The sequence below is a fragment of the Sminthopsis crassicaudata genome, chromosome 4, assembly GCF_048593235.1.
Source record: "Sminthopsis crassicaudata isolate SCR6 chromosome 4, ASM4859323v1, whole genome shotgun sequence".
NCBI lineage: Eukaryota > Metazoa > Chordata > Mammalia > Dasyuromorphia > Dasyuridae > Sminthopsis > Sminthopsis crassicaudata.
In genome coordinates, this window is record NC_133620.1 from 91,263,715 (window position 1) to 91,385,610 (window position 121,896).

A 121,896-nucleotide genomic window follows, 5' to 3' on the forward strand; every position below is an offset into this window, starting at 1 on the left:
TGAGAGCTTTGCTCCTAGTATTTTCTCTGCTCTCTTAGTGTCACTTTGTGGACCTCTGCCAGTGGAGAGAACTCCTTAGTCAGGCTAGGGAACTCTGTGGGCAGTGGGGGCATTTAGGAAATGTGATCTGATGCGTTATTTGCAAAGGCCCTATTCTCAAATGTCATCATCTCCACCCTGGATGCCACCCATTTGTATTTGCTATCCCCCAGGGGAATAATTTTAGCGTAACTATCCTCTGTTTTCTTGCTGGAAAGGATCTCAGCATCTATATCATAGGTACGGAAATTGTCACTTTGACCCATAATGGCCATATTTACATACCAGGACATTGATTTGTAGCACTAATACTGTTGGAGCAAGTGAGAGCAACCCCTTTCATGCTTGCTGTAATTTCACCTTGGCAACTTGTACTAGTCTTACAGGTAGGTCAAGGGCTTGCTGTACCTATGACAATGGGCCATCCCTAGAAATAATTATGAGAAAACCATTCCAAAATTATTCTGGCAAACTCACTCATAATGCTTCTCTGAAGCTTCTTTATAACCTCCTGAGCACTAACATTCCTACTGGTACATTTGCCTCCAGATTCCAAACCATATATGAACTTCCAACTGTTTGTTCAACATGAATACCACAGGCTAACTGATTCTGACACTCAGCACCCCTCTGAATGCTGCTTCCACCTTCTTTAAGCCAGGTCTTATTCAGTCTGGACCCCAGTAGGCAGGAACAGCTCTATACGCTTATCAGCATGAAGCAGCTCCAGAGTATGAGATATCTACCCCTTTGTCCCAAATGAATTCAAAATGCTTGAGAGGAAATGATGAAATAAAGCTTCTAGGGGAGATAGCAAAAAGTTTAAAGTCCCCTGATCTTAGAGTGCTACTATTCTAAGATCTGTTAGTTATTCTAAATCTTCTGGCTTTGGAATGTGGGATCCCAAAGTCTTCCCCATCTCCCACCCCCAATCTTGGAGTACTGTTATTCTGTCAATCTGTCTGTCAATGATTATAAAAGTCTTCTGGCCTAGGAATATAATAATATTTCTTCCCTTAGATTTTAGGGGAAGACATATTAGTGATCCTGAGGCCTTCTGACTTAGGAATGCTATTGTTCTGTCAATGATTCTAAAGCCTTCTGGTCTTAGTCCTAGTTCAGTAATAACCAAATTCCTGAGACTACCCCTCAGTCCTACCTGTAGATCATAAAATTAGCATATCAATGACATAAACTAGATAAATTTGTCTCCTTGCTCCAGATTCTTTGCTAAATTCTTTTGCAACTTAGCCCACTTCAATTGGCATTACAATTATAATAAACATTGCCCTTTGAATTGGATATGGATTTAAGCCTGCAAATTTTTTTTGAGACACCTTGAGACATTGATCTGCAACCCATCTTCTGGGGTCCCTTCCCCACCTCAACAGCTCATATAAGAAAAGCAATGTGAGTGAAACAAGGTTGCCCACTATCACCATTACTATTCAATATAGTACTAAAAACTCTAGCCTCGGTAATAAGAGCCGAGAAAGAGATTCAAGGAATTAGAGTAGGAAATGAGGAAATCAAATTATCACTCTTTGCAGATGACATGATGGTATACTTAGAGAACCCCAAAGACTCTGCTAAAAAGCTATTAGAAATAATTCAGAATTTTAGCAAAGTTGCAGGATACAAAATACATCCACATAAATCCTCAGCATTTTTATACATTACCAACACAATCCAACAGCAAGAGATACAAAGAGAAATTCCATTCAAAATAACGGTCGATAGTATAAAATATTTGGGAATATATCTACCAAAGGAGAGTCAGGAATTATATGACCAAAATTACAAAACATTTGCCACAAAAATAAAGCCAGATTTAAATAATTGGAAAGACATTCAGTGCTCTTGGATAGGCTGAGCGAATATAATTAAGATGACAATACTCCCTAAACTAATCTATTTATTTAATGCTATATCAATCAGACTTCCAAGAAACTATTTTAATGACCTAGAAAAAAATAACAACAAAATTCATATGGAACAACAAAATGTCGAGAATTTCAAGGGAAGTAATGAAAAAAAAAAAATAAATGAAGGTGGTCTAGCTGTATCTGATCTAGAACTGTATTATAAAGCAACAGTCACCAAAACCATTTGGTATTGGCTAAGAAATAGAATAGTTGATCAGTGGCATAGGTTAGGTTCACAGGGCAAGATAGTGAATAAAAATAGCAATCTAGTGTTTTATAAACCCAAAGATCCCAACTTTTGGGATAAGAATTCATTATTTGACAAAAACTGCTGGGAAAACTGGAAATTAGTATGGCAGAAACTAGGCATGGACCCACATTTAACACCACATACTAAGATAAGATCAAAATGGGTCCAAGATTTAGGCATAAAGAATGAAATCATAAATAAATTGGAGGAACATGGGATGGCTTACTTCTCAGACTTGTGGAGGAGGAAGGAGTTTGTGTCCAAGGGAGAATTAGAGGTCATTATTAATCATAAAATAGAAAATTTTGATTACACCAAATTAAAAAGTTTCTGCACAAACAAAACTAATGCAAATAAGATTAGAAGGGAAGTAACAAATTGGGAAAATATTTTTGAAGTTAGGGGTTCTGATAGAGGCCTCATTTCCAAAATCTGTGGAGAACTGTCCTAATTTATAAGAAATCAAACCATTCTCCAATTGATAAATGGTCAAAGGATATGAACAGACAATTTTCAGATGATAAAATTGAAACTATATCCACTCATATGAAAGAGTGTTCCAGATCTCTACTGATCAGAGAAATGAAAATTAAGACAACTCTGAGATACCACTACACACCTGTCAGATTGGCTAAGATGACAGGAACAAATAATGAAGAATGTTGGAGAGGATGTGGGAAAACTGGGACACTGATGCATTGTTGGTGGAGTTGTGAAAGAATCCAACCATTCTGGAGAGAAATCTGGAATTATGCACAAAAAGTTATCAAACTGTGTATACCCTTTGATCCAGCTACTATTGGGCTTATATCCCAAAAAAATACTAAAGATGAGAAAGGGACTTGTATGTGCCAAAATGTTTGTGGCAGCCCTTTTTGTAGTGGCTAGAAACTGGAAAATGAATGGATGTCCATCAATTGGAGAATGGTTGGGTAAATTATGATATATGAAGATTATGGAATATTATTGCTCTGTAAGAAATGACCAGCAGGATGAATTCAGAGAGATTTGGAGAGACTTACATGAACTGATGCTGAGTGAAATGAGCAGAACCAGAAGATCACTGTACACTTCAACAACAATACTGTATGAAGATATATTCTGATGGAAGTGGATATCTTCAACATAAAGAAGATCCAACTCACTTCCAGTTGATCAATGATGGACAGAAACAGCTACACCCAGAGAAGGAACACTGGGAATTGAATGTAAACTGTTATCACTACTGTCTTTCTACCCAGGTTATTTATACCTTCAGAATCCAATTCTTAACGTGCAACAAGAAAATTGGATTTACACACATATATTGTATCTAGGTTATACTATAACACATTTAATATGTATAGGATTGCCTGTCATCTAGGGGAGGGAGTAGAGAAAGGGAAGGGAAAATTTGGAAAAATGAATACAAGGGATAATGTTATAAAAAAAATTACTCATGCATATATACTGTCAAAAGAATTTTATAAATATAAAATTAATTTAAAAAAAGAAAGATACAAAGAGAAATTCCATTCAAAATAGCTGTTGATAGCATAAAATATTTGGGAATCTACCTACCAAAGGAAAGTCAGGAATTATATGAGCAAAATTACAAAACACTTTCCACACAAATAAAGTCAGATTTAAATAATTGGGAAAATATTTCATGCTTTTAGATAGGCCCAGAAAATATAATAAAGATGACACTACTCCCTAAACTAATCTATTTATTAAGTGCTATACCAGACTCCCAAGAAACTATTTTAATGACCTAGAAAAAAACAACAAAAAAATTCATATGGAAGAACAAAAGGTTGAGAATTTCAAGGGGATTAATGAAAAAAAAAAAAAAAATCAAATGAAGGTGGCCTAGAGCTACCTCATCTAAAAGTATATTATAAAGCAGCGGTCACCAAAACTTATTGGCTAAGAAATAGATTAATCAGTAGAAGAGGTTATGATTGCAGGACAAAATAGTCAATAACTATAGGAATCTAGTGTTTGACAAAACCAAAAGATCCCAACTTTTGGGATAAGAATTCATTATTTGACAAAATCTGCTGGGAAAACTGGAAATTAGTATGGCAGAAATTAGGCATGGATCCAAACTTAACGTCATACACCAAAATAAGATCAAAATGGATCCATGATTTAGGCATAAAGAACAAGATCATAAATAAATTAGAGGAACATATGATAGTTTACCTCTCAGACATGTGGAAGAGGAAGGAATTTGTGACCAAAGAAGAACTAGAGATCATTATTGATCACAAAATGGAAAATTTTGATTATATCAAATTGAAAAGCTTTTGTACAAACAAAACTAATGCAAAGAAGATTAGAAGGGAAGTAATAAATTGGGAAAATATTTTTAGAGTTAAAGGTTCTGATAAAGGCCTCATCTCCAAAATATACAGAGAATTGACTCTAATTTATAAGAAATCAAGTCATTCTCCAATTGATAAATGGTCAAAAGATATGAACAGACAATTTTCAAATGATGAAATTGAAACTATTTCCACTCATATGAAAGAGTGTTCCAGATCTCTATTGATCAGAGAAATGAAAATTAAGACAACTCTGAGATATCATTACACACCTGTCAGATTGGCTAAGATGACAGGAACAAATAATGATAAATGTTGGAGGGGCTGTGGGAAAACTGGGACACTAATACATTGTTGGTGGAGCTGTGAAAGAATCCAACCATTCTGGAGAGCAATCTGGAATTATGCCCAAAAAGTTATCAAACTGTACATACCCTTTGATCCAGCAGTGGGCTGGATCTACTGGGCTTATATCCCAAGGAAATACTAAAGAAGGGAAAGGGACCTATATGTGTGTGTAGTGGTATCTCAGAGTTGTCTTAATTTGCATTTCTCTGATCAATAGTGATTTGGAACACTCTTTCATATAAGTGGAAATAGTTTCAATTTCATCATCTGAAAATTTGTCTGTTCATATCCTTTGGCCATTTATCAATTGGAGAATGGCTTGATTTCTTATAAATTAGAGTCAATTCTCTGTATATTTTGGAGATGAGGCCTTTATCAGAACCTTTAACTGTAAAAATGTTTTCCCAATTTGTTACTTCCCTTCTAATCTTCTTTGAATTAGTTTTGTTTGTACAAAAGCTTTTCAATTTGATATAATCAAAATTTTCCATTTTGTGATCAATAAAGATCTCTAGTTCTTCTTTGGTCACAAACTCCTTCCTCCTCCGCATGTCTGAGAGGAAAACTATCATATGTTCCTCTAATTTATTTATGATCTTGTTCTTTATGCCTAAATCATGGATCCATTTTGATCTTATTTTGGCGTACGATGTTAAGTTTGGGTCCATACCTAATTTCTGCCACACTAATTTCCATTTTTCCCAGCAGATTTTGTCAAATAATGAATTCTTATCCCAAAAGTTGGGATCTTTTGGTTTTGTCAAACACTAGATTCCTATAGTTATTGACTATTTTGTCCTGCAATCATAACCTCTTCTACTGATTAATCTATTTCTTAGCCAATAAGTTTTGGTGACCACTGCTTTATAATATAGTTTTAGATCAGGTAGCTCTAGGCCACCTTTATTTGATTTTTTTTTTTCTTTTGAGGGAAGATAGTTTCCATCCTTGATTATTCCTTGATGTTCTTATGGGTTTCAGTTTTCTAAGTTTCATTTCATAACTGTGGAAACCAAATTCCCATCCATTTCTCACACTAGTTAGTATGAAGTACATGTAATTTTAACCTCTGTTTTTGACATTTACTACTTTGGGGACTTTAGGAAAGTTACTTAATCTCTTTGTGCCTGGGTAAAATTCTTTAGGATTATATAATATAGATATGTTGCTAATTTATATTAGTGGGTGAATTTTTCAGACTAGAATTTCCCTCTTCCACTGAAATCACCTGACCAAATTCAGTCTTCATCCTCCTTCCCCAGATTTGATTTCATTCAAGTTCAGCACATGATAGAAAAGCGAATCTACACCAGAAAAAAATTACTTATGTTAAGTGACTGACTAAATCAGCTTTGCAGTCTATTATTGTGTTTACTCCTTAGACATACATTTTTTGCCACATCATTATTTTTGAAAAGGCATCTTAGTATATTTCCAACCTTCCATATTCCAAATGCAATTTTTTTCATATTTATAAATGTGTCATAGTTAAAATTAGATTGGGAACATAATCCAATTGAGTTTTGCTTTATAGCTAGCTCCATTTGTAGAAGATTGAGATAGTTTTTCAATCATTTATCATTATGGTGGTTGGATCTTAAAATGACAAAAGGATTGAACAGATACATTTTTCAGGCTTGAATGAAGTGAAATATAAAAGCTATCTCACAAGATGGAGATAGCGTTCTAAAAATTGAGTGAAGATTGGCTGTGCCCCAGGCCCAATTTTTTTTTTCTCCAGAAATCATGTGGTTTACAAAGAATGTGATCATATAGCTCTTTTCTTTGTGAGACTAAGTTAGGCCACCTTGGCATTAAAACTCCCATATAAGGTAATTCGGTCATCCTAAAGATGTTGTTAGGTTAGAAGTTTTTCCTCATTTATGACTTAGAATGTGAGGTCATTTGTCCAGACTAATCACAGCAAAGGTTCAGCCTATAGGGAATGTTACCCTAGATCTGCATATAATCATTCTTTGTTTCCTATACCTCACCTCTCCTTGATAGGAGGGAGATGTCCTTTCTTGCAAGATTATAATAAAATTTCTTTCTGCTTTTATCTTTAGAAATCTCCTTGATTTATTTGAGCAGGTGGTCTTTGTCCCATACAAGCTTCATTTAGCCTGGAAGACTATTCTGTCCTATCTATTTGTAAGATACTGCTAATTCAGGGCTTCACCAACCTCCAGCAACCATTAGATTTTCAAAAACAAATCACATTTGACTTTGAACATCATTCCTTAAAAGCAGAGGAATTGTTACCCAGGTGTGCTACTACAATATGAGAAATAATTTCTTGCGCCATTTTTTCCAATGTTCAGAAATTCCTTTTGTAATCTTATATAAGACAAGTAAATGTTCTATGATTTTTATTTTGGAATAGTAATTCTCATCCCAATAATCTATAGAAGACATCATTAAAATATGTTCCAGATCTAGAATCACTAAGTGGAGCAAAACATAATTGGTTATTTTATTTTTCAGGTCAATTGTGTCCAAGCCGTACTCCATATATGGCATTTGTTCCTCCAAATATGGCATTTTTATCCTAGATAGAGTTCGGATGACTAAGTTTTAATATGAAAAGAATTGGACACTATGATTGATGAGGTCTTCAGTATTAGGTGTGGTTAGCAGAGGAATTGATCCCTGAGGCTGGCAGGGAGAAGGCTCTGGTAGAAATCAGTTTAGCTCCATAATTCTACCTTTGGGGAAGTGATCCAGCCTGAAATCCAAATTATGTCAGACTCCTGAGACTCACTCTCTGCAGAGGTCTGGAGCAGTCTAATTTTGCTATACTTTGTCAGAAATCTCAGTCAAGAGTAAAGTTAACTCTCAAGTTAAATTCTCTCTATAAAATCTATCCCATGGCTGCTGCCTTCCTTTGGGTCAGTCCACATGGAACTGTCTTTTCCCCTTTCCCCCTGCCACATGGTATCTCTCCTAATTCCACTATGCTTCACAACCCAATTTTTTCCTTCCTTATAGCTCCCTAACTCTTTTTGGGATGCTATGCCCCTTTCAGGATTTAACCTGCCAGTTAAGCGCAACCTCATGGGGTGTTTCCTTTCTCCTGGGAAGTGGCATGTTCCACTAGGAAACTTGTCCTTTCCATCATTAATTATTCAAATCCCTTTCTATGCTCTCCCACTCTATTTCACATTTACCACTCCTTTTATCTAATATATCCTTTCATTTTGTCTGTAACCAGTTCCCTAAATAAATCTACCTTTTGCCAAAAGAGAATGGCCATTGTGAATTCTTCACATGACCAAACCAAACTCTTGTATAATTTGGTGTCTCCATCACATTCATAATTTAGGTTCCTGGGCCACAACATTTGGTGCCAAACTCCATATCTTAAATCATAAATCATCACATCAATGATAAAATTATTTCTAATCATTTCACTGCAAAAATATCTAAATGAGAAAACTGGATAGTATTCTCAGGGAAAAGTAGAGTGCTCCCCCTGTTGGTTAAATGAAATAATAATTCTCGTATTGAATTTCAAACCTTATTGCTTTCTGTTAACTGCAAGAGGAGGGTGCTTTGTGTAAAATTGTCATTTAAGAAGTTCTTTTAGAATGACATTTTGTGATCTTTGGAAATTTGAGAAATTTTCCATTTTTCAGTCAAAGGTTTTCTTTCTTAAGTTACATTTCACCTGCTGTGAAGTTCTTTTTCTAAGAGCAGGATTCAATAAGACATCTAAATAAGAGATGAAACTAAAATTGGAGACTCCTCTTTGATATGATGTCCATTGGAGATATATCAAGAAGAAAGGTTGGTATTTTATCCACTAAACATGAACTTAGATTCCTTCAACATTTAAACATTTTCTAGGCAGAGTATTAAGAAAGGATGTGACTTAGCCAGGATCACACAATCAGTGTGTATCAAAGGCAGAGTTCAAACTGAAATCTTCTTAGTTTTAAAACCATCTATGTATCTACTATCACATGCAAATCAATGGATGATTTTAAGAAAAAGTTTGTCGTGCTATGGATCTATATAAGTTCATTTCTAAAGTTGATTTAAATCCATTGAAAATTTCAGCATGATTCAATATTTCATATTTTAAGATAATACTGTTTGAACCAGGGCAAAGGGAATCCAGGATTTTCACTAGCTCAATTATGGACAGGACTATGAATTCAGACAAGATTAGATTAGACAAAAGCTTTAATTATGAACATAAAGGTCAGATAAGACACTGCTTGTGCCAGGGATAGACTTACAAAGCTATGAAAGCCAAGGTAGGCCTGCAACATAAAGAGTAAATTAAAAGGATGTATCAAATGCAAATACCACTAGCAAAACTTCCAAAGAGAATCTACCAATTATATCTATCTGAGCAGATGTACAAATAATTTCCAAGTGGCAGAGATCCAGTAGGTGAGTGGAATGATAAACATGCCATATGTCATGATAGAACAGCTGCTCTTACTGTTTTCTCACAACCCCTAAATTGGGTCATTTTATAATATCTATCACTCTGTTTTACCACACATCCCTTTAAAAAATAATAAATTTGAAAGCTAAGTGACCAAGGGAAGATCATTAACTTCCTTTTGTTCCAATTTCCTCATCTATAATATGAGGACAATAATAAGACCTACCTGGTTGGGTTGTGAGGGACAAATGAGTTAATAATTGCAGAGCATTGAACATATAGTAAGTATTAGATAAATATTAGCTATTATTATTTCCCTTTTGAATTGGATTTAAGTGAGGGAGGGCAGTGCAAGTTAATCTGCCTCACTTTCCCCTCCAGAGCCATCTGGGTTCTGTTGTAAGACATAGATCAAGACAACTGGAGAGACTTAGAAACTTATAGAGTATGAGTATTCTGTATGGTGACATCAATTAAAAATAATTTTCTTAATTTTTTAATATGTATCAATACAATTGGATTAGTAGTATGTATTAGTTTTGAAACAATGCTTTTGTTGAGGCAGAAGACAAGCCAACAATATTAGAGTGCCCAGGTTGGTGTTATGGGTATGGCAAAAGAATTCACAAACTCAGTTTGGCTCCAAGTTAAGGGGCAAAGATTTATTATGCTCCTAACAGTGGGCTAAATTCCAAAAAGCATTTAGCAAAGAATCAGAAACAAAAAAGATAATTTATAGGAAAAAAGAAAGATCAGATACTTCAAGTTACTGATATGTTAATTTTATGGCTTTTAAGTAGAATTGAGTAATGGCAGAGGTGGAGTTGTACCCATTATTGAATTCTATGGCTTTTAAGTAGAATTAAGAAGTGGTCTTAAAGATTAGTAGTATTGAATTCTAGGGCTTACAAGTGAAGTTACAGGTACCCCATCTTTGACATCTATGGTTTAGAGGTGGAGTTGCACCCTGCTAATGAATTCCATGGCTTAGATTGTCTCAGAAACTTTGTTATTATTGACCAACAGTTTTACTATCTGACAGCCAGCATTATTTGTGGCGCTTCCAAGGCTGGATAAACTTAGGCTTATTGCTACATTCTCCCTAGGAGCTATACCACATCATTTTCACCACCATCACCATCAGCACCACCACTACCATCATCATCACTGCCATTTTTAAAAATAAGATTTAGGACAAGTTGTAAATTTGCTATGATTATTTTACTATTTAATAATAGTAATAGAAATATTATATATTTCCAAGTCAATATTAAGCTAATAGGAGAAGTAGGATCAAAGTGTTTTAATCATTAAAGTAAGTCTGAAAAAATTATGAGTGTTAGTATCATCATCACCAGTAAAAACAAATCTCATTGAGTAACTATTATACCTAGACTTATTCATTTGGTGGCTAATTGTTGTTAATTAGTGTCATTAAATTCTAGATTTTCTTTAGAAAGGGAAATTAAAAGTTTTGTCTTTTTCTCTTTTACTTTTTCTCTTAAAATATATCTTCTTAGTTTTCAAACACAAAAGATAAAAGAAATAACCAAATAAGCCAATAGTTGAATCTTTATTGGAACTCAAGTATAGCACTCAAGTATAAACTCAAATAGGAAAACTAATTTTTGCTTGTAATAAAGGCAATATTTGAAATGGTTTTTTAAAATTATATATATATATTTTTTTCTTTTTATATTTATGCCTATGACATAGGAGGGTAGATCAAAACTACTCCAAAAACAATCTCAGAAGAAAGTCAGCAAATGAAGGAGAAATTACAGTGGGTCATCTTTCCATCACAACATGGAAACAGGTAAGTGGCTAAGACAGTAACCAATTCTGATAGATGTTGGTATCATGGATATCAATTCCCAGAACTCCAACTTAGTCCAGAAACATTTGGAGTACCAGAGACAACTGTCAGTCTTCTTAACTAGTTCAGCAAGATCACAAAGAATACATTATGGAATGAAATTCAGGCCTGCAGTTCTAGGCAAGTAACATACCAAAAGTGGATCATAGACTCAACTGTGAGCCTTCTTAAACTTCCAGAAAGCTGAAAGGAGCTGGAACCAACTACTTTCTCCAGGAGTACCAATCAGAAGGCAAGTTTACAGCTATGGGGCCTAGAAACAAATTGGGGCCCCAGAGTCTGGAAATCTCAAGAATCAGAATAACCTCTTGTTCAAAACTCATGGGTATTTGCTGAAAACTTGCAGCTCTCTACTCAATGATTTCTTAATGTGTTTATGATTCTTAAACAACCTAGAACTCAGTAGTTTTGGATGAGTAAATGGAAGAATGAAATGAATATACCTTGTTAAAACAAGTGTCATTAGAAAACATTACTTAAAATTTTTAAATGATTGCTGAGATTTTAAATATGACATACTTTTCCATGAGATATCTTTTGTTTCCTGGGGTTTTTTTTTCTTCCTTCTAGTATTATAACCAATCCAGTACCTTTGCCTAACTGAGAAAAAAAATACAACACATTGACTTGGGAAATAAAACACTGATAAAATTATAATGGATGGAGAAAAAGGAAAAAATGTGTTTTGTCAGATTTTTGTACTTTGGGAACTGGTTTTTCTATTTTTCATGTTTTTGATTATTACATTGATTTGTTGGGACTGAGTGGGAATCAGTTGCTTTAAAAATAAATAAAATATTGCTGGGGTGGGAATAAAATTAAAGGGTTGCCAAAGAAGCAGGAAACAGGATAGGTCAGAACTGCATTCTTTGCAAAGTTTACAGAAGTTATCTGAGTCAGTTGTGAAAGCATTGGCCAATTTGAAATGTTGTAAATGAAAGATTATAAAAAACAAGGTCACTATTTACTTCCCCTCTTTTCCTCTTACTGCTCTCCTTTTTGAATAGGTTTAATTAAGTAGTCATTTTGTTGCAGTAAATAGGAGGTGGGGTTTATACAGAAGATTTCCTTTAACTGATTTTTGCACAATCTGTGAACTTGAAAATAATCCAACTAAGAACATGACTGTTTTTTTAATGACAAATCATAGTGGAGGTCACAACTTTAACAGTGAGAGGACAGAGAGAATTCTGTTCAAATTCTGGCAAGGAATAAGTGAAGATTTGTTAAGTTTTGTGATTTGATATTTGTTAGATGAGGGTTTTTTTGTTTTGGTTTGGTTTGGTTAGCTTTGCTCAAGTTTCTAGTAGGTGGAACATTTGGTGAGTGGACTTTATTCAGACAGGATTTTTTCAGCTTCTGCTTGAAACTTGATCTCAATTGGAGCAGTTAAAAGAGAATTTTACACAGTATCAGCAATATTTAGCTCCTAAATGTATCTTGCTTCCAGGTCTAAACAATGAAATTTCCAGTAAACATTGTTTTACTTCTATTTTGGACTATCTGTGCTGCACAAGGTAAGGGGTTCTTACCTTTTTGTTCCTTCTAAAGAAATTAAGAAACATTTATTAATACGCTTTACAGAGAAGTGCTAGGAGGAGAAGGACTAGGAAGATCAAATTATAGATTATAATTAAATTATTGTTCTATAATTCATGCACATATGGATATGCTAAAATTCTGTTAACTATTTCAGTAGCACATTTAAATGTTTCGTTTTATTATTGATTTCCAGGTAAATATTATAAAGATATTTTTAAGTAATTATTTTTTAATTACTATGTTTCTCAAAGAGTATACATTCTTGATTCATTAATTAAAATATTGCTGGAAAAATTTATTTTGCTGAGTTATTATTTTATTTTTCTAGGGTTTTTAAATGTAAATTACAGTAAAATTCACATTATAAGTACTGGATTGTTAGCTAACCTAGATGGTATCTATGTCTAGAAATCAATGTATTTCTTTTCAATTTCTAATTATCTTGGTTTTCTTTTTAAATAATTTCAAATTCATAGAAAGTTCAAGTTAACAGAAAATTCATCCTATCAATTAATTTCATTCCATAAATCGAATCCTTTCAATGAATTATTTTTAATATAAACTTTATGAAAATAATCTACTAAATGCAACATTCTAGTAAGAAAACAGAATGAGATATGCCTTTCTCATTGCAGTGAGAAAATTATTGAATAAATTTGGCTTATCACATATATTTTAAATGAGTTCTAGCATTTCATAACAAATTGGTGGGTTTACCTTTGAGTACTTTACTTTGATGGTGCATGTAAGATAAGTGATAACTAGTATTAATATTTGATGTATCTATTTCATTGAATTACTTTAAGCAGTTTTTGGTAATTTGAGGAGGAAGTCATGATGTAGTATGAAAAGTTCTGAATATGAAGTCAACAGAGATATGGATTCAAACCTTTCACTGACACTCATTAAATGTGTGACTGAACAATTTACATAATTACTTTGGGCTTCAATTGACTCATCTACAAAATTCGGACAATTATAACCTTAATATCTATCTTAGTGATGATCTAATAAGATAATATATGTAGGATGTTTTACAAATATTAAAGCACTATATAGATGTCAACTATTATTTTTCTTCTGATTATCAGAAATGTGCCATCTACATATTATTTTTATATGTATTTTTAAAAAATTCACTAATCCAGGTTAGAAACTCTTTATTTAAAGGTTGATTTAAAGGATTCAATGAACAAGCATGTATGTGTGAACGGGTAGGGGATGTATAAGTGGAAATTCTAGGCATAGGAAATAATAGTGGGGGAGGATAAATTAATATAGGGAAGCATTAGTCATCTTAAAGATGGGGTGGGGGGTGAGAAGCAGAATGAGGGATCTGGTAATTCAGTTTAGATAAGAAAGATAAGAGGATGTACAAAGCAAGCAGTAGCCACAAAGTATGGACTGGTAATGTGGTGCCAATTTTTGAAGTATCCTGAATGTAAGGTCTAAGGAGTTTGAACATTATCCATTTGTGTATTTCTTTATTTTAAAATGTTGCATTTCCTATCTATATATTTATTTATAAGGTAGGTGACAATGAGGAGATGTTATCATAAGTAGTAGGGGTAGGGAGCATAAAAGAACATCAAATAAATAGTACATATTAATTGATTACACATATGACATGAACAAAAGGGCCTACCACAGCTTTCAAAAATGGAAGGATGGCTCAACAACAACACAAAAACAAAGTTAAATATATTTACAATGACCCAGCTTGGCTCTAGAGAAAAGTTGCAAATGCTTACTTTTCTCCCTTCTTTGCCAAGAACTAAGACTACTCTTCAATTTCTCTTAAAACCTATAACCTAGGCAAAAAACAGATTTTACTTTTTGCCTTATTTATTGATTTATCTGTCTCAGCTCTCCTAATGGAATATAATCTCCTTGAGAACTAAAACCTTATTTATTGTCATCTTTGTATTTCTAGAACCTAATTTACTATTGTGTATAGAGTAGAACATATATATATATATATATATATATATATATATATATATATATATATATATGTAAAATTGAATTACATGGGACTCCTCTAAATTGTTGATGAGAAAAGTGAAACAACTGTACAGTTTTAAGGGCAGAGTCCTTTGGCAAATTATCAGAAATTTCTTAGGCATATCTAGTCCAAATTTTTGTGAATTGATCTGATAGATCTATCATGTATCCCATATTTTTCCACCTTATTTTACAAGAATGTCAAGTAAGAATTTGACTAACATTTTTGAAAAATGAAGATTATTTTAAAGTAAAGCTGTGGAACTCAAATACTTACGATTGCTCAGGACTGAGAACAATCTATATGAAGAGTTGAATAGAATAGATTATTGTTCTCTATTGCTTCCTGTTATGTTACTGTTATGCTATTAATTATGGTTCTTATCCATGTTCATAACAATTTCATGTAGTGTGCTGTGCTGCTACTTAAAGCCACATTTCTTCATCCTAGTCCTTCTCCACTTAAGAAATTTCATCCTACCAGCCCCCTTTTATCTTTGAACCTTTCTGTAAATTTTTTTTTTTTTTTTTTTACCTTTAATTCCAGACAAAAATATCTGGGTGATTCAGATAACCAGGTTTCTAGGATCAGATAGGTGAGGGTTCATTGTGATTTACTATACTTAAAAACACATTTTTGAAAACTGTTTTGCTTCAAATCAAGAAAAAATAATAAGCTCTGCACATTCTATTTTCCATAGTAAAACCTTTTGTCTCTATTCTCAATTTCCATGTCTGTCTTTGACTAATGTTCTGGGAAAATCTTATCCTTTATTCACCCTCTTCTCTTCCTTTATGTTTAGCTCCCATAAGTTCATTGATAGGCACTATAGCAAATTATAAATGGGCAAAAATTGGTTTCTGTTTTCTGCTTTCAGTACCTTTCTCCTACTGTTTTATAAATTTTTTTCTTTTCTTTTTCTTAATATTCTATGACTTCCCTGTTTGCCCCACATTGATGTTCCAGTCAAAGAAACAGCGTGGTATAATGGAAAGAACAGAAAATGAGGAAAGAGTCAGAAAGATATGATGGAATAAGTGTTGAACTTGGAGCTTGAGAATATGAATTAGAATAATGGCTCTGATTTTAACTTTCTATGTGATTTTGAGTGAGTCTCTACTTTTAGGGGAATCAGTTTTTTTTTATTTGTGAAATAAAGTGGTTGAACTAGATGTGGTATGTTTTGAATTAAACAAGACTCCTCTAAGATAGAATGTAGAATAAATATTTAGGAAAATGAGTTCTATGGTGCATTGTTAGAAATCTTAAGGAACATATTTGAATTAGATAATTAGATAGTTTTTAAAACTCTAAATTTATGGTTGTATGAACTGAGTTTGGGTTCTAGTTCTGCCATTTAGCAACTATGTGGCCACGTCATCTCTGTAATTTTCTGATAAATCCAAAATGGTTACTAGAAAAATATAATTCATATTGTTTTGGTCTAACACCAAAATCAAATTTTATTTTCCTCTGGAAAGATTTGTTGCTTTGGTATCCATCAAATATAGCCTTTATCTGATTGTTTGAAAGGAAATATCATTATGTAATAATGGAAAAATCATAATGAAAATCAGGGGTTCAATCCTACCTTTCACAATATTATGATTTCTTGGGCAAATACCCATAACCATTCTAGGCTTCAGTTTCTTCAAATGGGATCAAAACAATTTGATTTCTAAAGTACCTTTGAGGTCTAAAATCATATGTTATGGATGTTACTTTACATTTCTGAATTTTAGTTTTCTGTTCTGTAAAACAGGGACAGTAAAGCTTTCCTATAAAGCTCTTAAAGTTCAATGCAATTTAATAAACATTTTAAAGCATTTACAGCATGCAAAGCAATAGTAGACACTGGAGGTAAAAATACTGACTTGAAAAAGGAAAGTTGTTGGTCTTAAGAAGCTTGCTGAGAAGATAAATATGAAATACTTGCTTATATTTGTGTGACTTTAGTAGTATCCACGTTTTCACTTTGCAGTGGCAACTTCAAATTCGAGGTTTATTGCAGTAGAGAAAAAAAAAAAAACAACTGAGGCATAATATACTTGTTTGTGGAACAGTTGCGTATTTTACTAAGTGCTTCACTGATCTCGTTCACTGTCCTACTTTACAGAGCTTTCTATACATTTGTTGCATATTTCTTTTGTTTGCCTTTGAAACTCAAACTTTGTGTTGCAATTATGTCCCCAAAGAATAGTGCAAGTCCTTTGGACTCTAAGACCAAGTGTACAAAGTCAGTGACTCAGCTTAGTTAGAAAATAAAGGTGTTAGATATGTCTGCAACCACTATCTCCTAGAATTTGGTGTTAGCAAATTAATGATTCATTATACCAATAAAAAAAGGAGTAAAATATGTATAGTTGTAGATTTCATGCATATTGAAAAATGAATATTGTATGAAATCAACTTTTTTTAAAAATTTAGATGTTAGCAGAAAAAGTCACAGAATTCTAGGGAATTACTAGTGAAAAATGTTTTACATGTTAGCAATTTTATTTTGAGTACTATATTTTATGAGTTATTTCATGATTACTATGCTAGGAACAGTGCATATTATCAGAACTGAAGATTTTGTTATAAATAATTGTATTCAGAAAAGGATATTTTCAGCAATCTCTAGTAAAAAAAAATTACTTATTTTGGCCATGGAAACCCAATGTGTTATTTCCTATAGGTCTGATATATTAACATTTGCATTTCTGACTTTCATGCAAATTTCTTGGAGTGTTACTCCTAAAATTTGAGGATTGACTATATTTTCAGAAGGAAGATTCCATTACCACTTAGTGATTTAGGAAAGTGATTAAAAAGTGATATCTGAGCTAAACTTTCAAGTTAATTAAGTGAGTTTGGAAAAGCAATTCCTTTACATTTCCCTAATTGAATCACTCTCCCATTCACCACAAGGGCTTTTCAAATCGTTTAATCCCTCCCTAATCCTTTTATGGTACCTCTTCCCTTTATTTTCTTAATTGAAATTCTTATCTCATATTTCACCAAGAGCTATTCTCTTCTTCTACATCTCATATCACCCAAACGTCTTCCATATTTCACCCATCTTAAGTAATAAAGTGATACCCCTTGTTAAGGCAATCTGCTCTCCCATCTTCTCTAAAGATTGCTCCTTCCATCATCCCCATCTTGTCACTAATCTTAAATCTCTCTATTGACTGCCTTACTGCCTACAAAGTGTCTCCCACTTCCTCAACCCCCCCAAAAAAATACCCACTTGATACATTTACCTCTAACAGATAATGTCCTATATCTGTCATCTTTTTTGTTAGATAATATTTACAAAGTGCTTTAACACAGTACTAGGCACATAGTACTGCTTAATGTTTGCATGTTCACTTATACTTCTCCCTTCTGTAAACTCCTTAAGAAGACTTTCTACAAAAGGCATTCTTTTTTTCTAACTCTTCTTAGGTTTTCCACAATCTGGTTTTCATTTTTCATTATTCAACTGAAGATACTTTCTCCAAAATTATTAATGATCTTTTAATTGCCAAATCTAGGCCTTTAAAAAATAATCCCCAATCTTCTTGACTTATCTGTGTCCTTTGACATTGTCAATCATTCATCTTCCCCCAAAAAAAGATGGAGAGAGTACAGAAACTCAAGTTGAAGGAGAGTTTGTTAGCTTTAGAGCCAAGGATCTAGGAGATAATAATGAAATAGTAGGACTAAGATAATATATGGAAGTGAAGGAATCAGGTAGGATAGAAGAATCAGGAGAAGGAATAAAGATTTTTTTCCTCAGCACGTACCTTCCTTGTACAGAAATGAGGGACATAGGAAATGGAAATTTGCCTTTTAAGGAACCATTTGGTTCCCTGTGGGAACCATTTGAATAGAGCCCTCATCCTTCAGAGCCTTATGTAGAGGGAGCATCAAAGTCAGATGGAGAGAATGCCAGATCCTCTTGGTCCAAATCCTGGGGAGTAGGGAAAAAGCAGGGAGTGGGAGAAGGTGGAAGAACTCTAATAGAAAGCCTACACTCAAGAAACAGCCCAACCTTAGGGCCTCACCCCAAAGGATTGGGGACTGAAGAAAACTCAGAAAACATACTGCAACAGATGCTCAATCCTCAACCTCTTAGGATAGTTTGTGCCTCAAAGTCAGGGATTTAGGGTGGCTCCAGAGCCCTTTTGAGTATGTTTTCTATTGTTGTTGAACTCTGGAGGCCCACTAAAGAATATGCTTTTTCTTGAGGATTAAATGAAAAATATATATAGTCATAGTAAATTATTACTAACATTTATATATCATTTGAAGGTTTGCCAAAGACTTTGCAAATATTTTCTCATATGTTCCTCACTATAATTCTGTAAAATACTAGATGTGTATTAGCTATTATTCTTTTTAAAACTGTCTCATGCCTCCAAATATTTGACTTTCTTCACCAATCCACAACAGCAATGACTTTGTTTTTAATCCTATTTTATAGCAGTGAGGTTTTTATTCTTGGAATTTACAAACTAATTCAAGATATCCCTGGGGCCTGATACATAGTAGGTGTTTAATAAATCTTTGTTGGTTGATTGATTGATAATAAAGTATTAATGGCCTAATATCTTATCCTAATGCTGTTGGCATTAAGCAAATAAATGAATCTGTAATATTAAGAACTTAGTAAACTGATACAGGAAGATTTTGGAGGTAGGGAATGGTATATCTCTATATCACAGAGTATATATATAGGTATACACAAATAGGTGTAGATTAAACAGAATCTACTCTCACTTCAAATTCATTTAGCACATTTCTGAAAGCTACAAAATGTGGTGAGAGGAAAAATGAAAAGAGAGAGAAGATCCATAGAAAGAAATAATCCTGACTGCTGCTAAGAAATGGGCTTCATGCATGAAGCTATCTATATTGTTGATGAATCATTTCACTTATATCCAACTCTTCATAACTCCTTTGGGGTTTCCTTGGCAAAGTTATTAAAGTGCTTTGCTATTTGTTTCCCTTGTTCATATTATAATTGAGGAACTGAGGCAGAGTTAAGTGACTTGCTCAGGAAGTAGGAGCTTAGGAAGTATTTGAGAGCAGATTTGAACTCTGGTCTTCCTGACTTCAGAAGCAGCACTTTATCAATTGTGTCACCTATTTGCTAAAAACTATCTAGGGCAGGAGACTAAACTCCCATGGGGCAAAAAAAAATCTTTATTTTGAAAAGCACTGAAATAAATGAGACACTATAAAATATTTTTAAAAGATTGAATTTTATTTAAAATACTTTTTTTTGTTTTTGTTTTTTGTTATTGTTGTCAAAGCAAAAAAAAAAAAAAAAAGTCTTTTAAATGTATATAAACCTTAAAAACAAAGGGAAAAAAAACCTATGAGTTAAATCTTGACCTCTGACACTTAGTAGCTGAATGACCCTTGGCAACTCATCTACCTCTGTTTGCCTCAGTTTCCTCGAAATAGAGGACATATACATTTCTATAAAGTGAAATAGAGAAGAAGGAGATGACAAACCATTTTAATATGTTTGCCAAGAAAATCCCAAATTGGATCACAGATGGACATGTGTAGAGTGCTTTCTAGAGCCCTCAAAATTGGGGTGCCAAAATGTACTATGCTTTCTAGAGCCCCTATCCTGGGTTGCCAATATATACCATCTGGACTAGCTCTCTGGAGGATCTTGGGACCAGCCCAAGCCCTTGGTCTTAGTGGAGGAGTGAAGAATCAGGGAACCCATGAGAATGGTCAAAGATAGAGTCCATTTATTTCAAGTCCTCTCAGTCCCTAAATACCTTAGTACAATTACATCACTACAACTCACTAAGCATGTACCAACTATAGTAGCATTATATCACCACAACACACAAGTGTTAACTATAAGCACCCTGCTATTGATATGTAAATGCTTCATTGCTGTAAGTATCCCTTGCTTCAAGTAGAACACAGGTGGTCACCACCCCTTGACTTCTCAGGAAGGGTGAAACACACTAAAGGGAGATGGAGAGTCGAATCAGACATTATCAGCAGGTTCCCTCTGATCTGAAGGGTTTTATACCTTACCCAGAGTTCCCCAACTATCTGCAGCCCTCTATAGACATTACTAAAAAGCAACCAAACAATAACAATATAAAATAATTTGGTAGATTTTTAATATTTAAAAAATTATTCTCTAGTAATGGTTGATTGCTTTTTATGGGGAAAATTGGGTTAAACACATAAATGGCCTAAATATAGTAAATTACTTTTAATTGTAGCTAAATAAAATTTTATACATGGAAATGGCCTAAATTTAATTCATTACCATGAAATTAACAAGTATCTACTAAATAACCATTAAAAAAAAAAGCTTTCAAAATATCATGTGACAGGATTTCAATAAAAAAATTTAGATTGGGGAATTGTCTTTTGTATTTTATGCATAATAATTATATATGTGCATATATAATATATAAAATAATTGTTATATGTAAATATGTGATAATTTACAATTATTAGATCTAAACATAGGTATATTATTATTAGATGTGAAGCTAGGTGTATTATCATCTATATCCTTTGGTGGAAAAAAAGAATATGTTAGACTCTTATCAAATACCATATATGTGTGTATTACTTATATATGTCATTAAATTCAGTTATTATATTTTAAAAATATATTATGGTTATTTTTTTTTAATTTTTATTTTATTTTATAATTATAACATTTTTTGACAGTACATATGCATGGGTAATTTTTTACAACATTATCCCTTGCACTTACTTCTATTCAGATTTTTTCCCTTCCTCCCCCAACCCCCTCCCCCAGATGGCAAGCAGTTTTATATATGTTAAATATATAACAGTATATTCTAGATACAATATATGTGTGTAGAACCGAATTTTTTGTTGCACAGGAAGAATTGGATTCAGAAGGTAAAAATAACAGTTTACATTCATTTCCCAGTGTTCCTTTTCTGGATGTAGCTGGTTCTGTCCATCATTAATCAATTGGAATTGGATTAGCTCTTCTCTATGTTGAAGAAATCCACTTCCATCAGCATACATCCTCGTACAGTATCATCGTTGAAGTGTATAATGATCTTCTGGTTCTGCTCGTTTCACTCAGCATCAGTTGATATAATTCTCTCCAAGCCTCTCTGTATTTCTCCTGTTGGTCATTTCTTATAGAACAATAATATTCCATAACATTCATATACCATAGTTTACCCAACCATTCTCCAATTGATGGACATCCATTCATCTTCCAGCTTCTAGCCACTATGAAAAGGGCTGCCACAAACATTTTGGCACATACAGGACCTTTTCCCTTCTCTAGTAGTTCCTTGGGGTATAAGCCCAATAGTAGTATGGCTGGGTCAAAGGGTATGCACATTTTGATAACTTTTTGGGCATAATTCCAGATTGCTCTCCAGAATGGTTGGATTCTTTCACAACTCCACCAACAATGCATCAGTGTCCCAGTTTTCCCACAGCCCCTCCAACATTCATCGTTATTTGTTCCTGTCATCTTAGCCAATCTGACAGGTGTGTAATGATACCTCAGAGTTGTCTTAATTTGCATTTCTCTGATCAATAGTGATTTGGAACACTCTTTCATATGAGTGGAAATAGTTTTAATTTCATCATCTGAAAATTGTCTGTTCATATCCTTTGACCATTTATCAATTGGAGAATGGCTTGATTTCTTATAAATTAAAGTCAATTCTCTGTATATTTTGGAGATGAGGCCTTTATCAGAATATTATGGTTATTTCTAAATTATAAATTAAAAATCTAAATTGAAGGTCAGAAGTATTAACCTAAAATAACCAATTAAGAATTAGAAAAACTTATTCTGTCCATGTAAAGATAGCATATAATTATAATAGTATTTCATAATGGGATTGTAAATTATTCCTATATATGGCATATTTCAAAAAGTCTGTTTTCAAGAGATTAGTTAGATTTTGGATTGAATTCTTGGAGGATAATGTAAGTCCTGTTTTCAATCATCCCTAGTTTCTTTATGTTACTTTTTGTTCTTTTTCTCACTAAATAGAACTTAACTAATTTCAATGTTTAGGGTAATAATGCTGCTAAAAAAAAAAAAAAAGTTAATACAATAATTTCTTAAAATCTGAGTGTTTCTATTTTATAAGAAAATGGGCAAAGTAATTGCCTCAAGTCCTTTTGAAAATAGGAAATAATTCAAATAGTATAAAGGATTGTAGATTGCTATAAATGATTGTAGACAGAATAAAGCGTGTCTATACATACAAGCTAAAAGCTTGAATTTAGTTTAATTTTTTTTTTATTTGTGTTGGTAAAGAATTGGAAATGAGGGGTTGCCCATCATTTGGGAAATGATCAAACAAATTATGATATATAAATGTGTCTTAATATTATTGTGCTATAAGAAATGATGAAGGGGATAATTTGAAACAAGAACAAAAACAAAAACAATCTGGCAAGACATATGTAAACTGATACAAAGCAAAGTAAGTAAAATCAGTAAAACAACTAACATAGTTACAGGAATACTGTCAAGATAATCAAGTATAAAAGAGTTCGTGACTCTGATAGACAGTAACTCACTCATAGTTCCAAAGGACTCATAATGAAAAATGCTATTCACCCCTAAACAGAGAAGCTATGGATTTAGAGTGCCAGCTTAAGTATATGCTCTTTCTTTCTTTCTTCCTTTTTTCTTTCTTTCTTTCTTTCTTTCTTTCTCTTTCTTTCTTTCTTTCTTTCTTTCTTTCTTTCTTTCTTTCTTTCTTTCTTTCTTTCTTTCTTTCTTTCTTTCTTTCTTTCTTTCTTTCTTTCTTTCTTTCTTTCTTTCTTTCTTTCTCTCTTTGATCTCAGACACTTAACACTTCCTAGCTGTGTGACCCCAGGCACATTACTTAATCCCTATTGCCTCAGGGAAAAAAATAATATTGCTAATGCAGAAATTTGTTTTGCATTGCTTCAAATTACAAAGGATCTGTATTTTTTACTTTCTCAATGGTTGGAGGAGGAGAGTATTTAGCACCAAAAATAAAACAAAATGAATGACAAAAAAAAAAAAATACTTTCTTTTTGCATTTGTAGGTATTTTAATTGTAAAGGAATGACATACTGGTGACAATTTGATCCAATAAGTGCAAGAGATTCAGAGATGAAAATGACATAGTTCATACACAAAAGGAGTTTAAAATCTCCCACAGGGAATATGACAAGCATATAAATAGTGAAATGTGTGGTTTACTCTGATAAAGGCAAAGTATACATCCAAGGTACTAAAAATTTAAGAAGGGAAAGAACAACTCCAGAGGATAATGAAGAAATTGTGATTTGAGCAAAGTTTTTGAGGAAGGAAGGAGTCTAAAAGGTGGAATTGAAGTTAGAAAGAAATAAAGTTACAAAAAATGGTATAAATATACTCTATTATATATAGTATGTGTGTTTCTTATATTTGTATGTGTGTATATGTATATATTAAATATGTATATATGTTATATTATCACCTCAAGCTGTCAGTCTATATATTTCCTCTTCCATTACTACACTCCTAGAAAGTCTATTATTAATTCCCTTTACTTAGTCATTTTTACTTTCTCCTTGAGCCTTTTAATCTGGCTTCAAACTCCATCATTTTATTGAAACTGTTGTTTCCATGTTTGATAGTGATATTCATTCTCAAGCTGTGAGTCTCTATCTTTCCTCTTACATGATAAATCTAGTAACTGTTTCTGAGTCTTTATCTCTCTTGATTTTTATTTACCATTTGACAGTTAGTCACTTTCCTCAATTTTCTCCTCTCACTTGGCTTTCACAAACATTCTCACACTTTTTTATAGTAGTTCTCCCATCCCTTCTATTTGCACCCAGACTCTTCCTTGGGATCTCATTTTTACCTTTCTCCTGGATATCTCTTCCTTACTGAACACTAGCACATCCAAATACATAATCCCAAACTGAACTCATCACCTTCCCCAAAATCTTTTCATTGTTTCCTAACTTCCCTATTTTTGTTGGTGGCATAAGCTTTATCTTAGTTACCTGTTTTTGAAAGTACAGAGAAATCTATGATTCTTTCATTTCATTCATCCTTCACATGCAGTCAAGTGCTGAATTTGTTTATGAGATCTCCACAGTATTTCTTTTATAGTTTCTCATTTCTCCCTTCAAACTGTCACCCTAGTTGTTGTGTCTCTTATCATTTCTCCCATAGACAACTCTAATAACCTCTTACCTGATCACCCTTATCTAATCTCTCCATTTTTAATCCACTCTTTCTACAACTACCAAAATAGTTTTCCCAAAATATAACTGACCATATTAGTCTCCTGCTCAGAAACTTTCAGTACTTTTCCTTGTTCTTAGATAAGTATAATTTCAAACTCAATTTAATTCAATAAACATTTATTAAATGCCTATTGTGTCCCAGGCACTGTGCTGAACTCTGGGGATACAAATAAGAAAAAGAAAGATAGTCCCTGCAGCCCTCAAGTACAATCTAATGAGTGAAGACAATATACAAAAAGGCAGCTCCAAAGTGGTGGGGAGTAGGATGGGAGCATTGTATGGAGTCAAAGCAGGCAGAACATCAAATGGAAAACGGAGAATAATGTAGGAAGTTTAGTGGCTCTTATCACCATCAGGATCAAATACAAACTCCTCTATTTTGCATTTAAATTTCTTCATAATGTAGCTCCTTCTGTTTTAATACTTTACTCCCCCATACTTACTCTTCAACCCAGTAACATTGATGTCAGTGATGTTCCACAAACAAGACACTGACTCTCAGCTTCAGCTGTTTTCTCTGGCTATTCTCCATGCTTGGAATGCCTTCCCTTTCTATCTATTGACTTGTGAGACTTCTGTGAAATCCCAACTAAAACTATTATCTCTTACAAGAGAGCTTTCTGTTTTATTTTTTCATTCTTTATGTTTTGTTTTGTTTTGTTATTTCTTGGTCTTTTATAGTTTCACTGACTTCTTACCCAATTCTAATTTTCAAATAATTATTTTTTTTCTTTAAAACTCTATACCTTATTTTCTTATTGGTTAACCTTTCCCCCCCCCTATAATCTTCTTGTTTTTCTTGAATGATTTTTATTTTTATTTTTATTTATTTATTTTTTTAATCTCTCTTATTTGATTTTTGGTCTTTTTTTTTTTTTTTTTTTTTTTTTTTGGTTCTTTTATAAATTTTCTTTGGGTATGGAGCCATTTCTGGTTACTCTTTGCGGTAGAAGAATTTTTTTTTTTTTTTGCTTCAATGTCCTCCTCTGAAATGAATCTTAGTCTTACCTATCCCCCTATATTAGTGTAAGCATCTCTAATCGTGGGGTAAGAGGTGCTATCTCTAGCTTCACTTTATCTTTCCCTCTGACCTGGAACCCCAAGCTAAGAGCTTTCCCCTCCTGCAAGTACTCATACCCAGCAATATCTCTGCCCCCCTGCCTCTTCCCTCCCAGGTGTGCTAGTCCCTTTTTGCCCAGAGCTGTGTCTTTGCAGCACAGCTGGGTCTAGTGTTCCTAATCTGGAGAGGTTCCCTTAATACACCTGCACTCAGATCCTTGACTCCATAAGCAGTCTAGGAAGTGAAAGTCTATGGTTCCTACTGAGACTCCAGTCACACCCAGCTAACCCAAGGGATCCCCACTTGATGTTTCTGTTGAGCTAGCCTGGAAGTGTTTGCACTTTCACAGATCACTCACCTTGGGGGTCTTTCATCTATTCTCAGATTGTCCCAGGAGGACCTCTGTTCTGCTCCAATTCTACTTTGTTTTTCACCAGTCTGTGTTCACCCTGAAGTGCAAATTTGTTCTGTTTGTGGGAGAAATATGGAGAGCTTGAAATTTATTGACCTACTTTGCATCTTCGCAGAATCCTCCTCCACAAGAAGGCTTTCTCAACTCTAAATTCTAAGACCTTAATAGTTTTGATTACTTTGTGTTTCTATCTGGCATATTGCTTGTCTGGGCATGCTTGTTTGCTTGTTGTCCCTTCAGTTAAACTATGAGCACCACTTTGTGTATCTCCATTTCTAGGCAACTTGTCTGGCACATAATGTTTAATAAATGTTGATTGATTACTATAGCCCATTGTTTACTGTAATGTGATACTGATTAATCCCTTCACATTGCTGCTGATACTCTCAGGGAGAACTTAGAGAATCAAGGGTATCATTATTGAAAAGGGGTTAGTTTTCTGATAATTAGAGGAAAAGTTTCTGCTCAGCTTCTACTGGAAATAGGACAGACCCTCAGAGACCTTACATGTGGCAAAGATTTTGTATCATCCCAACTCTGTCACTATAGAACTCCCAAGTAGAGAGAGGTTCTGATTGGTAGGCTAAGGAACAATAATAAATTGTTACTGGAACAGGATAATGCTTCCTGAGCAGTGAGGAAAATTGGAGACTAATGTAAAAAATTTCATCATTGTTATAATGTGATGTTTGAAGACCTATTATGAATATCACTTGCTTGTTTAGACCTGGGATTTGGACCTTCCTATTTCTCATTCAGATTCAGTCACTCCCTCAGGGAAAAAAATTTGTGTTAGTGTCATTGCAGTTAGTTAAGAAAAGGAAAAGGCCTAAATCTGTGATATATTTAGCGTGCTTGCATAAAGTTTCCTGCAGCTAAAATGCTGCTGTCTGGTTTGGAAATTATCTAATTCCTCCTCTACTCCAAGGAAATAGAATGTTATGAACCAGTTAAGAATGGAAAGTAGGAAAAAATTTGTATTTCATAATATTATACTACTAACTGCTTTCCAGTTAAAAAAAAAAACACACTAAATTTTTAAACATTTAAATTTTTTTTAACTAACGTTTAGAGGAAAAAAATCAGAAACAAAGTAGGTAATCAACTTTGTTAGATTTACATTGAACCTTAATGTGACAATTTTTTCTGATAGATCATGGATACCCTCTAGTGGACTCTTCAAGTTTTGCCTATATCTGAAATGGTGAAATAATTTCTTGGTAATACTCATGTCAGGGCATTGAATCCACATGACTTCAAAAGTATTTTGCCATGGTCCATTTTCAAAAATAGTAGAAATTACAAAATAATTGTGTGTAATAAGTTATCCAAGAAATGTCTTCACTATGGCAAGAATTAAATTTTCTTTGGAAAGCTCACTGTCACTGTTGGAAACCTTCCTGGTAACTTTCCAACATTGATTTTAATTTAAAATTTAAAAGCATATTTTTTGGGGAAGAGTTCAAAACAAAAATGTGATTTCTCACATTCCTACCAAAATATTAAAATACATTAAAGCCTTCAGTTTGGCCTACTTGTTCTTTTCCTCTTAAAAGCATTCTGTTTCCTGGGTACTTTCACAAAGGCTTTTTCTTCCCTATTCAGGGAACGTATCATCACTTGGAATCCTCAAGTGTCACTACCTGGACGTGTTCTTTCCTGAACCTAGGATGGCTAGTACAATCCCTTCATCCTGCCCTCCAAAAAAACTTCCAAGAAAAATAAAGTTTAAAACTTTTTTTTAGAGACAGAGAGACAAAGAGAAAGAGAGAGAGAGAGAGAGAGAGAGAGAGAGAGAGAGAGAGAGAGAGAGAGAGAGAGAGAGAGAGAGAGAGAGAGAGGAAAAGAAGGGGAGGGAGAAAAAGAGGGAGAGAGACACACACAGACCGACAGGGAGACAGAGAGAAAGACAAAGAGAGAAAGAAAGAGACACACAGAGAGAGAGAGAGAGAGGTGTGTGTGTATGTGCTTGTGTGTATGTGTCTGTGTTTGTGTGTGTATCCTTTTCCTTTTTAAAAAAATCTGTTTTGTGATTCATAGCTAGTGGTAGCATTGTTAGGTCAAAAGTTATACATGAATTTATTGTTTTTTGGGCATAGATCATGACTTTTGATCATTTATCAATTGAGCCATAGGTCTAATTTTTTTTTAATAAATTTGACTCAGTTCCCTTTATGTTTGAGAAATGAGGCCTTATCAGAGAAACTACTTCAAAATTATTTTTACCATTACTATTGCTAAATAGTGATGTCACTTATGCCTTGTTCCCCTTATAATTATATCCCTCCCCATTTATTTTATTCTCTTCTTTCACTCTGTCATTCTTTAAAAGTTTTTTGCTACTGACCACTCCCTTCCCCAATATTCCCACTTTTCAATCACCTTCCTCCTTTCCTGTATACCATTCCCTCCTATTTTCTAGTAGTATAAGATATATTTCTATATCCATATTGAGTATGTATGCTATTTCCTCTTTGGGTTCTCTTTCAGGAGGTGATCAGTGAATTCTTTCAGTGGCTATTTTACCTTCTGATTCTAGCATATCAGGGTAGTTTTCCTTGATGATTTCTTGAAAGATGTATCTAAGTTCTTTTTTTTTTCATTGTTTCAAGTATTCCAATAATTCTTAAATTGTCTCTTTTGGATATATTTTCCAAATCAGTTGTTTTTCCAAAAAGGTATTTTATATTTTCTTCTACTTTTTCAATTTAAAAAAATTTTGTTTGATTGATTCTTGATGTCTCATTGAATCTTTCACTTCCATTTGTTCAATTTTAATTTTTAGTGAATTATTTTCAATTAGCTTTTTTAATCTCTTTTTACATTTGTCCATTTGAACTTTTAAATGTGTTGTTTTGTTCACTGAATTTTTTCCATTTCAGAAATTCTGTTTTTCAAGGAGTTATTTGCTTTTCCCATTTCATCACAACTATTCTTTAAGGAGTGCTTTTCTTTGGACAATTTTTGTGTTTTCTTTTCCAGAGCTCTCATTTCCTTTCCCTATTTTTCCTCTAACTCTGTTTTAAGATCCTTTTTGAATTCTTCTAAGAGATCCATGTGAGATGAAGATCAAGTTATATCAACTTTTAAAGCTTCATATGGAGATGTTTTGCCTTTAGTCTCCCCCAGGTTTGAGGTCTGTTTTTCCCTGTCTCCATAAAAGCTATCAATGGTCAGAGCTCTTTTTGCTTTTTTTGCTCTTTTAAAGGTTGTGGCCTGCTCTTAGGGCAAAGAGGAGATTGTCCCAAGCTTCCTCTACAGGTAACAGCAGCTTTACACTGCCATGGTCCAGGTGCTGATGACTTCCTTCCCATGTTGGGTAGGCATGGCCAAGTTCCACTTTATGGGTTCAGTAGCTTACTATTTGCCTTCTGTGGTTGTGTTGGAGATTTCATAGCTAGTCTGTTGATCCACTGACTTCTGAACCAGGACAGAGTAGCAAATATTGCTGTATTTTGGATAAAAGCCTCCTGCTAGATTCCTCAAGCAGACAAAGACCTGTATACTCTCTGCTATCTTGGCTCCACCACACTGTTTTTCAAGTTTTCATTTTTAAGAGTCTGCATCTCCTTTTCTAGTTGGATTTTTTTTTCATAATATTCTTGTTTTTTATTGGATAGTTTTTGTTTTTCAGTTTTTGTTCAATAACTTTGATTTTTTATTTCTTTTTTGAGTCCTATAAATTCTTTTTGGGCAGGAAATAATTTTACATTATTCTTTGTAATAATTGAAGCTTTTTTTTTTTTTTTTTCTTAACTTTGGTATCCTCCTCTGAAGATGAATCTTAGTCTTCTCTATTGACATAATAAGTTTCTTTGGCTGTATTTTCTTTGCTGGTTTATTTATTTATTTATTTATTTTAATGAGAAGTATTAGTATATACACCTCACTTCAGCTCTCCCCTCTGATCTGGAACCCCAGACCAAAAGCTTTCCCCTCCTAAAAGTGCCAGCAGCCAGCAGCATCCCTGCCCATCACTTCTTCACTCACCAGGTATGCTGGTTCCTTCTTGCCCAGGTCCATTACTCTGCATCACAGCTGGACCTAGCATTCCTAATCAGTAAATGTTACAGTCTTCCTGACTTTGACCCCAAACCGGGAGGTGAAAGTTTCTGTTGTTGCTGCTGAGGCTCCAATTAATCCACAGTCTGTGATCTTTCTTCAAATCTTGGATTGTGCCAGGAGGAACCCTGTTCTGCCCCAAATCTTCTTCATTATTCACTAGTCCATGTTCACCTTGGGGTACAAATTTGTTCTGCTTGTAAGGGGAAACTGGAGAGCTCAAAATTTACTGACTTACTTTGCCATTTTCCCAGAATCCTTCTCTGTAAAAGTTTTTTCTTATCTCTTTTTATGGTAGATAATTTACACCATTCTACTCCTCTCTTTCCCTTTTTCCAGTATATTCTTTCATCTCTTAATTTCATTTTTTTTCCTTAAAAATGGTAAAAACATATGTTAATTCCAATAGATGCATACATATTTATACAATTATCTTGCTGCATAAGAAAGATCAAATCAAAAAGGGGAAAAATTAGAAAGAAAATAAAATTAAAGCAAACAACAAAAAAGAGTGAAAATTCTATGTTGTGATCCATACTCAGATCCCACTCAGTTCTGGATATAGATAGTTTTTAGTTTTTAGTTCTTCTAAGGCAGTATGATTTAGGAAAACATAATGTTTAGTAGTCTCCTGAGCTGTGATCTGTGAATTTTTGTTTTCATCAAATTTTACAAAGTTTATTGAGATCCTAAAACTCATTAAAATACTCCTAAAACATTCAACTCATAATTTAGACATTTTCAGTAGACAATAACAAATTTAGCTTCTAAATAGTTTTTGTATCTGCCTTTTATCTTGGCAATCTCCAACATGGCCAGTATTGGAAATATATATAGAAAAGAGAGACTTATCTTTTCTAAACTTAAAATTCTATTCCTTGAGATTTTTTGTGGAAGTATTATGCATGGGAAAGATTAAGTTTACTAAAACTGTATATTTTGCCTGAAAAAGGACTTCCCTTACTATCTTAAAGTCCTTATTTTTACTGAGAAGGATAAAAGCAGATTAGAGACTAAATTTAAATTATCTCCCACAAAGTAGAGGCTTACCTAAATCATCCCAAAGAAAGGGGGAACTTAGTTTAGCTCAGAAAAAATTTAGATTGAGGTCTGAGGAGAAGTTTAGCCTCTGGAACAGTTCTCTGAAAGGAGTTCTGAATGGAAGTCCTGGGGGGGGGGGGTAGAGGCCATTGCTGAAATCCCATCATAGGTTGCCAGTTGTGATAAAAATCTGTGATGAAGAGAAATAGAGGCACAAATGTTCTGAGCAGTTGCCAGTTGTAGAGATCAGTGGCCACTCATTGACTAGCAATATATTAGAATAGGCAATACAACATTTTATAAAGTTTGTAAAGGTAGGGTGCTTACAGTTAGTCTGATTTATAAAGAGGGGATTTTCAGGATCTATGACAAGTAAATCACATAATTAATCATTATTCTCTAGAAATCCCAGTGTTAAGTAATCCTTTACTGATGGCCAGGCAAATCACTTTATCAATCCGGGGATTTATCTGCTTCCTCTCCCATCTGGGAGAAAAGTTCAAGCTGTAGTTTAGAGTGGGGAGGGGGAAGAAATTATGTTTTAATTATGATCAGACCTAATGTTAAATAATCAATTAAATCAAACTATCATTTAAATAAATCATGATTCCAGTTATTAGAAACAAGTTGCAACCAACAATTAATAATAATACAGAATAAAGTGGAGTATATAAATTTTCAATTCCATTCATTTTAACTAGTTTCCTTGTTAAGTATTGGCTTATCTGGCACATCAGTTTCTACTTGCTTCTGGATATTTTTTGTGCATTTCTAGATTGAATGGAGAAATTTGCTTCTGTTTCTTTCTTTTTTTTTTTTTTTCAGTTTTCTCTATCATTGGTCTTTCTGGTGTTCTTTTCAAATATTTACAGAGATTTATGTGAAAGAACTCCTCTACAATCTTTCATGTTACAATTTTAGCCATAACACCTAAGTTCTATTTTAATTTGTATTATCCTCTATTACTTCTCTTTTAGATTTATGACATGATACTACTTATTATTATCTATTGTCATTTTTTGGTAAAATTTTATAAATTGGACTTACATTCCAAACTGGTATTGCATTTGACTGAAATTACATTTGGCTTTGTTGATTAAGTCAAGTATTTGCTAAGTAGGAGTCTTTCTGAGCTCTTTTGGTGGCCTTGTAATGATTAAACCTCTCTATATAATTACAATCAATTTGATAGAATTTGTGTTGCTTACTTCCAATTCTTCATTTTCAGTTACTTTTGAAATATTTCTGATTTCTTATTTCAATTACACATCATATTTTTTCTTGCTAATATTTGTTTTATTAATTTTGTATTACTTTCAATATTTTCTCTCATAGATAAGTGATCTGACTATATAAAGACAGCTGATTCAAGGATAACTACCATATTGATATGATTACTGTTAAAATATAATGTTTCATTTTTGTTTACTATTTAATGTTTCATATATTCACTGTATGCTTATTTTTTTTTCAGATAAAGTATTCTTGGTGAAAAGACATGAGGCTGCTGTGTTTTCAACAAGTCATTGATCCTCTAATTCATCCTCTCTAAGTTTTTTCCTCACACAAATTTCACCATTCTCTTATTTTTCCAATTTATCTTCTTAAAGACACCATATGTCAGGATGTATGTTTATTTAATCTGGAGAATCTTATTAAGTTTTTAGAAATTCTTTATCTCTCCATCCTGTGCAATCAATATTATTACATAAGCTGCAGTTTGAACTAGATGTTTTAGAGGCAGATAGGTGGTGCAGTGGAAAGCATGCTAGACCTGGACACAGAAAGAGTTTAAGTTCAAAGTGGCCTTAGACATTTACTAGTTGTATAGCCCTGGCTAAGTCAGATCACTTTGATTTGTCTCAATTTTCTCTTCTGTAAAATGTTGATAATAATAACAAAGTGCTCAATTGATCACCTGAGCTGATTTGGCTGACATGGGGGATTAGGTATATGTCCTCATCTAAGAATAATAATAGTTATGTAGTACTTAGTATGTGCCAAGCACATTTTTCCTCACTGTTCCATGTGCTTCCATCGTGGACAAAAGTGAATCATTCTTCAGGTTAGGTTTATGAAAATCTGAATACTACTAGTAGAATAATTTTAATACATATTCTAAGTATATATCAATTGTACTATGAATTTGCTAAATAATATGAGGACATAATAACCATTCATATACATCTTTAAATTCTGAAGAGCATTTTGCAAACATGGATAAAGACCATACTTTAATTTAATTACAAAATTACTCATATGAAATAGCATGATATAGTGCGAAGCTTCTTAAATTGTGAGTCATGACCCTATTTGGATCACATAACTGAAGGAGAGGGCTACAAAATTCTGATTTATTATGAGTAAATGTTTGATTTGTATACCAATTTAATATGCCTATATAATTGGTATAATGTAAATACGTAGATGAAGAGGTTGCAAGTGGATAAAGTTTAAGAAGTCCTGATATATATATATAGTATGTAGAAATTTTAAACTTTAAATCAGAAATATGAATTCAAACTCTGCTTCATTTACATACTCTGTGACCATAGTCAAGTCACTTAACTTCTATGTAGTTTCAGTTTCCTCATTTGTAAAGTGAGAATAATAATAGAATCTTATTATTGTGAAATCAAAGGAGTTACAAACCTTAAAGTACTTTTTATTTCAGCTCTTGTCTTCACTATGATGATGAAGGAAGCCCTTTCTAATGGCTATATGCTATAGTATGAAGATCATTTAGGTCCATGTTCTGCTATTAATTAACCTACTTTATTAATTGAGTGTTTGACTCTGAGCAATTCACTTTACTTATATGAATAAACTTCAGTTTTCTTATATGTAAGACAAGTACATTGGAAGGAAGCTCTGTGATCTCTTCCAACTCAAAAAATATACTCTGTTTTATTTTTAGTTGATTAACTTAGCATTTCTCACCCTCCCTCCCACAGACTGTAATGATGCTCCTCCAAGAAAACCTACAGAAATTCTATCAGGGACATGGTCTGAGTCAGTATATCGAGAAGGTACACGTGCTACTTACAAATGTCGACCTGGATATAGAACACTTGGAAGCATAGTAATGGAATGTAAGCATGGAAAATGGGAGTCTCTTTACCCATCTCGAATTTGTATGAGTGAGTATTTCTTAGTTTTATATAATTTCTGTTTATTTAGATGAATACTTCACAATATGTCGAAAAATATGAACATTATGGTGTTTTACATAAAAAGTCATCTTCCTAAAAAGGAATAATTTTACCGAATTATTACAAAGAAAACAGAATATTTGTTATAAGATGCTTTGTATTTGGCTATAGAGAAATTTCAAGGATGCTCCCACTATGTAAAAACTGATTTCTAGGACATCTACCAAAAAACTTAAGTTTCTACATAAGACAGAATTATGTTCATTTCACTCAATAAGAGGGACAAAAAAAGATATTTTCATTTACCATATCATTATTTTATATTTTATCATTTTATTTTAGGAAAGCCCTGTGGTCACCCTGGAGATATTCAGTTTGGTTCTTTTGAACTTTTGGAAGATACTGAATTTTTATTTGGATCCCGGGTTGTATATAAATGTGATGAAGGGTAGGTGTAAAGAATTTTAAACTGGTAGCAAAGTTATCAGAGTGAACAGATAAACTTATAAATTAAAAAAAAACATATTTTAGAGATATGTAAGCAGAAGAATTATGTTGAGATAGTAAATGATGAAAGGGTAAACACTGAGGTTCTAGCTATACTTGTATTCATTATTCAAGTGCCTGCAGTTAGGAAGTTGTCTTGTTTTGAAGGGAACCTGTGATCTTTGTGGTTTAGGTGTCACTGCAATTTCATAAATAAAAGAGGTTCTGGTGAGGGCAAATAGGTCTTTATTCTGGATCTTATAATTTTAGAGAGGTAGATGGGGCACTCAGAGGTTTAGTGACTTTTTTGGGATGACAAAACTATTGTATTTTGAAATATATATTGCACTTAAATCTTCTTCCTCTTAAGAGGGCTCTCTACTGTACCATAGGGCTATTCTACAGAATGGAGTGGGGCAGCAAAAATATTTTTCACTTGAAAATATTCAATAATTAATAGAACACTTATAAAATTTATTCTTGGAAAAGGTAGATGGTGCAATGGCTCTGGAGTTAAGAGCACCTGAATTCAAATGTGATCTCAGACATTTAACATTTATTAGCAGTGTGACTCTAGGCAAGTCACTTGATCCCAATTTCCTTGCCAAAAAGAAAATAATGGAATTAGTTTTCAAATATTCTTGCTTTAAAATAATGTTTACCTACTTTCCATCCTTCTTTGAGAAAGTCAGGCATTTAATCACTTAAATTTGTCAAGAAATGACAACCCCCAAATCACTATTTGTCATCTTTGACTTAATAGAAAAAATTGTAGCATAGCCTGCTTTAAAATATGAAATTAATTATTTTTATTATTGTTAATTTAATTTTTAAGATTAAGTTCCAAAGAAACATTTATATTATTTGGTTAAAATGATGATGCCCATTTTTTTTTTTAGCAGATTGACTTTAATGGCAATTTTTGGTACTAAATATCTTTTTATGAGGACCTGCCAAATTCAATTTTTTCTAATTTTGTTTTATGATTTGTAATATTAATATGCATCCATAATTTTTTATGTATTATTTGTGTGATATAAAATATATTGCTATACTTTTTAAAGTTAGCTTTCCAGTTTTCTTAGCAATTTTTATGAAATAAATAGTTCTTTCCACAAAAATTTGTTTTCCAGTTTATCAAAAATTGGGTCACTGATTTCCATGTTTAAAATTCTCCTTTATCTAAAATATTTCATTCATTTTCCTCTCTAATTTTTAAACTAATATAATATGAATTTATTAACCAATGCTTTATAATAGAGTTTGATACCTAGAAGTACTTTTCTAGAAATATTATTTTTCCTTCACTTATACTTTTAAAAAAATTCCCCAGTGGGGATTTTGTTTTAGATTTGAATCATTTTATTGGATTTTCTTTTTTTCCATTTCACCAATTTTATTTTTTAAGGAGTTATTTTCTTTTTCTATTTCACCAAATCTCTTTTTAAAGAAGTAGTTGTCTCAGTAGTTTATTTTTATTGTTTTAGGATTTAATATTTTTAAGGAGTTGTTTTCTTTAGTTAATTTCTGTGTTTCATTTTCCAAACTCTCTTGCAAAGTTTTCATTTTCTTTCCCCATTTTTCTTCTAATTCTTTTAAATATCCTTTTTGAATTCTTCCAAGAGTCTTTTAAGTTGGAGACCCTGTTATATCCCTCTTTCAAACTTCATCTAGAGGCAGTTTGCCTTTAGTGTCCTTAGAATTTGAGTTCTGTTCTTTCCTGTTTCCAAAATTGCTATCTATAATCAGAGCTCTTTTTACTTTTTTGTTCATTTTTAAAGATTGAGGTCTGTTCCTAGGATACAGGGGAGATTGTCCCAAGCTTCCTTTACAGGGCAACAGGGGCTTCACACTGCACTGGGGCAGGGGCTGCTGCATGTTTCTCTCCTGTGCTGGATAGGCCTGACCAAGTCCTACCTGTTATACTGGGATTAGGGGATCACTATTTGCTACACTATTTGGTTTCATAGCTAATCTGCTAATCCAATGGCCTGATCCACCAGCCTTCTGAACAAGGACAAAGTAGTTAATACTGCTGCATTTTGGCTATGAGCCTACTATTAGATTCCTCACATGGGGCTGCTCCACCTAGGACCTCCCTGAATTGCCTGCACTGGAACACATTCCCCCTGCCCAATTATGACAGATCTTTCCTGAAGTCCTTCCAAGATATCTTCTGCTGGAAAGTTGTTGCACTTAAATATTTATAGATTCTCTCACTCCAAAATCCATTCAGAGACTTGATCTAGTGTTGATTCTGAGGGAAACCAGAAAGAGCTCAGGCAAGGTCCTGTTTATTCTCTGTCATCTTGGCTCCATCCCCTGGGATGATTAATATCAATAAAAACTGAACAAGTCTAATGACAAATAATGTCATCAGGGAGATGTATTAATAGAAAAGGAGCAAGTCCAATTATTCAACAAAAGTGAACTAATACCTGATTGGCAGCCTACATTATTTACAGATATCCACACTATGTCAAGAAATCTATCTTGAAGGCCTCAAGAAACACTGATTCTATACTTCTTCATCTAGTCCACCCATTTCTTTTGGGCAACACATGGAGGATTTATCAAGGACAGAGACTTTTTTTATAAAGGATGGCTTGAATTGATTGCAAAATGCTTTGTTGAAGGAGTACTCAAAGTTACATGGCACCGTGCACAACTTGTTATATGTGAAATCAGGAAGAAAGACCTGAGTTCAAATTTGACCTAAAATATTTACAAGCTGGGTTACCCATGCAAATCATTCTCTGTCTTCCTCATTTTCTTTATCTGCAAAATAGAGTTGATAATAACAATAACTTTAAAACGTGTTGTGAGATAGAGCTAAACTTCTATATGAATGCAAGTTATCATTATTATTATTATATCATTGAACTATGAAATTTTATTTTCATTAAAAGGAATTTTGACCATAAGCTAATTAATATTCTATTGTTATTTTTCTTAAAAAGTGTTTTCAACTGCTTTATATTTACAGATATCAATTAGTAAGTCCAATCAATTTTCGTGTATGTGAAGCAGATGGATGGAGCAATGATGTCCCTTTCTGTGAAGGTACATTTGTGTGACAAATATATTTTATAATGATTTTAATGAGGATTTTTAATAAACATTTCCTTAATGCTTAATAGTCCTATAAATCGTTAATTAAACTTCTTTGCTACATATTTTTAAAAATAAAATTTACTATTGCTTATATTTATAGCCAATAATAAATAAATAACTAGTATTTTTAGTATTTTTTGGTATTTAAATTCATCATAGCCATCATACAGACTTGTGGTCAGAATAATATCATTATTTTTAGACTTTTCAGAACACTGAAGATTATCATAGACCATAAATCATAATTTTAGACTTGAAAGAGACATTAGAGACAACCTATTCCAACCTCTTCATCATTGATCCATAGAAGTCCATGTTAGCTATCACATAGATAGAAAGTAAGGCAACATTTAAATCCATGTTTTTTGACGTAAAATTCAATGCTCTTTTTATTATTATCCAAGTTAAAAAAAAACAAAAAAAAAACAGCAAACAATTTTAGGACCCGAGTTCAAATGTGGTCTGACACTTAACACTTCCTAGCTGTGTGACCCTGGGCAAGTCACTTAACCCCAGCCTCAGGAAAAAAAAAAAAAGAAAAAAAAAAAGAAAAATGAAGTAAAGATGAATATTATAAATATTGGTTGAATAATATAGACTATACCATTACAAATATATATGATACTTTCTTTAGATTGTAATTATATTACAAAGAATAAATGATCAGTAAGCACTTATTAAGAGACTGCTAGTAACATTAAAATAATTTTTAAATTTTTGTTTTAAATTCTTCAATTTTTTCTTCAATTCTTCAAGATAATATTTATTTATTACTACAAAAACTGCAAAAATATCAAAGCTCACTGCCATTCCTCCAAGAAAAATGCATATTTCAATATTTTACTAGGCATTGTTGATCACTTTTGTATCATTCTTAAAATCTTTATGGTTGAAATATTCAAGTAAGTTTGATATTTTATAAATCCATTTTTATTTTAGAATTGTTTTCCTTTACAATTGATATTACAAATTATTTAACTACTTCTGTAAGTATATATTTATATTTTTAGTGGTTAAGTGCTCACCAGTGACAGCACCAGAGAATGGAAGAATTGTCACAAGTTCATTTGACCCAGAAGAGGAATTTACTTTTGGCCAGGTAGTACAGTTTGAATGTAACCCAGGCTTTAAGCTGAAGGGACCTAGAGAAATACACTGCTCAGTAAATGGTGATTGGAATGAACAAGAACCTCAATGTGTGGGTAAGAAAAGTTCACTTTTATTTGGCTTCTTTTACATCTTGTTCTTATATAATTTAGAATTTTTTTGGATTATATATATTATATAAAGAGAATGATAAAGGGTGTGTGTGTGGGTGGGTGTGTGTGTGTGCGTGTGTAAAGACAGTAAGACATTTGTCTTAGACATTTATGATTTTGCTATCATTCGTTAACAATTACAACAATAAATAATTGACTGGAAGATCACTCTTGCTTTTAAATGATAATCAAGAGTAAGCAATTTATCTCTTAATATTTTTTTTTGCATTTCATTTTTTATCTTCACGTGAATATCTCTGTCTTTCTGTCTCTACTTTTCTTTGTCTTTTCCTCTCTCTGTCTCTGTTTCTCTATCTCTGTTTCTCTGTCACCCTGTTTCCATCTCTCTCTCTTTAACTTCTCTGGCTTTCTCTCTTTACTCTCTTCTTTCTCTCCTTCCCTCAATCCTATTCCCCAATCCCCAATTTACTATTCCCTTTCCTTGATATTTTTTTTTTTTGCTGAGGCAATTGAGGTTAAGTGATGATAAATTTCTTTATGAAATAATCTATATTTCTCTTTCACTTCCCTCTTCATGTGTTATCCCCATATCTTTTCAAAATATTTCTTTCACCTCCATTATTCTACTAAAGTTGCTTCTCCAAAGATTATCAACTAGCTCTTAATCTTATATTCAGTTGCTTATTCTCATTCTTCATTTCTTTGATCTTCTCTATAATATTTAACTATGTGGATGAACTCTTCCTTCCTTGATATTTTCTGTTTCCTTCCCCAGAGATTCTCCTGGTTCATTCACATTTTTAGTCCTTCTCTGTCTTTTTGTTTGGTTCATTTTCATTTTTCTCTACCATCTCCTTTTAATAAAGGTTCTATTCTCATTTTGCTTGTTTTCTCACTCTACATTTTTACCTACTTCTATATCTTTAATTATGCAGATGATTATCTATGACCAATAAGCAATCATGCTATCTGATCTCTGTTTCAGTTTGTACTAGCATGCTGCTTGTTGGACTCTTCCTGTTAGAGAGTTCAGTGGCATTTTAATATTAACTTAAAAATTAAAATCTTCATTCCTCCTCACTCTAAATTCTGCAACTTTCCTTACCCTTCATACCATTAACATTCTCCTAATCCGTGCATGTCAACTCAACATATTTTATTTTTCCTCCTACTGCAAAACCAAAAACATCTAAAATGTTATAAAGTCTAGTTAATTATACTTCCAAAATATCTGTTGCATAACTGCCCTCCTTAAATTTCTATTATCATCAGTATAATTAAAATTATTGTCAACTCTCATCAAAATGTGTTAGTGGTCACTTAGAGGATCTTTCCCTTTCTAAGTTACCAGTCTGATATTGAACTTTTCATTTCAATTCTACTCCTTTGTGACAAGCTATCTGAAAGACATCTCAATCTCAAAGCAAACAAGGTAAAAACAAATCTGCTTACCTTTACTCCATATCTCTTTCATATTTTTCTCCATTACAGAAATATAATATTAATGTATAAAGCAATAAACATTAAAATAAGGTTAAGTGTATTATCAGTCTTCTTTCTTCATTATAATCTGACGAGAAAATTGTAAAACAAATCATGTTATGAATGAAAACATGGATCTACCCCCTCCAAAAAAAAAATCCTCAAAAAAATAAAGTTTTTTTTAAAAAATGCTTCAATCCATATTCAGACACAATCAGTCCTTTCTCTTGGTATAGATAGCATTTTTCATAAATCCTTCAGAGTAATCTTGGATCATTGTATTGCTCAGAAGAACGAAGTTGTTCATAGCCGATCATTCCAGAAGATTGCTATTTGTACACAGCACATTTCACTTTGCATGAGCTCATAGAGGACTTTCTGGGTGTGTCTGAGAGTATCCTGCTCATCATTCCTTATAGAACTATAGTATTCCATTATAATTATATATCAAAATTTATTTAGCCAGTCCCCAATTAATGGGCATCTCCTCAATTTCCAATTCTTTGCCCTGAGAAAATTTACATATGTATATATATATATATATATATATATATATATGTATATATATATATATATATATATATATATATATATAGGTTCTTTGTCCTTTTTAGATTTTTTAAAATCTCTTTTGGGATACATGCTTAGTAGTGGTATTGTTAGGTCAAAGAGTATGCACCCTTTGGGCATAATTCTAAATTGCTCTACAAAATGGTTGAATGATTCACAATTCCATCAACAATTTATTAATACCTCATTTCCCCCACACTTCCTCTAATATTTATAATTTCCTTTTTCTGACCCATTAGCCAACAATCGGTATGAATGACTTAGTAGCTCAGAATTGTTTTAATTTGCATGTCTCTAATCAATAGTGAGTTAGAGTATTTTTAAATATGGCTATAAATAACTTGATTAGTTCTGAAAACTATTCATACCTTTTGATCATTTATCAGTTGAGGCATGGCTCTTATTTAAAAAAAATAATAAATTTGACTCAGTTTCCTAAATGTTTGAGAAATTAAGCTTTCATCAGAGAAACTTGCTTCAAAATTCTTTTTGCAATTACTATTGTTAACTGTATTTCCCCCTCCTTTTTATATTTTCTCTCTCTCCTTTCACCCAATTTCTCCTGGAAAAGGTTTTATTTCTGACTACCTCCTCCCCTAATATGCCCTCTCTTCTATTACATTCTTCCTTTCTGTATTACCTTCCCCGGTGTGTATGTTAATTCCTCTTTGAGTCAGTTTTGATTAGAGTAAGGTTCATTCACTCCTCTTCCCTTTCTCATTTTCCTGCTACTTCTAATGCAATGAATTTTGTCAATATGTTTTAAATCCGTCAACAGTCATAGGAAACAGATAAAAAAGAAAGACAAATGAAATACTAAGGAGTTGAGTAAGATTTATGTTACTTATCTGTTCAACTAAAATAACTATTGTTTCAAATATTACCTCTGTGATTAGTTTCTTTTAATATTATTTTACTAGTCATTTAAAAATACTTTGATATTTTCTCTATTTTATTAGGAATTTCCTGTGAAGTACCAGAAATTGAGAATGGGAAACTTTTAGGTGGGAAGGCAGTTTACAAGGAGAACGAACGGCTACAATATATGTGCAATCCCGGTTTTACACATAGTGAAAGAGCAGATGCCACGTGCACTAAATATGGTTGGAGTCCAGCTGTATTATGTATAGGTCATTATTTATCTTTATTGTCTGAAGTCATATTTATTTAATCAAATAATTGCATATTTAGTTGCTTTTTAAAGAATTCTCCTCCTCAATCAAATGATTTTGTGGCATACTTAAAACTAGTAAGATGAAATTTATTAGTAATAAATCACTGAAGTGGAAAAGACTTTAGAGATCATCTAATCTAACTTCTTTATTGTGAAGCAAGGGAACTTGGAACTAAAGAGTATGAAGGACTTTCTCAAAGTCATATAAGATCGTTAATGACAGATAAAAATAAAACTTTTTTCCTACACAGTTTTGCTTCTACATACAAGCCTAGAAAATCATATAAGCATAAGATGGGTAAGATTTTGGGAACAGCAGGCTATCTGAAAGAGAGGGGTTTTAATGGATCACAAGATTAATATAACCCAATTTTGCAATTTTGTTTATAATAATCACATTATTAAAACAAATGTAGTAGTACCCAGATCAGGGCAGTCACAGGAGTCTTCACTAAAAAGAATGAATTTCCAATATTGTAGTTACTTTTGATCAGTGCATTTTTAAAGTGTTAGTGACAAATAAATGTATATCCAAAAGAGGGTTGGTATGATGATGAAGAGTTTTCAAATTATGTCATAAAACAGTTGAATGATTTGAATATCTTTAGTTTGTAGAAGAAAAAAAAAACAGAGAAGAATGTGGTAGATGTCTTCTACTATTTGACATTCTTATGTGAAATAGAGAAAAAAAAATATTCTGTTATTCTAGCAGAAAAAAAACAATGATTAGTAGATAAAAGATACAAAGGATAAACAGCTAAGTCCTCATAACACACATAGGTAAGAATGTGAGGAAACCAAGGAAGAGATCCACTAAGTTGGGTACATAGATATTGTATACCATGTGACAAGACTTTTAATCTTCCAGCACTATCATGTCAAAGCAACAAGTGGCACAGCCCAGAATCATGGTGAGATGAAGAATTGACTAACAATGTTAATAGAGAAAACCTGTTATTAATATAACCTAATTAAGGTTAATTTCCATTCATCTGGAATTTAAAAACAAAGCTTTCTACAACCAGGAAGCTAAAAACATTTATTTTCTACTGTTATGTATACATACATACATAATAATATATGTATATATATGCCATATATATGATTTGTATTTATAATGTTGATTCTGAGATACTGAAAGATTATGAAATACTATAAAAATAAGTTTACTATGTTTACTGTATTGAAATTATATGAAAATTAGTCATCTGTGGTGTGCATATACTGATTTTCAAAAAGGCCATATGAGTTATTTGAATATAGCATGATTTAACCATTCTGAATGAAGAGGAATTTAAATTCTGCTAGTAAGTGAGACTAAAATCTATTGGGTTATTTGAGTATATTTCATAATCTTAAAATACTGGTAATCCTGTATTTTAATTGAGCTAATCGAATATTTCTTTTTAGAAGTCACATGTGATCCCCCACATCTGTCTAATGGGAATGTATTTCCTAAGGCAAATAAATATATAGGAGATGAAGAAATCTCATTTACATGCAAAGAAAATTATTACCCACCACTTACTGGAAACAAAGCAAAATGTACCCCTGAGGGCTGGTTACCTCTTCCAAGATGTAATTGTAAGTTTCATTCATACTTTGTCCTACTTTGAAAACTATAAAATTGCTGATTTCATTTAAAAACATTCTAAGTCAATCTGGTTTTCTTGATTTTGTAATATCAATCCTATATGTAGCCATCACTCAGTAATTTGGAATTACCTAGCTCCATCAGAACAGCATGACACATACTTTATTATTTCTTTGGCAAGGCAATTGGGGTTAAGTGATTTGCCCAGGTTCACTATAGCAAGGCTGTATTTGTACCCAGGTTTTCCTAACTTCAGGTCTGGTACTCTATCCACTATGCCATCTAGCTGCCTTTATCATAACAGAATGAAAGGGGAAATTCTCTCAAGTATATATGTTTCTAATTATTTCCATCTAAAATCCCAAAATATTTTCCTGGAAAAATAAAAACTTAATCCACAGAAGTGAAAAATTTTGTCTGGTTACCTTGTCACTTTTCATTTTTGTTATTTTGTTCTGATTTTATACAACACTTTTCAGAACATTTATGAGTTTTTGAGTTCTAACAAACCATAGAACTCTTGTAGCATCATAAAGAATATCTTGATCCCCAATTCATATGTAGTCAATTTAGTTTCCTTTTTCATTGTTTTTTATGTGTTTTAATGCCTAATAGATCTAGATTGGTAGCTCATTCCATGATTTGTCACCATATATCATGATGCAGTTTAGTATGGAAATTTTTGAGATTTAAGGTCTCTTTCTTGATCTCTCTATAAGCATTTGCTATTTATTGTATCTGTGCTACTTGATTCAAAAACAAATTCTGAGGATACAAAGTCAAAAGTGAAATAGTATCTTCCCTTAAGGAAGTTATAACATATTAGAGGAGACACACTTATATGTGTAGAAATACAAAATAGCAACATCCTTCCCCCCAAAAAAAAAGGAAAAAAAAGGTAATTTTGTCTAGGAAAAGTGCTAACAAGTAAGGAAAAGCTTAATAAAAGTGACACTTGAAATGAATCTTGTAAGGCAAAGTTCAGGAGGGAATGTCAAGGAAAGACTACAAGTACAAAGGGATATAGACATATAATGTATTGTTATATATAAAGAACAGTAAAAAGACTAGTTTGGTTAGATTGTAAGTTATGAAAGGGAGCAATATGTAGTCTTGTTGGAAAAGTAAGCTTAGTTCCTACTGTGAGGAGCTTTAAAGGCCAAAAAGAGAACTTTATATTTGATCTTTTAAGTGATAGCCATTGTAGTTTATTGATTAAAAGATCATGATTAAACTTGACCTTTAGAAAAACTACTTTGGCCACCATGTGGAAGACAAACTGGAAAAGGGAAGTATTTGAGGAAGAGAGATTAATTTGGGAGCCATTATAATAGTCTAGACACAAAGTGGAGAGCCTGGACTAGATCAGTGACTGATGAAAGTGTGCTAATTCTCAGAATTCAGGACATGATTATATATTTAATAAAATAAGAAACAATTACAAATTGAGTATGAGGGAATTTTTAATATAGAACTTTTTAAAAAGATTCTGAGTGAGGGAAATACCATCATAGCCCTAATAATTTCTACAGATGAATGCTTGAAGTTTAATATATTTAAGAAACAACTAATATTGCTACTTTATAATTAGATGTCATATGTTATTCAGAAATGAGAGTATGAATACTAAAAATATCACAATGAGACCTGTTTAAAAACATCACTATGTTCTTTCTAATTTTTTTTTTTTTGCTAAATCAATTGGGATTAAGTGACTTGCCAAGGGTCACACAGCTTGGAAGTATTAAGTGCTTGAGGTCAGATTTGAACTCAGGTCCTCCTGACTTCAGAGCCAGTGCTCTATCCACTGTTCCATTTAACAGCCTCTCTAAATGTAATTTAAAACATTTTATTATTATAGCTTTTTATTTACAAAACATATGCATAGGTAATTTTTCAACACTGACCCTTGCAAAACCTTCAGTTTCAACTTTTCCCCTCCTTTCCCTCACCCCCTTCCCTGTAGTCCAATTGGCAGGTAGTCCAATACATGTTAAATATGTTAAAGTACATGTTAAATAGAATATATGTATACATGTTTATACAATTATCTTGTTGCACAAGAAAAATTGGATCTAGAAAGAAAGAAAAAAAACCTGAGAAGAAAAACAAATGCAAGCAAACAATAACAGAAAGAGTTGACACTCATTTCCCATAGTTCTCTTTCTGGGTGTAGCTTGTTTTCTGCTTTACTGAACAATTGGAACTAGTTTGAATCGTCTCATTGTTGAAGAGAGCCACATTCATCAGAGTTAATCATCCTATAATCTTGTTGTTGCCATGTATAATTATCTTCTGGTTCTGCTTATTTCACTTAGCATCAATTCATGTAAGTCTTTCCAGGCCTCTCTGAAATCATCTTGCTGGTAGTTTCTTACAGAACAATAATATTCCATATCATTCATATGCTACAATTTACCCAGTCATTCTCCAATTGATGGGCACCCATTCAATTTCCAGTTTCTAGCCATTACAAAAAGGGCTTCCACAAACATTTTTGCATATGTGGGTCCCTTTTCCTTCTTTAAGATCTTTTTGGGATATAAGTCCAGTAGAATACTGTTGGATCAAAGGGTATGCACAGTTTGATAACTTTTTTTTTAATTAATAATTTTTTATTATATATATATTTTTATAATATTATCCTTTGTATTCATTTTTCCAAATTATCCCCTCCTCCCTCTATTCCCTCCCCCCGATGACAGGCAATCCCATACATTTTACATGTGTTACAATATAGTCTAGATACAATACATGTGTGTGAATATCATTTTCTTGTTGCACAATAAGCATTAGATTCCGAAGGTACATGTAACCTGGGCAGACAGATATTAGTGCTAACAATTTACATTCACTTCCCAGTGTTTCTTCTCTGGGTGTAGCTACCTCTGTCCATCATTGATCAACTGGAAGTGAGTTGGTTTTTCTTTATGTTGAAGATTTCCACTTCCATCAGAATACATCCTCATACAGTATTGTTGTTGAAGTGTACAGTGATCTTCTGGTTCTATTCATTTCACTCAGCATCAGTTCATGCAAGTCTCTCCAAGCCTCTCTGTATTCCTCCTGCTGGTCATTTCTTACAGAGCAATAATATTCCATAACCTCCATATACCATAATTTACCCAACCATTCTCCAACTGATGGACATCCATTCATCTTCCAATTTCTAGCTACTACAAAAAGAGCTGCCACAAACATTTTGGCACATATATGTCTCTTTCCGCTCTTTAGTATTTCTTTGGGATATAAGCCCAGTAGTAGCACTGCTGGGTCAAAGGGTATGCACAGTTTGATAACTTTTTGGGCATAATTCCAGATTGCTCTCCAGAATGGCTGGATTCTTTTGCAACTCCACCAGCAATGTATTAGTGTCCCAGTTTCCCCACATCCCCTCCAACATTCATCATTATTTGTTCCTGTCATCTTAGCCAATCTGACAGGTGTGTAGTGGTATCTCAGAGTTGTCTTAATTTGCATTTTTCTGATCAATAGTGATTTGGAACACTCTTTCATGTGAGTGGATATAGTTTCAATTTCTTCCTCTGAGAATTGTCTGTTCATATCCTTTGACCATTTATCAATTGGAGAATGGTTCGGTTTCTTATAAATTAGGGTCAGTTCTCTATATATTTTGGAAATGAGACCTTTGTCAGAATCTTTGTTTTTAAAAATATTTTCCCAATTTGTTACTTCCCTTCTAATCTTGTTTGCATTAGTATTATTTGTACAGAAACTTTTTAGTTTGATGTAATCAAAATCTTCTATTTTGTAATCAATAATGATCTCTAGTTCTCCTCTGGTCATAAATTCCTTCCTCCTCCACAAGTCTGAGAGGTAGATTATCCTCTGTTCCTCTAATCTATTTATTATCTCCCTCTTTATGCCTAAATCATGGACCCATTTTGATCTTATCTTGGTATATGGTGTTAAGTGTGGATCCATATCTAATTTCTGCCATACTAATTTCCAGTTTTCCCAACAGTTTTTTCCGAATAATGAATTTTTATCCCTAATGTTGGTATCTTTGGGTTTGTCAAAGATTAGGTTGCTATATATGTACCCTTTTTTGTCCTTTGTATCTAATCTGTTCCACTGATCTACCTGTCTATTTCTTAGCCAATACCAAATGGTTTTGGTGACTGCTGCTATATAATATAGCTTTAGATCAGGTACACTTAGACCACCTTCCTCTGAGTTTTTTTTTTTCATTAGTTCCCTTGCAATTCTCGACCTTTTATTCTTCCATATGAATTTTGTTGTTATTTTTTCTAGGTCATTGAAATAGTTTCTTGGGAGTCTGATTGGTATAGCACTAAATAAATAGATTAGTTTGGGGAGTATTGTCATCTTTATTATATTCGCTCGGCCTATCCAAGAGCACTGAATGTCTTTCCAATTATTTAAATCTGATTTTATTTTTGTGGCAAGTGTTTTGTAATTTTTCTCATATAATTCCTGACTTTTCTTTGGTAGATGGATTCCCAAATACTTTATACTTTCAACATTTGTTTGGAATGGAATTTCTATTTGTATCTCTTGCTGTTGCATTTTGTTAGTGATATATAAAAATGCCAAGGATTTATGTGGATTTATTTTGTATCCTGCCACTTTGCTGAAATTTTGAATTATTTCTAGTAGCTTTTTAGCAGAGTCTTTGGGGTTCTCTAAGTATACCATCATGTCATCTGCAAAAAGTGATAGTTTAATTTCCTCATTTCCTACTCTAATTCCTTGAATCTCTTTCTCGGCTCTTATTGCTGAGGCTAGCGTTTCTAGTACTATATTGAATAGTAATGGTGATAGTGGGCAACCTTGTTTCACTCCTGATCTTACTGGGAAAGGTTGCAGTTTATTTCTATTGCATATTATCCTTACTGAAGGTCTTAAATATATGCTCCTGATTATTCTAAGGAATAGTCCATTTCTTCCTATACTCTCAAGAGTTTTTAGTAGGAATGGATGTTGGATTATGTCAAATGCTTTTTCTGCATCTATTGAGATGATCATATGGTTCTTATTAATTTGATTATTAATATGGTCAATTATATTAATAGTTTTCCTAATATTAAACCAGCCCTGCATTCCTGGAATAAATCCTACTTGATCATAGTGTATTATCCTGGAGATGATTTTCTGAAGTCTTTTTGCTAATATCTTATTTAAGATTTTAGCATCAATATTCATTAAGGAGATTGGTCTATAATTTTCTTTCTCAGTTTTTGATCTACCTGGTTTAGGTATCAGTACCATGTCTGTGTCATAAAAGGAGTTTGGTAGGACTCCTTCATCCCCTATTTTTTCAAATAATTTATATAGCATTGGGGCTAATTGTTCTTTAAATGTTTGGTAGAATTCACATGTGAATCCATCTGGCCCTGGGGATTTTTTCCTGGGGAGTTGATTAATAGCTTGTTCTATTTCTTTTTCTGAAATGGGACTATTTAAGCAATTTATCTCCTCCTCTGTTAATCTAGGGAGCCTATATTTTTGGAGGAAGTCATCCATTTCACTTAAGTTATCAAATTTATTGGCATAAAGTTGGGCAAAGTAACTCCTTATTATTTCTCTAATTTCCTCTTCATTGGTGGAAAGATCCCCCTTTTCATTTGTAAGACTATCAATTTGATTTTCCTCTTTCTTTTTTTTGATCAAATTTACCAAAGGTTTATCTATTTTATTGGCTTTTTCATAAAACCAACTCTTGGTTTTATTTATTAATTCAATAGTTTTTTTACTTTCAATATTATTGATTTCTCCTTTTAATTTTTGTATTTCAAGTATAATTTTTGGTTGGGGGTTTATAATTTGGTCTTTTTCTAGCCTTTTAAGTTGTAAGCCCAATTCGTTAATCTTCTCTTTCTCTATTTTCTTCAAATAAGCCTCTAAAGATATAAAATTTCCCCTTATTACTGCTTTAGCTGCATCCCAAAGATTTTGGTATGATGTCTCATCATTGTCATTATCTTGGGTGAAATTGTTAATTGTTTCTATAATTTGCTCTTTCACCCAGTCATTCTTTAAGAAGAGATTATTCAGTTTCCAATGACTTTTTGTTCTATTTACCCCTAACTTTTTACTGAATGTAGCTTTTATTGCATTGTGATCTGAGAAGAAGGCATTTATTATTTCTGCCTTCCTACATTTAATTTTGAGATCTTTATGTCCAAATATATGGTCTATTTTTGTATAGGATCCATGAACTGCTGAGAAGAAAGTATATTCCTTTCTATTGCCATTCAGTTTTCTCCAAAGGTCTATCATACCTAGTTTTTCTAATGTTCTATTTACTTTTTTAATTTCTTTCTTGTTTGTTTTGTGGTTTGATTTGTCTAAATCTGAGAGTGCAAGGTTGAGATCTCCCACTATTATAGTTTTACTGTCTATTTCTTCTTGCAGTTCTCTTAACTTTTCCTTTAGAAAGTTAGATGCTATACCACTTGGTGCATATATGTTTAGTATTGATATGGCTTCATTATTTATGCTACCTTTCAGCAGGATATAGTTTCCTTCCTTATCTTTTTTAACGAGATCTACTTCTGCTTTTGCTTGATCTGAGATAAGGATAGCTACCCCTACTTTTTTGGCTTTACCTGAAGCATAATAGGCTCTGTTCCAACCTTTTACCTTTACTCTGTATGTATCTCCCTGCTTTAAGTGTGTTTCCTGTAGACAACATATTGTAGGGTTCTGCTTTTTGATCCAATCTGCTATCCGTCTCCATTTGATGGGATCGTTCATCCCATTTACATTTACAGTTAAAATTACTAATTCTGTATTTCCTGCCATCATATTATCCCCAGATTATGCTTTTTCCCTTGACCCCCCTGATCCCCCTCCCCGATATTTAATTTACAGACCCCCCTTGTGACGTGCAACCCGCCCTTTTTTTTTTTTTAGTATCCCTCCCCCCTCACTCCAAGTCCCTTCACTTATTCTCCTTTTCCTTTTCCCTTTTCCTCTCCCCCCTTTTAATGAGGTGAGAGAAAATTCTCTGAAAAACAAATATGTTAATTATTTACTCTTTGAGCCTCTCCTGATGAGAGTAAGATTCACACAATGATTTTCCCCCTCACTAAGTTCCCTCAGATATGGTGTATTTTCTAAGCCTCTTCCTGGGATGTAGTTTCCCTCTTTTTATCATTCCTTCCCCTTTTTCTGAACCGACCTCCTTCCCTTTACTACACCCCCCTTTTTTCCTTTTATATCAGTAAAATCAAATTATCCTTGAGTACTTTTTATATACCCACAACAGAGTTACAGTTCTCAAGGGTTCTGTGTACCTTTTTCTGTTTCTCTTCAGTCTTGTGGATGTAGATCAAATTTTTTGTTTAAGAATTCCTCTGTTTCATTGAATGACCATCTTCTTCCATGGAAAAAGATGCTAAACTTAGCTGGGTAGTTCATTCTTGGTTGCAGTCCTTGATCTTTTGCCTTACGGAATATCAGGTTCCAGGCCCTTCTATCTTTTAAGGTGGAGGCAGCCAGATCTTGGGTGACCCTTATTGTGGCACCTTGCTATTTAAATTGTTTTTTTTCTAGCTGCTTGCAGGATTTTCTCCTTTGTGTGGTAATTCTGCAGCTTAGCCACTATATTCCGTGGTGTTCTTTTTTTAGGGTCTATTTCAGAAGGAGTTCGATGAATTCTTTCCACATCTACTTTCCCTTCTGTTTCTATTATCTCTGGACAGTTCTCTTTGATAATTTCCTGTAAAATAGAATCTAGGCTCTTTTTTTGGTCATAGTTTTCTGGAAGTCCAATGATCCGCCGATTATCTCTCCTAGATCTATTTTCCAAGTCTATAGATTTTCCCAGTTAGTATTTGACATTGTTCTCCAGCTTCTCATTTTTTTTTGTTTTGTTTGACTGATTCTTGGGTTCTCTGTGAATCATTCATTTCTATTTGTTCCATCCTTACTTTTAAGGAGTTATTTTCTTCTTTCACAGTTTTTAGTTCTTTTTGTAAATGCCCAATTTCTTTTTTAAATGAATTATTTTGCTCTATTGAATTTTTTTCCATTTCCCTAATTTTTTTTTTTGAGAATTATTTTCTTTTTCCAATTCAGAAATTCTATTTTCTTGAGACTTTTTTATCTTTTCCAATTCAGAAATCCTACTTTCCTGTGTTTTTTAACCTTTTCTAATTCATAAATTTTGTTTCCCTGCAAGTCCTGTGAATTTTTTATTTTTTCCAACTCCAATTTCAGGACGTTGTTATTCTCTATCATAGCTTCCCTTTCCTTTCCCCATTTTTCTTCAAACTCCCTTAATTTTTTAATAGTGTCTTCTAGGAGAGAGTTATGTGATGGGGGGCAGGAATCGTTCCCCTTTAGGTTGTTATCTGCTGTCTCTCTGCTGTTAACTTTCTCGGGGTTGGATACCCGCTCTTTCTCTGTGTAGAAGGAATCTATGGTTTTTTTGGCTTTTTTGCTCATATTTAAAAAATCTTTTGGGGTCTGTCCTTATTTATTTACTTCTTTACCAGCTTCCTCCCAGACAGGATGGATGCAGCGGCTCCTGCAGCCTGAGCTAAGATAGAGCTCTGGGAGAGAGTTCCCCACCCCCTCCCTGGAGGTGCCTCAGAGGTGATTAGCGCTGCTGTGCCCCGAGGGAAGCTGAACAGTAAAGGCAGCACAAAGCCCATCCTATGGGTCCTGGTGGGGCATGGATGTCTGCAGCAGGTGACGTGAAAAGCCCCTGTGCTCAAACTGGAAGTGTCTGCCAGAAACTGCGGTCCCTAGTTCAAAGCTTCCGCTTCTCTGGGACTTCCTGGAGCTGAGTTCCACTCCCTCCAGCTAAGCTAGGCAGTGTGTGTTGCCTTGGGCTGTATCCACCCACTTGTCAATCTCTTAACTATTCTCAGGTGGGAGCTGAGGCCACACTCCCTGGTGCCGAGATCTGCTGAGTCACTCCCAGGATCCGGGGAAAATCTAATCTATCTGAATTTTTAAAGTGTTTAGATTTCCCTTCTGAACTGCTAAATAATTAGCAGAGAAGAGCTAATAGCCTGTGCCAGATTCCTTTATCTCAGTGGCTTCTCCGATCCCAGAGCCCTTCCCAGCACGATCAGCAGAGTATGCTAGCACCCAGCCGTCTGTGCTGGCCTCTCTTCTTCCTCCCCTGGGAACTGACCTTTTTTGTTGAAACTCCAGATTCTCTTCAGCTGGTAAGTCGTGCTTCCAGTCCTTGTGGTATCTATCAGTACTGGGCTTATTCTAAGGCTTAATTTATCTAATTGGTTGTGAGGGAGTGAGGACGTTCACAGAGTCGTGTGTTTCTTCTCCGCCATCTTGGCTCCGCCTTCAGTTTGATAACTTTTTGAGCATAGTCTCAAATTGCTCTCCAGAATGGTTGGATTCATTCACAACTCCACCAACAATATATCAGTGTCAAGCCTTCCCCCAGGTCATTATATTTTCTTGTTATCTTAGCCAATCTAAGAGGTGTGTAGTAGTATCTCAGAGTTGTCTTAATTTGCATTTCTCTGATCAATAATGATTTGGAGTACCTTTTCATATGATTAGAAATAGTTTCAATTTCTTCATATGAAAATTGTTTGTTCATAACCCTTGGTCATTTACCAATTGGAGAATGGCTTGAATTCTTATAAATTTAGTAAATTCTCTTATATATTGTAGAAATGAGGCCTTTATCAGAACCTTTGAATGTAAAAATGTTTTCCCAGTTTATTGCTTCCCTTCTAATCTTGTCTGCATTAGTTTTGTTTGTACAAAAACTTTTTAACTTAAATAATCAAAATTTTCTATTTTGTGATCATTATTGATTTCTAGTACTTCTTTAATCATAAATTCCTTCCTCCTCCACAGGTCTGAGAAGTAAACTATCCTATGTTCTTCTAATTTATTTATAATCTCATTCTTTATGTATAAATCATGAACCCATTTTGATCTTATCTTGGTATACAGTGTTAAGTGTGAGTCCATGCCTAGTTTCTGCCATACTAGTTTCCAATTTTCCCAGCAGTTTTTGTCAAATAGTGAATTCTTATCCCAAAAGCCAAGGTCTTTAGATTTATCAAAAACTAGATTGCTATGTTATTCACTATTTTGTCCTGTGAAACTAACCTATTCCACTGATCAACTAGCTTATTTCTTAGCCAGTACCAAATGGTTTTGAGACTGCTACTTTATAAGTTTTAGATTTGATACAGCTAGGCCACCTTCATTTGAGTTGTTGAATTGTTGTTTGATTGTTATTGAATTGCTCTTGAATTGAATTCAACAAAAGTTCTTCTAGATGAATTTTGTTGTTATTTTTTTCTAAGTCAGTAAGATAGTTTCTTGGGAATTTGATTGGTATAGCACTATATAAATAGATTAGTTTATATAATATTGTCATCTTTATTATATTCTCTCGACCTATCCAAGAGCACTTAATATTTTTCCAATTGGTTAGATCTGACTTTCTTTGTATGTGGAAAGTGTTTTGTAGTTTTGCTCATATAGTTCCTGACTTTCCCTTGGCAGATAGATTCCCAAATATTTTGTACTATCGACAGTTATTTTAAAAGGAATTTCTCTTTGTACATCTTGCTGTTGGATTTTGTTAGTGATGTATAAAAATGCTGATGACTTATGTGGTTTTATTTGTATCCTACAACATTGCTAAAGTTGTAGATTATTTGTAATAGCTTTTTAGTATATTTTCTGGGGTTCTCTAAATATGCCATCATATCATTTGCAAAAAATGATAATTTGGTTTCTTCATTACCTACTCTAATTCCTTTAATCTCTTTCTCATCTCTTATTGCCAAAGCTAGCATTTCCAATACAATATTGAATAATAATGGTGATAGTGAGCGATCTTGTTTCACTCTTAATCTTATTGGGAATGGTTCCAATTTATCCCCATTACATATGATGCTAAATGATGGTTTTAAATAAATGCTACTGACTATTTTAAGGAAAAGTCCATTTATTCCTATACTGTCTGGTGTTTTTAATAGGAATGGGTGTTGGATTTTGTCAAATGCTTTTTCTGCATTTATTGAGATGATCACATGGTTTTTGTTAATTTGGTTATTGACATAGCCAATTATGCTAATAGTTTTCCTAATATTGAATCAGCCCTGCATTCCTGGTATAAATGCTACTTGGTCATAGTGTATTATCCTGGGGATGATTTTCTATAATCTCTTTGCTAATATTTTATTTAAGATTTTTGCATCAATATTCATTAGGGAGATTGGTCTAAAATTTTCTTTTTCTGTTTTCAACCTACCTGGTTTAGGTATCAGTACCATGTCTGTGTCATAAAAGGAATTTGTTAGGACTCCTTCATTCCCTATTTTTTCAAATAATTTATATAATAGTGGGGTTAACTGTTCTTTAAATGTTTGATAGAATTCACATGTAAATCCATCTAGTCTGGGGTATTTGTTCTTAGGGAGTTGATTAATAGCTCGTTCTATTTCTTTTTCTAAAATGGGACTATTTAAGCAATTTACTTTCTCTTCTGTTAATCTGGGCAACCTATATTTTTGTAGATATTCATCTATTTTACTTGGGTTATCAAATTTATTAGCATAAAGTTGGGTAAAGTAACTTTTAATTATTGCTCTAATTTCCTCTTCATTAGAGGAAAGTTCTCCCTCTTCATTTTTAAGACTAAAAATTTAATTTTCCTCTTTTTGTTTTCTAATCAAATTTACCAAAGATTTATCTATTTTCTTATTTTTTCATAGTACCAACTCTTAGTTTTATTTATTAATTCAATAGTTTGGTTTTTTTTTTTTTACTTTTAATTTTAGTAATCTCTTCTTTTATTTTTAGAATTTCAAATGTAGTATCTGATTGGGGATTTTTAATTTGCTATTTTTCTAGCTTTTTTAGTTGCAAGCCCAATTCATTGATCTTCTCTTTCTCTTATTTTATGCAAGTAAGCCTCTAAAGATATAAAATTTCCCCTTATTACTGCTACGACTGCATCCCACACATTTTAGTATGTGGTTTCATTATTGCCATTCTCTTGGATGAAATTATTAATTGTGTCTATGATTTGCTGTTTCACCCATTCATTCTTTAGGATGAGTATTTAGTTTCCAATTACTTTTTGGTATATTAACCCCTGGATTTTTTTTAACGTAGTTTTTATTGCATCATCGTCTGAAAAGAATGAATTTACTATTTCTGTCTTTCTGTATTTGATTTTGAGATCTTTATGTGCTAATATATAGCCAATTTTTGTATAGGTTCTATGACCTGCAAGAAGAAAGCATAATCCTTTCTGTCTCCATTCAGTTTTCTCCAAAGATCTATCATACCTAACTTTTCCAGTATTCTATTTACCTCTTTAATTTCTTTCTTATTAATTCTGTGGTTTGAATTATCTGGTTCTGACAGTGCAAGGTTGAGATCTCCCACTATTATAGTTATGCTGTCTGCTTCTTCTTACAGCTCTCTTAATTGGCTATATATGTTTAGTATTGATATTGCTTCATTATCTATGTTACCCTTTAGCAAAATATAGTGCCCTTCTTTATCTCTTTTAATTAGATCAATTTTTGCTTTTGCTTGATCTGAGATCACAATGGCTACCCCTGTTTGTTTGTTTATTTTTGTTTTGTTTTGTTTTAATTCACCTGAAGCATAATAGATTCTGCTGCTCCACCTTTTTACCTTTATTCCATATGCATCACTGTGCTTTAAATGTCTTTCCTGTAAACAACATATTGTAGGGGATTCTGGCTTTTAATCCAGTCTTCTTTCTGCCTCTGTTTTATAGGAGATTTCACCCCATTCACATTTATGGTTAAAATTCTGTATTTCATGCCATCTTATTATCCCCAAATTATACTTTTCTCTTTCCTTTTCCCCTTACCCCCCTCCCCAGTATTAAACTTATGGACATCATTTGCCTCATGAAGTCCTCCCTCTTTAGAATCCCTCCCTCCCCCTTAGAGTTCTTCTACCTTTTGTGAATCTTTTCCTTACTATTTCTGTAGTCCCTTCTATTTAACCTACCCCTTCCCTTTATACTTTTCCCCTCCCACTTATCAATGAAGTGGGAGAAGTTTCTCTGTAAACCAAATATGTCCAATATTTTCTCTTTGAGTCAAATCTGATGAGAGTAAGATTCACACAATGTTCATCCCCCTCCCTTCTTTCCCTCAGATGTAATAGATTTCCTTTGCCTCTTCATGAAATGTAGTTTCCCTCTTTTTACCTCCACTTGTCTCCTTTTCTGGTACAATCTCCTTTCCACCTCTTGTTCTTTTTTAATGTTATAACAGTAAAATCAAATTATACATGTACTCTCTCTGTATACCCATAACAGAAATACAGTTCTCAAGAGTTCTTTTTACCCTTTTATACTTCTCTTGAGTCCTATATTTGGAGATCAAATGTTTTGTTTTGCTCTGTTCTTTTTTTTTTTTTTTTTTCATCAGATATAAATGGAATTTATCTGTTTCATTGAATGCCATCTTCTTCCCTGGGAGAAAATGCTCAGTTTAGCTGGGTAATTTGTTCTTGGCTGCATTCCAAGTCCCTTTGCCTTTCAGAATATCAGATTCCAGGCCCTTCAATCTTTTAATGTGGATGCTTTCAGATTTTGACTAATCCTTATTTTGGCTCCTTGGTATTTGAAATGTTTTTTTTTGTTTGTTTGTTTGTTTTTGTTTTTGTTTTTTTCTGGCTGCTTGTAATATTTTTTCCATGGTTTGATAGTTCTGAAATTTAGCCACAATATTCCTTGGAGTTTTCATTTTGGGGTCTTTTTCAGTAGGTGTTGAGGAATTCTTTCAATGGCTATTTTACTTTCTGATTCTATGACATCTGGGCAGTTCTCTTTGATGATTTCCTGAAATATAGTGACTAGGCCCTTTTATTTTTATCATGATTTTCAGGGAGACTAATAATCCTTAGATTATTTCTCCTAGATCCATTGTCCAGATTTGTTGTTTTCCCAAGTAGGTATTTAACATTTTTTTCCTATTTTTTCATTTTTTTGTATTTGTTTGACTGATGTGATGCCTCATTGAGTCATTCATTTCCATTTGTTCAGTTCTGATTTTTAATAATTAATTTTCTTCATTTATTCTTTTTATTTCTTTTTGTATTTGTCAATTGTGTTTTTAAGTGAGTTGTTTTGTTCTATAGAATTTTTTTTCCCATTTCACCAAATTTTTTAAGGAGTTATTTTCTTTTTCCAATTCACAAATTCTGTTTTCCTGGGAGTTCTTTACCTTTTCCATTTCACATTTCAGGGACTTATTTTCTTTTTCCACTTTATCAAATCTTTCTTTTAATGAATTATATGCTTTTTCCAAACTGTTTTGCAGAGTTTTCCTTTCCTTACCCCATTTTTCTTCTAGCTCTCTTTTAAGATCCTTTTTAATTTCTCCTAGAAGAACCTTGTATGGTGGGGACAAGATTATATCACCCTTTAGGGCTTCATCTGGAGACAATCTGCTTTTAGTCTCCTCAGGGTTGGAAGTTTGCTCTCTTTCACTGTAGAAGCTATCTATAGTTAGAGCTCCCTTTGCCTTTTTACTCATTTTTTTTTTAAAGTTGGGGTCTGCTTTTAGGGCAAGGAGGTTCCAAGCTTTCTCTACAGACCAGGAAGTGACAGCTGTTGTGCTGGAATTGTTCTGAGTAACTCTCAGTGCTGGGTGGGTTTGGCCAGGTTCCCTGAGACTCTAGAGATTTGGGGTACAAAGTAGCCAACACTGTGATAGAGTCCTCCCCCTAGATTCTCCACTTTATAGAGACTGTAACCTGCCCCTCTTTCACCCCCGCTCCCATCTGCTCAGTGTGCCCTGGCCTCTGTGCTTTGCTTCCCTGAGTGTGCTTGGCCTCCTCCCATTCACGCATTCAAAGCATACCTTTTCTGGCAATTTTCAAAATTATGTTCTGCTGGTAATTTGTTGTACTCCCAATATTCGTGGATTCTGCCAGTCCAGCACTATTTCATAGGATGAATTTCATGATGAAAATGAGGGTATTAGGAGAACTCAGAAAGAAGTGTATGTCCTCTCCACTATCTTGGCTCTAATGTATTTTTAAAAGCTTTTCTTGTGTTGGATTTGTTTAATCTGAAATTTCATTCTTGTAGAAAAGGATAATATAGTTTCCTTCCCCATCAAAAAATCTGAGAGTAGTATATTATGATTATCAGAATTCATTATATGCTCACATTTCACAAAATGAAATGGGAAAAAATACTAACAACTTGGAGGGCTTATGTAGGGGGTAGCAATTGGCCTAAGTTTTTAAGGAAGATGGTCATTTTAAGAGAGCAAAGGTGAGGAAAAAGTATGTCCAAGAGAAGAAACAGCCTACTCAAAGTCATAGAGATGACTAAGAAGGAATAATCACAAACAAAAACAAAGAGAAGCAAGATAGTGATGTTATATAGGCCAAGGGATGAGAGTATAGTTGAAGAGTTGACATTCTATATCAACAAATCATCTCCATATCACAACTGATGACTGATCTAGGGAGCCAGACTAACCTTCTTATCTTAATGGCTTTAGGTATATAGTAATTTTCTGGCCAACCTTGAAGAAATAATTTACATTCTAATTAATTCATTCATAAAGGAAAGGGCTGGAAAGAATTGAGATGCTACTTTAATATTTTATGCAGAATTAACTGTATCTCTGAGGTGGATATGGGTGAATGATTGAGAAGTGAAAAACTCTTTTTGGGGAGCCTATGAAATGTGTTTGATGCTGGGGAGGATTATTGAGAAATTTGTAGAATCTCTCCAGAGAAATATTAAAGGAGGCAGTTAGCAATCATCTCATACATTTTAGATGTTATTATTCTCAAAGCATCTGGTGGAACATAAATACTCAAAGGCAAAGAATGTTACATTTGTCTTTGCATTCTATTTGCATAGTATGTAATAAGCATTTGAAAATATTTTTTGAATTGAATTGAGATAACTTTCTCACATTCCTTCTGACTTTTGGATTCCAAATCTATGCATATTCTGTTATTTCAAATGTAAAGAGTGCAGTTATACTCTATTGTATTGTATTCGTTCATAATAGGAAATTAAAATTATCCAGTTAAATTATTGAGAAAAAAATAATTTATTTTTACTTTACTTTTTCCCAAGTGAGACCTTGTGATTATCCAGAAATTGAAAATGGAAAACTTTATAAATCATATTGGTTTACTGAGGAATACTTTCGAAGCTTGTTTCCAGAATCTATTGGAAAAGAGATGTTCTACCATTGTGACAAAAATTATGAATCTGCTACTGGACATTCCGCTGAATATTGGACAAGATTTTCATGTACTCCAGGAGGATGGTCTCCAATGCCAAAATGTCTTAGTGAGTATGCTTCTTTAAACTTAATTGTAGGGAGCACAGGTGATAAGAAGTCCTAGATTATATTTGGAAAGGACATAACATTTCATAATAGTAAGATCTTTGTGATATCCTCATTGAACATTTACAGAAGATTAGGATTATCTTCTAATACATGTTGGATACAATCTATCAGAAGAAAGATTATTTTGTGAAAAGAAAACCAATGAACTTTACACATTCTCAAGTCTCTTTATACTAATTACCAAGAGATGCAATTTGCTATTTTCAGTATCACTGAACTCTGATATCACTTTCTGTTTCCCTAATTGTGCTGTCTCTTGAATAGTACTTCCTGTTCTCTGATAATATTGACCACTCTAAGAGATTTCAATTGTTTCTTCAGTAGCACTGCCTGTTCTAATATACCCTTGCCTGCTTTCTGATAGTGTGGCCTGCTTCCCCACAACATGTTTTGTTCCCTTGACAAGATAATCTATTCTCTTATAGAAGTACATATTGTCTGACAGTATGAGTGCTACACTGTCTTTCTAGACTGTCTTTAATTTATAAGAAAAAAATTAATTCTATCTTTCATCTTTAATTTCCTAATTTCTCCATGCTTGCCTCCCCCTTTACTTTCCAGAGGTAGATCCATGATAACAACAAATTATTTCTATAAAGAAAAAAGAAAAAGGGGGGAAATTAGGAAAAGAAAGAATATAACAAAAATATGATGCTATTTAAATTTTCATATGCGGCTCTAAATTTCCATAAAGCAATAGGGAGAAATGTATTTTCATTTCTCTTCTTTTGATTCAGGGTTTATTCTTTGTGGTTTTCTTTTATTATTATTTTCTATTTCATTATTAAAATATTTAATAATGTTTTATTTCTCTGCAATTACATGTAAAGACCATTTTTAACATTTATTACTTTTTTCAAAAGTTTATAACTTTAAATCCTATCCCTTTTCCTTTATCTCATCCCTCCCTAAAATGGTAACTAATCTTATATGTTTTATACATTAGCAACCATGTAAAACATTCCATATAAGTCATTTTTATAAGAAAACACAAACAACAAAAAAAAGAACGACAAAAGTAAGAAAGATGAAAGGAAGGTTTTATCTGAAATCAATCTGCTTAGACCACAAAAATATCACATTATAATCATATACTGAAACTCTAGCCCTTCCTCAACTAATAACTATCTGCTAAATTTCCAATATTAGCCACAACAAAAAAGAGTTACTATAAATATTTTTGCACAAATAGGTTTTTTCCCTCCTTAAAAAAAATCTCCTTGGGATACCCATCTTGGAGTGGTATTCTTGGATCACAAGTTATGTACACTTTTATAGTCCTTTGGGCAATGTTTCAAATTGCTCTCCAGAATAATTGGATCAGTTCACAACTCCACCTACAATGTAATAGTACTCTAGTTTTCCATGTCTTTTCTATCATTATTATTTTCCTTTTCTGATGTATTAACCAAGGTGTGAGGGGGCACCTCAGAGTTGTTTTCTTTTTAATTTCTGTAATCAATAGTGCTATAGAGCATATTTTCATAGGACTACAACTTTTATTTCTTTGTTTAAAAATTGCATGTTTATGTCCTCAACTAGTTGTTGATTGCTAAATGATTTTTATTCTTACAAAATTGAGTATATTTTGAATATATTTGAGAAATGAGGGGGCAGGTAGATTATACAGTGGATAGACCACCAACCCTGAAGTCAGGAGGGCCTGAGTTTACATTTGACCTCAGACACTTAATACTTCCTAGTTGTATAGCCCTGGGCAAGTCACTAACTCCAATTGCCTCAGCAAAAAAAAAAAAAAAAAAAAAAAAAAAAAAAAAAAAAGAAAGGAAAAAAGAAATGAGGCCTTTATCAGTAATACAGAAAAAAAAAACTTTTCCCAGTTTTTGTTTTCCTTCTAATTTTGGTTGCTTTGATTTTATTTGTTATAATCAAAATTATCCATTTTACATTTTGCAATGCTCTTTATATCTTGTTTGGTCCTAAATACTTTCCTTATCTGAAGATCTGACAGGTACACAATTACATATTATCCTAATTTTGCTTATGTTATCACCTTTTATGTTTAAATCATATGCTCATATTAAATTCATTTTGACACATGGTATAACTTGTTGGTCTATACCAAATTTCTATCATACTGTTCCCAATTCTCTCAATTGGTTTTCTCAACTATTGAGCTCTAATCCCAGAATGTGTGATCTTTTTTCTTAATCAAATACTAAATTACTTTGGGCATTTATTAGTTGTATAAAATTATGCCATTCAAAAAATAAGTAGATTAATTTAAGTGGAATTTTTATTTTAATTATTTTGATTTAGCCTATTCAAGTACAATTTATTTTTTCCCCAATTGATTAGATATAACCTAATTATATAAAAAGTGTTTTTTAACTGTGTTCATATAGTTCCTGGGTTTGTCTTGCAAGTGTTCCCAAGTGTTTTTTAGTTCTACGGTTATTTTAAAAGGATTTCTTCTATTCCTGTTGGGCTTTGTTGATAATATATAGAATTATTAATTATTTATGTCCATTTATTTTATATCCTACTTTTTTTTGCTGAACTTTTTGCATTTCAACTAATTTTTTAGCTCATTCTCCAGGACTCGCTATGACCACTATATCTGCAAAGAATGATAGTTTTGTTTCCTCATTTCCTGTTTTAATTCCTTCAATTTCTTTTTCTTCCCTTACTATTATCACTAACATTTATAGTACAATTTAGAATGATAGAGGTAATAATGGGCATTCTTGTTTTACTCAATCATATTGGGAAGGATTCTAGTTTATTCTAATTACATATAATCCTTGCTGATTATTCTAGATAAATATTACTTTTCATTTTAAATTTTTTTTTACTTGTCATTTTAAGTAAAGCTTCATGCTATATTATGTTTTCAGGAGGAAAGCATATTGTATTTTACCAAAGATTTTTTCTGTTATCTGTTGAGATAATCAGATGATTTCTATTGGCTTTGTTACAAGTATGCTCAATTATGCTAATAGTTTTCCTAATATTGAACGAGCTTTACATTCCTGGTGTAAATCCTGTCTGGTCATTGGGAGTGATCTTTGTTACATATTGCTGTGATCTCTTGATGGTATTTTATTTAAATTTCTTGCATCAATATTCATTAGGGAAATTGGTCTATAGTGTTGTTGTTGTTGTTGTTGTTGTTTTTTCTGTTTTCACTTTTCCTGGTTTTGGTAAGAACAGTATACAAACACATACACATATAGACTTATACACATATGTGTAGATTCATACTGTGATTATTTCCAATTGTCATCTGAAGGTGGATATCAAGTTTATTCATAAGCTCAAGTCTTTCAATGTTTTTCTAAGTCAAACAGGTCATCTTTTCCTAAAAAAACAGCAATATTTCAACCCAATTCCATCCTAAGAGATTGGCAATGAAAGCTTTCCCCCCGCCCCATTTTCTGTATTCTTTCTCTTCTTCACTACATAGGTTTTATTTATGCAAATTATTTAAATTTAAAATAATTGAGATAACTCATTTGACATTTAATAATATAATTTAAGATGTGATACTGTTTAGTATACCTTTTTTGCATCTTTTTACCCTGGTATCTTTGAAATTCTTTACCTTTTTTTCCTTCCAAATAAACTTTAGTATTTTTTCTAACTCAGTAAGAATTTTTTTTTTTTTTTTACTAATTCAATTGGGATGACATTAACTAAGTAGATTAGTTAGGTAAAATTGTCATTTAAAAATTATATTGGCTCTAAGTGTCCATGGATAATAAATATTACTTCAATTATTATTTAGATCTGAATTTATGTGCATGAAAAGTATTTTTTAAATTGTGATATTCATATAGTTCCTGTCTGTTTGGTAAGTATATACACAGAGATTTAAACTGTTTAGTTATTTTAAATAGTCTATAATAATATTGAAAGATATCACTGATATATAGAGTAGGTTCCCTATTTTTCCTTTTTGATTAAATTTCTTTTAGCTTTAACTTTATCTGAGCTTGGGGGCAGCTAGGTGGCGCGGTGGATAGAGCACCAGTCTTGAATTCAGGAGGACCCAAGTTCAAATCTGGTCTCAGACACTTAACACTTCCTAGCTGTGTGACCCTGGACAAGTCACTTAACCCCAGCCTCAGGGGAAAAAAACAAACCAAAAAAAAACCTTTATCTGAGCTTGTAATTATTAACCCTGATTATTTTACATAATAAATTCTACTGCCTTTTATCTTTATATGTATTTCTCATGTTTATGGTGTTCCTGAAAGTAACATATTGTTGTATTCCAATTTTTAATCTATTACCCATTTCCATTTTATGGGTAATTTCATCCCATTCATATTCTAAACCATATTTTCTTCTTTCTTATTTTTCCTCAGTATCCTTCTTATCCTATTTACTCTAGTCCTCCTTACTCCTTTGCTTTACTTCCCCACTATCTTAACCTCCTATTCCCTAACCTAGCCACTCCTCTATAAGTCCCTTTCTTATCCTCTTCCTCCACCTTATCCCCTTTTCCTTATTTCTTTCCAAAGACCTTCGTACCTTTCTAAAAATATTCTTCTTCCTTCTTTCACCCATTCCCAATGGGTAATGTTTTAGCACTTCCTATCTCCCCTCTTATTAGTTTCTTTTGTAACAGTTTTTTTTTCCTTTTATGCCTCATTTGCATGAGATTCTTAGTCATTTTTTATTCCTTTCAATTCAGTTTTGGTTTTTTAGAATCACTCCCATCAAACTCACCTTAACATGCTCAGTCCTTTCTTTTAAATTACCCAAATAATGATAACAGTATCAATAATATTCTCATATATAAGAAATAAACAATTTGACCTTATTGAATCCCTTAAAACTAGTTTCTAATGTTTACCTTATATTTCTTCAGTATCCTATATATTAGATTTTCTCTTAAATTCTGGACTTTTTGTCACAAAAAAACTGAAAGTTTTTCAATTTTTTAAATGGCCTTTTTTTTTTTTCATTCGGAAATGTATTTAACTTTTCATGGTAAGTTACCATGGTGGTAACCCCAGGTTTTTGCTCTATGTAATATAGTATTGCAAAATCTAAAGTTTTTCAAAGTAGTAGCTGCTGGATCTTATATAATTCTTATTGTAGATTCATTATATTTAAATTGTTTCTGTAGTTGTTGTTCCTTCCAATACTTTGTTATTAACTTGGGAGCTTTGAAACTTGGCTATAATATTCCTGAAAACCTTCATCCTGGAATATCTTTTTTTCTATTTCTGCACTGGATTCTTGTTTTAAAATTTCAAGACATTTTTCCTTAATAATTTATTGTAGCAGTTATCAAGATTTTTTAAAATTATTATTTGTAGGTTGTCTGATTATTCTTACAATTCCTCAATCTGTTCTCCAAATCAGTTGTTTTTCAGATGAGATATTTTACTTTCTTTTCCATTTTTTCCATTTCTTTGATTTAGTTTTATTATTTCTTGGTGTCTTTGAATGTCATATTGGTTGTTTCTATAATTTATTTTTTAATCTACCCATTCTTTAAAATTAGTTTGTTTTACCTTAAATTAGTTTTCAAACTAGGTTTCCCTTATAATATAATTTTGATTGCATTTTATCTGACAAGAATTCTTTTGTTGTTTCCATTTTAAATGTAAAATTTTTATGTTCTACTATATGATCAATCTTTATAAAGATACCATAAACCACTGCAAAAAATATATATTTCTTTTTTTATTTCCATTCAGTTCTCTCTAGTTATCTAGCTTATCTAACTTATCTAAATTTTATTTTCATTTTCTTGACTTCTTTCCTACTTTTTGTTAGATTTTTCTAAGTTTGAGAGAGGAAGACTAAAATTTCACACTATTATCTATCTCCACTTGTGTTAGGTTCTTACTAGATACTGTCTGTACTTAACAATTTTCTAGCTCAGAGTTCACACCTTTAGTTCACACCTTTAAAAGGAGTTTACCCCTTTATGCTTCTGAAAAGGAGTTTACACCTTTAAAGGAGTTTATACCTTTAAAAGGAGCAAGTTCATTGGTTATAAGTAGTTCCCATAAGCCCCTGGAGTATCCACAAGCCCATTCTCTAGGAGGATAAAAGGAGAAGGCAGTCTGGAAAGAGTCAATCCGGATTGGGTCAAGGAGAAGACTTCCCACACTCTCAGAGGCAGTGTCTGATTCCCACACTCTAGGAGATTCTACTTCACTCTGGCTGGAGGCTCCAGAAGCCTCCCAAGAAACCTGCTCATAGAGAAAAGGATTTACAGAAAAGAAACCTCCTCCCAGAGAAGTATTACAATTGAGAGACAACAGAACTTCACACACTTGTAATTGACTTAAGTTTAAATCCTAGATTGTGTGTAATGATGTCCCACATCTCAGATCCTCCTTATTGCTACTTTCTGAATTCTTTCTTGTAGCTCAACTTCAGGTACTCTTCTTCTCCTCTAAGTCAAAATTAGGAGACCCAATTATGCTGTCCATAAAATTTTATTACTCCCTGCTATACTAGCAGGAAAGTGCTTCTTTCTTACTCATAGTCACAATGTGGGATCACTTTGGTCAGCACTGTTAAGTCTAGCATCCAGAAATTGAGTATGGGAATAGGGATTGACTTTCAGTCTTTCCCCACTCAGCCTCTGTTGTTTCTTAAATAAAAATATGTGAAGTGAATGTTTATGAGGTGAAAGTTCCTGATGTGAATTTTTTTGAAGCTTAGTCTACTTCTGGGATGAAACTGCTCCCCTGCCTGCTTTTTAAAATTTAACAAAGCCAACCTAGTGATGTTTACACTTCATGAAACCAAACTTAAGCCTCTAGAGGTCATATTTTTCTTGGGGTTCTGTCAAGTGATCTCAGGGAAGACAGCAACTTTACCCCTTTTACTACTTGACACTATTTTATTGGTAATGTTTTATCTTTTTGTGGAAGAAATTTGGAGAGCCTAGAAATTTCTGGCTTATTCTTCCATCTTCCCAGAATGCCCCTTTTAGTTTTAAAGGTCTTCACAATCTGGTACCAACCTATTTTTTCAACCTCATTGAATTTTACTTCACAATCCAAAGTGGTCTTTCTGTTCCTCAGTTATTTTATTCTCTCTCCCAATTCATGCATTTGCAGTGGCCACCCATGCTTTGAAAGCATTTTTAATGACCTGACCTCATAAAAATCCCTCTCTTCAAACCTTAAATATGAAATTTTTCATCTTCTCCAAAAATGTTTATACCTTCCTTCACACTGTACCTTATATTTAATTTCTTTATATTAATTTTATTAATTCTCTAATGTTTATTTCATATATATGTGTGTGTGATTGTCTTCTTTACTTGAATGTAATGTTTATCATAACACCTACACCTAATTTAATGAATATCTAATGATAGATTGACAATTCCTCTTCTCTGACCTTACATTGAGTGAATGTTTAATGAATTTCTTTTTTCTTTATAACTTGCCCTCTTTTTCTTACAAATATGTATGTGAGCCTTTCTTTTTTTTTTTTAACATACTATTTCATGTTCTAATTATTTATTTGTTTGTTTTTTTAACTTTTTCATCTACAGGAGTATGTAACCTTTATAGCATATTAAATGGTCATTTTTGGCCCCAAAAATATCATTATGTGGAAGGTGAGGAAATAACAGTTGAATGTAATAAAGGCTACAGTCTTCCAAATAACCAAGAAAAAATTGCCTGCACCAAAAAAGGATGGTCTACTGAAACAAATTGCAAAAAGATCAGTAAGTAACCCTACGGGATTGGTAGTCTTCACTGTATGTATATTGTTTTTAAAAAGCAAAATATCATTGGAAGTGGCCACCTTTGTGTCATGGACCTCCACAGAAATCATTTGACTCCTTACTTTTCTGATTTCATAAACTTTCCAAAACTGTTCCAATATTTTGTGTGTTGTTTCCATTCTCTCTGAACAACATTTCAGTTATATTCAATTACCATTTATTTCTCCTGCTGCCAAACTAACTTAATTTATTAAAAATTTGACATGTGATCATCCTTCAGCAATGCTTAATAGTGTAATTCTTTGCTTCCAACTTTATACAACCACCTGTCAGAAGTCTGACATACCATAGCTTGAGAAAAGGAAAATGGAATCTGTGAAAGCCATCTTCTTTAGGTTTCTCCAACTATACTGTGGTCTTTGACTGAGGAAAAAGTCTGGTTTTAAGAAGAGCTTTGGAGAAAAGAAGCCTGGAAGAAAAGACACTTGAGGGAACAAATGTCTTCTACAACAAAACACAAAGCAAACTGTTCAGTAAAATGACAAAATATTTCTGGAAGATACAAAACTGGTTAGTCAACAATTCCTTCCAAAAATGTTAGAGCAGGAACCTCAAAGTGTAAACCTGACACAAGACATTTGGTATCAAACTTGAGAGACTCTCTCATTATATATATGTTTTACATCTTTATATAAAGATGAACAAAGCAAATGATTTAAATAGCAATGAGACAAAATACCAAAATATATCAGACTTATTAGCAAATGTTTGTTTAGTTCTCATTTTGTACTTAAAAAACTTTAAAAAATATATAATCTATGTTAACTACATGTGGTAGATTCATATTTTTGTTCTTTTTTGGCAACAGTTCATTATATATTATATCTAAATAGATACATACATACATACATACATTCTTTTTTTTACCAACAATTTACCAAGGTTCTACTCTGTACTAGGCAAAATGGTCTCAAAAAGGGTATATATTCTTGGGTAGGAAAACAACACATTACCAGAAAAATTAAATATAAAATATATACAGGTAACCCTTCTCTGAAGGAAGATAGGAATTTCAGAAGACAGTGAAGGAAGGAGAGTATTCCAGATCTAAACCATACCTAGGCAAAAGCAGAAAGAGAAGCTGAGGTATTGAGCAGAAGCTAAATAGTAAGAAGGCCAGGTTAGATGTTATGTAGAGTGCATGCACAATAATGTGCAATAAGTCTGGAAATACATGGCTTAAAAGAACATATGGTCTTCTTTACTTTTTTTTTTTTCCAGACAAAGAATGTAAGTTTTTTTGTATATGTGACTTTATTCAGAATAAGATAAGGGAGACAGTGGGATTACATAGACTGAATTTTTAAAAAAAATTTTATTAATTTTATAACTATAACATTTTTTGACAATACATATGCATAGGTAATTTTTTTTACAACATTATCCCTTGTACTCCCTTCTGTTCTGAATTTTCCCCTCCTTCCCTCCACCCCCTCCCCTAGATGGCAGGCATTCCCATACATATTAAATATGTTATAGTATATCCTAGATACAATATATATGTGCAGAGCCGAATTTTGTTGTTGTTGTTGTTGCAAAGGAAGAATTGGATTCAGAAGGTAAAAATAACCTGGTGAGAAAAACAAAAAAATGCTAACAGTTTACACTCATTTCCCAATGTTTCTTCTCTGGGTGTAGCTGATTCTGTCCATCATTGATCAATTGGAACTGGACTAGTTCTTCTCTATGTAGAAGATATCCACTTCCATCAAAATACATCCTCATATAGTATTGTTGTTGAAGTGTTTAATGATCTCCTAGCTCTGCTCATTTCACTCAGCATCAGTTCATGTAAGTCTCCCCAAGCTTCTCTGGTCATTTCTTACAGAACAATAATATCCTATAACATTCATATACCATAATTTACCCAACCATTCTCCAATTGATGGGCATCCATTCATTTTCCAGTTTCTAGCCACTACAAAAAGGGCTGACACAAACATTTTGGCACATATAGGTCCCTTTCCCTTCTTTAGTATTTCCTTGGGATATAAGCCAGTTGTAGCACTGCTGGATCAAAGGGTATGCACAGTTTGATAACTTTTTGGGCATAATTCTAGATTGCTCGCCAGAATGGTTGGATTCTTTCACAACTCCACCAACAATGCATCAGTGTCCCAGTTTTCCCACATCCCCTCCAACATTCTCATTATTTGTTCCTGTCATCTTAGATAATCTGACAGGTGTGTAGTATGTATCTCAGAGTTGTCTTACTTTGCATTTCTCTGATCAATAGTGATTTGGAACACTCTTTCATATGAGTGGAAATAGTTTTAATTTCATCATCTGAAAATTGTTCATATCCTTTGACCATTTATCAATTGGAGAATGGTTTGATTTCTTATAAATTAGAGTCAATTCTCTGTATATTTTGGAGATGAGGCCTTTATCAGAACCTTTAACTGTAAAAATGTTTTCCCAATTTGTTACTTCCCTTCTAATCTTGTTTGCATTAGTTTTGTTTGCTCAAAAGCTTTTTAATTTGATGTAATCAAAATTTTCTGTTTTGTGATCAATAATGATCTCTAGTTCTCCTTTGGTCACAAATTCCTTCCTCCTCCACAAGTCTGAGAGGTAAACTATCCTATGTTCCTCTAATTTATTTATTATGTCATTCTTTATGCCTAAATCTTGGACCCATTTTGATCTTATCTTAGTATGTGGTGTTAAGTGTGGGTCCATGCCTAGTTTCTGCCATACTAATTTCCAGTTTTCCCAGCAGTTTTTGTCAAATAATGAATTCTTATCCCCAAAGTTGGGATCTTTGGGTTTGTCAAACACTAGATTGCTATTTTTATTCACTATCTTGTCCTGTGAACCTAACCTATTCCATGATCAACTAGTCTATTTCTTAGCCAATACCAAATGGTTTTGGTGACTGCTGCTTTATAATGTAGTTCTAGATCAGGTACAGCTAGACCACCTTCATTTGATTTTTTTTTTCATTACTTCCCTTGAAATTCTCGACCTTTTGCTCTTCCATATGAATTTTATTGTTATTTTTTCTAGGTCATTAAAATAGTTTCTTGGGAGTCTGATTGGTATAGTACTAAATAAATAGATTAGTTTAGGGAGTATTGTCATCTTGATTGTATTTGCTCGGCCTATCCAAGAGCACTTAATATTTTTCCAATTATTTAAATTTGACTTTATTTTTCTGGCAAGTGTTTTGTAATTTTGCTCATAATTCCTGACTTTCCTTTGATAGATATATTCCCAAATATTTTATACTATAGACGATTGTTTTGAATGGAATTTCTCTTTGTATCTCTTGCTGTTGCATTGTGTTGGTAATGTATAAAAATGCTGAGGATTTATGTGGATTTATTTTGTATCCTGCAACTTTGCTAAAGTTATGAATTATTTCTAATAGCTTTTTAGCAGAGTCTTTGAGGTTCTCTAAATATACCATCATATCATCTGCAAAGAGTGATAGTTTGATTCCTCATTACCTACTCTAATTCCTTTAATCTCTTTCTCAGCTCTTATTGCCAAGGCTTGCGTTTCTAGTACAATATTGAATAATAATGGTGATAGTGGGCAACCTTGTTTCACTCCTGATCTTACTAAAGGTTCCAGTTTATTGCCATTACATATGATGTTTACTGCCAGTTTTAAATATATGCTCCTTATTATTTTAAGGAATAGTCCATTTATTCCTACACTCTCAAATGTTTTTAGTAGGAATGGATGTTGGATTTTATCAAATGCTTTTTCTGCATCTATTGAGATGATCACATGGTTTTTGTTAATTTGGTTATTGATATAGTTGATTATGCTAATAGTTTTCCTAATATTGAATCAGCTCTGTGTTCCTGGTATAAATCCCACTTGGTCATAGTGTATTATCCTGGGGATGATTTTCTGTAGTCTTTTTGCTAATATTTTATTTAAGATTTAGCATCAATATTCATTTGGGAGATTTGTCTATAATTTTCTTTCTCTATTTTCAGCTTACCTGGTTTAGGTATCAGTACCATGTCTGTGTCATAAAAGAAATTTGGTAGGACTCTTTCAATCCTTATCTTTTAAAATAGTTTATATAGCATTGGAGTTAGTTGTTCCTTAAATGTTTGGAAGAATTCACATGTAAATCCATCTGGTCCTGGGGACTTTGTCTTAGGGAGTTGGTTAATAGCTTGTTCTATTTCTTTTTTTGAAATGGGACTATTTAGACTACTTACTTCTTCCTCTGTTAATCTGGGCAAACTATATTTTTGAAGGCATTCTTCCATTTCATTTAAGTTATCGAAATTATCGGCATAAAGTTGGGCAAAGTAGCTCCTAACTATTGTTCTAATTTCCTCTTCATTAGTGGCAAGTTCTCCCTTTTCATTTTTAAGACTAAGAATTTGCTTTTTTTCTTTCCTTTTTAAAATCAGATTTACTAAGGGATTGTTTATTTTGTTGTTTTTTTCATACAACCAGCTCTTAGTTTTATTAATTCAATAGTTTTTTTTACTTTCAATTTTATTAATCTCACGTTTTATTTTTAGAATTTCAAGTTTCGTGTTTGTCTGGGAGGTTTTAATTTGTTCCTTTTCTAGCATTTTTAGTTGTAAGCCCAATTCGTTGACCTTCTCTTACTCTATTTTATGCAAGTAGGTCTCTAGAGATATTAAACTTCCCCTTATTACTGCTTTGGCTGTATTCCACACATTTTGGTATGATGTCTCATTATTGTAATTTTCCAGGGTGAAGTTATTAATTATGTCTATGATTTGCTGTTTCACCCAGTCATTCTTTAGTATGAGATTGTTTAGTTTCCAATTATTTTTTGGTCTATTTTCCCCTGGCTTTTTATTGAATGTAATTTTCATTGCATTGTGGTCTGAAAAGGATGCATTTACTCTTTCTGCCTTACTGCATTTGATTTTGAGATTTTTATGTGCTAGCATATGATAAATTTTTGTATAGGTTCCATGAACTGCTGAGAAGAAAGTGTACTCCTGTCTCCATTTATCTTTCACCAAAGATCAATCATATAAAACTTTTATAGTATTCTATTTACCTCTTTGACTTTTTTCTTATTTATTTTGTGGTTTGATTTATCTAATTCTGAGAGTGCAAGGTTGAGATCTCCCACTATTATAGTTTTGCTGTCTATTTCTTTTTGCAGCTCTCTTAATTTCTCTTTTAAGAAATTAGATGCTGCACCACTTGGAGTGTATATGTTTAATATTGATACTGCTTCATTATTGATGCTATGCTTTAGCAGGATATAATGCCCTTCCTTATCTCTTTTAATTAGATCAATTTTTGTTTTTGCTTGATCTGAGATGAAGATGGCTACCCATGCTTTTTTTAACTTTATCTAAAGCATTGTAGATTCTGCTCTACCCTTTTACCTTTATTCTGAAGGCATCATCCAGTTTCAGGTGTGTTTCCTGTAAACAACATATAGTTGGATTCTGGCTTTTAATCCAGTCTGCTAACTGCTTCCTCTTTATGGGGAGTTTACCCCATTCACATTTATAGTTAGAATGACTAATTCTATATTGCTTGTCATCCTGTTAACCCCTGCTTATGCTTTTCTCCTTTCCTTCCCTCTTACCCCTTCCTTAGTATTAAACTTGTGAGCACCATTTGCTTTTCACAGCCCTCTCTTTTTAGTATCATTCCTCACTTTAAAGTTCCTCCCCCTATTTTATCCCTTTTCATCACAATTTCTGTATTCCCTTCCCTTTAACTTACTCCTTCCCTCCCACTTTTCAGTGAAGTGGAAGAAGTTTCACCATAAATTGAATATGTCTATTGATACACACTATGTTCATCCCCCTCCTTTCTTTCTCTCAGATATAATAGGTTACCTTTGCCTCTTCATGAGATGTAGTACCACCACTTTACCCTTTTTTATGATATAATTTCCTTTCCTTCTCTAGTTTCTAGGACAAATTATACATATGTTCTTTACATATCTTTATGGCAGAAATATAGTTCTCAAGATTTCTTTTTACCTTTTTAGAAATCTCTTGGGTTCTGTAGTTGAAGATCAAACTTTTTGTGTAGATATGTTTTTTTCATCAAGAATAGATGGAATTCATTTATTTTGTTAAATGTCCATCTTCTTCCCTGCAGAACGATGCTCATTTTTGCTGGGTAAGTTATTCCTGGCTACATACCAAGTTCCTTAGCCTTTTGGAATATCATATTCCAGGCCCTTCATTCCTTTAATGTGGACGCTGCTAGATCCTGGGTTATCCTTATTGTGGCTCCTCCATATCTGAATTGCTTTTTTCTAGAAGCTTCCAATATTTTTTCCTTTGTCTTATGGTTCTTGAACTTGGCCACTATATTTCTGAGCGTTTTGATTTTAGGGTCTCTTTCAGTAGGTGATTGATGAATTTTTTCTTTTTCTTTTTTTTTTTTAATTTTTATTTTATTTTTTAATTATTACATTTTTTTGACAGTACATATGCATGGGTAATTTTTTACAACATTATCCCTTGCACTTACTTCTATTCAGATTTTTTCCCTTCCTCCCCCAACCCCCTCCCCCAGAATTTTTTCAATATCTATTTTACCCTCTCTTTCTAAAACATCTGGGCAGCTCTCTTTGATAATTTCCTGGAAAATAGTGTCCAGGCTCTTTTTTTCCTCACATTTTTTTTTCCCCACTGAGTGGGGTTAAGTGACTTGCCCAGGGTCACACAGCTAGGAAGTGTTTTTTCCTCACATTTTTAAGGGAGTCTGATTATTCTCAAATTGTCTCTCCTGGATCTGTTTTCCAGCTCTGTTGTTTTCCAAATAAGGCACTTGTCATTCTTTTCAATTGTTTCGTTTTTCTGGTTTTGCTTGACTACTTCTTGGTTTCTCCTTGAGTCATTCATTTCTACTTCTTCGATTCTAATTTTTAATGATGTATTTTCTTCACTCTCATATTTTATATCTTTTTGTAATTGTCAAATTGAGTTTTTAAGTGAGTTTTTTTCTTCTATGGAATTTTTTTCCATTTTATCAATTTTATTTTTTAGAGAGCTGTTTTCTTTTTCCAACTCACTAATTTTATTTCTCAATGATTTGATCTCTTTATCCACTCTGGATAACTTCTCCAGTTTCTCTTGCCAAGCTTCCCTTTCCTTTTCCCATTTCTCTTCTAGCTCTCTTGTGAGAGTCTTTATGATTTCCTCTATGACAGTCTTGTGTATTGAGAAGCAGATCATATCCCCCTTAGGGGATTCCTCTGGAGACAGTCTGCTTTTAGTCTCCTCAGGGTTTGAAGTCTGCTCTCTCTCCCTACAGAAGCTGTCAATGGTTAGAGCCCTTTTAAATTTTTTGTTCATTTTGTCAGAGTGGGAATCAAAGAAAACAAATTGACAAGAGAAACAATTGGTCTGCTTCTGGGGGGTGATGGAGCTGGACAATGTTACCCGACTTCCTCTACAGACTACAGGAGACAGCAACGAGGCACTAGCAGGACAGAGATGGCTGTGCTGCATCTGCTGAGTCACTCTGGGTGGGGGTGGGGGTGGGCAGTCTGAGAGAGACTCTAGTTTTCTGGGGTTTTATTCTTTACCTCCAGTGTTTACACCTTCTCTGCTGATCCTGGCTTGCTGCCAAGATGGAATATCCACACTGGGGTAAAGGTCATTTCACAGAAATGGCAGAGATCGCCCCCCTCCCCCTTCGGGTCTGAGCAGTGTGAGCTGCCTGCCTTGCTCTCGCTGCCTGCCCTCAGCCTGCACCCAGTCTGTTCGTCTCCTCCCACGAGCAAACACAGACCTTTTCTGGCAAATTTCAAGGATGTCTTCTGTTGGTGATTATTTGTGGGGTTCTTTTCTGGTCAAGCATTAACTCTGAGGCTTGTCACGAAGTAAATTCTGAGAGAAAACACAGAGCTCAAGCAGCTGTCTGCCTCCACACCGCCATCTTGGCCGGAAGTCCCCACATAGGCTGAATTTTAATCTTTAAATTAAAAAACACTAAGCTCTCTGATGAGCTGAGGAAATTCTTTGTTCCATATGTGGAACAAAAAATTTCAATGAACAAGTTTTACTTTGTTCCTCCCCCAAGTTGATAGAAGAAATTATATATTTCAATTGTTATATTCTTTTTTTTTACAGGAAGATGGGGTTCTCTTTTCTACCCCTGGTTTTTTATGGTTATCCTTGATAGAGCCCAGGGAACATTCATGGAGAAGGATAACCTTTTTCCTTTTCCTGATTTTTCTTCCCACACACAAAGCAACAATTGCTAGAGAAAATAATTGTAGTGGTAGAAGTGAGGTACATCAGCCTTAATGTTCTCCATAGATTAAATATGTCATAAATCAGGGAATGACAAGGATATTTGCTAGAAGTTTTTTTTGTGTGTTTTTTTTTAATCAATTGCCAACATTCAAGTGATCTACAAACAAGTGATTCTGCAATAGTGAATCCCTCAAATATGCCTAACATCTCTCTCCATTACTCACTCACATATAGGAAAAAATAGTTTGACATAAAATACTATTTGCTATTGAATTGGTGATCTTTAAAAGGAGCTCTGAGAAATAATTTTATGAATTTTTCTCTAAGATTGTCTCTCTCCACATTAAATTTGGGACAATTGACAATGGTCATAAAGTTGAAGTTAATGTGGGTCAAGAGATCTATTTTCAAAATGTCTACAATTATAGTTTGTTCTTTCCCACAATCTGCCTATATAGGTTATCTTTTGGAACAAAATAAATTCTTGAGTACTGCTATTATTTCTTGGTAGAATAAAGTTACATGCATACTTTTCCTCCCTTACACTTAAAGATTCCTTAGGTTTGACAGTGTCATTTGAAGTAGCCTAGGGAAAGCAGGTAGACAGACATATCTCACAAAGAGAATGAAACAGTCAAATCAGAAAGAAGAGATGTGGTTGAGGGTCAAAAGATGTCTTAGATAACAATTCACAATTATTTTGTCCACAGAGACATTAAAATTCCTTATATCAATACTCAATACAAAAAAAAAAATTCAGCATCTTTAATTCAGACAGCCATAGGAGATTTGAAAAGAAGTAAAGATAAATTAGAAGAGAAAGTTGAAAAAAAGGAAAGAAAATGGGCAAGAACTGAAAGAAGCAGAGGAATTGAAAGAGAAAGTGAAAAAATATTAAGGAAAGAAAAGGAAAACAGGGACCTTCATGGAAACTATAGAAGGACAAGATGGAGGAAAATAAAAAATAAAAGGCATAGACAATAAAATAAGGAAAAAGTAGAGAAAAAGAAGAGAAAGAACACAGGGAGAAAAAGGAGATAATGGAAGTATTGAGATATTATGAATTGTTTACAATTCCATTCTAATAATCATTTTTGAAATTTTTGTGCAGCAAACCATCTAAGGTGATAGGACAGGACAAATAAAATAAAAATAAATATTCCACTAATATGTAGTTCACATACTATTGGAGGACTAGACATGTAACTATGTTGGTACATGATAATTTGAAGAGAGAGATCAAACCAAGCACTTAAGATGATCAAAGAAGACTTACCGTAGGAGATTACAGTTGTGCTGAGCTTTGAAAAGCTGAATGTTATTTTAGTACTGGTACAAAAAACCAAGAAATATGTTATTTCCACCATCCCATTTGGGGAGGTGATTAAAATAAGCATTGTTGAGAAGTGAAGAGGCAATCTATCAGGGTATTTAATAAAAATGTAAAATATATCTTCAGGATATTACAGAAAGATTTCTTCTAACTTAAACCTTATGATTTAAACCATCTAATTGGTGATTTGATTTTTGTGACAACATTATAAGATATGACTTAGAAATAAAATTTTTAAAAATAGAAACATTTAATATTGAAATCCTTTCAAATAGCCCACTGAAACACTTAGAAGATATGAGGTCATTAAAAGATAGTCTTTGTTTCACACACTCTCCTTTTCTTTACAACTTTCACATGTGTAACTGTACTGCAGTGGCTTCCTATCTCAAATCTGAATCTTGAGAAACATATTTTCCAGAGCTAAATTAGGTGTAGAGAACAGATTATTTCTCCATGGTAATCCATATTTCTCTAAGTTTAGAATCTACTTTAGATGCCAATTGTAAAGGCATATACAATTTTAAAAAAAGGATTTCAATTACATAGATGCATGGGGGAGTTAAATGAGAGAATAGGTAATGTGGAAGAATTCTGGCTATTTTAGTGGACTACTATATCAATAGGTCAATACTTCTATGACTACTGCTTATTGATATCACAACTATTGTTCATGAAAGTTCTATTCTCCACCCTTTTTTCATTTCTTTTTTTTTTCATTTATTATATGCCACTTGGTGATCTCATTGGCTTTCATGAGTTAAATTGTCATCTCTATACAGATGAATCCCAGCTCTGTACCTCCAGTGCTAGTATATTTCCTAAGCTCAAGTCCTAAATCACCAATGATTTTTTGGATATCTTAAATTAAATATTTCATAGCAATCTCAAACTCATTATGTGAATCACAGAAATAATTATCTTGCCTATCCCCAAACCCTCCCCTCTTCCAAATTTTCATAGTAGCATCAAGAACATTACCATTTTCACAGTTTTGGGGGCTCATAATCCAGTTATTATCAGCACTCACTCTCACTAAGCCCATATATTCAATTTCTTGCTAGATAGTGTCATTTCAACTTTCACAACATATTTCATATACATTCATTTTCCCCTTCTCGTAGCCAATATCCAAGTTAAGGTCCTAATTACCCTTTGCTAGACTATTACTTTTACCTTCTGATTGGTCACCATGCCTTAAATCTTCCTTCACTCCAATCTATCATTTAATCATCAGAGAAAAGGATTAAAAAAATGTTACTTCCCTTCTCAAGAAACTCCAATGGCTCCTTAATATGTCCAATATTAAAGACAAAGTCTTATGTCAGTTAAAGTCCTTCACAAGTGAATCTTGTCCTACTTTTCTACTTTTCTTCCATTTTATTTCCTTCCATAAGTATAGATATAGAGTTACACTGACCTTTCTTAATGTCTATGCCTTTGTGTTTGCTGTTCTCTCATGTCTGGAATGCTGCCCTTCTTGCTTGCATCTCTTAGTTATTCTGACTTCCTTCAAAATCCAGTTTAACTTCCACCTTCTACAGGAAGTCTTTTCTAGTCACCCCAGCTTCTCACAGTTTCTTCTCTGAGATTATCCATCGCATATTGGATGTTCTTAGCTATTTATGGAATATTCTTCCTTTTAAAAATTGAAGTCCTTAAAAATAGGGACTTTTTAAGCACAGTAGTTAGTATATAGGAAATGTTTGTTAAATGATTGAGTGTGAGGCAGGGATATCATGTGGAAGAAGGATTAGAATTGTTTTGATTAGAGGACAAGTCTATGTGCAAAGAGGAAGACAAAGGTTGAAGGTAACTAACAGTTAATGCTCTTAAAAAGTAGAATAGGCTAGCCTCCCAGATAATAAACTCCAAATAAATGGAAGTCTTCAATAAGAAGCTTGATTATCAGGCATGGAGAATGTTTTAGAGAGGATGATTACTTCATTATGAGTCAGACTAGATTCCTCTTGTAGTATGTTACAGATCTGAAATGTTAAGGCCTGTGATTTGCAGATCACAGTCCAGTAGTCAGCTGCCTCAGTTTATTTAAATTACAGTGATGGAGAAAAATCCCATTCTGGACTAAATTAACTGTCTAGAAATTCTCATGTTGACAGATTGGTTGTGGGAACTCCTAGCAAATTCATAATTGTCTTAGGACACTAGAGATACCTGTCATTCCAGATTCCCCTGAAACACTGATGAAAATATTATCTGCATCAAAATTCCATGGGAAGATCAGAGCCACCATCCAAAAGATCTTCTCTGGCCATTGACCTTAATAACCTAATAGTCAGTATCTGTATTCTTCCTCAGATGATCAGACTACAAGAAGTAGACTATGGTTCATGATGAGAAAGTTCTCCAACAATGGGAGAAGTGACTGTTAACAGGATACCTTACTGAGATCAACAATGAGTGAAGCAAATAGGATTTTATAAAACTGACTCGTTTTTTTTTTTAATACCATTGTTTTATTTAAAGTTTTGTATGAAGACAGTAAGGAGCCCGGTGTCAATAATCTGCTTGTTATCCTTCTCTTTCAGAAACATGCTCAGTGAAAAATTATTTCAATAATGGATTTTTTTCTGAATCAAAAATATATTATCCAGTCAATACAGCAGCAAGATATCAATGTAAAGAAGGATATGCAACAACAGATGGAAAAAAAGAAGGATTTATCAAATGTGGGCAACGAGGATGGTTAAATCAACCAAATTGTATCAGTGAGTAATTTAGTGTTTTATTTATTCTATTCCTGAAGGTAGTTAGGGTAGGGATACATCTTCTACTCTTATCTCACCTCTAGGCAAAAAATAGTTTCATTTGAATTCTATAAGAAGCAGATATTATCTGGATGAACCCATTTTAAATGCTTGTAAATTTGAAAGTTAGCCTCTTCTAGTTTTGTATGTACTTATATACATATATGCACATGTTGTTTCCTCAATCAACTATAAACTCCTTGAAAGAGGTTATTTCAATTTAATCTTCATATTCTCAACTCCATCACAGAATCTGTCTTATAGTAGGTGTCTAATAAACATGCTACAAATAAAAACTTAGTTCAGATTAAATTTATAAAAATGACTCCAGAGATTATAATCTTGCATAATCTTATTTTGTGGCACATTTCTTCAATGTGAAAAATAGATAACAAGGATTTAACTATAAGGAAGTATAAGAAATAAATGGTAGCTCAGATTTTACTGTTTATTTTTAATTTCTTAATTTAACATTTGAATTTTACTTTACATTCTGTTTTTTTGTTTTTCATGAGCAAAAATTTCACACATTAATACATAGATTTTTGTATTGGAAAATAAAGCTGGAAGAACTCCTAGAAATCATCTAGTTCATTCCCTCTTATTTTATTCAAATAGATAAGTTACCTGAAGCCAGATGATCTTAAGTGATTTTATTCAAGATACCAAATAGGTAGCTCATAAATTTAGGGTTTGAACTTGAGACTTCCATCTGAAAATATGACAGTTAATTCTTCTTGATGATCAAGTTTTCACCTAATAATAAGTTGGGAATTCAATCACTTTAATTCCCATAGACAATTAATCATGTTAATTCAGTTTATTAATTTTCATGCATATCAAATGATGCCTTAGTATCCTGAAAGAAGACCATCATTACAACAAGACTCTTAGATTTTTACTGGGTATGACAAGCATAAGAAGACTAATACTTCCTGATAAAATTTGTAAAAATGAGCCAAGTTCATAGGATATGGCAAAAAATAAGTATTAGTCACGTACTCCTTTTTGATTTTAGATTTCTCTTAGAAAAGCTGGCAGTCTATATGAAACATTTTCAAAATTCCATATTTAACTTAGACATAATATTATGAGATAGTTAATGGGTGGTTCACAAACCTTTGTTCTCTGGGAAACATGCAATTGGATAAAGCCCTTAAATGGATTCCTAGAAATCCAGTTTCCCTGGGAGAAATGACAAACTATTTGTTTATTGTTTAATGTACGGTACTTTATTCCATTTTTGTTTTAACAACTCAACAATGAAAACATGGCTTTTTGTGAGGTATTATTTGCTGAGTTTATATATATATATATATGGCTACATCAGAGAGAAAATGCCAACTTTTTTTTTTTCATTTAGAAATTTGTGAAATTCCACAATTTGAAAATGCCAGATATAAGGGAAATAAAACATTTCTGAAGCCTAAGGAAAAATTAGAATATGAATGCATTGATGGATATGAAATCACAAATGGGAAAACTACAGATTTCAAAGTATGTGATACTGATGAGTGGCCTACAGTACTTGAATGCTATGGTAAGTTACTTTTGCTGAGTTAAAACAAAAGTTGGGTGGGAATTCATGGATGAGTGGATTTCAATTGTTAATGTTTTCAATGAACAAAAAAAAGTATTAAGAACTTACAATGTGCTAAGCACTTTGCTAAGGGCTGAAGAGATAAAAGTGAAATAACACAGTCCCCACTATCATGTTATTCTGAAAAAGGGGACCACCTATGAATGAGGCTTCACAGGCAGAACAGGTGGTTCTTCAGAATCAAGACAGATGGTCATGCATCATTTTATTTTAATTTCCATATATTTCAACTATTGAATTATTTGATAATATTTTAGTAGGAAAAACCTTTGTTTTCCAAGTCATATTGCTCCAGAGGTAATAAAATGCATATCTTTAGAAGAACTTGTCAAGTCATTTCTACTAGATAGATTTCTGGATATCACAGTATTTCTGGATAATCACAGTAATTCTAGAATTAATGCTCATAATATAAGCTATTTTTGCAGAATTATTTTGGATAGGAATAAATAGACATTTTTCAGATCAGCCTAAATTGCTAGCATATAAGAATGCTTTGGTGAGCAATGCAAGCATTCAGATGAATTGGTGAATAATATTTGAATATTAAAAACATTTTACAAATGTTTACTAATCACTCCCTAAATAAATTCAGACATTAATGTTCATTATCAAAATATCCTTTATGTTCTGGCTCCTTTATGTAGGTACCAATACCATGGGGGACTTCTCTAGACTTTTTGGTGACGTTCTTTCTGAAGTTGCTTCATCTCTAAACTATTTTAGGTTTTGCAGTCTTTGTAGCTGCCAGCCCTTTAGGTTCAGTGTGCTTATTTCATCTTTTCTAATTAAATTGTCATTGTTTTTCTTTTAAATCATTAAACTATTATGTTTTACATTAGAAATTGCTGATCATCCATATTTTAATGACTCAAGCATTATTATTTTCTCACAAATATTCCTTAAATGTGTGATTTAATATGTTTCACTCAATGGTTTGTCATGTCTTCAGAATGTCACAAAATATTTTTCCCATGGAAAATCATGTCAAATTTTATGGTATAATTCAATGGTTTAGATTATGTCTGAATATAATTAAAAATTTTAGATTTCATAAAACAAATAACATTCAAGCACCATATCTTTGAGTATTATACAATATGTTTGTAGATTAAATCAGAGATTGTATGTATGTATAAACATACTTGCACAATGTGTATATGTATTGCATGTTGTTTTTCAATAATTAAAAAAGGACTTTATGCATTGTGCAATAATGTACAATAATGTTCTGATTTTAGATTATCAATTAATGGCTACATGATATTTTAATTTACTCATCAGTCTAATTAGAGAGTTGAACTATATGATCTCTACAAAAATATATTTTTTCTATTGAACAAACTTATATTATATTTTAAATAATTATCCAAGACTTTCATTTTCTAGATTGTTTTCCCCACTTGTTTCTTCCAATACTGAAATTGAATTCCAACTTAGTCATTTAATTCCAACCCACTCATAAAAAATTATCTTTATGTTACTTTTGTTTTCTATGCATCCTCTTTCTATCCCTCTCCACTGCCATTAGCTTATTTAATCTAATATATTTAAGAAAAAGAGATCTTTATTTTATTGATATTTATCAGATAAACAATAAGTAAAATTGCATATTTAGCTAGTTAGATTGTTGGCTTAAAATGTTTTAGATCATAATAAATTACTTTTTGGTAAACTTTTTAAAAAATTAAAACACTATTTTGTTTTTATTTTTTAGAAAAAGCATGTCAGCTCCCTATTCTACAAGGAAATTTATCTCCTGATCCCAGGCAAGAGAAATATAAAATTGGAGATGTAGTGACATTTCGATGTTCCAATGGATTTAAACTAGTTGGACCACTTTCAGTGCAGTGTTATCACTTTGGATGGTCCCCCAGAATTCCTGCTTGTAAACGTAAACATTTCTTCTCATTTTGCTGATAATAATTATGGAATTTCTGAACATAATTCTTATACAACTTTGTATCTTTGCTGTAGGTTTCCTATATAATATTTTAGGTTAGTATGTAATCATTCATATCTGATTTAGCTTACCAAAAAGACAAATTAAAGTATTAGAAGAATGATATTGACATTCTTGATTAAGAAGATGTTTCACTTTCAACATTTGAATTTTGCTCCAAAGAGCTCAGTGGAATGTTATGAAGAATTTTTCTATCTATATTGAATATGTAAGCTGTGTTCTATTGTTTTTTTTAAAGTTCTATTTGGTCTAGAGTAAATAAAAGGAAATATAGTCAGTTAATTAGCATGGTTAAATGATTTTCTCTAAATTCATTCATAAGTATGTGGGTAAAAGTGGAGGAAGTCCATGGTGGGAGTAATCCACGGTTATGGTGCACTGAATTTTGTGCACCAATTGGACAAGAAACAAAAGAAGTCTACAACTATGCCAATTTAATCAATCTTAGAATTGTCTGTGGTATCCAAGTACATAGGTTCTTTTGGATTAGATATTCTTCCTGTTTATCTGGGGAATAACAGGAGTAGAAAAGAATTCAGTCAATGAATTTTAGCATATCACAGCACAGATTAGTGTAACATAGGATGTATGTATAGTGTTTTCTCAACTAGTAGGGCAGAGGACTTCCCACTAATCAGGAATTGACTCATTGCTTTGTCAGTGTCTGGTTAGACTTGTTGGTAATTTGTTTTCAAGTTAACTGGACCAGATTCTCTAGGCCTAAGAATAGGCATGATAGCGATTGATCTCCTATTTGTATATTGTTTTGGGCTTCCCATGTGGTGCATAGCAAGTTGATCAGAAAGTCTATTTGTCCAGGTCATAACTGACTATAAAGACAACTATGCATAGGGTGATGGCAAGAAACTGCTAAAGAAAAGAATCACTGAAGTAAATTGTAATGAAAGGGTTTGATAAAAATTTCTTACACTACTAATGCAGTATATAAAGATGCGGGGCTAGATAACATTAAAAGAAGATGTATTCAGACTTGTTTGAAAGGCTAAATGCAAAAAGTGTAATGGAGTTAGCTGTCATCCTGGATGGAAGGCTCCACCAAAGTCCCCAAGGGGTTGTGTTTTACTATTTGCTGTCTAACAGTTTTGTTAGTGACTTGGATAAAGGCCAGGACATCAGGTTCATAAAATTTGCAGAGAATATCAAACTGGACAGTGTTGGTAGGTAAAAGACTGGATGACACAATCAAGTATAGTTCAGTGCAAAGAGAACTAGACTGAGTCAGAGGTCCCAAGTTTGAATCCTGACTTCACTATTTACTGCTTGTATAACATTAAGCAAATCCTTTAAGTTCTCTGACCTCCAAATGTAAAATGAGGGAATTGGGTTCAGTGACCTCTGAGATCTCTTCTAAGTTTAAATCAATAATCCAGTGATGCATCCAATTATAAAATTACTTAAGTTGCCTTTCTATTATAGAGACAGTAAAATGTTGTCAGCAGCCACCTGAACTTGTGAATGGGACACCTATGGACTCAAACAAAAAGACATACTGTCATAAAGATGTAGTAGAGTATAATTGTGATCTTGGATTTGAAATGAGAGGACCAAAGAAAATACAATGCAATGATGGACAATGGACAACCTTACCCACTTGTGTTGGTAATGCATTGTAAACTGTATTTGTATAACTATTTTGTCCAGATGTGCATATATATACATATACATATACATATACATATATATATATTTATGTATATAAAGGAAAAGGGATTTTATTTTTGAAATATAATTTAATCATATTTGTGTCTAATTTATGTAGAGGAAAAAAGAAGATGTCCCGAAGTACCTGAACTTGTCCATGGTCATGTTCAAACTATTGATCTATCAAATACCCATGGGGCTTCAGTGGTATATGGCTGTGAAAATAATTTTACAATGATTGGAAGCAAGACAATTACATGTAGTCATGGAAATTGGACACAACTCCCTACATGCATTGGTAAATAATTAGAGCTTTGATATTGTCCACATCTTTATTGCCAGAAAATATTTACATTTCTTTGTAATATTTTAAAATTATATTTGAAACAATATTAAAGTAATGTATTAATAATTAATTAATATGTTGATTATTATTAATGACACATTAATTAGTAAATTCAAAATTAGTATAGTATAATAAGCATATATATGCTTCTGAATTTGATAAGTATATATTACTCCCAGAGCCTTTTTGTATTGCAAAGTTTCCCTTTATAAAGAAGTATAAACCTAATTTTTTTTGGCAAATTATCTCATGAAAATCCTATTCTTTTATTTGGCAAGATTTCATGTCATGAAGTATTTCTTAAAATTAAAATATTAATCAAACTTTTTACTTAATGTGCAATGGATGACAAGCAAGTATTTCATAACCACACTTATGTAAAATTCATTTCAAAGGTATCTTATCTGTTGAACCATGTAGTAGTCTTCAAAATAAGAAGTGAACTTTAGAAATGAACTCCTTAAACTTCTGCTCTCTTGTTTAAAATTATTCTGAAGTTTAAGTGGCCATAGGAAACTGTCATCTTCCTATGTAAATTTTCTTTTTTCTGCAGTTCCCACAATTGTCAACAATAATACTCTTCAAAAGCATTGAAAAAAAAAAGAACTAGGACTGTTGGTGGGCAAAATAACAATGTAGGTTGGCATCTTTACTTTTTACATATCCTAGCTGTTGTGAAAATGGAGCTCTCAAGTGTTCCACTTGAGAGAGGAAAAATATAAAAATATGATTACCGAAAAAACTTTACTCTTCTTGGGCAACCCCTGCTGCCCTCATCCATGCAAAACCCTTTCCAATTGAACTTACATTAGTTGATCTAAATTATACAGTTGAGACATAATATCAACAAAACTTGAGTCTGAATCTTACTCCAGACACTTATTAACTCTGTTATCTTGGTCAAAGCTGTTCTCTTGTTTGTATTAGAACTACAAAATAGGGATAATAAAAGCATTTTTCAGGATTGTTTTGATGATCATATGAGATATGTAAAGTTCTTTGTAAACTTTTAAAGTGTTGAATAAAAGCTAGCTATTATTATAATTTTCTGTCTGATACTACCACAAAAGGATGGAAAAACAGAACTTATTTTCTTTTGGGGGAAGCAGTGACTTGCCTATCATCACACTACTAGTAAGTGTCGTATTCTAACATCAAATTCGAACTCAGGTCCTCCTGACTGAAAATCAGTGCACCATTACACTGTACAACATAGCTATCTCTAGAATTTTTTTTCCCTAAAGAGTAAATAAATCTTGAATTCCTAAGTTTTTTTTCTCATTTGTTTTATCCAATGAGAACCTTTTTTTTCTCTCCCTATATTAGTACAACCAGTTGAAGTCCACAACTCATCTTTACAATCCTGTGAAAACATTTGACAATATGAAATATAAAGAACCATGTCAGTTATAGGTGGCACCATGTACTCCTTCCTTGTTTAAAAAAAAATTAATTCTTAACATTTTTTTCTTTTTAAATTTTGAGTTCCAAATTTTCTCCCTCCCATTCCCCACGCATTAAGACAAACAATATATCATTTAAACATGTGAAATCATATAAAACATTTCCATATTAGCCATATCATAAAACAAACCAAAAAAAAAATAAAGTGAGACAATTACATATCAATTTGAACTTAGAGTTCATCAGTTTTTTCTCTGGAAGTAGTTAATATTTTTTTCATCATAAGTGCTTTGGATGTGTCTTGGATCATTGCATTGGTAAGAGTAGCCAAGAATTTGAGAGTGGATCATTACAACATTGCAGTTACTGTGCACAATGATGTCCCAGTTCTTCTTACTTAACTTTACATCCATTCATATAGGTCTTGCCACATTTTTTTCTGATACCAATCCTCTTCTTATTTCTTGTAGCATTATATTACTTTATCAAAATCACATGCCACAACTTATGGAGTCATTCTCCTATTGATGAGCATTATCTCAATCTCTATTTTTTTTTTTGACACCACATAAAGAGCCATTGTAAATATTTGTATATATCTAGCTTCTTTCCCTTTTCCTAGTAATATAGCTGGATCAAAGAGTATGCCCTATTTTATAAAACTATGAGAATAGTTCTAGACCATTCTCCAGATGGTCAGATCAATTTGCTACTCTATTACATTAATGTACCTATTTTCCCTCATCCTCTCCAGCATTTCTCATTTCTAATAGGTATGATGTGGTACCAGAGAGTTGTTTTAATTTCCCTTCTCTAATTTATAGTGATTTAAGCTTTTTATATGAATGTAGACAGCTTTAATTTCTTCTGAAAACTACCTGTTTATATCCTTTGACAATTAATCAATTTGGGAATGGCTCTTATTTTTATATGTACATATAAATTTGACTGTTTGCTATATATTTGAGAAATGAGGCCTTTGTTACAGAAAATGGCTGTAAAATTTTTAATATTTTATTATTTAGGAAATTTTTTTTTTTTTTTTTTAAGGAAAATGTAGTTTACTGATAATCTCTTTTATCTAGGTTTGTTTTGGCTTTGTCTGAAGTCATGATTGTTTTTTACTTTAGCTAACCCAAATAAATAATGCTCCACCCTTTATTTTAACTTTATGTGTGTTTGTTTCTCTTTCAGTGTATCTCTTGTAAACAATAAATTCTTGGATTCTGGTTTCTAATTAATTCTGTTATATGATTCCATTTTACAGATTATTTCACTCTATCTGCATTCATAGATATGATTATTAACTATGTATTCTCCTTCAGCTGATTTTCTTTTATTTATCCTTCTATTTTTTATCCTCTCCCTCCTCAAAAGCCTGTTTTGCTTCTATTGCTTCTTTTAATCTACCCTCCCCTTTATCATCATCCTATCTTTTTTTTTATTTCCTTCCCCTCCTATTTCCTTTTTAGATAACATAGACTTCTGTGTTACCTGTGTGTGTGTGTTTGTGTATATGTGTGTGTGTGTGTATGTTCCTTCTTCCTTCTTTGAAGCAATTCCAGTGAGAGGAAGGTTTAAGTATTGCCCAACTCCCCTCCATTTCTCCCTCCACTCTGAAAGCTCTTAGTTATGCTCCTTTTTTATAAAATAAAAAAATGCCCATTCCTTCTCTCCCTGATACAAAGTGAATGAGCAGAACCAGGAGATCATTATATACTTCAACAAAAATACTATATGAGGATCAATTGTGATGGAAATGGCATACTTTCAACAGTAATAAGAAAGTGAGAGGGGAGATTTGTGAGGAAAGACAATGAGTTCTATTTTGAATATACTGAGTTTGAGATACCTATAAGACAACTAGTTGAAGGTAATAGAGGATTGGACCTTAGAAGGACTGGATAGGCAAATATGAGAATTATTTGCATAGAGAAAATTGAACCCATGGTAAGTGATGAGACCAGTAATTGATCTTAGGATCATGAGAGAGCCTGAGAGGAACTCATGACTAGTACAATATATATAATGTTCAAGTAGACAGTGAAGTGATCAGATACAGAAAGGGAAATAAGAGACAATGATTTCATGAAAAGTCAGGAAAAGAGAAAATATTCAGAAGGAGGCAATCAATAATGTCACTTTCTGAAGAGGTCAGGAAGAATGGATACTGAAAAAAGGTCTTAGGTTTTGTCATTAAGAGATCTTTAATAACTTTAGAGAAGGCAGTTTCAGTTAAGCTACATCACAGACCATTTAATGCAGATACAAAGTTGAGAAGAACAGAAATGAAGACAATTTTTAATAAATGGTCTTCTGAAGAAGTTTAAAGAAGCAGGAGGAGTAGAAATATAGAACTAAGGGTTAAATCTGTTATAAAGTATATGTTAAATACAATATATGTATACATATTTATACAGTTTTCTTGCCACAAAAGAAAAATCGGATTTAGAAAGAAGAAAAGAAATAACCTGGGAGGAAAAACAAAAATGCAAGCTAACAATAACAGAAAGAGTGTAAATGCTATGTTGTGGTCCACACTCATTTCCCAGTGTTCTTTCACTGGGTATAGCTGGTTCTGTTCATTACTGATTAATTGGAACTGATTTGGATCCTCTCATTGTTAAAGATAGCCACTTCCATCACAATTGATCTTCATATAGTATTTTTGTTGAAGTATATAATGATCTCCTGATTCTGCTCATTCACTTTGCATCAGTTCATTTAAGTCTCTCCAAGTGGCTCTGTATTCATTCTGCTGGTAATTTCTTACAAACCAATAATATTCCATAACATTCATATACCACAATTTAATCAGCTCTTCTCCAATTAATGGGCATCCATTCAATTTCCAGTTTCTAGCCACAACAAAAAGGCCTGCCACAAACATATTTGCACATACAGGTCCCTTTCCCTTCTTTAATATCTTTGGGATATAAGCCCAGTAGTAACACTACTGGATCAAAGGATATGCACAGTTTGACAACTTTTTGTGTATAGTTCCAGATTGCTCTCCAGAATGGTTGGAACTGTTCACAACTCCACCAACAATGCATCAGTGTCCCAGTTTTCCTACATTCCCTCCAACATTTGTCATTTTCTTTTCCTGTTATCTTAGCCAATCTGAGAGGTGTATAGTGGTATCTCAGAGATGTCTTAATTTTCATTTCTCTGATCAATAATGCTTTGGAACACATAGTTTCAATTTTTTCATCTGAAAATTGTCTATTGATATCCTTTAACCATTTATCAATTGGAGAATGGTATTTGAGTCAATTCTCTATATATTTTGGAAATGAGACCTTTATCAGAACCTTTAGCTGTAAAGATGTTTTCCCAGTTTATTGCTTCCTTCTAATATTGTCTGCATTAGTTTTGTTTGCACAAAAGCTTCTTAACTTGATATAATCAAAATTTTCTATTTTGTGCTCAATAATGATCTCTAGTTCTTTGGTCACAAATTCCTTCCTCCTCCACAGCTCTGAGAGGTAAACTATCTCACGTTCTTTTAATTAATTTATAATCTCATTCTTTATGCCTAGATCATGAACCAGTTTTGATCTTATCTTGGTGTATGGTGTTAAGTGTGAGTTAATTTCTTCCATACTAATTTCCAATTTTCCCAGCAGTTTTTGTCAGATAATGAATTCTTATTCCAAAAGTTGGGATCTTTGGGTTTGTCAAACACTAGATTGCTATAGTTATTTGTAAAGTTCTGATCGTCTCTCAGTTGTGATCCTTCTTTGGGAGGAGGTTTCTTTTCTATATAATCTTTTCCTCTATGAGCAGGTTTCTTGGGAGGCTTCTGGAGCCTCCAGCCAGCCTCTTCTTCTTCCTGAATCCTGGCTCTGAATCTCCTCCAGCTCTTTCCTTCCCCAGTCCAGACTGCTTGTCCAGGCCCAATGTTGCCTCTTTTATCCTCCCAGAGAATGGGCGTGGGATAATGCAAGGGTTTCTGGGAAGAAGTACTCCAACCAATGAGCTTGCTCCTCTTATCAAGTCAACCTCAATTCTCACCTTGTCATTGTCCAGACAACCTGAGTTCTCACCTAGTAATCCTAACAGTTATTGATTATTTTGTCCTGTGAACCTAACCTATTACACTGATCAACCAGTCTATTTCTTAGACAATATGAAATGGTTTGGGTGACCTTTGCTTTATAATATAGTTTTAGATCAGGTACGGCTAGGCCACCTTCATTTGATTTTTTTTCCCATTATTCCCTTGAAATTCTTGATCTTTTGTTCTTCCAGATGAATTTTATTTATTTTTTCTAGATCATTAAAATAGTTTCTTGGGAGTCTGATTGGTATAGCACTAAATAAATAGATCAGTTTAGGTAGTACTGTCATCTTTATTAAATTCACTTGATCTGTCCAAGAGCACTTAATATTTTCCCAATTGTTGAGCTCTAACTTTATTTCTCTTTTTTAATGAAAGGATTTAAAGACACAAATAACCGTTATTGAGTACTTTTATTTTATCATTAAGTTTTTTCTATATTGTCTTATTATTGTGTTTTCTTTAATGAAAATTCTTATTTCTATGACTTCTTCTTTGCTCTACCAATTATTTAGGATTCAATTAATCTCCAAGTTGAAAATACTTAATTTTTACTTAAAAATTTTTAATCTTGGGGCTCAGTGGATAGAGTACCAGCCCTGAAATCAAGAGGACCTGAGTTTAAATCTAGTTTCAGACAATTAACACTTCATAGCTGTGTGACCCTGGGCAAGTCACTTAACCCCAATTGCCTCAGAGTTTTTTTGTTTTTTTTTTAAATCTTGCCCACCCCTCAATTAAAAAATAGGAAAGAAAAACAAAATCATTGTAAAATTATGTCTAGTTGAGAAAACAAGAATTTTACATTGGCCATATCCTGAAATGTATGTCTCATTCTGAATTCTAAGCCCATTATATTTGGTCAAAAGCATGCTTCAGCATAAATATTCAATAATTACAAATGGTCCTTTCAGTAAATGGAATTCTTAACTATGCCATAGTTATCTTAATACTGTTGTTATTGTATAAATCAGTCTCTTGATTCTGTTAACTTCATTCTACTTTGTTCAACCAAGACTTTTCAAGTGTCTAAAATCATTCATTCATTCTGGAACTTCGAGTCCTGATGACTGTCAGATTCTAGTATCTGATTCTAAATCTAGAGTTTGCTCATTGTTTGCCAGAAAGATATCTTTATAAATAGTAGTCTTCCTTTGAGACCATAGGATGTTTTGCTACCCAAGGGCTGCCTTGTCCCTTTCTCCTATTAAAATTTATGCTATGGTTTGGGCTTTTGGTTGTCCAGGTACTAGGCTGCCTGAATCCTATGGCCTGGACTGCCTGGTTAGCTTTTCCTTACATCCTTTATTTTCCACTCAATTTGGGATATATATACTCAAACTTTCTACAAAATTCTGTCAGGTTTTATGGTGAAATTCAGGAGAGGATAGAAAAGCTCATAGATGTTCATTTTTGGTTTTCTTTATCACTGTTTCTGGTACATTTTTAGTATTTACTGTTCTGTTAGTGGTGGTAGTGGTGGGGAAACCTAATCTACTCTAAGTCTTAGTACACTATCCTATTCCCTATAGTTTGACTCCAAGTATTTGAGGATCATTATTAAAAAAAAAATCAAAGGAATTCATATCTACAGCTCTCTAAAAGAATTTCTTTTTGCTATTAAATTTGGGGTAGAAATTAATACGACATTTTCATGGATTAAACTTTTCCAACTGCTCAGTTCACAGAAATATACTGTTACTGTATATGTTGGTATTGGTAATAAATATTTTAAGTCAATATGAGAGCAATATTAAGTTGTCTATTTGTTTTAGATAAGATTTTTTTTTGTCTTTTCACCAAAAATATAAAAAGCACAAAAATCCCAATAGGTTGACAAATATTCTAATCAGCAAGTTTCAGTTGTATTATATTAATCTGATCTAATGATATAATGAAAAATATTTATTCAGTGCATAATTCCATTTAGTGAAACATTTTCCAACCTAAGATGTTGGCTTAATTATATGTTAGCTACCAAGTTTGTTAGTACTTTACCTTCTACCTAACATAGATGGTATATCTTTCATCCCTAATGTAATAGTTGCTTTTTAAATACATGATTCATTCTTCAAATCTCAATTCAATTCAGCCTTGTCAATGAAGCTTCTCTTGATCCTTGCAATTGGAATTAAATTAAGTTGGTCTTAAAGTAAGATGTATTGAATGAATTAATGAACACTGAGCCTGTGCATTCCATGTTTGAAGCCTCTGACTTAAATGACACAGCCTAATTTAAAATTTTTTTTCTTCTATTTAGAAACAAATCTACTTGGGAGATGCACAACAAAATTTTTTGAAGATTTGCAAGTCAACCGCGATGTATCAGATGATATTGCTGTTAATTATAGATGTAACTGGAATTCAGAATTCATACATACAAAATGTACAAATGGGAAATGGCTTCCTGAAGTAAAATGTCCAAGTAAGAGTCTTTTCTTAATTCCTTGAAGCAAATTTTCCTCATCATAAAACTTCTTTAACTTAAAACAAACAAACAAACAACAATAAAAAAAAAAAGACAAAATAGAAAACTTAGAAAACACCCATAACAATGCAAATGATTTCTATAGCACTTTGGGATTTGCAAGTGTTTTTTTTTTTTGTTGTTGTTGTTGTTGTTGTTGTTATTTTTTTTTTCCAAAAGCATCCTGTGTAGTAGATAATTGAAGCATTATCATCCATTTTTTACCAATAATGAAAGCCAAAGTTATATAATGTTTTGGCTTTTCTTGCTTCACACAAGATCAACAAATTATTTTTAAAAGGGCTCATACCAACTATTTTTGTCTTAAATATAAATGGGGCAAATATTAATGTTATTTTGTTTTCCATTATTTCTGATGAGCTATTCTGTATAGGCATATGATATGTATATGTTAACTTTCTTTTTACTTGCTAACATTTTTATTGACCTCAGTGAGATTTTGCTAGCGACAAATAGCAGTTGCTGATATTGGTAGGTTAATTCTAATCAGTCATTTAAAGGCTAGAAGCCTAGATATTTTAGTCTTACCATAACTTTTTACTTAGGATTGTATTTCAATAAGCATCAGTTACATGCTACATACAAAAAATTGTAAGTTGCCAAATGCAAAGATAAATATGAATTACTCCTTCAAGGAATATTCTTTCTACTAGAAATAATTTACAAGATATGTAGGAAAATAAATACAAGATAAATTGAGGAGGGAGAAAGTGGTAGCAACCTCTTAAGGAATAGGGACCCACAGAAGTCTGAATATGAAGTAAATCTTGAAATAATACTTAGTTTATGAGTGGTAGAAACTGGTTTCCATCATGTTTCAAATCTCAAAAAATCTTTGAGTCATTCTCAGTCAAACTTCTAGGAAAAGCTCTTAATATTTATTGTTTACACTTTCTTTTTTATCACTCATTCAATATCCCTTGTAATCAATTTCTAACATGATAACTCAATTGAAATTGTTCTCTCCGAAGTTGCCAGTAATCTTTTAATTGGTGGTCTCTTCTCTGTTCCCATATTTTTCAACTCTACTTAATTTGCTATTATTGAATAACTTATCCTGCATTCTCTCCTCTCTGGATGTTTTAATCCTGACTCTCCTCTAACCACTGTTTCATTTCTTAGCTCATCTCAGTCTCCTTTAGTGACTTATCATTTATCTCATTCTTCATAATCATGGAAGTTTGCTTAGACTTTATTCTGGGCCCTCCTCTCTAAACTCATTCTTTTTCATTCAGTAATCATTTATTACACACCTACTATGTATTGGGCACTGTACTAAGCCAGGTAAATTCACTAGCTCCCCCGGATCTGATTAGAATTTCCATGCAGATGATTCTTAAATTAAAAAGCCCATTCTCTTCTCTAACATTAGTTACACATCACTAATTCCCTAATAGACATTTCAAGCTAGGTGCCTTGAAACTATGTCAAGCTCAATACATTCATAACTGAACTCATTTTTTCCACACACACAGCCCAATATTCTCATTTCCCAAACTTCCCTATTTCTATTGAAGAAACTTTCATTCTTCCAGTCTCCTACATGTGAAACCTTGACATAGGCCTCAAGGGCTCATACTCCTTCATCCTGCATAGCTATTTACCAAATCTTGCCTTTTGAGTCCCCTCATCTCTTACATCTGACCCCTTTTTTTCCACCTACAAAATTATCACCCTAGTTCCAGCAACACTTCTCACCTATACTGCTGTAATTGCCTTCTTCATTACTCCTTGATTCAAGTCTCTCCCTGATCTAGTCCATCTTTCACATTTATGCCAAAGTGATTTTCTTGAAACCCAGATCTGACTATTCATCAAAAGCCATGAGTTCTCTATTTTGTTTAGTGTAATAGGAGAGGGAAAGGTTTATTATTCCTGATTTATAGATGAGGAAACTGAGGCATACAACAGTTAAGTCACTTACTCAAGATAACACATTTAGGAAATGTCTGGAGCTGGATTTGAATTCATATCTTCCTGGTGCCAGATCATGCCCTCTATCCACTGTGATATTCAGTGCCTTCTAGAATGTGACAAATGCAAATAAGTAGAGTGCGAACATGGGGAAATGAATTAGAAGAACAGTTTGTATAGTTCTGCTGAAATTTAGAGAATGGGAAGTTAATATAAAATGAATCTGCAAAGGTCCTTAAAGCCAGGCTAAAGATTTTGTATTATGCTTTAGAGTCAGGAGAGAATTGATGAATGATATTGAACAAGGAAGAGACATTTTCAGACTTGTTTATTTGGAATATTATTTCAGAAATCTCCTATATGGAGGATTTCCCAAGAAGGAAGACTAGCTGTAGGGGAACTTTTCAATAATATATAACAATAGTCTACTTATGGCTCACGAGAGCCATAATGACCCTGGAAATGGACAGGAGAAAGAAGTCAAAAACATTATGGAGATAGAATCATCAATACTTAACATGAAGAAAGAGAAGGAGAAAGGAGTGCCTCCAATCCAAGCAAGTTTTGCATGAAGTGCCCTTTTTATTCAATGCATGTTAAAACCTTTTGTAACAATTCTTTTAGTTGTCTTTCTACAGAAAAGTTGTGAACACATCATTTATTTGATTTCAATTTTCTTCTGTCTTCTGTCTCTATTTATAAAAGCAAAGTCCAGTTTAAGATGATTCAGTTTCTTTAGGAATGGGTTAATTTGATGGTAACCATTTCACATTTAGTGTATCAGTGATTAAACTGATTATCTACAGGTAACCTAGAAACCATATGATCCCTGTCCTTCCAGTTTGCCATTATCATTGCAGAAGCAAAAGGCAGTTACGGAATACTGGGATTATTTTTTCCCTGGCTTCTTGACTTAGCATGACCTAAGGATTCATCATCAATTGCCCAGTATTTCCACATTTATTTATTTATTCTTGTCCTTAAGAATCTTATAATTATTAGCCAGAACATTAGTTGAAATCTATTCCCATGAGGAGAAACTGCTAGAGTCACTGTCTCACTATCATGAATCATAGGAATAGCATTTAGTAGAGAGTTGCCAAAGCTATATGTAATTTGGAGATTCACAGAAATAATGAGAGAAAACATCTATTAGGAAGTGTAGATAGTAAATAGATAGTTCTTATAATCATTTAGGCCAATGATTTTGTGTGATTTTTATAGTTTGTCATCATTCAACATGAACCTGGAATGGGTTCTGTGCAGGGGAAAACTGTGGCCCCTGATATACAAGTTAAATTTAATTGTTAATAACAAGATATGTAATACGTAATATTAATATCTTCCAGAAATGAAATTATGTGCTCCTCCACCTCAAATACCTAATGCTCAGGATATGACCACAACTGTGAGCTACCAAGATGGAGAAAAAATAGTTATTATTTGTAAAGAAAATTACCTTCTCCGAGGACAAGAAGAGATAATATGTAAAGATGGACAATGGAATTCATTACCACGTTGCATTGGTTAGTACTTAATATCTTGCTAAATAATCTTCCTTTAAAGTAATGTTGATTCCTCTATATGTAATTTCTAGTGGCTCATGTGACAATTTAAAAAGTATAGTCTCTAAATCCCCTGGAACTAAATTATTGTTTAGCAAATTTACTCTAAATTACTCTTTGAGCAAATTTGCTTCCTAGAAAACTGCTCAGGAAAGTGAGAAAAAAGACAACACTGATGTATTATTTCCTATTATATGAAAAGTTCCTTGGATCATATCTGGTGTCTCTATATTCCACAACAAAGAGTCAGTCATGTGGATAAATAGTGGATAGAAAGAGGAATCACAGAAAGAAAGAAGGGAGATCACAGATCTAGAACTGGAAAGAATTCTAGAGGTCATGTAAAGTCCAATAACATCTCTTTTTAGATTAGAAACCTGTGACTGAGAATGTAAACAATTTGCTTAGGGCTAGGTAGTAAAGAAAAAAACTAACATTTGCACTCAAATTCTCTGACCTTAAAATCAGGGATCTCCATATCCCTACTTCAATAAAATGTTTATAATTTTTTTTAAGTTGCCATTATTTTTAAATTCAAGAGGATATTTAAAAAAAATCTTCTATAGTTATATTTTTACTATGTTTTATAACTATGTTCTTTTTTCCATATAGAAAAACAGCCATGTTCCAAACCACCTGCTATACCATATGGAGCCATTAACCCAGTAAGAAGTTCAGAAGCAGATGATGAGAATTTAGAATACAGTACCTACGCACATGGCACTGCAGTAAATTATATGTGTCAAAAAGGCTTCAAGATGGTAGGAAGAGAGGAGATAACATGCAATATGGGAAAATGGAGTTCACCTCCTCATTGTGTTGGTAATGATGCTTCTTGGAGAGTATTTTTTATACAAAATTATAGCTCTAAATACTCAGAATAGAATCAGTCAACAAGAATGTATTAATTGCTTGTAGTATGCCAAAGCATTGTGCTAGAAATTTACAAATCAGTTGGGAAAATATTGCCTAGTGCAGATGCAAAGTATATTGATTATTATTCAACTAGACAATCAGAATTCAGTTTTCTTGACTCAGAAGAACAATTCTTCCTACTCCCCCACTATTGCCTTGTCATAATATTATGTACTTGTCAATTATTAAAAGAAAAAAAAGTGAAGGGTAATAAAAATGTATTTTCTAGCTATATGTATCTTATACATTATCTATTCAAGGCTTTGATAAGTGAATTACATTGTGAACTTTAAAAAAAAAAACACTATTTAAATGTGAGGCATAACTTCTACAATTTTCTTTTCTCTCAATCATCTCATTCAAAGATGAGTAAATTGAGGTCCAAAAGGACTATAGAGATTAATCACTAATATGGCAATTTAATAGCAGAATGAGATCTGGAATTCTTCTCTCTCATTTGATAGCTCTTTGTACTATTCAGTGCTATCATGTTATATATACATGGACTCCAAGGCTTTGTTCATATACCATGATGCCTTTTCTGTGTGTATGGCTTTTTTCTATCAACTGTTAACACTGATAAATATTAGTCTGTGCATTTTCACTTTCTTTCTCCCATGTCTTCAATACTCTCCTCTACATTTCTGCCTCTTAGTTCTCAACTTCCTTTAAGTTCTTCTGACTTTCTACTGAAAATTGTTCATGATTTCCTATAATTCTAGTGCCTTTCTCATAGTAATTATTTCAAATTGATCCTGCATTTGCCTTGTTTGTCCCTAGCTATTTGCACGTTATCTCCCCATTAGAATGAGCTTGTGAAAGCATGTATTATCTTTGACCTTGTCTTGTATCTTTAAAATGTAGAACAATGATTGCTGAATGAGTGAAATTTTTTATGTGGGAAGAGATTGATAGAATGTCAGGGATAGACTGCCTACATTCTCTTTAATAATGTTCATTTATGTTCATGGGACACAATGACTTTCAGCATATTTTTCTAAGAAGTAACAAAGCATACCTGTGTAAATATTGGAATTAGATTATAAATGATCATATATCAGAATCCATATCTAATACTTGTTTTTTGCTAAAACAGCCTAACTTAGCTGCCCCCATATCTAATACTTATTAACTATATTATCCTGAGCAAATCAACCTACTTCTCTGAATTTCAGATTTCCTCATTTGTAAAATCGAAAATGGAAAAATAAGAATCCCTCTGTATCTACCTCACAGAGTTATCACTATGCTCAAATGAGACCAAAAATGCAAGTACTCAGCAAATTTCAAGTCAATATAAAACTGTCAATTATTATTAATCATATGAAAATATATTAAAACACACTTTGAAAGTGTTACTGTGGGGCAGGTAGGTGGCACAGTGGATAGAGCACCAGCCTTGAATTTAGGAGGACCCGAGTTCAAATCTGGTCTCAGACACTTAACACTTCCTAGCTGTGTGACCCTGGGCAAGTCACTTAACCCCAATTAACTCAGGGGGAAAAAAGAGATAGAGAAAAAAATGAAAGTGTTACTGTATAACAATGCTTGTTTATTTTGTTATTGAATGTTCTAATAGTGATAGCTAATATTTATGTAGTACTTTAAGTGTACAAAGCATTTTATAACCATTAGCTAAGTTTTTTCTTACAACTTTCCTTAATGGTAGGTGCTATTATTATCATCTCTATTTTACAAATAAAGGCTTTAAAAGCACTGAGGTAGATGGAGGTTGTGACTTTTCCATAGTCACACAGCAACTAAATATCTGAGGCTAATTTGGACTCAGACTTTTAAGTACTGCTCTCCTGCTACCTGGCTGCCTCTAAAGCTGCCTTCTATAAAGCTATCATGTTGGATTCCATTTCAATAAATGTCAAGATGACATTGTCTGGTTGTTATTCCTCCAATTTCACCAGAAAAATAAACAAGTTTTGATTATTTTATAGCTTTTGGTCAAAACTTACTATTATTCCCAATTAACTTAGTTGATTTAAATAAGATATATAGTCTATTTAAAATTAAAATTAATGACTTTTTTCATTCTTTTTCAGGACTTCCATGTGGAAAACCACCTCTAATACAACATGGTATCATTCTTAATGAGTTAGACACTTATGAGTTTGGAGAAAGAGTGACATACAAATGTTTTGAGGGTTTCAACATCAATGGGTCAGCAACTATAGAATGTATTGGAGGAACTTGGCCTAGTCCACCACAGTGTAAAGGTAGTGAGCTCTTCTTTTGTTTTCCAGAACATTTTTTTTGAATAGTTAAATCTAGTTCAGAAGTTATTTCTGATACAGTAACCCTAACATGACCGAAATAATATAAAACTCAAATTATAAACTATATTTGAATTCCTAAAGACATCTTTTCAATTAGAATGTTTCAGATGTTTACTAGAAAGCTGAAAATTCAATGCAAAATAGAGAATAAATGTAATATAACAACTTAATAGTCATCAAACAGATTGTCCTCAATAATTTGCCTTTTTTAAAAGTTCTTTTATACATCCCAGTGTACTAGGGACAGAAAATAGGGCAACAAATTCTAATTGTTTCTTTACATTAACTTTACTCTACACAGAGTTAATAATCCCCAAAGAACTAAAGGGGTATGTGAACACATCCCCAGATATCAGATAGTCTCTTTAAGCCTAAACTCATACTTTTCCACAAGAAGGAAAAAAGCAGAATAAAACTTGCATTATACTGATGCTGATAATTCTCACTTTCTTTGTTTCAAGAATTTATAATTTAGACAGAGTATCTATGATTTACTTTTAAGTCCACTTTAAAATAAGTAAAGTGAGACTCAGAGAAGTCAATGAGTTTCCAGTGTTACACAGATAACAGTAAAATCTGAGGTTCAGTCAAGTCTCTGATTCCAGATACTCTTCCTATAATGTTACATGTTTCACTACTCATTTCAAAGAAAAGGGCAGGTGACTATTATAGCACTTCCTTTGGACTCAATCTCTCAGACTCAGAGGCTGGCTAACATCTATGCCTATCCTCAGGGCTCTAGGGGTAATTCTAAGAAGCTTGAGCAAATTTAATGCCAACTGGTATGCTTTACTAGTCAGTAAGTTCAACTTGGAAACAGTTAATGTAGTAATTTGTTCTGCTTGACTAAGTATATTTGTTACAAGTATTTGATTTTTTAAAATTTTATAAATATGTAAATTTTATATAAAATGTAATAAATATATAAATATTAAATAAAAATTTATATATAAATATAAATAAAGGTAAGATGGGAAGGAAAAAAAGTAAATGCTTGTAATTAAAAAAATTTAAAGGAAAAATTATTTACTGAGATGACAAAGTTAGATTGGAACAAAGAACAAACACTTCCTTAAATATCTGGAGCATAGCCTTCCATAAATACATATAGAGTCAGTGGTGAGGGTAGGCACAAACTTAACATGTAGACTTATGGAAAGGTGCAGGTATAGAGAACACATTTGACATAGAAGTAATTCGTAGCTCCTGTCTGCTGCAAGTCCCTTTTCCTGCTGCTAGTGGCCTCATGATGCTCCCCTTAGTATCTCTCTTTTCTGGACTTAATACTTTGAATCCCCTTTTATCTCTATATCTGGATAGGTTGCTCCTGGGAAAAACCATTGATAAAATCACACTTATTAGAAGTATTAAAGTAAGTGCATTACAGAATAAAAGTATATTTTGTTGGTATTGTTACTGTTGTTGGTATTGTAGTAGGTATCATCATAGTTATTTGGTCATATCTTTCTTTAAAATATGATTAATTAAACAAATAATTTTTTTTTCTCAGATGTGAAATGTGCACCTCCACCCCAGTTTGATAATGCTGACATGATTGGTATTTCAAGCCACTACTATATGCCAGGAGAAAAAGTGACTTATCAGTGTCTACCAAATTTCCAGCCTGAAGGCTTAACTGATGTAACTTGTATAGAAGGCTACTGGAAAGGGGATCCACAATGCAGAGGTACTAATTTGTTTGGATTGTTTCACTTCCCCAGTGATTTGATGACTGGCAATGGTCCTCAAACTTTTTAAATAGGGGGCCAGTTCACTGTCCCTCAGACTGTTGGAGGGCCAGACTCTAGTAAAAACAAAAACTCACACTCTGTCTCCGCCCTCAGCCCATTTGCTTTAACCCTGAGGGCCCATAAATGTCCTCAGCACATAGTTTGAGAACCTCTGCAAATTATGAGGAATTTTATCGACCAGTGTAGGTCACAGATGGGAGTTTAATCTAAGTCACTCTGATTCCAAGACAGAATCTCTATATGCTGTATCTTACTAAAAATGATTAAGCTAATCATGTTAATTCAAAGTGATTAAACTAATTGATTTAAAGTGCTTAAAAACAAATTGCTTCAGGATATCATGAGCTCCATGAAAGAAGCAACTGTCTAAAATTTTGGCAGAAACTTGAATTTAATATTTCCTTCAGGACTTAGTGTAAGGTTCTTTATGTTTCAAGTCCTTTTTTAAATGTTTGTTGAATTGAAATAATTTGAGTTAATTTTAATTTCTGTAGATATATTTAAGTAATATTTTTATTATAATTTTTCAAAAAGAATTTTGAGCTCTTGCTTTCAGTCAGAGGAATGAAATGAAATTAAACCATTGCACAGTTCCAACCAAACATAGTTTCTTTTTAGTTTTCATCCTTCCAAATATCTCTGATATCTTTGAAGCTATTGATTAAATTTTTGTCATTTTCTTTAAACTTGCATAATATTGCATATTCCTGGCTTTCTCCTTTCTTCTGTGTCCTTTGCTTCCCTACTGTCTTTTTTTTTTTTTTTTTTTTTTAGTCATCAGTGTCTCCTCTGTGAGCTAGTTTTTAAAATTTCTTCACACATACTCTTAGAAAGCTTTTCACTCTCCTATAGTATAGTGATACCTTATACATGGTTGACTTTCCATTTTATTTCTTCAACCTTGACTTGCCATCTTCTTTCTAGTTTCACAATTCTTCCCATCTGTAATGTGTTTCTATTTGAAATTCTTGAAAAACTTGAAATTACTTTAGGAGATCTGATATGTTACTGATACAGATAATCTGATGAATGATACAGATTTCAATCTATATAGCTAGATTGTGTGACATTTGAAAAAAGCTTTTTGTCCAAATTTCAGTTCAAGTGGCTATGATCTCTTATTGAAATATTTCTCTCCAAATATGTAAATTGAAATCCATTCATATCTTCCCATCTTATTTGACACTGGTACTATTATTTCCATAGAATCTTGAACATTAGGAGCTTTCCTTGTGTTCTGTTAATATGTTAAAAGTATCATTGGAGCATATAGCATTTACATTATTTATTCTTTGTTCATAATCTATGACCAATGCAAGTTTTCTATTGGTTACACATTTCTATTGGTTACACATTTCTATGGTGAAATTTTTTGCTCCTTTCCTGCTTGATTCATTGTTGGCCTGTCTCTACCCCATGCGCATTTCTTCATGCTCCTTCAAACAAAGTGAAAGAATAAAATCCCTTCATCTGTATTCTGTTTATTCTGTTTCCATTAGTCCTTTCTCTGGAGTTGGGTTATATTTTTTATTATGAGTGCTCTAGAATTGTCTGGGATAATTTTATTGCTGAGAATAGCTAAGTCATACATAGTTGATTGTAGTACAATATTACATTTACTGTATACAATGTTTTTCTGGTTCTGCTTACTTCATTTGTAAGTCTTTCCCATCATTCTGCTTGTCATTTTTTTATAGCACAATAGAATTCCATTATAATCATATATCATAACTTTTTTACCCATTCCCCAATTGATAAACATATCCTTAATTTCTAATTTCTTTTCTATCACAAAAAGTTCTGTTACAAATATTTGTGTACACAAAGGTCCTCTTTCCTCCTTTTTTTTTTCTCTTTAGGATACAGACATAGTAGCAGTATTGTTGGATTACAGCTATATATAGTTTTATAAACCTTCTGGTCTAGTGCAAATTGCTCTCCAGAATTGTTAGATGTGTTCACAACTCCACCAATAATGCATTAGTGCTCTGGTTTTCCCACATCTCTTTGAACATTTATTATTTTCCTTTTCTGATATAACATATAATTATATAAAATCTGAAGACTAAATGCATATTCATCAGATTAACAAAGAAAAAAATTTCAAATCTTAAAGAATCAGTTTTAGAGAAACTGCATGAGTAAAGTTGTATTAACTCTTTGTGGGTGATATTGCGAACTGATGCAAATATTTTGGGAAACAATTTGAAATTATACAAGGATAGTCACTAAATTTAACAAAACCAATGCTCCATGTTTTTTATGTGTGGCAGCAAAATCAAAATGAAAATATGGATACAAAAAAATCCTCAAATCAATATCTCTTCTTTCTTTCCTTAACCAAACTATGGGGAAAAGCTATAATTTCTCTCTCTTAATAATTTGCAGTCTAGCTTCCAATCTTATCACTTAGCAGACATTCCCCTTTCCAAAACTGTCTTCTTAATTGCCAAATCAGAATTTTTCTTCCTAAGTACCAGTTCTTAAACTTAATGCTACACATGACACTGTTCACTATTATCCCTTCCTGGATAGTATCTTTTTTTTCTTGGATTTTGGTATGTCTGCTATCTATCCAACTTACTCTTTCTCATTCTCCTTTGCTCATTAGTCCATAACTGAAGGTTTTTATAATGTTTTGTTTTTTTCTCTATTTTCTTTCCTTCTCTGTCTTTCTCTTTCTCTTGGTGCTTCTATATTTCAGTCTGTCTTTTTATCTGTCTCTCTCCTCAACTCATATGGGATAATCATGAGTTGTTTTGCAAGGAAATCACAAAATTCTATGTCCAACCCCAGTTTCTTTCCTGTGCTCCTATCCTTCATGCCTAATTAGACAATTCATATTTGCTATCCCAGAGATATATCAAACTCAACATCTGTACAACTGAGTTTATCTTTCTAAATTTCTTTTAAACTTCCCTAATTCAGTTAGAGGTGTCACTATTTTTCTAGTGCCACAGCTTTATTATAACTGAATTATCCTCAACCCTTCATTTTGCCTCATGTAATAGATCCAATCACTTGCTAAGTATTTCCTAAAGTTATTTAATATTTTCCCCAGTTACAGTCAAAACAATTTTTACATTAATTTTGTGGAAATTATTTGTATAACTTCACATGTGCTTTTGCAATGGGCCTGGGGATGAGGGAAAGAATCTGGAACTCAAAAGTTCTGGAAATCCATGTGTTTTGATCTTTCCTGTCACCATAGTAACTTTCTATGGTCAGAAATTTTTTCTGTTGTCTGCTCATTTTTCTAGTCCATTATTCATCTTTTAATTCTTTGTTAACATAGGGTTCTGTTTCCAGGGTAGAGGGTGCACTATCCCAAGTTTCAGGGATTTTGTGCAGCTATTTTCAGAGATCTTTCTAGGGACCTGACCATAAGCACTATTTTCTGCCGTGTCATAGTTAAAAGTGTCCTCTCCCCACAGTAGTGGTAAATTCTAGTGTTGCTAAAGCAACAGAGATCTTCCTCACTGCTAAGAGACCTCCTGTGAACTGAGGACTCTGAAAGCTGCCACTGCCACCACTGTTCACTCCCATTCTTGGTTTGCTGGTTTCCCATTTTTACTGACAATTTTCTCTCTCATTTTACTGACAAAACATTCCTGCTGACCTTGAAAGTTGTCTTTGGTGTCTCTGGGCTGAGATGTCTAGAAACACCAGTACTGGGCTGATTCAGAGATCTGTAACCCAGTTTCTGCTTTGCTGCAAGGGCTGGGGCTGGGGTCAGTGTGAGACAGGGGTTTGCATTGGCATAGCCTACATCAGGAATGTTCACTGGGCTCTTCTCCTAGTGTCGCAGACTTTTCTGTCTAACCTTTTATGTTGTCTTCAACTAGAAAGTGTTCTGCTCCATCTTTTGGGGTATTCTGACACTCTCTAACATTTACGTAGAGTCATTATTTAAGGGAATTTGGAGCAATTTGGAGAAGAGGTGGGTGAGTTCCTGCCTTTTTTTGCCATCTTGGATTCACCTCTCCATGCTCCCCTCCTCCAAGTTGCTAGCTATTAATGTTTCTTCATTGTATTTCTTATATATCTTCTTTTTTTCTCTATTCATACAGCTGCCATAGTGTTGGACTTTCATGCTTGAATTATTTCTGTAGCTTTCAAATTAGTTTCTTTGATTCAAGTCTTTTGTAATTCCAATACAATCTTCACTCTGTTGCCTAAGTGATGTTTTCACTGAAATAGACTATATATATATGCATATATGTATATTTATATATGTGTTTGCACTATATGTGGATATGTATGTGTGTATATATATATATATGTATTCTCACATAAATATATTGTATGATATATATGAGTTACATATATATGTATTAATATAGATAAAGATTCAAGCATATATGCATACATATGATATGCAAATATACATATATATATATATATATTTAAATATAAATTGCTTAGAATTTGAGTAAGTAACTATATCCATATCTATATCTGTCTTTGAGTATGGATAAAAAATAAATTTTTCTACTAGCTGTAATGAGTTTTCTTAGCCTTAGTATATTATGTAGTCTAGATATCTAAATATAAGTTTTGGGGTCTATCTCCTTACTCTAATGATATTTTAATAACTGACTAATTGATAATTAGTAGATTCTTACTAGAACTGTAAAAATAATGCTAAATATATTTCATCTGCAGAAAAAAATGTCCTGATGAAAAAATAGGTTTAGCACCTTTCTATTTTGTCTACTTTTCCTTTACTTTCTCTATTTCTCAGATATTGACAGTTTGCTTTTCTAACATTTTAATCAAAGATAGGTGAAATGTCTGCCCTTTGGAGAAGAATCTAAAAGGCTAAATGACTTGTTTAAAATCATCTAGATTGACAGTGACAAGTATTCATCTAGACTTCTAATACCTAAGACTCCCAATTTAGTGTGTTTTCTTTCCATTTTTTTTAAAAAAGGTCTGAATAGAAAAGCTTATTTTCCAGATTCAAAAGGACAGTTTTGATCATTATAATTATTTAACAATTACTTTTTAGTTACTTATTGAGATTTTTAAACTCTTAATAGTATTAACATGGAAATATGGAAAATTTCACAAATTTATTGCTCATGAAAAATAGGATAAAGCTGGGGAAAAGTAATGTAGTTGCAGGTTCAATTCTGGTCAACACATTGACATAGTGTTAGAGAGTGACTTTGAATCTATAAATTTTGAAATCAGTTCTTTCTTGATAATGATGTCAACTCTTCTTTAATAGATTCTATAATATTCCTTTAGTATTTCATTAGCCCCCAAAACAAAGCATATTGTAATTAGTTCCTAATTTCTCATGTTCTGTATGATTTTGATCTATGTCTCTCTATAAACCTTGTATAAAGAATACATCTACTATAAAATGCCTTTTTCTACTTTCTTTTTATTTTTGTTTATTTTTTTGTAGATTTTATTTACATGTCTAGGGTTTTCTATTTGCCTTCAAAACTCTCTTTATATATTTCAATAATGTGGGAAACTTCATTCTCTCTCCAAAGACCTTCATGTCTAATAACTAATTTCAAAATTAATATACGTCTTTGGTTCTTTTTAGATAAATCTTGTGACAGTGCACCCCAAATTGAAAATGCTGAAATTATTAGTGGCTTAAAGGAACGTTATCAACCTGGTGACAGAGTGAGTTACAAGTGTGTTCGATCTCTTAAAATGTATGGACAATCATACATAACTTGTACAAATAAGACCTGGACAGAACTTCCTCAGTGCAAAGGTACAGTAAGATATTTTATTTTAAAATAAATAAATAAAAGTATCAGGGGGATAATGAAGTATATGATTTGTCCTGATTCTTTTTAAAAATAGAAGGGTTTCATGTAAATATTACTTTTAAAATATAGCAACTATATGTCAAACTAGATCCTTTGGAGAGAATGAACCCACCATTGTGTTATAGTTAACTAAATAACCCTCAGTCAATAAGTATTGGATGACTATTTGGTATGAGAACAAAAAGAATAAATTCATTTTCACCTTTTGGGGGGATTTTAGTAATAGGATAGCAATGGGAAGTCAGCAGAAATGGTTACTATGTGCCCATGATTAAGCAAAGCACTGAAAATACAAATCTAATAAAAAAGAAAAACAATCCCCACCTTCAAGATTTCATTCTAATGGGGAAGATAAGAACATGAAAGGAAGAGGGAAAATAGAGATTGAAATCCAAGGGGCAAGAGATCCAATGGGCACAGTGAAAATAAAAGACTGAAGAATCAGGAATTGCGTTCACAAAGGAATGAAGGAGTAAATATAACTGGTTTAAGTACTTGCTTTAAAATGAGATTCTTAGAGGAACTGACCAAGAAGGAAAAAAAATAAGTGCAAAATGATCTTCAAAATGCCAAGACCATAGGGAAGAATGAAAATCCAGTGTAAGAAGGCTGCTTGACATGATGGGCTCACTTGTATCTACCATGAGCTTTATTTACTTAGGAACTTATTTATTAACCTCTTTGTCTTCAATTTATTCATTTTTTATATAATGAAAGATTAGACTAAATTACTTCTAAAGTCTTTTTTTAGTTCAAATGATTTAGAAATTTATAATTTTAATACATGGTAAAATATGAAACCATAATGATGGAGATAAAGTTCTGTGTTTCTCAAGAGCAGGAAGAAATTGATTGTAGAGAAAAAAATTAGAAAAGATTCTATAGGGAAGATGGCATTAATTGTGGGCCTTGGGGGATCCAAAGGACAAAGGAGTTGGACAAGCAGAATTGAATGAAGGGACCAAGCATTGGGGTATATCAATTCAGTAAGAAAAAACACCAACAAATATATAAGATGAAAATTTAGTAATATTTGAGGAACAGAAATAAAAGTACCTTGACTAACTCCGTCCTTGAGAGGGTCCTGAGTGGCCTTATGTGAGATACATGTTTAAAAAGGTTTTGTTGGAGAATATAAATTTTCTGTTTGCAATATTCCATCTTGTAAATTTAGGACAGAGCTATGTTTGGGCTCTTTGGGAGCAAGATATACCCATTTATGACAATGACCGAGGAAATCTTTAGCAACTTTATTTTATACTGAAATGGAAGTGCCATAGTAAACAGTCATCAGCCTAGAGATATAATGTGCTCTCCTATATGTCACTATTATTTTGTTTTAAGTATATATATATATATGTATATGTATATGTATATATATATATATATACACACATATATGTATATGTACATATACACCAAAATATTTGTTAAATACATCTACATATACCTATATCTATATAGATAGATATAATTATAAATAGATATAGATAAATAAATAACAATATATGTATATGTATATATGTGTGTATATATATATATATATATATATATATATATATATATATATATACAGAGAGAGAGAGAGAGAGAGAGACTTTTTCTAATCATACATTATACAGAAAGGCCATGAATCCATAACTATCTTCCCATCTCTCTGATTTTGCTAATAAGTAATGACTGAAGAAATAATTAATCATTTTAAAAATTAACTATTTATCATTTTTGAAAATCACTTTTCTACCTGAGCCATATTTTTATATTCTCACACTTTGAATCCTCTATCTGATATTGCAGAAGCCAGTAGTTTACTTTTTTATTATTATCCTCTTTACTTTGTATAGATTATCTTTCTCTCCACCTCCTAGTTTGGTAATAACACCAATTTGCATAACTTTTGTTCTCTGTCATAACACTTTGAGGTATATTCTCTCATTCATTTCCCATAATAATTGTGTAAATAGAACTCATATTCCCAATTCACAGATAACAAATGAAAGCAGAGGAAGGCTACAAATATTATTAATAAATACAGCAGATAAATGAAGAATAATTCACTTCTCTATCTTTGAACTTTGACTTATATCCAATTTTTTTTTAACTACCCCTTGGAATCTGAGGGTTGGTTTTTTTTTTTGTTTGTTTGTTTTTGTTTTTTTTTTTTTGCAATCATCCTGTTTTAGATTGATTTTCTAATTTTTAAAAGACTTTAAAACCTGAACAGTATCATAGTAAGAAAGGTAGCAACCAATGAGTGAACAATCAACATTTGTTAAGTCCCTATAAAAAGCCAAGCATTATTCTAAGCATTATAAAGGAAAGAAAAAGATAATCTCTGATATCAGTTCACAGCCTAATCAGGGAGACAACATATAAACAACAAACAACTATGTAAAAACAAAATATATACAGGATTTATTGACAATAATAAAGGGAAATAAAGATTCCTTATTGAAGGTGAGAGTTTAAAGAAATTCAAGTGAAGGAGGCAATGAAACAATTTCTATCTAAAACCATCAGCAAACATTATCTGTAATGAGGATGAGCTAGAAACCTCCCAATAAGATCAGAGGTAAGGCAAGGATGGCCACTATCACTACTATTATTCAATATTGTTCCAAAAATGCCATCAAAGCCAAAAGAGAAGGAAAAGAAATGGATGGAATTAAAATGGACAATGAAGAAGTAAGATTTTTTGCAGACAAGATGATGCTATACTTAGAGAATTCTAGGTAATTGATAAAAAAATTTTTTCCTCATCTGTAAAATGGTTACTTTAAAAAATAGCATAATAGTGATAGCTAGATGGTACAATGGATTAAATATCAGCACTGGAGTCAGGAGGATCTAAATTAAAATCTGGCCTCAGACTACTTAATTGATAGAAAAACTAGTCGAAATAAAAATTTCAGCAAAGTTGCAGTATATAAAGTAAATCCATATAAATTCTCAGCATATTTATATATTACCAACAAAGTCCAAAAGCAAGAGATAGAAATAGAAATTCCATTTGAAATAAGGAGTGAGAGAGTAAGAGGGAGTGAGGCAAATACTTTGGAATTCAAAATATTTAAAAATAAATGTTAAAAAAAACTTTGCATATAACTGAGGATTATTTGTTGGGAAACTATATTGGAGAACAAAAGAACAGCAAGGATATCACTGTCACTGAATCATAGAGTGTATGGAGGTAAAGTTAAAAAAAAATCTACAAAGATGTTTGTAAAAGAGGGAATATCATGAATGACTTGGGCCCCAAAAGATTTTATATTTGATCCTGTGGAGAAAGCATGAGAGAGTTCAAGATGATAACTCTGAATACTATGGGCTTTCCTTGCAACTTCTGCCAAAAATAGATTAAAAAAAACAGAATTTATTGGAATGCTGATCACAGAATTAAATGTCTTTGTAGGAAAGAGAGGGAATTTGTGAAGCAGATGAACCTTTTTCCTCCTTTTGATGTGATACTGTGTCTTTTAAGCAACTGTTTCTGGGGGATTGGCTTTTCCTGTTATAATGCATTTCTCTGTGTTGGAAGATGATGTAAACTACCTAAAATGTCGAACACATAGCAGATTGAACAATTGGCTAGTGCTTAATCTATAAAACAAATTCACCAACAGCTTCTGATTTCATTAACAGTCTCTAAGATGTTCCTTTATACATAGTAGCAAGACTCTGGCATCCAGTGCTCATAGGACCCTGATGGAAAAAGAAGCATTACAAATATTCCTTTCTCTCTTCCTCCACTTTCTTTCTGAAATATAATAAAAATTATACTGGTAGTCAGCAAATAACGACAGAGTTGCTGAGTGTGCTTACTTATTTGTTGATACAAAACCATGCTGTATTTGTCACAATATTAACTCTATTACCTACCACTTTTTGGACTTATGCTACCTAAGCCAATTATAATTTTCTTCATCAAGTTTGAAGAGCAGGCACTGATTTTTACAGAAACAAAACAAACTCTATGAACTAGTATTCAGGGCTATTACCATCTAATATTGTTCCTGAAAACAACGCCTCATGAGAAGTGCTTATAGTGATGTGATCTAGAGATAAAAGGTCTAAAACACCTATGTAGTACTTTCAAATGCAGTGCTCCACTTTTTTATTCTTCATCTCAGTCACCTCACTCTATTTCAAATTCCTGAATTAGTTGAGGCACATATTTGTCATGTAGTAAAGAGGCTAATTCTGGAGTCAGAAAGCCCTGAATTTAAATCCTGCATCACACAATTGTGTAATCCTTAGCAAGACACTTTATCTTGCTGTTTCAGTTTCCTCATCTGTAAAATGGTGACTTTAAAAAATAGCATAATAGTGATAGCTAGATGGTGCAATGGATTAAATACAGGCACTGGAGTCAGGAGGATCTAAATTAAAATCTGGCCTCAGACTACTTAATACTTGCTAGCTGTGTGACCCTGGGCAAGTAACTTAACCCAATTGCCTCACATACAAAAAAAATAATAATAACATAATAATAATAACAACAGGGATGTTGTGAGAATCAAATCTGATATGTAAAGTGCTTTGTAAGCCCTAAAATCTTAGCTACAACATATGTGACCTGTAACAAGTTACAGTAATTGGCTTTGAGTCTATTTATATCATTAATCTATTTTAAATATTATATTTTAAAAGATCATCATTCCAATTCTTTCCATTGTGTGTTTTTGTTTTTATTTTATTTTACTTGTTATGATTATCTGAGTGATTTAAGTTAATAACTAGAAAGGCCTATTCCCCTGACTTGAAACTAAACTTGCTATTACTCATTCCTTTATGATAAATAGTCCTTGAGCTAGCAATTAAAATCTTAATTGATTAAAATGCTGGAGTTTCACCTGCTTTCATGACATTCAGCTGATCCTGGATAATTCCTTAGTTCATTTTTGAACATCACAAAGTATATTTTAAAAACACAGAACTTCTGAGAAAAGTTACATTGTGATGTCTTCATTCTCCATGAAGATTAAATGAAAGTCATGAATTCTTTGTTATTGGCTTAAAGTAGGAATCTAAGATTTTGCAATGTGTATTAGATAGAAGGCTAACATTAGAAATAAGGAAGTCTAAGATTCTTAACACTACTCTTTCCTTCAAGTTTTCTATTCTTTTTTACTCCTCATTTTGTTTAATTATTTTTCCACTGTATCCAATTGTTCTTGACCCCGTTGGGGATTTTTGTAACAATTCTGGAATGGTTTGCCATTTTCTTCTCCAGCTCATTTTATAGATGAGGAAACTGAGCCAAATAGGATTAAGTGACTTAAACATAGTCACTCAGCTAATAAATCTCTGAGGCCAGATTTTAACTCAGGATTTTCTTATAGCAGGACTGGAATTCGGTCAACTGTACCACCTAATTGCCCCATTAGTTTTCTTTACCAAGCAGAATACTCATCCTCTTGGATGCTTTACTTTGACTGATGGCCCTATTTATTCTTTTATCTAGCATTGTATAAAATGACTTGCACATAGTAGATGATTAATTAATATTTATTGACTGACTGACCTCATAAGCCATTTACAAAAGATGAGTGTTAGATCATATAGCAGAATCAGGATGGGATATGTGGAAATGGAGGACAGATCATTGATGTATGGGTGGAGAGGAAGCAATATATAAAAATCACTTTGATATAAATTAGAATTTAAATAAATGCATGGTAGGATTAAATACCTTGAGAAACTGAGGGAAAGGGGATAGTGATTAAATGTTTTTTTTTTTTTTTTTTTTTTTTTTTTTTTTTTTTTTTTTTTATTCAATCTCCTATCTGTAAATTTATCCTCAGAGGAAATCGGAAAATGTAAACCACCTCCATCTATTAGTAATGGGGACACCATCTCTCTCTTGTTACCTGAGTATGCTCCAGAATCAACAGTGGAGTACAGATGTCAACAATTTTATGTGCTTCAGGGTTCCCAATTTGTGACATGCAAAAATGGAGAATGGACAAAGGAACCAACATGCCTAGGTATGTGCTAAATAATCTTAGTACATAAGGGAAATGTCATTAATAAAGAATCTGATTAGTTGGCATTTAGACTTAAAATGTCACAGAATAGTATTATAGGTAAGTAAATCTCATTAAACAAAACAAACTGCAGTGGTAAACCTCCAAGAGATACATGGGTACCCATGCTTGTTGTCATGACCAATGTCTCCAATATAATAAACTTCTGCCATGATGCTAAGAATTGTTTTTATTAAATGACTTGTGGCTCAGGGTTTTCACTCCAATTTGATCATGCCCTGGTTGCTGGAATTAATAATTTAAGAGAAAAAGAAATAATATGTTTCCTTCCCTTTATATTCAAGGAGAAATCTCCTTTATCTTTCATATTTTAAAATAGAGAATAAATTAACTCCCCCTAACATCATTTACTACCCATTTAAATTTTAACATAACACAATGTATATGTTACTTCATAAAATTTTAATGCAATTTGCTGGTTACTCAGGGAAATGCAAATTTGATTTTTATTTCATTTTCAAAATTTCAAAAAATGTATTTTATTGTCTCCAAAAGACAGATTTTGGAACAGTCACTTCCCAAGGAAGCCATCTGACCACTTCTCAAAGTTGTTATAAAGATAATTATTGCACGTATTTGGTGAAGAATAAATATTCTCTGAGGTTTTGTTTTCTATTATCTCTGGATTCATAATTCCCATTGATTATTTGCAAATCAGTATGGACACCAAAAATAGTGAAATGTGATATATTTATGGGAAATTATGAAAGGACTTAGCACCAAGAAAGAGATATGGAAATAGTTTATTCAAGATATTAGACACAGATGATATTTAATACCTGATACAAGATAGAGAATATAATTTGTGTTTCTGATATATCCTGACTATATGGAACTCCCCCACCAAAAAAAAAAAAAAAAAAAAAAAAAACACGCAGGTGAAATGGTCTCGTATTTCTAATTGTAAATGAACTACTTGATCCACACTTATTTTATTGAGTATTGAATGTATTGAGTATTAAATAAATTTATTTTATATTGAGCATTAAATAATTTTGGGAAATAACTTATTTGCTATATGATGTCTGATGTTACAATTCTTTTTCTTTTTTCATAATCCCAATTTATATTCTTCTTCACTTGTTCTTATAGAGAATTTTTTTCACTTTATCAAATCATTAGAAGTACCTCCTTCAAATTTTGATTGATATTGTTATATCATTTGTTATATCAAGTATTATATCAATTTTTGAAAATTTTGCTTTTAATGATCATTTACATGCATAAATATTATGTAATTCTTAATGATAATTGTTCATATAGGTCATATATGTCTCCTGGAAAATTAGTGCTAAATATATGAAATATTTTGAAGTTTTAATTTATATTATTTCTCTTTTTCTTGATTTTTTCTTATTTCAGTAATGATCTTGAAAGTGCTGATGATGTTTAAGCTTTCTATCTGGATAATATTGAGCAGTCATGTTGTCTTGATTAATTTTCTTTCTTCAAATTTTCTAAATATATGCCCTAAAATCTGTAACTTTTTTTTTTGCTCTTACTGAATCCCTTTATTTTCTCCTTGCCTTATTGCCAAAGCAGCATTTCCTCCAAGAGATTAAAGCAGTAACACATGAAATTATAAATAGAAGCTTCTCTGATAATGAATTATGCTACACATTCTTAGCATCACTTCTAGTAGTATCCACTAAGCAAAATCCAATTGCTTATAAGGATTTACCTATCTGAAGTTGGCCCAGACTTAGCAAGGTTGCATCATGATTCCAATAAACCATGAAGATACAGAATTCTATATTACTGAAAACAAAATTAAAAAACAACAACAACAACAACCTTAGCATATGGTAATTTGCTAATTCTATCATGTCAGTAATTTTATCAGTATCCAGTTATTTAAAAGGAGCCAAGTACATTTAAGAATAAGAATGTTGGGGGCAGCTAGGTGATGCAGTGGATAGAGCACCAGCCTTGAATTCAGGAAGACCGGAGTTCAAATCTGGGCTCAGACACTTAACACTTCCTAGCTATGTGACTCTGGGCAAGTCACTTAACCCCAGCCTCAGGGAAAAAAAAAAAAAAAAAAAAGAATAAGAATGTTAAAATGGCACCACAGTTTATTCAGATAATTACCTGGTTCAAGACTATCTAACCAAATGTGAGAGGGTATGGAATGGGCAATATATGTGACAATGGGAATATCTATTCTAAATTAGAGAGAATGATTTTTAAGTATAAGCTGCACAACACTAATAAAGACTCCAAGCACCTGGGGCACAATCAGTTTGGTAAGATCTTGGGTGGGGATGAAAAACAAGTAGGTAAATTCTAAGGACAGTCTGAAATATGAAGAGAGTGTCCTATTGCCTTTTCTGTCTCCCCAAATTTCTTAATACATGGACAGCTAGATGGTGGAATGAATAGAGCTCTGGCCCTAGAGTCAGGAAGATGTGAGTTCAAAACCACCCTTAAACAGTTACTAGCTAAGTAACTTGGGCACTTAATTGTGTTTGCCTCAGTTTCCTCATCTGCAAAATAAGGTGGGAAAGAAAATGGCAATCAACTTCAATATTTTTCCCAAGAAAACCACAAATGGGGTCATGAAAAGTTAGACATGAATTAAACCACTGAGCAACCCAAAAGTACCAATGATCCTGCTGCCCTATCTTCTCCTAAGGCTTATCTTTTTTGCCCAACCCAATTTAGGTATGGGCTGAAAAGCACAGTGAAGGTAGTCACTTGACTCTTATGGGAAGGAAGCACATCTTCTGATGTTGGGGATAGAAAAAAAGGTCCTTCCCCAGACTGGTCAGAGTTCTGGTTATGCGTAATTATTCAGAATTTAGTGTCTTATTGTTCAGCATTGTGGATAGAACTGAATGGGAAAATGACATATTTTCACTAGAAATGTTCTTTATTCCCAATTACTTTGCAATGAAAAGTACTATACAGTTATTAACATTTGTAACATATTCTTTTTATCTTTCAGAGGCATGTACAATATCAAATGAAAAGATGAAAGAAAATAATTTAGAACTTAAATGGAAAAAAACGAAAAAAATTTATTCAAAAACAGGACAAGAGACTGAATTTCGTTGTAAATGGGGATATCATTTATCTCCAACATCGCCGCCATTAAGAACAGTGTGTTTAGAAGGGGAAATCAGTTATCCCAGATGTGAATAACAGAATTCACTGTGGTAAGTTTTAAACTATTTCTAACCTTTTCTGATATGACTTCTGTTCCTATTTGCTGATATTCTTATTACTCTAATATTTCAATGTTATCATCAGGATGAAAAGATGTGGAGATGAGAAATCCACCAAATTCAGTTCTAAGAATACCACAAGAGAACCATCCAAAGAGATTATTATTTGACCTTTTCTTCAAAATCTCTAGGACAAAGATTGACAATCTTTCCCATGTCCTACCACCACAAAAAAGAGCATTAACAAATTCTCATTATCAGAAGACATGACATGGGTTCTATAATCCTTTTTCCTTTGTAAAAAAATGATTTAATTAGTTTAACTTTGCTAAGAGATTGTGACACCTTCACTGTAAACAGATGTGTTTATTAAACTTTTCAAACTCCTGTAGGGAATAGAATGATTGCATGGGGCAATAGTAAGGAAAAGAGAGACAGTATTCAACAGACAGAAGAGAATAACAGAATTGACAACACTTCTCTTAATACTATTGCTAGAGTTTCCTTCACTCTATATCAATATGTCAAGACCCATTTAAAGAAACAATGATATAGGCCAGGTACAAATGGAAGGAAACAAAGGACAATCTGTTTTTTGCCAAACTTCATGCTATCTTTAGAGAATTTCTTCTTAATAGAAACTTCTCCTTTAATCTCCTTTAATCAATTAAAACAAATCTGTCCTGAACAAACAGTTCTGTCTTCTGTCTTTCCAAAACTTTCTATATGTTTTGTTTTTCAAAAATGTAATACTGAAGCATTTTTATAGCAACATTCCTCTCTACAAATTCTTTGATTGTTTGTGGAGAATATTTTCATCCACTTACTATTTTTTTTTTTTTTTTGCTTTTGGTTATATTGTTTTCTTAGGAACTCAGTTATGGAGATAATGCAGGATTCTTACCACTATTTGGAAATCATGACTATGACAAATGCTCAGCTTCAATCTGTCCTATTTGACTACTTTCTACATTGTAATAAATGTTTTGATTTCATTGTATTCACTCAGATGGTCCAACATTCATTCAATATACTTCTGACTTTGAAATGTTCACTTTTTAAAGCACAAACCTAAAGAATAAAACAGTCATCATGTATCAATAAAATCTTCACTTTAAGAAAACTTTGTGTTATTTAACTACCTGGGATAATCACTTCTCCTTATGTGCAGGGAATAAATTACGGGATGTTTATTCTGTACTAAATCCGAAAGATTAGCAGTCTTCAGAGGAAGAGAAGTATGTCTTGGGGGTGTGCAATAACTTTAGGTACATTTAATATTCAAGTGCTCATTTTATCTAAAAAGGCCAGTATTTTCTTTATTAAAATGTTTAATGATTGTTCTTGATCTTCAGAAGATCATAAAGACAAAGAAAGATACTTCAGAAAAAAAAAAGAAATATTATCCCAGTTTTAAAAAACTCAATGTATAAAATCAACAAGTATGAGACAGGAAAATGTTCTTCCATTCCTAGCAAAATATTTTAATGTATCATCAGAAGGAAATTATGGATTATTTAGAAACAGAAGCAATGACTACATGAAAAATAGGTAATATAAATTTAATAGAATTTCTTTGTTTAATATGGTTACTAGGCTAGTAAGGCCTATTTAGCCTTGCCTAGCATGACAAAACACTGGGTGACGTCCTTCCTGAGACACTTGGGGATAAGATAGAGAATTAGAGACCACATTATTGTTGAGTTAGTTAAGTTTGCAACTGGATGAATTACTAGACAAAAGACTAATTATGAATGGGTAGCAATCAGCTAGAAGAGAAGTCTCTAGGTAAGTGCTGTGGGATAAGTCCAACCATATGTTTAGCACCATTTTTCATTAGTCACTTGCTTAAGAACACAAATATTTATTAAATTTCTAATTAACACATTAAATGAGAGAACTGGGATTTTGAAAATACTTGGCTTAATTGTCCATCAAATTAAATCCATTCAAATTAAATGTAATAGAAATAAATTTAGGTCTATAAACTGAGATTCAAAAACATCAGTGTTTCACAGCTAATTAAGAAGAGACTTGTCTAGAATGTATGTTGCATAGAAATAGTTCAATTTTTAAATATATTGCCAATTTAATATGTTTCTATTCAATTTGACAAGCATTGAGCAAAGCCCTTTATAGGCAATTTGGATACAAACATTAAAGAACATCTTAATCTTAAAGGATATTGCAGGAAGGGGAAGGGAGATGAACTACAAGCAAGCAAATGATAAGACAAAATAATTGAGAAAGGGAGACTTATATGAGGAGATTTTGTGGAAGAAATTGTTGAATTGTATCTGAGGTTGGAAAAAAAAACATGGATTCTGAAAAGTGAAGGCTGAGGAAACGCAATGCAATTTAGTTACCACAAAAGCTAATTGAGACATTTTCTTTTGAACAGATTTGTAACTTCATCAGTTTGAGCAATTTCCAATAAATTATTCTTCTGCCAAATGTAAATCAGTACCTTTCTTACACTTGTACAGACACTTCAAACTTTTTTAATAGAAGGAAAGTAGGAAATGATAGACCTATTGTGTTTTGTATTGTTCAGATCACATCTGAAATATTGTTTTCACTTTTAAGCACTCTGCCATAGGAAGTACAATAATATATTGGAACCTGTCCAAATAAGATATTGATAGGCATCAAGATTCTGACTTCTAATCAGTCATTGATTAAAGGAACTGAGAACATTTATCTAGTAAAATATTTTGAAAGACATGATTGCTTTCTTTAAATAGAGATTTGTAACATGGAAGAATAGAACCAAAGGACTTTATGAGTTTAGTATACTTTTGGAGATTTGTGGAACAGGAGTCCTTTCCCCCACACTGCTGGCTCACCCTACCACCTCTCCTCACAATACTAGTTGAGTTGTTAAGCCAGAAGCCAGAAGCCTGAGGCACCATGTGACACCCTGACTCAAACCCCTGCTTACTAGTAATAGCAGACAAGTTCAAGTCTGACACAAGAGACCCCTACATGCAAAAACATAGTACTAGATGGGCAACCAGATGCCAGCACCAACCCCTACTATATACTTCAGCACAGCAAGGGGCAAACAGTGGCTGCCAACACCAGGCGAACCCTCATCACAATACCAGGTGAGCTCTTAGACACCACACACCAGCACCATGTAGCACCAGCACCAGCAGCATCCTCACACTTATGTCCTTCTACATATATAACCCTCTTAGAAAAGGCAAGGGAAGGTACCAACCATTGGTAGTCCAGGCATAGCAGGATGGTCCCCTGCAAAACATAAGCAGCACAGGAGCAGCTAGGTGGCAGTGGATAAAGCACCAGCCCTGAAGTCAGGAGGACCTGAGTTCAAATCTGACCTCAGACATTTTAGCTGTGTGACCCTGGGCAAATCACTTAACCCCATTTGCCTCAGCAAAAAACAAAAACCAAAACCAAAACAAAACAAACAAACAACAACAACAATAACAACAACAAAAAAGCAGCACCAGAGTAGCAGTAAATGAATAACTGTAGTCTGCATGGTCTATCAGAAGAAATTGGGAATAATATCCCTTCCATCCAGGAGCAATTTTTAAGGTTAAAAGTAATGAATTAAGCTGGAAAAGATGAGCAAAAAATTAAAAAGGACTCTTTGAAAAGTAAAACTGATCAAATTAAAAAGGAAGTTAAAAAACTAACTGAAGAAAATTACTCCTAAAGAATTAGAATTGGACAAGTAGAAACCAGTAACTACATGAGATATTAAGACTCAATCAGGCAAAATCAAAAAAATAACAGCTACAAAACAGAAGAAAATGTGGAACTAACCTGGAAAAATAGATCCAGGAAAGAAAATTAAGAATTATTGAGCTCTCATGATCAAAAAAAGAGACCTAGACTTCATACTTCAGAAATTAAAAAAGAAAACCGTCATGATATTCTAGAACCAAGAGTAAAACAGACATTGAGTAAATCTATCTAATATCTCCTAAAAGAGGTAATGAAAACTCCCAGAAACATGACATTAAAATTCCAACATTCCGAAACCAAGGAAAAAATATACAAGCAGCTAGAGAGAAACAATTCAAATATCAGAGATCCACAATCATGGTACCAAAGGATTGTCCCAGATACAATGACCTTTTTAAGGTAAGATTCTTTCACAGGTTTCAGTTTGATTGAAGCAAAGTCCATTCAGTGATTACGTTTACGTAAGAAATTAGGCAAATATGGCTTTTTATCTGGTCAAAAAATAAATAAATCTGGT

At 32.8% G+C, this 121,896-nt stretch overlaps 1 protein-coding gene across 2 annotated transcripts; it reads left to right on the forward strand.

The window, feature by feature from the left end:
* The first annotated feature begins 12,248 nt into the window (after window positions 1–12,248).
* LOC141565525 (complement factor H-like) lies at window positions 12,249–118,785 on the forward strand. 2 transcript variants are annotated; one of them, XM_074308663.1, is made up of 24 exons: window positions 12,249–12,313; window positions 12,594–12,660; window positions 34,462–34,647; window positions 35,002–35,107; window positions 38,132–38,208; window positions 39,270–39,461; window positions 42,491–42,661; window positions 44,116–44,289; window positions 60,387–60,605; window positions 68,165–68,341; window positions 80,473–80,652; window positions 82,055–82,231; window positions 84,009–84,185; window positions 85,692–85,874; window positions 86,035–86,214; window positions 93,990–94,154; window positions 97,481–97,657; window positions 98,309–98,518; window positions 100,666–100,839; window positions 102,410–102,586; window positions 108,214–108,390; window positions 114,253–114,435; window positions 117,443–117,653; window positions 118,533–118,785. In XM_074308663.1, the coding sequence occupies exons 2-23, from the start codon at window positions 12,603–12,605 to the stop codon at window positions 117,637–117,639; spliced, it is 3,717 nt and encodes a 1,238-aa protein (XP_074164764.1). In that variant the 5' UTR covers window positions 12,249–12,313; window positions 12,594–12,602; the 3' UTR covers window positions 117,640–117,653; window positions 118,533–118,785. The 2 variants fall into 2 exon arrangements, with proteins under 2 accessions (XP_074164764.1, XP_074164763.1); XM_074308662.1 differs by having other exon boundaries at window positions 12,313–12,465.
* Window positions 118,786–121,896: the final 3,111 nt, after the last annotated feature.

Coding starts and splice junctions, on each gene's coding strand:
- LOC141565525 (XM_074308663.1), top strand. CDS start 12,603: ATGAAATTTCCAGTAAACATTGTTTTACTTCTATTTTGGACTATCTGT. Junction 39,462..42,490: donor ACAAGAACCTCAATGTGTGG/GTAAGAAAAGTT, acceptor CTATTTTATTAG/GAATTTCCTGTGAAGTACCA. Junction 68,342..80,472: donor AACAAATTGCAAAAAGATCA/GTAAGTAACCCT, acceptor CTTCTCTTTCAG/AAACATGCTCAGTGAAAAAT.